A 127,719-nucleotide genomic window follows, 5' to 3' on the forward strand; every position below is an offset into this window, starting at 1 on the left:
TTCACCTTTCATGTCATAATCTTTTTTGTTACTTTGCCGTTGATATCTACTTTCAATAAAAATATCTAAGTATGAAGCAGAAGTGGACGACTCTGTGGTGTCTTTTATTTCGAGTTCACTGGGATATATTAAATCATTATGAGAATGAAAATTATTATTGTTAGTATATCGTACATCGTCGATACATCTAAATGCAGAAGGCCACAGCAAAAGATTTTTTTCTTCTCACGTAGAATTTTTTAAATAATATATGCTTCATAGTAATATGAAAACAGGTCAGCTAACAAAGGAAGACTGTTGGAAGACCTGATCATCAAAGACCATGAATATATTGTCAATGAGGACCTTAACCATATTTTTTATTTCAACTTCAGAGTACTTCTGAGTGGAATCAGCAGAGTGTTGCTTAACAAAGTAATTTTCTGGATGACATATAGACTATTTTTGTGCAAATTTAGGGGCTTGGAAGAACATTTACTGGGTCCAGCAATGTATCTTTGTTGTAAGAATTTTTATGAAGTTTAGGAATCCATTATAGGTACGCTAACCCATATTCATTCGACCCATTGACTGGGATATTAAATGTGTCTGAAACTGAAGCATGGTTTTGAAGAATTTTAGGTAGTTCATTTAAAATACAGTTGTCATAATGAGCCTTACAAACAAAGACAATGTTGTTACAAGCTTTGTCAGCTGGAACCAAAACATATTCCTCATGTAACCTATCTAACTTTATTATGAGTTCTGGTTTACTAAACACAGAAAGATAGATGTTACGTACTTTTGTTCTCATTAGACATTATTTGTATTTGTCTAATACGGGGTTGTAATATTCGTGTTATTCTTTTGATCCATTGTGATAATGTTCTTTTTCATATACAACAAATCGTGCTTTCTTTGAAACAACTCAATTGTATATACATTTTAACCAATACTGTTGATAAGTAATAACTAATTTAAATTTGACCTATCTTAATTTATATTCTTGGTTCATTTTCTCAAATTCCTTTCACCAGAATTATAGTTGATATCCTTAGGCTCATTTAGACGCTCGATCTGAAGTCGTTTATTTATTGCTTGAACAATCATTGGTCTTCTGCTCTCCGATTGTCTGGAATTTGTAGTCACCTCTGTGACCTTTTCAACTGACCATGACGCTGATACAAACAGGTTCATCTTAGCTGACTCTATCCTTATTTTCTTGATTCTGGGTCTAAAAAATTATTGTGCATTTTGTCTTTGGTAATCAGCTTATTTGCACCACAAATAAGTGATAAATAGGAAATTTTGGGGCCTGGTTTTTTTATGCATTGACCTAATAATATGTTTTGATAATATTGTTTATCGCATTAAAGCAAGAAATAATGCAATATTTAATGAGATAGGATAATAAATAATGATTTCAGACTCGGAAAACTACGCTTTTTCTATGTAAGTCGTAGCGCAGAAAGAATACGACCCATGTAAAAGCTATTTTCTATAGTATATGATTTTTTTTATATATATTGTTGTGTTTGCCTCAAAGAGATTTTGCGTAAAACCCGTTCATTAGTTTCAGCGATTCTCTTTGTTTGCTTTTTAAAATTATAATTTTATTTAAACATCTACCCTAGATATGATCAGTATGGGAATATATCATTAAGATATTGATTCAATTTCCTAGTCCGCTTATTCCCTGTGTTTTGAGTTGGTACACATTATCTAATTATTTATGTTCTTAATCTTTTAAAATGTCTAGTTATTTCTTATTTCATATTGTCTACTTTATATATTTATTCCCTGTGTTTTGAGTTGGTACACATTATCTAATTATTTATGGTTTTTTTCTTTTAAAATGTCTAGTTATTTCTTATTTCATATTGTCTACTTTATATATATATATATATATATATATATATATATATACATGTATATATATATATATATATATATATATATATATATATATATATATATATATATATAAGCACTGAAAAGGCCACGACACTGTTGGTTATTTAAAACTCAAATTTTCGACGCAACCCGCGTCTTTATCAAGAGACATAAATTACATAAACAAATAACACACAAAAACGACAAGTATCGATAAACTACATTGGTGAGAAGAGTGATACACTATTGTACTGAGTGATAAAAATGGTGGTGGTTACGTTGTAAAGCGTGTTTACTGACTATGGTTTAGAGAGTTTGTACCATGGTCGGGTCGGGATGAAAATAAAATTATTCTTAGAAATTACAGAAATCAGAAGAATTTAGAGGGAAATCTTACAAAACAATGTGATTATGGAATAAAATGGTGGGAAGATAATGATATGGAGTGATTAAGTTCAAAACAATATTAGGTAGTCCGTACCATTGATGATTCGGATATGGTGAACAGCGAAAAATAATGATTGCCAGAAGAACACGATTAAACAACAAACAAAGTCAATCAAAGGACACTGATCTAGCATTAAAACCAACAATCGAATAGGTGAATGGGAGAGAAGTCTAAGGAAAAAGATTCAATAATATTTTTATTTTTCAAGGTAATATATTTTTCAAGGTCAGACAAATTGAAGCCGCATTCTAGAAATTCTGATATTCCAACATAAAGAGCTATGCGAATCCGAATTTATGTTGATTTAGAATAATGTTTTACCATAGTTTAGAGGTCTTAAGATGATATATTAATAAAATACTAGTCTTCAAGGTCAATACATTTTTTCCTTTATTATCATCCCCCCTTTTTTTATTTTAAAATTTTAAAAATGAGAGGGAGAGAGAGAGAGAGAGAGAGAGAGAGAGAGAGAGAGAGAGAGAGAGAAAGAGCTATAAAATTTCATAATTGTAATGATTTCTTACGATGTTCTAACATAATTAGGAAGTATTGAAGGTCAAACAACAATCGCAATCCTGGGAATCCTCGCTATGGCTAAACAGGGAACTCAAGGTTAAATAAAGGAACTCAAGGTCAGAGCCTTGAAACCGGGGAAACGAATTGTATTTATATTAATCAAACAAAATAAGATATCTTATCGGGTGAATTTTGGCGATTAGGCTATGGAAACTGATTTTAACTAAGGATTTATCCTGGATTCATGCGCGTGAAATCATTCAAATTATTCATTCCACCTGGACGGAATGATTTCAAACGGTGCATCCAGGATTTTTCCGTGCTCTTTCTCTCTGCATCGGTCCATAATGGGTTATGATCAATAACAACCACTTGCATGTCTTGCCAAATGTGACCTTCTTTGTTGAAATGTTCCCCTACGGGTTCGGTCACGCGTTTGGTTTTGATGGTTGATCGGTGGTTGTTGGTCCAAAGTCTGATGTTTGTAGTTTCCCCAACATATTGTTGTCCACATTGTTTACAATTGATGAGGTATATGCAGTTGTTGGTTTTACAGGAGAGTTGACCCAATATTTTATACGTTTTGCCTGTAGTGAAGCTTTGGAACGTTTCTGAATTATGGCTAAATTTGCAAAGCAAACACCGCTTGTCAGAGCAAGTTGAAAAGCCTCCATTGGGTAGGGGGTTGTCTAATCTGGCCCTTACCACCAAATCCTTGATATTCCTGGGTCGTCTGAAGGACACCATTGGTGGCTCACCAAATTCTCTTGCCAATCTAGGATTATCCAAGAGTTTCGGGAAGTTATCCTTTAGGATTTTGTTTAGGTCCTTCAATGCAGGGTGGTAAGTGGTGACTAGAGGTACTCTACAGCATTTCGTTTTCTCCCTGTACTGCAACAGTGAAGACCTGTCGATTGTTTTAACCTCATCAATGGCATTAGTGACAGATAGCGGCTTGTAACCTCGTTTGCATAAATGAGACTTTATTTGTTGACCCTGTCGTTCATAGGATTCCTCACTAGAACAAATTCGTCTGGCACGAGTTGCTAGGCCTTTCGGTAAACCCTTGAAAATGTGATGTGGGTGACAGCTGGATGGCATTAGATATAAATGGGCGTCGGTCGGTTTGGTATGGAGATCAAATTCAATTTCACCATTTCTAAGAGTGGATTTTGTATCAAGAAATGTCGAAAATTTGAGTTTTAAATAACCAACAGTGTCGTGGCCTTTTCAGTGCTTTTATAAATTTCTTTACTGGCCTTGTATCTTCTCAGATCCGACACTTTAAGAAAGTAGGGTGTTGTTGGGTTTTTGTGCTTATATATATATATATATATAGCGACAATAATAAAAGTAAAGAAACACAAAACTTGAATAACACACACACACACACACACACACACACACACACACACACACACACACACACACACACACACACACATATATATATATATATATATATAGTTATTTCTAGTTATAGTCTCCTTATAAAATATCTTAAACACTGAATGATACAGCGACTGTGTGGGATTGCATCAGTGTGTATAAGTAGCGCTTTAGGAGCATAACAAAGCTTCCTTTTTTAGGGAAGTCGTTGTGGCCGAGTGGACTTATGCACTGGTTTGACAATCTTGCTAGGCGGTGGGTGCTGTACGTCGCTGGTTCGACCCCGGGCTGGGGGCGAAACTTTTCAGTACCTAGTTGTGATTATTTAGTGCTTTATATATATATATATATATATATATATATATATCACTTTTCTGTTCTAGTATGAATTATTTGTTCTTAATGCAACAGTATTAATAGAATATAATCTCTCCAGGTACTAGTTAACTTCATAATTTATCAACGTTGTAGATCAACTCTTTGGACGAGTAGGACCTAAGTCCTTATTCACTCCGCTCTACAATTGGTGACAGGACTAAAAACCAAATACATGTAGTCTGCGGTGTAATACTTTGTAGATTTAGTGTAATTGTACCGCTAGGTGTATTATATGTAGTCTTTGTTGCTTTGACATTATTCTCTATTAATATTAGCAGCATTATGTATTGCATTTCGTTTAATCTGAAGTAGTGACAGGTCGTCCCGAAAATTTGACAATTTGGTTTTTCGTGTCATTGGTCATTTTAGTGTTTTGTACATATTTTTATTATATATATGAAATGTGATGATAAAAAGCAGTGATCAATCTTATAGCTACCATCAGCATATAAATATATATTCCTTTTAGCTCCTACAAGATTGCTATTATTTCGAACTTCCGAAATTTCGGCTTGAGCATCACTGAAGAGACATCATTTGTCTTAATGTGCACCTGGTGCATCAAAATTTGTACTGTATACATTTTACATTATGATCCATGGTTCGAGGATTCTGCTGGTGGACTGTTAGTCCTCGAGGGTCTCTACAAGCCAGTAGCTAAGTACTTCGTTACCAGCTTGAAAATACGGCTGAATATTTAATTGCTGGGATAAAATTAAAAAATTCATTTCAAAATTAAGCATGATATCTCCCTTATGCATAGCTCTGAACATTGGACAAATTTGGTTTAAGTTTGTTTGTTTTTTTTGGCACTTTAGTTTTCCTTTTAACTCTTACAAGATTTTTTCGGACTTCCAAATTTTCCGATTCAGCATCACTAAATTAAAGAGGCATTATTTGTCTAAATGCGCATTTGGTGCATCAAAATTGGTACCGTATAACTTTTACGTATTATATATATATATATAAAGCACTGAGCGAAAATTTTCAGTACCTAGTTGTGATTATTTTGTACTTTATATATTAATTAATTGATTATCACATGTATCGTTTAGATCCTAGGGGTAAACGTAAGGTTGGGTGTTATAATTGTTTGTTAGTGCTTTATATTATATTATATATATATATATATATATATATATATATATATATATATATATATATATATATATACAAAATAATAAAAGTCAAGAAACACAAAACTCGAATAACATTTCACTGTAAAGCTTTCGGCTGTAATGCGTCTTTAGACAGTTATGAAATGAAACAATATTGCTAAGTAACGTCAACATACCACGACATAAGCAATTACACTGGTAGCGGTATAATACACACAATATTAAACAATGCTTGGAAATCTATAACATAGTTCAATTCAATGTATTTTCAATTTTACACTGTTATTTTCTATTAACTACGGTATGATCACTTTTATAAAAATCTTAGTCAAAAGGAAAATTTCACACAGAAAAACAACAACAAAGTGGACTATCTCACTAATTTTGAAGTGAAAACGAGTGATTTCTATGGCCTAACAAAAATTCATAAATGTAAGGAAATTCAGGAAAATATACAATGGAGGCAGAGTACTTACATAAAAATTTCCATACCCTCGGATTTAAAACTCCGCCCAATAGTAGCAGGACCTTCCTCAAGCACTCAAAGATTAAGCAATCTACTCGACTTCATTCTTAAACCACTATAGAAAAATGTATCCAGTTTTATCCGTGATGATTTGGATTTTCTCTATTAAATTCCAGAAAAAACACAGGAAGACACACTTTTGGTTAGTTTTGATGTTAACAGTCTTTATGTTAACATACCACATGACTTGGGACTAGAAGCTGTGAAATTTTGGATTGAGAAATATCCAACAGATATTAACGAAATATTTTCTAAAGATTTTATTCTTAAACCTTTAGAGTAGTTTTAGAAAATAACCACTTTTAATTTGATGATCAATTCCACCTTTAAATTAAAGGCACGGCCATGGAGACAAAAGTGGCTCATGCCTATGCAACCTTAGTAATGGAATACTTGGAAGAAAAACTACCGAATAAACTTCCTGAGATTTTTTATGCAAATTTTGCACAATATACGACATAATTGAAATAATACCTCGATGCTATTTTCATCTTTTGGAAAAAAAACTACAGATGATTTACAAAAAATCCGTGCTGGAATCAATCAATTTAATTTACTATGGATGTCAGTGATAAAGAACTGCCATTTTTGGATCTCGAATCATTTTGGATGATACCAATATAATCACGGACCTTTATTGCAAAGAAACAGATTCACATCAATATTTGGATTTCCATTCATGTCAATCTTCCCTTACCAAACGTAACATTTCATACAACATAGCTAGACGGATATGTACAATAATTACGGATACTCCATTACTGTCAAAAAGACTGAAGGAATTGAAAGCATACCTTCGGCGACAACATTATCCGGAAACCCTCATTAATGACGGAATTACCAAAGCATGGAACACACCTATATCTATCTTAAGAAACCCCCGACACGAAGAAAACGATGTATACAACGATATTCCTTTTGTAATTACGCATAACCCACGCAACCACAATATTTTTGGAACACCTAGAAGATTTTTTCCTATATTAGAACAATCCCAACATCTCAATAACCTGATAAAAGAATCTCAAATAAAAAACAGCAGAAGACAGGCTCCTAATCTGAAGAGAATTCTAACTCAATTTACTACGGAAAATTCCACATCCGTGTAAAAATATGGGGATTCACGTTGCGGTTCATGTAATCATCTAGAGGAAGGCAGAGAACAAAATTCTTAAATGAGGCAAAAAATTAACACCAAATTCTAACATAACATGCAAATCCGAAAACGTAATTATTGTATGACCTGCACCAACTGTAATAAAACCTACATCGGACAAACCAGCAAACTGAACGACCGTGTGCGCGTCCACAAGCAGCAAACTCGCGATCCAAGTATCAGAAATTCGCCATATCCCGAAACCTTTTCCAATTGTGGTCATGGATATTTCAACATATTTCCGTGTGATAAAATATTTAATAACTGCGAAATTTCCAGAGTTACAAAGGAGGAATACTTAATGAAATTGTTTGATCCCAAACTTAATAGAAAATTACTGTAAAATTGACAATAAATTTAATTGAATTCTGTAATTGGTTTCCAAGTATTGATTAATGGAAAGTGAAGATAACGAGCAGTGATCAATCTCATAACTCCTATAAGCAATACAAAATAGATAGTTGGACAAACACGGACCCCTGGACACACCAGAGGTGGGATCAGGTGCCTAGGAGGAGTAAACATCCCCTGTTGACCGGTCACACCCGCCGTCAGCCCTATATCCTGATCAGGTAAACTGAGTTATCCGCAGTCGTATTATACCGCTACCAGTGTAATTTATTATGACGTCACACAGGACAATTACTTACGTCGTGATATGTTGACGTTACTTAGCGATATCATTTCATTCCATAACTGTCTGAAGATGCATAGAGCATTAAAGTCGAAGGCTCTAACAGTGAAATGTTATTCGAGTTTTGTGTTTCTTGACTTTTATTATTGGATGTATTTACTGTATCAAATACTGAATTCTTTATTACAAACTATGCATGTATATATATATATATATATATATATAGAGAGAGAGAGAGAGAGAGAGAGAGAGAGAGAGAGAGAGAGAGAGAGAGAGAGAGAATCCAAATAGAAAATTTTCAATTTTTGTATTCACCTGAGGATGGATGTTAAAATCCAGAAAGTGCTAGTGGTTTAATAATATAATTTGCATGGAACTGCATATTTTCCATTTTATTGAATTATATATATATATATATATATATATATATATATATATATATGCGGACTTTTCTCGGAAAAATTCTTACATGAACTGCGTAATATTGTCTTTTGGTTCGCAAATAACATTGCAATTCAACAAACATACATATCCCAAGATTCGTTAGCACGTGTATTCTTCAGGAAATAGCAGGTACCATATCACCTTTCATCGCAATGAACACGAAATTGGATAAGAGGATGATTCTTTCTGTCCTGTCTCAAGGCGGATCAGATAAATCTTCACATTTGGAAGATAGCGACAAAGTAAGAACCCTTTCAAACGTGTTGTACTTTGTTTTAAGACAGAAGATATTTCTACTTACGATCAAAAAGCACTACACCATTGACAGTTAACAGTAACAAATGATTAACAGCATTTCTCTCTTTATGATATTTTTCTTTTATTTCACAATCAATGTTTTCCCTTTTCTTCATTCAGAACGATATAGTGGACTTTGTTCAAAGAAGAGATAGTTTTCTGTATCAAGGTCAATCTTTAAAAAGTGAATACGGTGATAAAGACGATATGTACCAAGAGTTATATCGTCATATGCCCCCATTAGGATCGAGGGTTAAGCGTGGCCCCAGCTGGAAATGGCAAAACCAGGATTCAGAAGGGATAGGAACAGTCGTTGGACACTTAACTGAGGAAGGTATCACTTATTCATAACGTTTCTTTCGTCTACTTTAAAACAAGAAACATACATCAGTATTAGCCCAGTGTTTAGAGAGCTAAACTCCAGTAAACATTCCTACTAAGATTCCTAGAGTTTGATGGACCCTAAAATGCCAAATATAGATGCCCTGTCGTTACTAATTGGATGTACAAACAAGTGCAATTTGTAATGATTAAGCATGATTGACTGGATTAGCAGCATTTCTCTTCATTGATCTTAAAAGTAAAATTATAAGTTATAACAAGTAGGATAAATGTTTTAATATTGATTGGTCCGCAGGCCTAATGAAATATCTGACTATTAGTTAAAATATGACACTAATTTCCTGTTCTGCATATTTAGGCTACATTTTAATATTTAGTAGCAGTATAAAGTGTTCATGACAAGCATTTCAAGGATAGTAAAAACAAATCTACAAACTATATATACCCAAATACCTTTATCCCACTTACAAGAAAAACAAAACTAAATATGATTTTAGATGTACAAATCTAGCATATTTCCACACTTTGAAAGAAAGGTGAAGATTACGAACATTGATCAAACTCATAACTGCTATAAGGAATACTAAATAGAGACTTGGACAAAGATGGACGCCTTGATATACCAGTGGTGGGATTAGGTGCGTGGGAGGATGAAGCATCCCCTGTCGGGGTAACCAGTAGTCATAATCAGTGTGTAAAGAATGTCTCTAAAATTCATTAAGGATATATTCACTCGCTAATTAGTGAAATATATATTATCCATTTACATTTCAACAACAGTAATGAAAGGTGAAGATAACGAGCAGAGATCAATCTCATAACTCCTATAAGCAATACAAAATAGAGAGTTGGGCAAACCCGAATCCATGAATAGACCAGAGGTGGGATCAGATGCCTAGGGAAAATAAGCATCTCCTGTCGACCAGTCAGACCCACTATGAGCCCTATATCTTGAACAGAAAAACAGAGTAATCCGTAGTCAAAATCAGTGCGTCAAGAACGGCCTGAAAATCGATATGAAACACATCAAACAGCATAATTTTAACCCAACGATGGATAGTATTGGCAAACTAAATCATCATAATGACCATAGAATTTGCGAAATGCTGATTTTAAACATGACTGCTGAAACTTCTGTTACATCAACTTGTTTGTCACTAGCGATTTTAAAAACAAGACAGTCTAGGCATAATGCTATTAAAAATTTGAAAACTGGTTTTACGCAGAGCGGGTTTGCGTATCAAATCAGTTGAGAGGCACAAATACTATATCAGGATCCAATTTATGCATCAACATTTATTTTTTTCATTAAACACTGTTTGTTGCTTTATCTTTAATAAAAGAGTTTTATTCTATTTATTTTACGATAATAGGGACCTTATAATGTAATTTTTTCATTTACATTAGATGGATGGCTCTCTGTAGAATGGGACAATGGTCAAACTGCAAATTATCGATTTGGAAAGACAATCTATGACGTTGTTGTATGTGATGAACCCAGGATCCCGAATAACAGCGCCGCCTTAGCTGTTGGATGTCGTGTTAAAAGAGGTATATGATATGAACCTCTCTCTTTCTTTCATAGAAACACTTCGTAATCATCGAAAGTTGGACATCTATATTTTATAGGACCGGATTGGGAGTGGGCAGATCAAGATGGCGGACCTGCAAACATTGGTTCTGTGTATAGAGTGAAGTTGGACGGAACAGTTTACGTAAGACCTTTATCAATCATTGAAATATTTGTTCATAGGGCCAACATTTTTATTATCTGTTCTACCAGTGATTTTGTTTTTGTTTTTCAAGCAACCGCCCCTCCTTTTGAATTGGGAAAAATTAGCGACATTTTCCTCCAATTGGCCCCGTCCCCGCCACTCATTGATTACTCTAAACGAGTGATCAATGAGTGACGAGCACGGGAATCAAACTGGCGTTTTATTTGTTTCTCATTCAACAAGGAATGGTCAGCGGAAGAAATTAAAAACAACATTGAACGGGTATTTTTACTTTTGATTTCAATTTTGCCTAAATGTGGGTCGACACTTTCGTAAAACGGATATTTAAAAAAGTTGACCTAGTTTTAAATTCGCCAAGAGAACGTTTGGGATGCAAGGTGAAGATAACGAACAGTGATCAATCTCATAATTCCTACAAGCAATACAAAATAGGTAGTTGGGCAAACACGGACCCCTGGACACACCAGAGGTGGGATCAGGTGCCTAGGAGGAGTAAGTATTCCCTGTTGACCGGTCACACCCGCCGTGAACCCCATAGGGATCTCTCTCTCTGTGGGGGGGTGTCGATGTGGATGCATGTGCGTTGTTCTGACTCATATACATGCATACATACCATGGCTTTGATAACTAACAAGAGCTGATGAATTTTCAGTTTGTGGGAGCAATTTACGAATGAAAACAGTTATAATCAGGCACAGTTGCATTCCGAACAATTTGCAATTCGTTTTACAATAGTAAATACATGCATTCGTGGATCGATACGTTTTGATTATTGTTATTTTCAGGTGCGATGGCCAAACTCTGTTAGAAGCAATTATAGATTCGGATACAAGGGGAAATTTGATATCTGTCCTCTGTAATCGGAACCTGTTGAGCTTGAACTTCACTGCACTTTTGATCCATCTATTGATAATACTAGTATAACATCAATGGTTGTCATGGGATAAACACTGAACTAAAATATAATTCCAAAATATATATGTTATTGAGGCATCCAAACGTGTTAAGTGACGAAGTGTTCATCAGCTGGAGAATTACGAGAGGTCATCGACAAATCCCCTTGCAAATATGGATGTATAGTCATACCTTTTCAGCATGTAAATGAGCTTCAAAACTCAATGTTGAAAATATTAAGAGCTATAAAAAGCATAATGACCGAGAATTTGATTCTTACCACATATTCACTGTATATTTGATAACTGTAAAAAGTTCTTGTTCATTTGATACACAGCATATATTGCCTGTATATTTCATACATACAATTTATTAGCGATATATTTCATAAAACACAATTTTATGTGTACCCATACACCAGCAGATATTTTGATATCAAGATATATGGTACAAATGACTACAAGTGATAATACAAATTGATATTATTGACATTTCATAGATCGATGAATTTCCTGATTTCATTATAAATGGATCAATCAGTGAGTTTGCTACATCATGTTAGTTGTTTGTTTGGATGGAGGAGTTTAACTTTCAGATACTTGGAAATTAAAAAAATCAAACAAGCATTCGAGGTCTTTCAATGCTCAGGTAAATGATTCTTTTCTAGATTAGCACTGATTATCTTTCCTCATCTACTCCAATTGTAACATACACCAGCAGTTATTTTTCTTCATTCTAAATGTAACATAAACCAGCAGTTCTTTTTTTTCACTGTATATCTAACATATACCAGCAGTTCTTTTTCTTCACTGTATATATAACATACACCAGCAGTTCTTTTTCTTCACTGTATATATAACATACACCAGCAGTTCTTTTTCTTCACCCTATATGCAACATAAACCAGCAGGTTTTTTTTCTTCAAGAACACAAACGCAAATAAGTAACAAACAATTATTCAGCCACTGTTCCAATATTCTTGAATGGAATGGGTTAACAACAGCTTAAATGAAATGATTAACATTGTAGGACATGGTTTTAAAGCACGCATGCGGTTTATAATTTATTCATCTAACATTTATTCTTTTTGCGCTTTCTGATAAAAGTTTGAGAAGTGTGAATAGACAGAGATATAGAAACACATATGATTTTATACATAGACTTTTGTCATCTATACAGTTTCCCCAACATGCAATAGTGTTAAACATTGTTTTCCTTTAAATCTCATTAGTTTCTTAACAGTGTATGTATTCGAATACTAAATGAGATCCACTGTCTGACTATAGCATTGTAACATCTATTTGTGGTTAAGATCAGTGATAATTTCTTCAATTAGATTACATTTTACAGCCATGATATTTTAGACAAACGAACAATCCTGCTGTATCTGAATTTATATAATTTGCTATCTGTAGACGCATTCCAGACGGAAATCACCAGACCATTTCTTTTCCCCCTATTTTTATTCATGCTTTTAGTTAGTTGTACTGTAAATGTTTAGAAAAGTTTCAAACTGTTTACTTCCAGTGTATCAGGGATATTCTGACTTCCCTTTTTATGATAAATTAAATATCTTCCTCGACAGACTTTGTTGAGTGTTATTGAAGAGATTTATTTCCGTAAAGAAATGCAGAAGCAATCGCCTATCGTTTATAAATAGATCCTCAACTTTCCACACGCAGGTCAAGTATTTTGATTGAATCAAAATGTTCTGCAAAGGCAAATATTTTTAAATATATGCGTTATAAGAACTTCACTTGTGTGGTTACACGTACTGAATTAGTTAATCTACAGATACTCATTTAATCACTATTCATAATCCCTCGTTACCACTACATGTACCACCACCAAATATTATATCGGAAACATTTATTTACTTGTTAAACAATATCTTGGTGAGAAAATATACAACAGAAATAAATCATTGGACGTTTTCTGTCACAAGCAGGCGTCCTTTGTCTTAATTGATACTTGTAGTTTTGCTTGTGTGCGATGGTACAAGGTGGTAAATGGTAAGTAGGTTAGGACTAACATGTTTGTATAACGCTATTAAGTGGTCTCTAGAAAAACACAAAAACCTGAACTGAATACATTTTTATAGACTTCAATCCGGCACTCCCATTCAAGTGTACATATACAATCACCTGGTAAAATCCTCTGCTATCCAAAAATGAAGGAAATATCTAGTTTTAATAATGATGAAAATTTCTTTTCTTTCTTACAAAAAGGTTATTCAGTTTCAAAACTATGGAAATTTTTTTTTAAAAACTTTTACAAGATAATTCTCTTGAAGTATATGAATGAAAAAGCACGAACTAAGTAGTGTTAACATTCTACAAACGTATCAATGACTAAACAACCACTCTTTTAGAATAAATTGTCATCATAAAAGCTATCTCTTTAGATTGGAAAATTAAGTAATAACTATTACAATAACAGGATAAGAAATTGACAAAAAATTAAAGTACAAATACTGATTTTCTAGCATGCAATTAAAAGTCTACTGATATTATGTAGTGGTTGAGTGCTGAGTCAGTTTTAAAACATCAAATCGCGGCTTCCAAGAATTTTGAAGCTTTCCGTATGGAATAGATGTTAACATATGAAAGGCGAAGATAACGAACAGGGATCAATCTTATAACTCCTATAAGCAATACAAAATACATATAATATAAATATAATCCATACAAACAAAAGGCCATGATACACAACGCTCACCTGATTCAGCTTTGCTCGGCTTAAGTACAACTGTTGTAATTTTCAAAATATTCATCACCATGAAAATTTGGACTCCATATTATGACCCCATTTTAGTCTTAACGTGTCATGACATAGCTGTTCTGGAGATTGATTGCTTGATGTTTTTCCGCCACACTCAATAATTAGTTATCTGGTGGCGCTCAGTATTTTTTATTGGTGGAAGAGAAAATCCAGATACAATGTAGTTGCATTATTCAAATAATGATGTAAAAAGCCAGCAAGGATGTGGACGAGAACCGTTATCGAAAAAATAAGATTGTACACAAAGGTTTCATAACACAAAAAGAAAGAAGAGAAAACACACACCCTTGGATATACCAGAGGTGTGAGTCTGTGCCAGGGAGGACTTAACATCTCATTTCGACCGGCCACAACCACCGTAAACCCTATATTTTGATCAAGTAAACGGCTCAATCCGTAGTCAAAGTCAATTTACCAAGACCACACCAACAATCCGTATGAAACAAATCAGATAACATCTGACCCAATGTCGGGATGCACCAGCAAACCAGATCACTACAACAAACATAACATTTGCGAAATGCCGACCTTAAACTAAACTGCCGAAACCCCTATAACACCAACTTGCCAGCCAGTAGCCCGCCCAGACCAAAACGCTGACCACACGCAGAAGAAGCCCCAGCCCATCGAACCAGGTAAGAGACACACACATTATGCACAGGCGACACAAATATGGATTACAAGAATATATAAACAGGTCAGCCAACAAAGGAACATGATCCGGGCTCGGGATAATTCCAACAGACTGTTGGAAGACCTGATCACCAAATAAGACGAAAACACGGCCAATGAAGAATTCCAACATGATTTTATTCCAACTTCAAATTAGTTGTGCGTGAAATCAGAGTTGCGCATAACATCTCCATCGTCAACTTCCCATATTCATGTAGCAATATTTATGTCCCCTTAAAAGAAGAGGAGCATATTGCTTTGTACCTGTTGGTTGGTCGGTCTGTATGTCGGTCAATGGACCATATGTTGGTTGGTTATGAGTAGAAAAGGACCCCTATCGATTTTCAGGTCAAAATGTCAATGGTCAATCAACTCTGGACATAGGAAGACAATATACGCTCAATATCTTGAGAACCCTTTGCTTGACAGACATCAAATTTCGTACACTGGTACATATTTAGAAGAAGATTACCCCTATTGATTTTGAAGATACATGATAAAAGGTCAAGGGTTAAACTGGACATAGGAATATACTGCCCGCTGAATATCTTGAGAACCCTTTGCTTGACAGACATCACACTTGATACACTGGTACATCTTCAGGTGAAGATTACTCCTATTAATTTTGTGGTCAAATAATCAAATGTTCGGGGTCAAACTGTCTGCTAAATATGTTGGGAACCCTTTGTTTGGCATACATCAAATTTTGTACTCTAGTGTAACTTTAAAGGAAGATGACCTCTATTGATTTTGGGATCAAAGATGAAAGGTTACACTTGACATAGTAATATATTGTTTCCTATATTTTAAAAGTTATTTGCTTGATTGACACCAAACTTGGTAGACTGGTACAGCATAAGGAGCAGATGACCCCTATTGATTTTATGTCACATGGTCAATCCCCTCTGGACAAAGTAAGATATCGCCTGCTAAATATATTGAAATGGTTTGGCACGAATATCAATTAAATGATGCATTTGTATAACCCTTTTCAATTTGACACCATTGGGGCTTACATGTTTTACACACATTCCTTGTACAGTGTCACTTGCATACGGTGTTCATATATTTCAACTGATTCGATACGAAAAAAATTGTTCTGTGTATCTTCAGTTTTTTTTAAATCGAGCCATTTTACTGATAAATAAGTTGAGGATGCAGGGTTTTCAACAGTCTCGTTTGAAGTCAGCATTTCGCAAAGTCGATGGTCGTTTTAACGATTTAGTTTGCCAGTACAACCTATCATTGGGTCAAATGCTATCTGACTTGTTTCATACCGATTAATAGACCGTTCTTGGCACACTGATTTTGATTACGGATAACTCCGTTTACCTGATCACGATATGGGGCTCACTGCGGGTGTGACCGGTCGACAGGGAATGCTTATTCCCCCTAGCCACCTGATCCCACCATTGGTATTTCCAGGGGTCCGTGTTTGCCCAACTCTTTATTTTGTATAGCTTATAGTAATTATGAGATCGGTCACTGTTCGTTATCTTTACCTTTCATACGAACAACCCCCTTTATTACCCCTGCCGAAATCAAGATTTAAGTTATTGATCTAGTTTAGTGCGATCTGATACTTTTCTGAAGTAGTTGAAAAACACTTTAGTCGACTTCAAGAAAGCCGACATTTCTGTGATGAAAGGTGAAGACAACGAGCAGTGATCAATCTCATAACTCGTACAAACAATGATATATTGAGCCTTTTCTTGGGTGTAAATTGTCAGGAAATTCAACATTTCTGTATATGTAGTATCTCTTGGTTGTACATTGTCAAGAAACTAGTATCAGATCCACTGTCCTCGATTTGCATCACAAACCACTGCCTATTTTCCAGATTACTTAGAATGACATTGTGCTTTATTTCCACCCTCTCTGAAGAGATAAGTTGATCTTATTGTACCCTATGCTCGTCGGCGTTATTTTTTATAGAAACGTACTGTCTTTCCTTGTTCCTAAAAATGACTTGTTAGACAAAAGGAATAAAGCTGCCAGAAAGTATCATACTTCTCATTAAATTTAAATTATGATCCCGATAGTTTCTTAAGTTACACGATACATGGTTTTCAATGTTTAACTTGATCGAGTGTCAAGTTCATTCAGTATGTTCTCTATCTTTTATTAGCGTAGACATAGCTAATCAGAGTAGTGCACGCGTTTCATGTTTGTTGTACGATAAGAAATTTCAATTTTGAACTTCCTGCAGAGTTTGCTTGAGAGTTTCTCTTTACCATTACTTCCTTGCAATTTGCGGGAAAAACCAGTGTTTGATTATGACATATTTAAAGACGGTTATAGCATCAATTATTTGCACATCATATTGACAAGTCGTACAAGATTTGGTTTCAATGTATCAACTAGAAGAAGCTTACAAAAGTGAATGCAACTGTGGCACCTGTCCACAAACTGACAACGAAAAAGCATGGGTTGTCAAGGCCAGATTGGAAGCACAAATCCGTAAGTATATTTTGGCAGGTGTTCTAGATAATGAAGCAGTACAACTGGATGTGCCCCTCTACAGCCATGCTGTCTGTTGTCTGGTGGGAAGCATCTTTCTAACCTCATTTATTAACCGGTGTCTAAATAAAATGCTTCCATTTTTGCAGTAAATTGAGGTATTACAGGAGGCTGATTGACAATGCATGTATTATATAATGAAAAGATATTTAATAAATACGTTTTACTTCTGAAAATACGTGAGGGCATGAACTGCTAACGCGCTTCGTGAATGTATAATGGCGTATTTAGCGTCGCAGTTCGCATTCTCGTCTATTTTCAGAATTGAAAGTTATATTTTTTTTTTTTAGATTTCCAATGCACTAGCTTCTGTTTCTCTCGGAATTTCTGGCCATTAAAATAAACATCACATATCTTTCAAAACAAATTCACATCTACATCAAATTCATGAGGAAATTGCTATCATTGCAATTGATAAATAAAGACATTGAAGGCAAAATATTGGAAATGTGAATATTACATAATATGCTAAAACAGTCAAAACAAATTACCACTGTCTTAAGACAAATCGTACAAAATTCATACAAACTTCTATGCTTGTATAATAAATATAAGTATCTCATCAGTTTCTTTGCTTTACGTCCATTTGAGAATTTTTCACTAAAATTGATATTTTACCAGTTGTGGGTTACATGTAAAGTGAAGATAACGAACAGTGATCAATCCCACGAAAGGTGAACATAAAGAACAGTGGTTAATCTTATAACTCCTATAAAGGTGAAGATTAAGAACACTGATCAATCTCATAACTTTTATAAAGGTGGAGATAACGAACAGTGATCAATTTCATAACTTCTCTAAAGGTGAAGATAACAAACAGTGATCAATCTCATAACTCCTATCAAGTTGAATATGATTCTTACAAGACATAAGTTATTCCAAAGATTTTAAGTCAAAAGAAAACTCTATATTTAAATAAATTGACAACATTTTATTTATTTTAAACAATTCTTGATAAATTTCATTCCGTGGGGATCCGGGTTATAATAGGTCCTCAGTACCCCCTTGCTTGTTGTAAGAGGCGACTAAATGGGGTGGTCCTTCGGATGAGACCACAAAAACCGAGGTCTCGTGTCGCAGCAGATGTGACACGATAAAAATCCTTCCCTGCTCAATGGCCATAAGCGCCGAACATAGGCCTAAGTTTTGCAGCCCTTCACCGGCAATGGTGACGTCTCCATATGAGTGAAATATTCTCGAGAGGGACGTAAAACAATATTCAATCAAACATTCATATATTGAGTCGATATACCCCAATAAACTCGAAATCAAACATACCACATAGTCTTCTATATATGTTTCGTACTTGCATATCTTATTGAACATAAATATTAACGGCAAAGTACCAACTCAGTTTTGTGATAAGCGGGATGAATACACCATCTCCACCGTCAACTTCCCATATTTATTCAGCAATATTCCATTGCCACTCGCATATGGTGTTTATGTCTATCAACTGATGCGATAGTCAAGAGCTTGTTCTGCGCATAGCAAGTTTGTATACTGATACAAGCTACTGACAAACAAGGCGATGTTACAAGGGTTTTCACAGTGTCATAAAACGTCACCGTTTCGCAAATTCCATGGTCGTAATAACGATCTGGTTTTCCAAAACCATCTGTCATTGGGTCAAATGCTGTCGGACGCGTTTCTAACCGGTTGTTAGGCCGTTCTTAGCACACTGCTTTTGACTACGCAGACTACTCTGTTTACCTAATCGAGTGACGGGCTCAAGGCTGGTTGAACGATAGACATTCTTACTCCTACTAGGCACCTGTCTACACCTCTGGTATATCCAAGGTTTCCTGTTTGCTCTCTATTTTGTATTGCATATGAAAGGTGAAGATAACGAACAGTGATCAAACTCATAACTCTCATAAGCAATACAATATAAATACCAGAGATGGGATCAGGTGCGAAGGAGTAAGCATCCCTGTCGAGCGGTTACATTCACCGTGAGTTATGAGATCGATCACTGTGCATTATCTTCATCTTTCATCTATTATTACCAAGGTCACTAAAATCTATCATTCTAAGGCAAAAGCTATATGCCATTAAAATATGTATGTATGTATATATATATATATATATATATATATATATATATATATATATGGTGTCTAATATTTTCTTTTTTTCAAACTTGTCAACAGTGTATTATTCTAAAATCAGAACTCAGAGCAGTAAATCATCTGTACCTATCTACATTGATTTGAAATTAGTTAGCAGAGTCAAAATCTAGAGTACATGAAAATATAGACTCGGGTAGAGTTCAATGACACACTTGAAATTAAAATTTGCTAGAAAAAATTATAGATTGACAATCTGCCCAACTATCTATTTTGTATTGCTTGTAGGAGTTATGAGATTGATCACTGTTCGTTATCTTCACCTTACACATATGTTTATACTTACGTTTTCAGACCAACAACTACAACATCAGGCAGGAAGAGGACCGTGTGTTATATTTATTCTAGACACGTCAGCAAGCATTAGAGGACAGGGCTTCAGAGAATTAAAAGAGGCATTTACGTCTATCATTGATGGTCAGAATCAGATTCTAATTTCATTATGTATTGGAAAAATAATTTTGGTATTGTTAAATTTCAGAATGAGATTAGTGTTGGTCCTTTGGATTTCAGAATACTCGCAGTATCCTGTTATTGACGAAAATGTGGCAGTCATTATTTGTGGTCAGAGAACAAAATTCCAACGTTATTACTCTAATAAATACGATGACATTATCCATTGTATTGGTATGTATATATGCCTTTAATGAGTAAGAAATAATAATACTGAAGTAAGAAATGTATATACATATAAATTGTATGAATATATTTATGCATTTTGACAGATGACATCGAATGTGAAGGACCGTCACCCTTAGCTGCTGCGTTGTGGCTTTCTCTGGGAGCCATGAAAAATGGGGGTGGTAAATACTTTTACAATCCATCATTAGCTCATATGTTGTCTGACGTGTTTGATATAGATTGCTAGGGCGTTCTTGGCACATTCATTTTCACTACGGATTACTTTGTTTACCTGGTCAAGATAGATGTGAACAGGTCGACAGGGGATACCTACTCTTCTTAGGCATCTGACACCTCTGGTATATCCAACGGTCCGTGCTCGCCTGGCTCTTAGTTTTGTATTCCTTATAGGAGTTTTGAGAGTGTTCACTGTTCGTATCCTCACCTTTTCATCTATAAACCAATGCCCATACATTGCATATTACTCAAGGTTAAGCTCAAATTCAGAAAATACAATGTTAAGGAAATGATACCTAGGGTCAAATTGAAATACTTTTGAACATGTTTAATTACGCATAAGTTATTCATGCTTTTCGTTGTCCTACACAGCCCGTGCGTTTTATGATCGAAGTGAAAGTACGCTTGCATTAGATGGACACATTGTCGACTTCTTGAGAAATCCGAATTGTTCGTCTGATGGCTTACATCCACGTTTTCCTCGCGTTTTTCGTATTTCGGAAAAATACATCTGCAGTATTCCATTGCTGTTACACCAGTACGCACATTTGTCTTGATGTTAGTAAAAAAAACTGTTTATATATTTATGTGTTTATATAAAGACCCATTTCATGACCGTGCCGTTACTAAAAAAGTAGATGGACCTTAATCCAGTCAGATTGTATTTACGTGGGGTGACCAAGGCCTAATTTAATGTTAATTGCTATACACAAAGAAATACACAGGAAATATAAAGTGTTAGAAAACCTCCTCTCCATGGTCTAAGAATAAGATTACAGCTATCTTTAAATGATACATTTAACCTAAGAATATTAAATATTTTATTTTATTTCACGTATAATTAGTTTTGAAATGTTGGCCATCGGAAGATTACGAATTTGTCATTATGAGATTATGTATTCGAAATTTTCCAGTGTGTCCTGTTCTACCTGGATTTGGCAATCAATCTCTGATCTGACCTGATCTAACGAATCACACAGTTAGGTATTATTGTTCGCTTTATTCCGTAGGTCTGCTACACGAATAGTTTTAGTCTAATATCAATTGTATGCTCTGGATTTTCTGTCAAGGAATCGTTTGTCAATACAGGAACCTTGATAACAAAGCATTTTCCAAACGTTTTGGTATATATTTACAATTGCCGTTCTTATGGGACGTTGTATTTTGGTTGATCGTGCCACCAAGATTTTCTGTCCTCTGCGAGAACATATGACCAATAGAGGCAATCCAGACATTATATTAATGATATTTAATGTGGAATTTAGATATCAGACAGGGAATGTCAAAATGTAAGCCGTTGGCTTTACTTTAGCTATTTCTTTTAATACATAAAACTTGAATCGTTGATAATTTTCCTTCCGATAGTTGCACTATTATTTTCACAACATTGTTCTCGGGATACAATATGGCTGTGCCTGAATTTAATTTTATAGGTCTTACGGTGGGTGTTACCGGTCAAAAGGGGATGCTTCATCCTCCAAGGCACCTAATCCCCCTCTGGTGTGTCGTGGGGTACGTGTTTGTCCAACAATCTATTTTGTATTGCTTAAAGGAGTTATGGGATTGATCACTGTTCGTTATCTTCACCTTTCATTCAAATATATAGTTCAGGTAATTATCGGCCCATGTTGCGGAATCATATATGCGCTGGGTGAGAGGGGTTGATAAGCGTGTAGGTAATTGTTATCACCACAAGCATATCTCGAATACCCAGTTGACACACTTGGCTGAACCTGTCCGTCAGGGTCTTATCCATTGTCTCATTTTAGATTGACGAGAAGTATGTTTTTTATCTCTGCCCAAGTAAATTTTAATGAAGGTAGCTTAGAACTGGGTCTTTAAATGTATGTTAATTGGTATCAGAGCAGCATTCGATTATAATGATCATTATTCAATGACGTGTATGAATGAAATGAATGCAATATACATTTTAATCAAATCTGTGAAAAATAATAACTTTAATATCAATTCAAATTCTGCATAATACTAGGGATGTGCCAGGGACGTATGATACCACAAGATAGACATTTGATCCGCCTATTCATTGAACTCTAAAAATATAAGGCAATAGGATTATGTGAACAGTGTACTGTGACGTCATATTAAGGGTCTATGTTTAGCAAATTTACAAACATATGAGACATCGCGTTGATCTAGGAATGTTTATTGTTCATGATTACGAAAATATGGTTAATATGCTTTGAAGCATTCAATGTAACATCTGAGAATGACGTGAACTTGGGTACACGGGGTTCAAATTGGAGAGATATATATTCTGCAAATATAATCGAATCTACGCTATTTTGACAAACATGTTCGTGTTCGATAGGTATGGTGTCATTTTTCATCAGTTTCTATATATTTGTGTTACCTATAAGGAGAGCGTCGCTTGACATTCTGTCGCCATTACTGATAACGTGAACCTACCGTAGTCTCGTTTTCGACTCAGAAGCGCAAGATATGGATTGTCATTGAGATAGTAATATACATGCTATGCATTCTCGCAAACCACGACCAAAATGAACTATCCCTTTCCCTTCTGGAGAGAGTTACATGCGGACTCCGGACCGTGGCTTGAGACGACAACATGTTATGAGGTTCTAGTCACAATGCTATTCTTGTATTTTCATTAATGTTTTTTGATTTTTAGAACTTACGGAGTGACCGTATTTGAGGGCGAAGGAAAACAGTATTGACATATAAATTACCAATATCAATAACAAAAATATCTTCATATGTTTTACGTTTACTATTTCATATTTCATGTTGATGAAAGGTCACAGCAAAGTTCTATCAACTTTTCACGTGGTGCCACGCATAGTCCTGATATCTGATGGCAAACCTACAGACATACACTTGATCGGTCGAGGAGATGACTCCCCGGAGTATGAAACAAATTCAGTAAGATAATGAAGCATGGGACTTTCTCCAACTGTCTAAACTAAAATCAGATTAAGTATTATTCATTATTATTGTGTACTAGGCCAAAGACCAGGCACTGCGTGTTGCATCACGTCTTGGTGAACAATGTCCTGTCTTCTGTATCCCAGTTGGTGAAGATCCCAATATGGTAAGGTGTTTTGCAATGTTTTGTTATTCCAGATTGTGAATTGTATTTTTGTCCTGCTATTGTACATATTTGCAGATGTTACATATATAACTCTTTAATACAAACAAACTGAACTTATATATTTGAGATAAACTAGGTGTTCGGTTATTTGCAAATGTTACATATATAAATCTTTAATACAAACAAACTGAGATAAAATAGGCATTCAGTTCTTTTTACTATTACAGAAAGAAAAGCATATGAAAATGACTAATCGTATAACCTTATGATAAAATAAGTTCATTCTATTATCTATGAAATGGGATGCTAACATACTTTACAGACATACTTAGGAATACTGTCAGGCATGTCGGATGGCGGAAGAATAGTGCATATCCACGAAGTTCGGCAATTTGGAAGATACAGTAGAAATGTGGTAATGTACATGTAAATACGTATGCATGTATAATGTTTGTTTGATTAATTGTGAACAGTCCACCAGCGTTTGGTGACGTGAGACAAACGTAGACATAAGGCTATTGCTCAGGGTCATAGCAGTGAGGGTTCTTAATCTTGTCAACGCTTACCATGACACAGAGTTCGATCCGAAAGACTCGAAAATTTCACTTTAAGTCTCAGACGCTTAGTGGAAAATCAATCACAACCCATGGAATATGTCTTACGGTTTACCCGTCGCCGGGATAAAGACCTATCACTGGATCAAATGCTGTCTGACGTGTTTCATACCGATTGTTAGGCTGTTCTTGGCACACTGATTTGACTACGTATTACCCCGTTTACCTGATCAAGACATAGAGTTCACGGCGGATGTGACCGATCAGCAGGGGATGTTTACTCCTCCTAGACACATTACTACACCTCTGATATATCCAGGGATTCATGTTTGTCCAACGCTATCTTGTATACCTTTTACGAGTCATCAGATACTTCTCTGTTCGTAATCCTCTCCTTTCATCACGATGTGAGGGTTCTGGTTTTGAATAACAATGAAAATTTCTAGTTAATCTTAAACTTTGTAGCTATTCTCATTTTATAAAGTAGTAGTATGAAAGGTGAAGATATCGAACGTTGAACAATCTCATACCTCCTATAAGCAATACCAAATAAAGAGTAGGGCAAACATGAACCCCTGGATATACCAGAGGTGGAATCAGGTGCCTAAGAGGAGTAGGAATCCACTGTCGACCGGTCACACCCGCGGTGAGCCCTATATCTTGATCATACAAACGGAGTTATCCGTAGTCAAAATCACTGTGCATGAAAGACGCCACACATCATTTGACCCAATGATAGGTTGTATTGGCAAACTAAATCGTTATAACGAACATATAATTTGCGAAATACTGATTTTAAACAAGACTATTGGAACCCTTGCACCATCAACTTGTTTGTCAGTAGCCTGCATCGATCTAAAAACTGATCATACGCAGAACAAGTTCTTGCTTATCCAATAAGTGGAGAGATATAAACACCACTTTAGCAGGTGATAAGGAAATATTGCTACATAAATATGGGAAGTTGACGATGTAGAAGTTGAAATGAAGTACTCTGAAGTTGAAATGATAAATATACCAGAGTTCCTCATTGATAATATCTTCGTGGTCTTTGGTGATCAGTTCTTCCAACAGTCTGTTGTAATTCCCATGTGCATGAATTGTATTCCCTTGTTAGCTGGTCTAATTTTATATTCATATGAGGCAGAATTTATTTAAAAACTTCTACGTGAGAAGAAACAGATCCCTTGCTGTGGCCTTCAATATCGACATTTAGATATATGGACGACGTTTTGTCTATTAACAATATTAATTTTCATACATATTTCGATTCCATATATCCCTGTGAGCTTGAAATAAAAGACACCACAGAGTCATCCACTTCTACTTCATACTTAGATATCTTATTGAAAGTAGACATTAACGGCAAACTGACAACTCAACTGTATGACAAACGGGATGATTCCAACTGACAAACGGGATGATTCTAGCTTCTCCATCGTCAACTTCCAATATTTATGTAGCAATATTCCATTATCACCTGCATATGGTGTTTATATCTCTCAACTGATTCAATACGCAAGGGCGTGTTCTGCGTATAGTCAATTTTAAAATCGAGGTAAGCTATTGACAAACAAGTTGATAGTACAGGGTTTTCAAAAGTCTCGATTGAAGTCAGCATTTTCACAAATTCTATGGTCGTTATAACGATCTAATTTGTAAATACAATCTATCATTGGGTCACATGCTGTCTAACATGTTTCATACCGATGGTTAGGCTGTTATTGGCACACTGGTTTTGATTACAGATAACTCTGTTTACCTGATCAGGATATAGGGCTCACGGCGGGTGTGACCGCTCGACAGGGATGCTTACTCCTCCGAGGCACCCGATTCCACCTCTGGTGTGTCCAGGGGTTCGTGTTTGCCCAACTATTTATTTCGTATTGCTTATAGGAGTTATTAGATTGATCACTGTTCGTTATCTTCATCCTTCATTTGTCATAATGTTGAGTTGTTACGTTGCCGTTGATATCTACTTTCAATAAAGTGTCTAAGTAGAAATGGACGACTCTGTGGTGTTTTTTACTTCGAGTGCACCGGGATATATTGAATCGAAACATGAATGAAAAACGTTATTGTTAATAGATAATACATCGTCGATATATCTAAATGTCGAATTGAAGGCAACAACAAGATATTTTTTCTCACGTAAGAGTTTTTTAAATAAACTCTGCTTCATAGGAATATAAAAACAGGTCAGCTAACAAAGGAACACTATTCCTGCCCATGGGGATTCCAACAGACTGTTGGACGACCTGATCACCAAACACCACGAAGATATTATCAATGAGGATCAACTTCAGAGTACTTGTGCATGGAATCAGAGTGACGTTTAACAAAGTACGTTTTTGGATGACTCTTAGAGAATTTTCGTGAGGAGCAAAGATAGGGGCTTGGTAGAACATTTACTGCATCCAGTAATGTATCTTTGTTTATAAGGATTTTTATGAAGTTTGGGAATCCAGTATAGGTACGGTCATATTCACCGACCCATTGACTGGGATATTAAATGTGTCTAAAACTGAAGCATGCATGGTTTTGAAGAATTTCTTCTTTTGAAAGGGCATATGGAGTAAAGGTACGATTACCAAAAGTAGTGTCAAGTTCGTTTAAAATACAGTTATAATAATGAGCCTTACAAACAAAGACAATTTTGTTACAAGCTTTGTCAGCAGAAACCAAAACATATTCCTTATGTAACCTATCTAACTCTTTTATCACTTCTGGTTAACTAAACACAGAAGGACAGATGGTACGTACGTTTATTTCCATACGTCTAATACGGTATTGTAATATTCGTCTTATTCTTTTGATCCATTCTGACAATGTATCAAGTTCTTCTTTTTCATATACATGTACAACAAATCGCCCTCTCTTTCAGACAACTCAATTCTACATACATTTTAATCGATAATGTTGATGAGTAAAAACTAATTTTAATTTAATTTATCTTAATTTCTATTCTTGGTTCATTTTCTCAAATTCCTTTCACCAGAATTATAGTTGATATCCTTAGGCTCATTTAGACGCTCGGTCTCAAGTCGCTTATTTATTGTTTGAACGATCATTGGTCTTCTGCTCTCCGGTTTTCTGGAATCTATAGTCACCTCTGTGACCTTTTCAAATGACCTGGACGCTGACACAAACAGTTTTATCTAAGCTGACTCTATCTTCATTTTCTTAATTATGGATCTAAAAGATTAATATGCGTCTTGTCTTTGGTAATCAGCTTTTTTGCACCATAAATAATGAAAATTTTGACCCTTTAAAAACTTTACAATATAGATTTAGACTTTTCTGGCTAGTGAAAAATAGGAAATTTTGGGGTCTGGTGTTCTTATGCATTGGCCAAATAATATGTTTTTATAACATTGTGGGAATTGAGGAAAACAATGATGGAAGATTCAATGAGATATGATAATAAATAAAGATTTCACACCCGGAAAACGGAGCATTTTCTATGTAATTCGCAGCGCGGAAAGAATACGACCCATGTAAAAAAAAATTTCTATAGTATATGATAGCTTTTCATACATCATTTTGTTCATCTCAAAGAGCTTATGTGTAAAACCTGTTTATCAGTTTCTGTGGTTCTATGTTTGTTTAGATTTTTAAATTATAATTTTATTTTTTATTTACACATATACCCTAGACATGTTCAGTATATGGAAATGTATGATGTTGATTCAATTTCCTAGACTGCTTATACTCTGCGTTTTGAGTTGTTACACATTATCTTATTATTTAAGTTCTTTTTCTTTTAAAATGTTTAGTTATTTCTTATTTCATATTGTGTACTTTATATATACACACACACAAACACACACACACACACACACACACACACACACACACATATATATATATATATATATATATATATATATCCAAATTGTGTTTTTAAAAAAAATCACAGTATCCGGTATAAAATATTAAAAGAAATAGAATAAACAGTACACAAAGTTAAAAATTTAACTTTGTGTACTGTTTATTCTATTTCTTTATATATATATATATATATATATATATATATATATATATATATATATATATATATAATATGCTTTTCTTAACATTTATGAATTATTTGTTCTTAATGTACAGTATTAATAGAATATAATCTCTCCAGGTATTAGTTAACTTTATAATTTATCAACGTTGTAGATCAACTCTTTGGACGAGTAGGACCTAAGTCCTCATTCACTCCGCTCTACAATTGGTGACAGGACTAAAAACCAAAGACATGTAGTCTGCGGTGTAAATACTTTGTAGATTTAGTGTAATTGTAGCGCTAGGTGTATTATATGTAGTCTTTGTTGCTTTGACACTATTCTCTATTAATATTAGCCGCACCATGTATTGCATTTCGTTTAATCTTAAGAGGTGACAGGTCGTCCCGAAAATTTGCCATTTTGGTTTTTGTGTCGTGGGTCATTTTAGTGTTTTGTATATATTTTTATTATATATATGAAATGTGATGATAACTAACAGTGATCAATCTCATAACTCCCATAAGCAATACAAAATAGATAGTTGAAACCCCGGCGACACCAGAGGTGAGATCAGGTGTCGAAGAGGAGTAAGCTCTCTCTCTCTCTCTCTCTCTCTCTCTCTCTCTCTCTATATATATATATATATATATATATATATATATATATATATGTATATATATATATATATATATATATATATATATATATATATATAGTTTGTAATAAAGAATTCAGTATTTGATACAGTAAATATATCCAATAGTAAAAGTCAAGAAACACAAAACTCTAATAGCATTTCACACACACACACACACACACACACACACACACACATATATATATATATATATATATATATATATATATATATATATATATATAATATAAAACAATAAAAGTCAAGAAACGCAAAACTCGAATAACATTTCACTGTAACGGTTTAACGCTAACGTCAACATATCACGACGTAAGTAATTACACTGGTAGCGGTATAATACACACAATATTAGACATTACTTGGAAATTAATTACATAGTTCACTTAAATGTAGTTTCAATTTTACACAGTTATTTTCTATTAACTACAGGATGATCACTTTTATAAAAAAAACAATTTAGTCAAAAGGAAAATTTCACAAAAAAACGAAGTGGACTATCTCACTAATTTTTAAGTGAAAACCAGTAATTTCTACGGCCTAACAAAAATTCATAAATGTAAGGAAATTCAGGAAAATATACAATGGAGGCAGAGTACTTACATAAAAATTTCCAAACCTTTTGATTTAAAACTCCGCCCAATAGTAGTAGGACCTTCTTCAAACACTCAAAGATTAAGCAATTTACTCGACTTAATTCTTAAACCACTATGCAAAAAGTTACCCAGTTTTATCCGTGATGATTTGGATTTTCTCAATTACATTCCATAAAAAGTACAGGAAGACACACTTTTGGTTAGTTTTGATGTTACCAGTCTTTACATTAACATACCACAAGACTTGGGACTAGAAGCTGTGAAAGTTTGGATTGAGAAATATCCAACAGAAATTAACGAAAGATTTTCTAAAGATTTTATATTTAAAGCTCTTAGAGTAGTTTTAGAAAATAACCACTTTCAATTTGATGATCAATTCCATCTTCACATTAAAGGCACGGCCATGAAGACAAAAGTGGTTCACACCTATGCAATCTTACCAATGGGTTACTTAGAAGAAAAACTACAGAATAAACTTCCTGAGATTTTTTATGCAAAGTTTGCACAATATACGATATAATTGAAAAAATACCTCGATGACGTTTTCATCTTTTGGAATAAAACCACAGGTGATTTACAAAAATTCCGTGCTGGAATCAATCAATTACATGAATTAATTTAATTTACTATGGATGTCGGTGATAAAGAATTGCCATTTTGGATCTCCGAATCATTAAGGATGATACCAATATAATCACGGACCTTTATTGCAAAGAAACAGATTCACATCAATATTTGGATTTCCATTCATGCCATTCTTTCCTTAATAAACGTAACATTCCATACACCATGTCTAGATGGATATATACAATAATTACGGATACTTCATTGCTGTCAAAAAGACTGGAGAAATTGAAAGCATAACTTTGACAACATTTTCCGAAAAACCTCATTAATGACGGAATTACCAAAGCATGTAACACACCTATATCTATTTTAAGAAACTCCCGACACGAAGAAAACGATGTATACAACGATATTCCTTTTGTAATTACACATAACCCACGCAACCACAATATTTTTGGAACAGCTAGACAATTTTTTTCCTATATTAGAACAATCCCAACATCTCAATGACTTGATAAAAGAATCTCAAATAAAAAACAGCACAAGACAGGCTCCTAATCTGAAGAGAATTCTAACGCGCGTCCGATTTACTACGGAAAATTCCAAATCCGTGTAAAAATGTGAGGATTCATGTTGCGGTACATGTAATCATCTAGAGGAAGGCAGAGCAAAAATTCTTAAATGAGGCAAAAAATTAACACCAAATTCTAACATGACATGCAAATCCGAAAACGTAATATATTTTATGACCTGCCCCACCTGTAATAAAAACTACATCGGACAAACTAGCAAACTGAACGCCCGTGTGCGCGTCCACAAGCAGCAAATTCGCGATCCAATATAAGAAATTCGCCATATTCCGAACATTTTGCCAATTGTGGTCATGGAGATTTCAACATATTTCCATTTGATAAAGTGTATAATGACTGCGAAATATCCAGAGTTACAAAGGAGGAATACCATATAAAATTGTTTAATCCCAAACTTAATAGAAAATAATTGTGTAAAATTGAAACTAAATTTAAATGAACTCTGTCATTGATTTCCAAGTATTGTCTAACAGTGTGTGTATTATACCCCTACTAGTGCAATTCATTATGACGTCAAAAAGGACAATTACTTACGTCGTGATATGTTGGCGTTACTTAGCAATATTATTTCATTTCATAACTGTCTGACGAGGCATTAAAGCCTTAAAGCCGAAAGCGCTAACAATGAAATGCTAAAAGAGTTTTGTGTTTCTTGACTTTTACTATTGGATGTATTTACTGTATCAAATACTGAATTCTTTATTACAAACGAGAGAGAGAGAGAGAGAGAGAGAGAGAGAGAGAGAGAGAGAGAATCCAAATAGAAAATTTTCAATTTTTGTATTCACCTGAGGATGGATGTTAAAATCCAGAAAGCGCTAGTGGTTTAATTATATAATTTGCATGGAACTGCATATTTTCCATTTTATTGAATTATATACATATATATATATATATATATATATATATATATATATATATATATATGCTGACTTTTCTCGGAGAGTCTTAAATGAGCTACGTAATATTGCCTTTTGATCCGCAAATAACATTGCAATTCAACAAACATACATATCCCAAAATTCGTTAGCACGTGTATTCTTCAGGAAATAGCAGGTACCATCTCACCTTTCATCGCAATGAACACGACATTGAATAAGACGATGATTCTTTCTGTCCTGTCTCAAGGAGGATCAGATAAATCTTCACATTTGGAAGAGAGCGACAAAGTAAGAACCCTTTCATGCGTGTTGTACTTTGTTTTAAGACATAAGATATTTCTACCTATCATATAACACTACGTCATTGACAGTTAACAGTTACAAATGATTAACAGCATTTCTCTCTTTATGATATTTTTCTTTTATTTCACAATCAATGTTTTCCCTTTTCTTCATTCAGAACGATATAGTGTACTTTGTTCAAAGAAGAGATAGTTTTCTGTATCAAGGTCAATCTTTAAAAAGTGAATTCAATGATAAAGACGAGATGTACCAAGAGTTATATCGTCATATGCCTCCATTAGGATCGAGGGTCAAGCGTGGTCCCAGCTGGAAATGGCAAAACCAGGATTCAGAAGGGATAGGAACAGTCGTTGGACACTCAGCTGAGGAAGGTATCACTTATTCCTAACGTTTGTTTCGTCTACTTTAAAACAAGAAACATACATCAGTATTAGTCGAGTATTGAGAGAGCTTAACTCCAGTAAAAATTCCTACTAAACTTCCTAGAGTTTGATGGACCCTAAAATGTCAAATATAGATGCCATGTCGTTACTTAAAGGCCGGCAATTGGGTATAAAAGCAGCCAATCGGTGAAAATGGTGGAATATATGAATTGTCTGGTCACATTCAGGTTGCAGCACTTATTTTGCAAAAATAAAGATTAAGCTGTTGTACTGAAATTTTAAAATGGGTATTCTTGTTCCCTTCATAACTTCATATATTGGCCATATCTATTTTAGATTTAAATTCTCATGAGGTTTTAATTTCGGTCTAAAAAATCTGAAGCAGGGCTAAATTTGTATTTCAAACTAGAGATTGGCAGTTTGTGGGTGTGATTATCTTTTGTTATTGTTTACACTGGATGTTGACTCACATATTGCACGAGCATGCTTGTCTAGTTCTAGATAAGGGGGTTGCACCAAAGGAAACATGTAATCAAATCACTGTATAACGTGGAAAAAAAGTACTTACTCATATATCATTGGTAAATCCAGATTTTATTTTTTAATTATATATAATCACATTCCTTTAAAAAATTTGTTAACTTTATAAAAATAACTCATTAGGACTGTTCAGTCTGATCGCCGTTTCAGAGTTTTGCAGGATTGCTGGTACCTTTTCTAGAATAATGTCAAGCATGATCGATGTTTGTCTGATTAAGCAACAATATCCTAGGCCAGTTGTGTAACTCCTATTGTCTCTCACCAATGATGACAAATGTCCAATTCATCAACCATCACTTTAAAATTACTCTCAATCTGGACTCTTATGTGTGAACATTACAATGTCAAAAGAGACAATCACAGATAGTAGGTCTCCAAATATCATAATGGACAAAGTGTTTCTTAATAATCCTTCAATGCACATGTCCTCCATTGGACATCTACAATTTCCCCCCAAATTCTTCTCATAATTGAAAGGTACCAAGAGGAAAGTCATAAGTATTATTATATCATATATACCAATATTTTGTGTATATTATCGAAAAACTACATGTTTTAAAAGACATGGATAAAACAATGATGAATTCATTTTGTAATTCCTAGGGTGAAGTTTTGTTAAAGTAAAAACCTATCCTTTCAGTGCCTCACAGATCCAGCAGAGTGGTAGAAAAATGCGGGAAAACTTTAGTTTATTTTGATAAATCATGCCAGTCTCCCTGTTCAAAATATCGTCTGCTACAGAGCACGTGTAGAGTCAAGCATAAAACTGCTGCTTATTCTGATAACACTGCTAAGCCCTGCCCTATTGCCATATATGCTTAATTGCTGTAGGGGTGTAAATTTTTCTAGGTTACTCCAGGCCTTTAATGGATGTACAAACAAGTGACAATTTGTAATGATTAAGCATGATTGCCTGGATTAGCAGCATTTCTCTTCATTGATCTTAAAAATAAAATTATAAATTATAACAACTAGGATAAATGTTTTAATATTGATTGGTCCGCAGGCCTAATGAAATATCTGAGTATTAGTTAAAATATAACACTAATTTCCTGGTCTGCATATTTAGGCTACATTTTAATATTTAGTAGCAGTATAAAGTGTTCATGACAAGCATTTCAAGGATAGTAAAAACGAATCTACAAACTATATATACCCAAATACCTTTATCCCACTTACAAGAAAAACAAAACTAAATATGATTTTGGATGTACAAATCTAGCATATTTCCACACTTTGAAAAAAAGGAGAAGATTACGAACAATGATCAATCTCATAACTGCTATAAGGAATACAAAATAGAGACTTGGACAAACATGGACGCCTTGATATACTAGCGGTGGGATCAGATGCGTGGGAGGATTAAGCATCCCCTATCGGGTAGCCCGTTGTCATAATCAATATCCAAGGTGAAGATAACGAACAGTGATCAATCTCATAACTCCTATAAGCAATACAAAATAGATAGTTGGGCAAACACGGACCTCTGGACACACCAGAGGTGGGAACAGGTGCCTAGGAGGAGTAAGCATCCCCTGTTGACCGGTCACACCCGCTGTGATCCCTATATCTTGATCAGGTAAACGGAGTTATCCGCAGTCAAAATAAGTTTGCCAAGAACGCTTTAACAATCGGTATGAAACACGTCAGACAGCATTTGACCCCAATTTGTGTAAAGAATGTCTCTGAAATTCATTAAGTATAGACTCACTCGCAAATTAGTGAAATATATATTATCCATTTACATTTCAACAACAGTAATGAAAGGTGAAGATAACGAACAAAGACCAATCTCATAACTCCTATAAACAATACAAAATAAAGAGTTGGGCAAACGCGAATCCCTGGATATACCAGAGGTGGGATCAGATGCCTAGGGGGGGAGGGGGTAAGCATCTCCTGTCGACCAGTCAGACCCGCTGTGAGCCCTATATCTTGATCAGGTAAACAGAGTAATCCGTAGTCAAAATCAGTGGGCCAAGAACGGCCTAACAATCAGTATGAAACACATCAAACAGCATAATTTTAACCCAACGATGGGTTGTATTGGCAAACTAGATCATCATAATGACCAGACAATTTGCGAAATGCTGATTTTAAACATGACTGTTGAAACTTCTGTTACATCAACTTGTTTGTCACTAGCGATTTTAAAAACAAGACAGTCTAGGCATAATGCTACTAAAAATTTAAAAACTGGTTTTAGATCGAATCAGCTGAGAGGCACAAATACTATATCAGGATCTAATTTACGCATCAACATTTAATTATTATCATTAAACACTGTTTGTCGTTTTATCTTTAATAAAAGAGTTTTATTCTATTTATTTTACGATAATAGTTACGTTATAATATAAACTTTTCATTTACATTAGATGGATGGCTCTCTGTAGAATGGGACAATGGTCAAACTGCAAATTATCGATTTGGAAAGACAATCTATGACGTTGTCGTATGTGATGAACCCAGGGTCCCGAAAAACAGTACCGCCTTAGCTGTTGGATGTCGTGTTAAAAGAGGTATATGATATGAACCTCTCACTTTCCTTCATAGAAATACTTCGTAATCATCGAAAGTTAGATATTTATATTTTATAGGACCGGATTGGGAGTGGGCAGATCAAGATGGCGGACCTGGAAACATTGGTTCTGTGTATAGAGTGAAGTCGGACGGAACAGTTTACGTAAGAACTTTATCAATCATTGAAATATTTGTTCATAGGGCCAACTTTTTTTAATTATCTGTTCTACGGGAATAAAATTGGGTTGGGGAGGGGGGGGGGGGTCGCAATAGAAATAAAAGATATAAATTCAAGCAGTCGTTCCAAAAAATAAAAAGAAATAAATGGATTGAAATATTTTATTTTTCCCCATCCTATTTCTAGTCAGTTCTACTTCAAGCATGCGGATCATGCAGTACTTTCACTGCCCCGCAGTTGTTAATAAATGACTTGTTTATATGTCATCATTTAATTGATCTATATATATATATATATATATATATATATATATATACGAATATGGACGAATTTGGCTCCACTTGTTTGGCACGCTGTTTTTGGCTATATTTAGATCTAAAACTTCATAGTTATTTCGGATTTCAAACATTTCGGTTGAGCATCACTGAAGAGACATTATTTGTCGAAATGCGCATCTGGTGCATCAAAATTGGTACCGTATAAGTTTTACATTATGACCCCTGGGTCGAGGCCTCTGCTGGTGGACTGTTAGTCCCCGAGGGTCTCTACAGCCCAGTAGCTAAGTACTTCGTTACTAGCTTGAAAATACGGATGTATATTTAATTGCTGTTATAATATTTAAAAATTCATTTCAAAATTAAGGATTATCTCCCTCATGCATAGCTCTTATCCTTGGACGAATTTGGCTCCACTTGTTTGGTACGCTGTTTTTGGCTATATTTAGATCTAAAACTTCATAGTTATTTCGGATTTCAAACATTTCGGTTGAGAAATATAAATTTCTTCTCTCATCAATTTTGTTAAAGTCTCAATGTTTTACCTGTCTTTTACGTGTGCTTTTATAAACAAACAGTCAAACATGTATTGAAAGATCGATAGTGACATTTCAGGTTGTGTCAATGAAATATTTCAGTGATAAGGCGTACCCAAAGTCTTGCAAACCTGGAACATAACAGTGTAATCTCGATTGAGATTCGGCTGGATGCCCATCAGTTCAAATATCCAGCCGAGCTGACGCTCAGCTGAGATTACGTAACACTGATATCCATTTGTATGTCACCCTCGCCATAACATTTCATAACAGTAATAGAATCGCCCATCTCGTTAATGACACCATTGACAGAGAAAATAAGATTCACTTTTAAAAACTATGACTTTGAAGTTTTACCATTATAGTCAACAGTAACGATTTTGAATCACGATAAAAATTTCTCATGTTATTAGGGCTGACATCTTCGCGCGACAGTTTCATTTTCCAGCTAAATATCGTTATACGTTTCAAAGTCTCTGATTGGATGATAACTGTGGAGTCAGCCAATGATATATCTCCTTTGATAAATATCCCTATTCATCTGGTCCCCGTCCCCGCCACTCATTAATCACTCTAAACGAGTGATCAATGAGTGGCAAGCACGGGAATCAAACTGGCGTTTTATTGTTTTCTCATTCAACAAGGACCGGTCGGCGGAAGAAATTTAAAAAAAAAACATTGAACGGGTACTTTGAATTTTCATTTCAAGTTTGCCTAAATTTGGATCGACGCTTCCGTAAAACATATATTTAAAAAAGTTGGCCTAGTTTTACATTCGCCAAGAGATTATGTTTGGGATCTCTCTTTCTTTCTCTCTCTCTCTCTCTTTCTCTCTCTCTCTCTCTCTCTCTCTCTCTCTCTCTCTCTCTCTCTAACAAACAAACAAGAGCTGATAAAGTTTCAGTTTGTGGGGGCAATTTGCGAATCGAAACAGTTATAATCAGGCACAATTGCACTCTGAACAATTTGCAATTCGTTTTACAATAGTAAATACATGCATTCGTGGATCGATACGTTTTGATTATTGTTATTTTCAGGTGCGATGGCCAAACTCTGTTAGAAGCAATTATAGATTCGGATACAAGGGAAAATTTGATGTCTGTCCTCTCTAATCGGAACCTTTTGAGCTTGAACTTGGCTGCAATTTTAATCCATTTATTGATAATACTAGTATAGCATCAATCGTTGTCATGGGATAAACACTGAATTAAAATTTAATTCCAAAACATATATGTTATTGAGGCATCCAAACGTGTTAAGTGACGAAGTGTTCATCAGCTGGAGAATTACGAGAGGTCATCGACAAATCCCCTTGCATATATGGATGTATAGTCATACCTTTTCAGCATGTAAATGAGCTTCAAAACTCAATGTTAAAATATTAAGAGCTATAAAAAGCATAATGACCGAGAATTTGATTCTTACCACATATTCACTGTATATTTGATAACTGTAAACAGTTCTTGTTCGTTTGATACACAGCACATATTGCCTGTATACCTCATACATACAATTTATTAACGATATATTTCATAAAACACCATTTTATGTGTACCCATCCACCAGCAGATATTTTGATATCAAGATATATAGTACAAATGACTACAAGTGATAACCCAAATTGATATTATTGACATTTCATAGATCGATGAATTTCCTGATTTCATTACATGTATATCAAACAAGCATTCTCGGTCTTTTAATGCTCGGGTAAAGGAGACTTTTCTAGATTAGCACTGATTATCTTTCCTCATCTACTCCAAATGTAACATACACCAGCAGTTCTTTTTCTTCACTGTATATATAACATACACCAGCAGTTCTTTTTCTTCACTGTATATATATCATACACCAGCAGTTCTTTTTCTTCACTGTATATATAACATACACCAGCAGTTCTTTTTCTTCACTGTATATATATCATACACCAACAGTTCTTTTTCTTCACTGTATATGTAACATACACCAGCAGTTCTTTTTCTTCACTGTATATATAACATACGCCAGCAGTTCTTTTTCTTCACTCTATATGTAACATACACCAGCAGTTCTTTTTCTTCACCCTATATGTAACATAAACCAGCAGTTCGTTTTCTTCAAGAACACAAACGCAAATAAGTAACAAACAATTAGACAGCCACTGTTGCAATATTCTTGAATGAATGGAAAGAATGGGTTAACAACAGATTCTATGAAATGATCAGAATTGTAGGACATGGTTTTAAAGCACGCATGTGGTTTATAATGTGTTCATCTAACATTTATTCTTGTTGTGCTTGCTGATAAAAGTTTGAGAAGTGTGAATAGACAGAGATATAGAAAAACATAATTGTATGCATAGACTTTTGTCATCTATACAGTTTCCCCAACATGCAATAGTGTTAAACATTGTTTTCCTTTAAAGCTCATTAGTTTCTTAACAGTGTATGTATACGAATACTAAATGAGATCCACGGTCAGTTTCTGACTATAGTATTGTAACATCTATTTGTGATTAAGATCAGTGATAATTTCTTCAATTAGATTACATTTTACAGCCATGACATTTTAGACAAACGAACAATCCTGCTGTATCTGAATTTATATAATTTGCTATCTGTAGACGCTTTCCAGACGGAAATCACGATCATTTCTTTTTCCCCCTATTTTTATTCATGCTTTTAGTTAGTTGTACTGTAAATGTTTAGAAAAGTTTCAAACTGTTTACTTTCAATGTATCTGTGATTTTCAGACTTCCCTTTTTATGATAAATTAAATATCTTCCTTGACAGACTTTGTTGAGTGTTATTGAAGAGATTTATTTCCGTAGAGAAATGCAGAAGCAATCGCCTATCGTTTATAAATAGATCCTCAACTTTGTACACGCATGTCAAGTATTTTGATTGAATCAAAATGTTCTTCAAAGGCAAATATTTTTAAATGTGCGCGTTATAAGAACTTTACCTGTTTGGTTACACGTACGGAATTAGTTAATCTGCAGATAATCCTTTAATCACTATTCATAATTCACCACTACCACTACATGTACCACCACCAAATATTCTATCGGAAACATTTAGCTACTTGTTAAATAATATCGTGGCGAGAAAATATACAACATAAATAAATCATTGGGCGTTTTCTGTCACAAATAGGTGTCCTTTGTCTTAATTGATACTTGTAGTTTTGCTTGTGTGCGATGGTACAAGGTGGTAAATGGTAAGTAGGTTAGGCCTAACATGTTTGTATAACACTATTAAGTGGTCTCTAGAAAAACACAAAAACTTGAACTGAATACATTTTTTTCTTTCTAGATTTCAATCAGGCACTTCCATTCATGTATACATACAAAATCACCTGGTAATATCCCTGCTTTTCAACAATGACGGAAATATTCAGTTTTAATAATAATGATAATTTCTTTTCTTTCTTACAAAAAAGGTTTCAGTTTCAAAACTATGGAAAATGAAATCTTTTTTAAAACTTTTACAAGATAATTCTCTTGAAGTATATGAAAGAAAAAGCATGAACCATGCAGTGTTAACATTCTACAAACGTATCAATGACTAAACAACCACTATTTTAGAATGAATTGTCATTATAAAAGCTATCTCTTTAGATTGGAAAATTAAGAAATAGCTATTACAATAACAGGATAAGAAATTGACAAAAAATTAAAGTAAAAATACTGATCTTCTAGTACGCAATTAAAAGTCTACTGATATTATGTAGTGGTTGAGTGCTGAGTCAGTTTTAAAACATCGAATGGCGGCTTCCATTTAGGTGGATCCAAGAATTTCTAAGTCTTCCGTATGAAAGAGATGTTAACATATGAAAGGTGAAAATAACGAACAGGGATCAATCTGATAACTCCTATAAGCAATACAAAATACATATGCTATAAATATAATACATACAAACAAGGGGACCATGATACACAACGCTCACCTGATTCACCTTCGCTCGGCTTAGTTTCAACTGTTGTGATTTTCAAAATATTCATCACCATGAAAAGTTTGGACTACATATTATGACCCTATTCTAGGCCTAACGTGCCATGGCATAGTCGAACATGAATTCACACAACATGGGGATGCCTCAACACAAATATGACTAATATGACATAGCTCTTCTGGAAGTTGATTGATTAATGTTTTTCCGCCACACTCAACATTTTTTCAGTCATCTGGTGGCGCCCAGTTTTTATTGGTGGAATAGAGAACCCAGATGCAATGTATCTGGGAAGAGACCATCTACCTTCCGAAAGTAAACTGTGAAACTTTCTCACTTACCGACGCGAGCGGGATTCCAACCCGCTCTGTTCTGGAGAAGGTGAAGGTCATAGATCATGGGATGAAATGAAAGGCTTTGCCATAAGGTATCTGTACGAGTATATAAAATATAAAAGCTCTACATCACATACTTCAAGATATATCCAATAGGTAACATTTCGTAAAAGTAGGTCAAACACCAAGGTGAAGACAACACGTTTAAACACCATGGTATCATAGGAAACGGTTTGGTTATGGAGAATATATGTACAAGTATGAAAGTCCTAGCTTTCATAGTTCATGAGATATTTGATAGCATGGGTTTTCTTAAAATCAAGTGAAACCTCAAGATTAAAGGGAAATAAATAAATTAAAGTGTGTTGTTTACATCCACCATATACCTTATCTTAAAATGTAATTTAAAGCCATAAAACATGGTTCAGTTATATGGTCAGTGTTAATGCCGTGATAGCATCTCTGTGACGTCAGCAAACCCCTTTGTAAATTGACCACTAAACAAGAATGGTACAATAAAATAACCTTGGGATTGTTCCATATGCATTTGAGTCAAAATATATGGAAGAATTACTTAAAACATCACTGATGATGCATCAAATGCATTTATCCCCACTAGTAGACTTGCTCAAGTCTCTATGTTGTTTTTATTACTTTATCAGTTCGTTCAAATTGTTCTGTGTTTCAGAAGTCTAAATATATGCTCTCTACCATACTTAATGTCACCAGACATCTATGTTTGGCATTATCAAAAAGTATTAAAGAGAGCAATGATTATTAAACATAGAGACTTGAGAAAGTCTACTCCACTAGAGGAAAGGTTGAATGTGCGAGGACATGACCACTGCAGAGGAATACATGTGTTACACAGTAATTGATATGGGGAGCTCCGATGTATAACTAACCATGAACAATTTCATTGATTGATTCTAAACCCAGATGTTCTTGCAGTTGCATTTATTCAAATAATGATGTAAAAAGCCAGCAAGGATGTGCACCAGAACAGTTATCGAACAAGTACACAAAAGTTTCATAACACAATTTCCCATTCTTCAAATTAGTTATTCGTTGTTTGCATATATATTCATTTGGATGTAGCATTTTTAGCAGGGTTTGGTATCAAAAGAAACTTGTCGTGCATTGTCTTTGCTTATGTGTGTAATTAAAGGCTTGACAAGCTGGCATTTTTAAAAACACATTACATTACTGTTAACTTCCTTGGAGAACTGATAAGAACTGTGAAAGGGGTTTGCTGACGTAGCAGAACATTTAGAAGTGATCGGAATGCTGAGATATTTAACTCTAAACAGTGAGGAAAATCAAAATAGCAGCCTGCATGATTTTGTCAAACTCTGATTTTTAATCAGTGATTAGTGCTTAATTGTGTATATGTTGAGACAATTAGAATGGTTAATATAATTGCTATGGTAAAAATCATTATTTCAACTCTATTTTTTCTTTCTGCCTGACCTTTCCCTTTCGGGTAACGATATTAGAAAAAATGACTTCGTCACAAAAATGCATGATTCTATGAATATGAAAGTAATATAACTTACATTCGACAGTTTACGAGGAAAGTTTTAGAATCTGAATAAACTCCACGGTCAACTGTATGGTCTCACAATAAGAAATATATATGCAAATTATAAGATATACATACAACAGTTCAAGAGATATTATATGTTTAAGTTTTCATAAAATAGGTAAAACGTTTTTTCTTTAATTCACTGGAATTCGATACATCTTAATGAACTCAAAAAAGACACCACATCGTCGTCCACTACTGTGTCATACACACAATCCACCCTGGGTAGTGCACATTCAAATTAGGCTCCCGAAGGTAAGATAGGACCACAGTCCTATGACATTTCATCTATCAAATATATTCACTTTTATTCATACAATTAAGTATATTTAGGATAGATAAAACGCTGTCAGTGTATTTAAATGTAGTTTAAAGCAAGGTGTTTCTTCTTTTCCTGCTTTTTAGAATAAATCTTCCTCTTAAGAATACAAATTATCGAACAAATATGGACTGTCTTTTTGTATTGCAATCTACAATTTACAGGATACCCTTAATAGCTGGAACTTCTATTGCTCAATATCTCGAAAGAACCTTCCAGTTCAAAATTTACATATAACATTCAACCACTACCATTTTCTTGAACTCCTGATCTCTCGAAGAAAAGTTTTAAGTCCCTTTATATACACTCCTTTGAAATCCATGTTTGATATCTTGATATGTTCATGTTTTACACAAGTCTTCGTTCCTTTGCCTGTATTAGCGTGGACCATATCGGAAATGGTCATTTGTCATGAAAACACGACACAACAGGTTGGTAGGGTCTACTTAGCGATGCGTCTTTGTGGGATATTCCAAGCTAGGGATTACTTAGTCTGTTAAATGATCGGCACCGATAAGCGGAACAACATCGTATATATAAAAGAGGAGTTCCTCATTGACGATAACTTTCTAGTTTGTGGTGAACAGGTCTTCCAACAGCCTATTGGAATTTATATGGGCACAAAAATTGTGTTCCTCTTTTAGCTGATTAACTGACCTGATTTTGTATTTTTATAAAGTAGAATTTATTAATATTTGTACAAAGTGTTTAGAGTTTTTTTTCTATATTTTACTTCCAAAGAAGAGACTTAACTGCCCTAATTGAAGTAACATTTAATATCAAGCACAGACAATTTCACTTTATTAGGATATCGACTTCCGCCACTACCTGGGGTTGAACACAGCATGTACTCCATTTGAGTGTGAGAATGATTTTACAAAAGTTTTATAATCTTCAAGTTTGAATATGAATATGATTTTGAGCACAGTTTGAGTATGAAAAACCTGCTTATATTTTGTAGAGTCTCTCTGTTTCTTTATCTTTCTCTTTGTCTGTCTTTATATCTCTTTGTCTATGTATCTTTCTCTGTCTCGGTAACTTGGCCTGTATGTCTGTCTGTTTGCCGGTCTCTCTCTCTCTCTCTCTCTCTCTCTCTCTCTCTCTCTCTCTCTCTTTTCCAAAACATTAAACTCAGTTGAGCATTGATTAGTCGGAACCTAGTCCCCCAATAATTTTCATTAAAATCTTAATATAATGAACAGTGATCAACTCCTACAAATAATATAAGATTAGGAGTCGGGCAAGCACAGATCCCTGAAAATACCAGGATGTGGTATCAGATGCCGAAGTGGAGTAAGCATCCCCTATTGACCGGACACATCCGCGGTAAGCCCTATATCTCGATAAGGTAAACGGAGTCATCCGTAGTACAAATAAGTCGGTAAAGAAGGTACTAAGAATTGTATGAAACACGTCAGCCAGCATATGCCCCAATTACAGGTTATATTTGTAAATTAGATTGTTAAAATGACTCTAGAATTTGCGAAATGCTGACTTTGAACGAGACTGTTGAAACCCCATAACATCAACTTGTTTGTTAGTAGCCTTCCTGGATCTAAATAAAAACCTCACCATACACAGACGAAGATCTTGTGTATCAAATCAGATTATATATATGAACACTATAAGCAGGTTATAATGGGATATTGCTACATAGATTTGGGAAGTTGACAATGGAGAAGCTGAAGTCATTCCGTTTCTCATCAAAATGAGCCGATAGTTTCCCGTTAACATAATTATATGTTCAATAAATTATCGAAGTAGGAAACATATATGGAAGACTATGTGATGTCTTTTATTTCGAGTTCAATGGGATGTATCGTATCGAAATATGAATGAAAATGGTTATTTTCAATAGATAAAATGTCATCGATAAATCTGACTGTCGAGCTGAAGAACACAGCAAAATATATTTCTTCTCATGTAGGAGCTTTTGTAGAAATTCTGCATTGTAAGAATATGAAATCAGTTCAGCTACTAAAGGAATACAATTAGTGTCCATGGGAATTCCAACAAATTGTTTTAAGACTTAAACACCAAAAGCTACGAGGATCTTGTCGATGAGAACCTTCTGCAACTTTTTAATACCTATTTCAGTTTTGTGGAGTCAAAATGTTAATGACCATCATTATTGATTAAAAAACTTATCGTCCGATATTTCACATTAACGTAAATATAATTAATAAGACTACTTTTTACTTCTTTTTTTACAAAAAGTTTTAACTTTGTATTTTTTATAGGATATCAATCACTGTTCCTTGTCCTCACATTTTCATCTAGCTCATACATGTAAGACAAATGTTCAATTTTACAGTAACGTGAATACGTGTATAGTTAATATTGCTAATTCTTGAATTTTTTTTTTATGTTTTATCAGTTTAAGAAAAAGCCGCACGCTTAAGGTAGATCTAAATCAGGCCTTAAATGGACTCAATCATGAAAACATTGGTTTTACAAGATAAATATATATTCCAGTAATAGATAGACATTGAAAAATATATATGCTGATACGCTATTTTCATTGTTATTGCATCTCAAAAGAAAGCACCTCATCAACATTAAGGAAAATGCACTCCTCCTTCTTTATTTTTCTTAACAATTATTATTTTCCCAAACAAATTGGCTGTAATAAGCAACATAGACTATATACCCTTTATATAATGATATGTAATCATTCATTCTAATAAATTGGAATAAATATTTTCATAATGTATACTTTGTGAGCCCAAACATATTAAAAGAAACACTGTGGGGAATACCATTTGACGTCATTACTGATCTTTTCCCTAATTGTTATGGACTAAACCTTGAATTAATTGTTTTTAATTAACAGATTATTATCTTAGAATAAGGATTTGAGTAAGAAAATCATATGTTGACATATTATTTTAGAAGCTATCAGCTCTACAACAAGTACACACACACCCTAAAATCTTGAAAAATGACACATAATCATATCTTCGTTAGACATGTGAAGTTTGAGCATATTTAAAACCTTGGATAATAATTTGAACTAAGCTAAACTATACCTATTATAAGATACATATGGTTTACAATTAAATTTTACATTTTATCTGGAAAAAATATTCTAGAGAAGGCTTTGCACAATGTATATGTAAAACGACAGTAACAAACTGAATTTTTATGATTTTGCTTAGATGATTAATGCATACGTGCAAAGTGTGATATACCTTATATCCTGAGACAAAGTTTTACATGAATCTCTAGATCTACTGGTCATGAAATCATTTACATGTACATGAATTGGATATATGTACATGTACACGTACATCACTTACGCCGGTCTAAGTAGATGCAATCTCAATAAGGAACAAATAGATGCCGCCCCAATAATTTTGAAAAAAGGAAAGGGAGTGAGGAAAAATGACAAATTCATGACGGTTGGTGAAATAAAACAAATTATTTGCAGCGGATCTTTGAAGCTTGCGTCAATATCTGTAACATTGTAGCAGCGAACACAACTACCTAACGATATCTGTGGTCACTAGAGCAGCGAAATGTGAACTTTTCTTTTTTACACGAGCGTATCCTATATTTGTTGATGACAATTTGGAACCTATTCTAACCCGGATCCTCACAAAAGAAATATTATCATGATGCTCTTGAAAATCTGAATTGGTCTGACCCACCCACCCCTTTTCCCATCTGTTTACCCCACTTTCTGATGCCTGCAATTCCATATGTTGAACATTTGGATCATAGTAAAACTTTTACATACACAAAGAGTCAATGTACACCGAATGCCTCACGGACATCTACAATGTAATTGACACACCCTCATCCACCAAAATGTTGTTTGTTCTCCAACCGATTTTTTTCTAAAGCTATAATCATCTCTACCCCCCCCCCCCTTTTTTTTAAAAATAAAACACAACAACATTTCAACTTAAAACTTGACTGATAAGAAGATAAGAACATTGATATCGGATCTTCATATTTTCTATCACCATGTAAAAATCAAATGGATATCAGTAGTATAGCCCGCCCCGATAGGGGGTTCAACTGAGTGCAGTTTTGAGTGCGGGCCGATAGAGGGTTCAACTGAGTGCAGTTTTGAGTGTAGTTTGGAGTGCGGGTTTTTATAGACGGGTCAAGCAGTTGGCCAGGTGGTCGGGGCCACCTGGCGCGGTCAAGCGGGGTTGGCGCGGTCAAGCTGGGCAGGTGAGGAGAGGTGGCGCTGTGTAGCAGGCGAGGTGTGGGGGGATAGCGTGTGAGCGTTTTGTATTCCTGGTGTATTCCTTTATATTAAATTTTCAAATAAAAAGAATTAAAGAACAATGGTTGAAAGTTTACACATTTATTCAATGAACAATTAAAAGTTTACACATTTATCAAATCAACAATTTACACAGAATTAAACACAATTCATAAAGTCCACACAAATTTACAGTCTTTTACGCGGACTTGGATTTCTTGGCGGCAGTTTTCCTCTTCTTTTTGGGTGGTTCTTCTGTGGGTGGGGGGTTTGTGTTGGGAACGTCCTGCTGTTTCGGACAGTCCGCAATCCAATGGCCCACTTGCCCACACTTGTAGCACGGGTCGCGCTCTTTAGTTTTCTTGGTGGTTTTCTGCGGGCAATCTGGCGCCCAATGCCCCGTTTCCCCACAGGTGAAGCAGACGTTGTTGGTAGGGTCCTTACGGGGTTTAGCGGCCACTACTTCCTCCAGTTTTTTCATCAGCACCGCGGCGTGATTGGTGATTTCATCGGCGAGCACGTTGATGCGGTTGACGATTCCGTCCATGGTGGTCGTAATGATCGCAAAATCAGCCCTGGTCATGGGGGAATCTTACTAATGGGAGGATTATCGTATAATCCCAACTACAGTCCCGTAGCATCCTGTGAATCAGGGAAGAAAAACCCCAGGCCTTGATCCGTAGGATTCTGACTAGGGAGAAAGTCCGTGGTCTGTGCCATTTCCAGCTGTCTGTCAATGTATTCTTACTGCGTCTGATCTACGGGCTTCTTAGCTTTCTTCACGTCGACTTGTTTCTGTGTCAGAAGATATAATGAGGTGTGACAACTAGGATCCGCTTTTATAACAAGTTCAATGACATCCGCAGAACATCAGGCGTTGTAATTTAATAATCCCTCACACCAAATACGTACAGTTCATCGACATCGTAAACGTTAAAATAGTTGTTTACACAGGTGATGGCATCTTCTAATTTCCGAGCTCTGGTCCACGGAAATCTCACTGCCGTGACGCTTTCCCACATATCATGGTATCGAGCCCAAAACATACACCATACACTTCGTCGGATACGCGGTTTTTTCAGCCGAATAAAACCCGATACTTTGCGAGTTCCATCAAGCAGCGTGTAGAACTGGAAAGTCATAAATTGTATATTACTAAATTGCCGGTACGATTTCTCTAAATCTGAAGCAATGTTTTCTTCTGACCAGCGATCTAAAACATATTCCAAACACCTATTTCGAGATCTACGTTTTCTACGCATGTGGTGTCTTCTTGCCACTAAAGTTTCCCAAATATTTTCATCGTATTCTTCCATATTAATCTCTGGTAAGGATAGACCTTCCATGTTAATGTACTAAACAACATTTGAACATAATTTATTGACCACGTGATGAACGCCTGGCGTTTTTAGCGTGAGAGAAGCTGATTTTCTGAAAACAACTTTCGCGCGCTTCGCCTAGCGCGTGACGACGTTCTGCAAAACCTAGCGTTTTTAGCGTGAGAGAACCTGATTTTCTGAAAACAACTTTCGCGCGCTTCGTCTAGCGCGTGACGACTTAATGAACTTATGAACACCTGGCGTTTTTAGCGTTAGACGGTCATGCTTATATCTTAAATTTTGTCAAGATTGTTGAAAATTCATCATGGTATAAATCTGCTAGCTGCTAACCCTAACCCTAACCCTGATGTGCAATCAGTGATACCCAAGGTGGGGAATCTTGATAGCTTTCGACGGATTGCTAGATCGTTAGCCAAAGACACAAATCCAGGGCGACTAATCATGATTTATCTGTATGCCGAGGAGCTCAAGAAAATCATCCCCAATCAAACCCGCGACATTGCGATCATTCTACAAGAAAGTTTACAAGAGGGGTTCATGGAAATGATGCGGTTTAACTAGTTTTCTTCATTAACAAATCATGGCTGGCAGTGACAACATCGCAGAAAAAACACATAAGCATGCATTAAAATGCATCGAGAAAATGCAAGACGATGGGGTGTTTCAAGGTGTTAAAAAATATCTGATATCGGGAGTGTTTCCAATAACCCTAGACGAGTATACAGATCTACGGAACCATGGGTATAAGCACGTCTATAACGATGCAGGATTGATATTAATTCATATCGTGGGCGAGGAATTCAAGAAACGCATGCCAGAAAAAACCACCGAGATTGAAAGTATCACAAGCGACTGGCTTTGAGAAGTGTACATAAAGTGTAAAGAACTTAAATCATTTCATTTATGAAATCATGGCTGAGAGGGACAACACAGAAAAAACATTTGTCGGACAGTGTATTGAGGAGGTAGAAAACTTACCAGGATTTCAATTTGTGAAATCCTATCTTCGTTCGGAAATATTTCCAATCACTTTAGACGAATATTCATGGATATACAACCATCTAATCGAGAACCGTATCGGGACCTCGGCCTTGGTCTTGATTCATTTAATAGCCGAGGAATTAAAGAGAACGATGCCAGACCAAACACCCGAGATCGAGACCCTCCGAGCGCAGTATCTTCACGACATGTACATCAAAATACGAGAAAATGCGTAACCTTTAATCTGGCCAACAATTAAGTGTATCTGTTACCCGAAGAAGATCGAAAAAGCATCTGGATGACGGTAGCCGCCGATCGATATCGATTCCAAAGAAGAATCCAGAGTGTGGAGAACATTTTAAAACCTATCTTAGAAAAACTTTTTATTTCTTTGTAAGTGACATGAATAAAACATTGTTGTATGTGGCGTGAATAAAAATGTTTAAAATACATAGATTGTGTTTGTCGAGTCTCTCAGAGGAAGGGTTTATTCTATTACTCGGGAGAAAAATCCTGAAAGTGGATTGACAATCAGTTAGAATAAGATGTTTTCTACTGTATTACAGGTTATTGGTCATTTTTATAATTGTACATGTCCGAGAAATAAAGACTTTAAGTGTCTGTGTTAGTGGATTCACCTCGACTCGTGCTCTTTGATCTCTGTTTCATTGAAGAGTATGCTCCGTAGCAAAATAAAACTAAGCTTAACGAATTCAGCGTCTCAGAATCTATCGGATAAAATCATCCTCAATTCAAAGAAATTGAATGTATAGAAAAAGAAAATGTGAAAAACTCTCTTCACGAAAGCACAAATTAGTCATTTTGACGATCGCCATCTTGGCTTCGTCTCCGAAGCGAGGGATGTTTTCGAGGAGGTCCGCGCTCTCTCGTTATATTACGACGCTCTCGCCAGTTCGCTTCACTGGTGACCCAGTAAGATTAGAAGATTGAAGATTTTGAGAAGATTTATTTTGAGAAAAAGAACAACAATGTCGACAACGAGGATGGTCTTTTCCACCTTACCGGGGATTCGATACCGGCTGTAGCTCGTTACCGAGCGGAACAATGGTGGGGACTGGGTAGTCATGAGCACCCGGGAATTGGGCCAGTTTAGTCCTCTTGATAGGGCGGGGGCTATGGAGCTCGTCAATCAAGTGAGGCGGCGTTACGAGCGCCCTGGACGGGGTCGCACCCGCCGTAGGACAGCACGCATGTCCACCACCCCCAGACGTCGCCCCCAGTCAACAGACATCCCATCGCAACTCGGACCCTCGGAACAACCCTTGCCATCGATACTGGAGGGGTACTCGCCCTCATCGATGTCACCCCAGCCACTCACTAGTCCGAGAGCGAGCCTGGAAGAAGTGGTGCCCCAAACACTCACACCCCCGTCAACCCCTGTGAGACCCCGGGCACGACGTCGCGGTGCCGTTCGTGTGCTGCCACTCCATACAACACCGGCGTCAGCAGGACCGCCGACAGAACACGAGACCGTCGTCCCGGGGTGGTCAGATCGAGTACCATCGATCTGGTTCACCTGCCCCATCTGTCTGCAAGACGCCAAACACTCACAGTTAGAGTGTAGCCACTGCAAACAGCGGGCGGTGTGCTGCGAGTGTGTGGTCCAGCTGGAGGGCGGAAGATACAGGCGGTGCCCCCTCTGCAGATTCATCGGTGTTTAGAAAGGCACAGAATAAAGTAAAAACCCCACGGCCCTTTTAAGGGCCACCCACATCTTTTGAAAATATGGTGTTTATCACAATGATTGAGAAACGTACACAAATTAACACCAGTAGCACTTTATTTACTACCAAACACATGATTATGTTTTAATGACAATATACACTTGTTTATCATACCTATAAGCAAAGTCTTGAATAAATTGTCTGTAACGAGTGGAATTTCCCACTAAACCACAGGCAATCTTAGAAGGAAAAGCTAAAGTCTTGTACGATAATCTACCCAAATGTCGCAAACACTGTTGAAACCATAGTTCTCGTTGTTCACGGGGGTCTCGATAGCGGGGAATACATCCTTTACCATAATCCCATTGTCCCAAGAAACAAATGACATCGGGTTGTGTAGATAGTGGCAAAATGTATAAACTTCCAGAAACGCCCCGATCGAGAGTTGTTTTAGGAATTGCCAGTCTTTGCGCCAGGGCCAAATTATTACGGCGAGCAATATTTCCATTTGTCAATAAATTATATTGTTGCACAATAACATCCACCGACATAGAAAAAATATCTTCTTCCACATAAGTCACGCTCATGATGTGTTTTTGTTGAGTGTCGATGCTACAGCTTTCGTTTTTATAAGTCACACTTACGAGGTGTGTTTGATGAGTGTCAATCACGAGGGTTTCTTTGTCAAAGGTTCGGGGGCCTATCGAAAGTGGCATTAGAATATGATAACATGGGTTTTTCTCTATCGATCTAACTATCATTGGGGTTTCTACTGCCTCACAGACGTGAGAAATGAATCATTAAAGAGGTTGAGAAGAAACATCGAGCCTCGACTCGAGCTCTTTGACGCCTGTTTCTTTGAAAACTATGCGACCTAGCAGAATAAAATTAAGTTTAACGAATTCCGCGTCTCGGAATCGATCAGATAGAATCCTCAATTCAGAGAAATTGGTTGTCTAGAAAAAGAAAATGAGAAAAAACTCTCTTCTCGAAAGCACAAATCCGCCATTTTGACGGCCGCCATCTTGGCTTCGTCTCCGAAGCGCGGGATGTTTTCGAGGAGGTCCGCGCTCTCTCGTTATATACCGGTGCTCTCGCCAGTTCGCTTCACTGGTAATCCAGCAAAGCTAATTTGAAGTTTGAAGATTTTTTGAGAAGAAGACTTAACAGATTGAAGATGAGCTACTCACTCCTCCAGCAAATTCTGGCCCGCACCATGCCTGGGCTGAGGACCTCCATGCCGACCCCCCCCCCCCCCCCATCACAAACCACAACGTGGTGCCAGAACACCTACGGGAAGACTGGGAGGCGGAGCTACGCCTGGTGGAGCGGCCCCCGGGACGCATTGTTTTCCGGGAGGACGGGGAGTGTGAATGGCGGGTTTTTATGAGGGGGTGCCGGACGCCCCTAAGCAGCCCCTGAAGAAGAGGTACCGCCGCCGCCACCGCCAGTGGAGAAAGAAGGCCGCCCGCCAGTAAGGGGGTAGATAACCCCATAGACAGTGTGGGGGATTTTGATAGTGTTCTTCATAATCCCCCGTCGTGTAACGTAGTCTTTCGGATGCGAGACTATTCTCACATGCTTTCCAGCAACGCAGAGGATGAACGAAATACATCATGTTACGCTTCGTTCTCCAGTGTCTCATTTGAATCAATCCTCTTAACGTTTGTTGATCTCGGGTCATGATTAAATACTGGTATTCACTCTGAATGATTTTAACGATATCCTCCGGTCCTGCATTGTCTGAGATAAAAGTCCACGCTCTACTTTGAGGAGTTTCTCTCACTCCTTTCACTCTACGATAAACTGGTACGTATTCCATCTTTTGGCAGACTGATTTTGTTATTAGGGGAAACCTGTCTTATATAGCTACACACAACACAGATTTTATTTTCTCCATTTTTATTAAGTAGAACATATTTACAATGATACATTCATAGCATGACATTGACAAGTTTGTCCTTTATGCATTCTAGGTTTATCAAACCTCTCTTTAAACCAATATGCTACATAACGATCTCGTTGTAACGCCGTGCCTTTCCAAGGAAGTAACCAATCTTGAACCGTTTTTCTATTACGATGGCGTTGATGTAAATAATACACACAATATTGCCCACAGACATCCGTGTTCAAAGCTTGATAGCAATTCGTGTTATGAATCCATGTGTCTCCGTGGCGTCGAATAAACTCTTTGATTTCTTTATGGGCCGGGGGTAATCCGTAAGAATCAAAATATTCTATGACGGGGCTGCTCAAATACAAACAAACCCAATGGGCTCCGGGGCGATGCTGGGGGTCCGTATTGACCACGATCGCTTTTTGATGCGGTAAGACCTCCGGTAATACGTCTCTAGGATACATACCTCCAAACGAAGACCCTAAATCTTGAGATAGGACGTCTCTCAATTGATACGTGTCCATCAGTAATCGATGCTGACTTCTCGCTGTTTGTTGACTTCTAGCAAATTGTCAAAGACGGCATACACCACGCAGTTCAAGGTCTCCGCTACGTTGGCCGTGAATTGTACTTCCACTCTCAGGTTTCCCGTCTGTATGAGATGAAATTTATCGGTCTGAGCTTCTTGATCTTTGGTGAAATCCACACACCATAGAGTGTATCCCTTTTTATACTCTTCCAGACTGATGTCCGGGGCCCAATCCTGTGCCAATTTTCCCAGGCCTTTGTACAGGGTCAGATACGATCTCAGATACTGATCGTCGTTGAAATTCGGTTCCAGGGGTCGGGTTTCTATCATTTCTCCATTGATACTGACTTCTAATTTCTTGACTTGCTGATTTTTGAAATGAAACGGGTTTTTAGTATCATCGCCGTTAAAGGCGGCATTTTCCACGAAGCCCACGAGAATCAGTTTGAGCATCTGTCCTTGAAACAGGTGATCGGTGATTTTCGATTGGGTGCCGGTGGGAATGGTGAACGTTTTCACTTCCACTCTTCTCAACGGATATTTAGCCGTTTGAGTACTCAGCTGTTGATTGATCAGATTGACGATGTTAGGAATCGGTTTGACTTTTCTCACCCACAAGATCATACTTTGAATGGCCACTTTGCCACTACTCCCCGCAGCGGTCATCATGTAGAATTGAGACCTGGCGCGGTTGAATCTCAGACGGACGTCTACTCCGTTCGGCAGACATTTCTCTTGCTGAAATAAATCCAGATGTAAACGATCCATCAACACGATGACTTTACTGTTATCTATCTTCTCGTGACGTTTTCTTAACCCCACGTTCTTGGAATTATCGGGATAGACAGGGGTAGGGATGACGGCATTGATGGTGAGTGTATCACCGGCTACGGCGAATTGCTTGTCAGGTTGAGTCAGAGCGGCTAACCCGACTTCGTCCATGTGCCCGGCCGTATCTTTTTCCCACAAGGTACAGGCCTTCATCTGGGTTTTCAGAGTCCTGTGACTATAAGACAGTAATTTCTCCAAGTAGGCTTTGTACAGATAAGTATCCGTTCCCGGGGTGATGACTTTTCCATTGAGACTCACATCGATTTCGCTGAATAAGGAATGTAAGATGTTATTGACGGGAGTGGAAGTAGAATTGCCTCCCGTGAGAGATGTGCCATCTCCTTTGGTAAATTTACAGATCATCTGGAGATACGATTGAGATAAATCCAGATATTCATCTCCCTGTCCTTTGATTTCGAATTCGATGGGAGCTGTATCCGAATTCAGAGTACTGGAAATCGGATAATATTCCATCCATTTAGAGTCTTCTATAGTGACGTTCGTCGGGGGAACTTTAAACAGTTCCAGACTATCCGTCCCGCAAGCGCAAGATTCTCTGTGCATCATTTTTTGATGTGTTACCGATCGTCGATGGGGAATCAAATGGGTGCTCAAACGTCCTACACCCTCTTTTTATAGGTTCAACCAAAAATGTCGGGAGATCGTTTCTTCTTCTTACCTCGGGACTTTCCCCGGGGGTTCACTGCTGGTGCTCTCTTCCTCTTACGAGGTCGTCCGCGCGCTAAGATGGGGGAGAAATGTTGTTTGGCAATACCCGCCGTATTCTTAGCGGCCCGTATACCGTGAGTCTTGAGGGCGTCTTTGAGATATCTCTTATTTTCTAAAACATCTAATCCCGTCTTAGCAGCGGCTGTCAAAACTTGTTTGGCCACCGTTTTGAGTAAATCGGTGAAAAACCCCTTGCCTCTCTGTCTTTTTCTTTTTCTTCTTCTTCTTTTTTGACTGGCTGCTGTTTTAAGTATTTCGTTTAAAAGTCCTTGGCCTTTCTGTTTTCTTTTTCTTTTCTTTCTACCCATAGTGCTTGCTAACGCTTGACCTCCGTGAGTTCTGAGCGATTGTTTGAGAGATCGTTTATTTTCTAAGACATCTAAACCTGTCCGGTACCCGGCTTTCATGGATTGCCGTGCTCCTCGTTTCATCATATCCGCTAAAACACTGTCCCCATGACGGGATCTTAATTTTTGTTGAATTTTAGGCATGGCCATACGCCCCGTATTTTTGATGGCTTGTACTCCGTGTGTCTTGATGGCGTCTTTGAGAGAGCGTTTATTTTCTAAGACATCTAACCCCGTTTTAGCGACTGCTGTTAAAGCACTTTAGCCCCCGATTTGAGCAAATTGGTGAAAAAACCTTCTCCTGTTTGTGGTGCGGGGTTGCCTCCTAGTAACCCTCCTACGACCTGACCGATCACGGGAGCCGCTACTTTACCCATTATTTTTAAGAGACGACCCCACCCGTGACCCCGCTGATGTAATAAACCTCGATGATACTGCATCTTTGTAGAGACTGACCCCCTTCAGGGTCTAACCCGCTTTTAATACTTTTTGGGACCCCTCTTTTTTCTTTTCATGCCTTTGCCTCCTTGAACGGCGCCGATTACGGCACTCGCGATCATAGGAAGGAGAATGGAAAATATTCCGTGTCCTTTCTGACGCCTGACTCCGCGATGATACTTCATCGTTACACGACTTTTCTTTTCAATACACTTTTCGGAAATGAAGTTTCACCAGTGTTCTACCATTTAAAAAGGGCATGGGGGTCCCCAGAGAGGTCATGATGTGAATGTCGATGGTATCGAAATGTTTTTTACTCAGTTTCAGATATTCGGCCCTGTTGGGTTCCCATTTAGCATGTTGGCCGTCCACCAGGTGAAACGTACTAGGAACCACCCTTAATAATTTCAATTCGTTGGACCCCACCACTTGAGGGTTCACGACATCGCAATACACGTACATGGATTTAAGATTTTCGTAGACATCCATGGTATTGTTCCCCAAGTAAGTCACGTTGATCCATTTGGTCTCCGCTTCGTTTGGCAGGGTGAGTTTCTGACTATCCATACCGAGCTTGTAAGCTAAGGATAGGGGGAAACGAACGCACAAGGGGGTTTTTCTGAGTATTTTCCCTTTAAACTAATACATGACGCGCTCGTATTTTTCGAAATAAACTAATTTCATGAACCTCTCTTCTTTGGGGTTACCAATCGTTTTCCATATCTTTTTCATACTTCTGCTCAGACCTTCGTTGATTTCGTCGATTAAGGCCGCGGAATGAACGTAAGCTCCGGGTCTAAAGTGAATTCGGACGATACCCATCTTCTCACTGATATCGATGAGATGAAACCAGAGAGTGCCGCTCCATTCGACTAGTACGGGGCACTGACTCAAGGGAAGCATCTTGACTTTTTCCATTCGAAATCGTCCCCATTTGAAAATATCGGGGTTTTTAACGTGTTTAAGGTACTCTTCGGGGAGGAGGATATCGAAATCAGCCTCTTCCTTTAGGATGTTTTTCAAAGCATTGGGAAACATCATTTCGGTTAAACCCACTTCCCATTCCCCGTCCGTCAAATCAAGGGACTGGGGTAATACGATTTTAAATTGAGCGGCCGTATTGTTCGGAAAGGATTCCATAGACCCATCACTAGGGAGCGTTAAGTAAAACCCTTCTCATCCAGCCATGATGACTCAAGTGATGACCATGACTCACTACCTCCTGTATTTATATTTGTAAGACCAAAAAACATTTTTACATATTTTTATTAAACATTTCAAAAAATTACAAAGTCGTTCTTCTTGATCGCGGCCACCACCTCGACTCAACGATAGTAGAAAGGATTCTTCCATCTCGAGTGTTCGTCTCTCGACTAAGCAGCGTCGCATCAGTGCAGTATCATCGAGGTTTATTACATCAGCGGGGTCACGGGTGGGGTCGTCTCTTAAAAATAATGGGTAAAGTAGCGGCTCCCGTGATCGGTCAGGTCGTAGGAGGGTTACTAGGAGGCAACCCCGCACCACAAACAGGAGAAGGTTTTTTCACCAATTTGCTCAAATCGGGGGCTAAAGTGCTTTAACAGCAGTCGCTAAAACGGGGTTAGATGTCTTAGAAAATAAACGCTCTCTCAAAGACGCCATCAAGACACACGGAGTACAAGCCATCAAAAATACGGGGCGTATGGCCATGCCTAAAATTCAACAAAAATTAAGATCCCGTCATGGGGACAGTGTTTTAGCGGATATGATGAAACGAGGAGCACGGCAATCCATGAAAGCCGGGTACCGGACAGGTTTAGATGTCTTAGAAAATAAACGATCTCTCAAACAATCGCTCAGAACTCACGGAGGTCAAGCGTTAGCAAGCACTATGGGTAGAAAGAAAAGAAAAAGAAAACAGAAAGGCCAAGGACTTTTAAACGAAATACTTAAAACAGCAGCCAGTCAAAAAAGAAGAAGAAGAAAAAGAAAAAGACAGAGAGGCAAGGGGTTTTTCACCGATTTACTCAAAACGGTGGCCAAACAAGTTTTGACAGCCGCTGCTAAGACGGGATTAGATGTTTTAGAAAATAAGAGATATCTCAAAGACGCCCTCAAGACTCACGGTATACGGGCCGCTAAGAATACGGCGGGTATTGCCAAACAACATTTCTCCCCCATCTTAGCGCGCGGACGACCTCGTAAGAGGAAGAGAGCGCCAGCAGTGAACCCCCGGGGAAAGTCCCGAGGTAAGAAGAAGAAACGATCTCCCGACATTTTTGGCTGAACCTATAAAAAGAGGGTGTAGGACGTTTGAGCACCCATTTGATTCCCCATCGACGATCGGTAACACATCAAAAAATGATGCACAGAGAATCTTGCGCTTGCGGGACGGATAGTCTGGAACTGTTTAAAGTTCCCCCGACGAACGTCACTATAGAAGACTCTAAATGGATGGAATATTATCCGATTTCCAGTACTCTGAATTCGGATACAGCTCCCATCGAATTCGAAATCAAAGGACAGGGAGATGAATATCTGGATTTATCTCAATCGTATCTCCAGATGATCTGTAAATTTACCAAAGGAGATGGCACATCTCTCACGGGAGGCAATTCTACTTCCACTCCCGTCAATAACATCTTACATTCCTTATTCAGCGAAATCGATGTGAGTCTCAATGGAAAAGTCATCACCCCGGGAACGGATACTTATCTGTACAAAGCCTACTTGGAGAAATTACTGTCTTATAGTCACAGGACTCTGAAAACCCAGATGAAGGCCTGTACCTTGTGGGAAAAAGATACGGCCGGGCACATGGACGAAGTCGGGTTAGCCGCTCTGACTCAACCTGACAAGCAATTCGCCGTAGCCGGTGATACACTCACCATCAATGCCGTCATCCCTACCCCTGTCTATCCCGATAATTCCAAGAACGTGGGGTTAAGAAAACGTCACGAGAAGATAGATAACAGTAAAGTCATCGTGTTGATGGATCGTTTACATCTGGATTTATTTCAGCAAGAGAAATGTCTGCCGAACGGAGTAGACGTCCGTCTGAGATTCAACCGCGCCAGGTCTCAATTCTACATGATGACCGCTGCGGGGAGTAGTGGCAAAGTGGTCATTCAAAGTATGATCTTGTGGGTGAGAAAAGTCAAACCGATTCCTAACATCGTCAATCTGATCAATCAACAGCTGAGTACTCAAACGGCTAAATATCCGTTGAGAAGAGTGGAAGTGAAAACGTTCACCATTCCCACCGGCACCCAATCGAAAATCACCGATCACCTGTTTCAAGGACAGATGCTCAAACTGATTCTCGTGGGCTTCGTGGAAAATGCCGCCTTTAACGGCGATGATACTAAAAACCCGTTTCATTTCAAAAATCAGCAAGTCAAGAAATTAGAAGTCAGTATCAATGGAGAAATGATAGAAACCCGACCCCTGGAACCGAATTTCAACGACGATCAGTATCTGAGATCGTATCTGACCCTGTACAAAGGCCTGGGAAAATTGGCACAGGATTGGGCCCCAGACATCAGTCTGGAAGAGTATAAAAAGGGATACACTCTATGGTGTGTGGATTTCACCAAAGATCAAGAAGCTCAGACCGATAAATTTCATCTCATACAGACGGGAAACCTGAGAGTGGAGGTACAATTCACGGCCAACGTAGCGGAGACCTTGAACTGCGTGGTGTATGCCGTCTTTGACAATTTGCTAGAAGTCAACAAACAGCGAGAAGTCAACATCGATTACTGATGGACACGTATCAATTGAAAGACGTCTTATCTCAAGATTTAGGGTCTTCGTTTGGAGGTATGTATCCTAGAGACGTATTACCGGAGGTCTTACCGCATCAAAAAGCGATCGTGGTCAATACGGACCCCCAGCATCGCCCCGGAGCCCATTGGGTTTGTTTGTATTTGAGCAGCCCCGTCATAGAATATTTTGATTCTTACGGATTACCCCCGGCCCATAAAGAAATCAAAGAGTTTATTCGACGCCACGGAGACACATGGATTCATAACACGAATTGCTATCAAGCTTTGAACACGGATGTCTGTGGGCAATATTGTGTGTATTATTTACATCAACGCCATCGTAATAGAAAAACGGTTCAAGATTGGTTACTTCCTTGGAAAGGCACGGCGTTACAACGAGATCGTTATGTAGCATATTGGTTTAAAGAGAGGTTTGATAAACCTAGAACGCATAAAGGACAAACTTGTCAATGTCATGCTATGAATGTATCATTGTAAATATGTTCTACTTAATAAAAATGGAGAAAATAAAATCTGTGTTGTGTGTAGCTATATAAGACAGGTTTCCCCTAATAACAAAATCAGTCTGCCAAAAGATGGAATACGTACCAGTTTATCGTAGAGTGAAAGGAGTGAGAGGAACTCCTCAAAGTAGAGCATGGACTTTTATCTTAGACAATGCAGGACCGGAGGATATCGCTAAAATCATTCAGAGTGAATACCAGTATTTAATCATGACCCGAGATCAACAAACGTTAAGAGGATTGATTCAAATGAAACACTGGAGAACGAAGCGTAACATGATGTATTTCGTTCATCCTCTGCGTTGCTGGAAAGCATGTGAGAATAGTCTCGCATCCGAAAGACTACGTTACACGACGGGGGATTATGAAGAACACGGAAAGTTATTAACCATCAAAACTATGTAACTTTAGCGAGCATCAAAAAGTGTTTCTTAATAAAAAATAAAAGTGCAACTGGTGTTAGTTTTTTGTACGTTTCTCAAGCATTGTGATAAACAGCATCTTTTCAAAAGATGTGGGTGACCCTTAAAAGGGCCGGGGGACTATCAAAGTCCCCCACATGTCTATGGGGTTATCTACCCCCTTACTGGTGGACGGCCTTGTTTCTCCACTGGCGGTGGCGGCGGCGGTACCTCTTCTTCAGGGGCTGCTTAGGGGCGTCCGGCACCCCCTCATCAAAAAACGGCCATTCACACTCCCCGTTCTCCCGAAAAACAATGCGTCCCGGGGGCCGTTCCACCAGGCGTAGCTCCGCCTCCCAGTCTTCCCGTAGGTCTTCTGGCACCACGTTGTGGTTTGTGATTGGGGTCGGCATGGAGGTCCTCAGCCCAGGCATGGTGCGGACCAGAATTTGCTGGAGGAGTGAGTAGCTCATCTTCAATCTGTTAAGGTAACTCCATACTTGCAGTTTTATCTGATACCAGTTTAAAAATTGCATTTATTTCCATTCATTCGAGTTAAAACTAACAAATTATCAAATAAAATACATAGGTCATCACGCTTTTTAAGATGCGAGACGTACATAAACAGAATCATATATCACCGTCAGAAAATTGGAATATTCCTTAAACAACGTTATCAAAATGTCATACAAACTGGTTATGACGATATAATAGCATTCATAACAATTTCATGAAACGTATCTTCACAAAAATATACAAAATGTCTGTAAAAATAAAGGAAATCTATCATATAATAGACTTCATGGAGAAATCAATAAAAACAGAGTTATTGCCCTTGAGTTCAATATTTTGAAACTTATCATTGATTATTCATCAATAACTTAGACTTTTGAAATAGTTTATTTTTAACAAGAATTTTTACAATACCTATCAGAAAAGACCCCAACAAAATTTATGTTCCTATCATGCATAAATTTAAATAAATCACTGATTTTGCAAAATCTGATGACATCACAGGAGGGTGGAATTACTTTAAGTCTTCTTCTCAAAAAATCTTTCAACTTCAAATTAGCTTTGCTGGATTACCAGTGAAGCGAACTGGCGAGAGCACCGGTATATAACGAGAGAGCGCGCACCTCCTCGAAAACATCCCGTGCTTCGGAGACGAAGCCAAGATGGCGGCCGTCAAAAAAGCACGAGTCGAGGTGAAATCCACTAACAAACACACTTAAAGTCTTTATTTCTCGGACATGTACAATTATAAAAATGACCAATAACCTGTAACACAGTAGAAAACATCTTATTCTAACTGATTGTCAATCGACTTTCAGGATTTTTCTCCCGAGTAATAAAATAAACCCTTCCTCTGAGAGACTCGACAAACACAATTTATGTATTTTAAACATTTTTATTCACGCCACATACAACAATGTTTTATTCATGTCACTTACAAAGAAATAAAAAGTTTTTCTAAGATAGGTTTTAAAATGTTCTCCACACTCTGGATTCTTCTTTGGAATCGATATCGATCGGCGGCTACAGTCAACCAAATACTTTTTCGATCTTCTTCGGGTAACAGATACATTTCATTGTTGGCCAGATTAAAGGTTACGCATTTTCTCGTATTTTGATGTACATGTCGTGAAGATACTGCGCTCGGAGGGTCTCGATCTCGGGTGTTTGGTCTGGCATCGTTCTCTTTAATTCCTCGGCTATTAAATGAATCAAGACCAAGGCCAAGGTCCCGATACGGTTCTCGATTAGATGGTTGCATATCCATGAATATTCGTCTAAAGTGATTGGAAATATTTCCGATCGAAGATAGGATTTCACAAATTGAAATCCTGGTAAGTTTTCTACCTCCTCAATACACTGTCCGACAAATGTTTTTTCTGTGTTGTCCCTCTCAGCCATGATTTCATAAATGAAATGATTTAAGTTCTTTACACTTTATGTACACTTCTCGAAGCCAGTCGCTTGTGATACTTTCAATCTCGGTGGTTTTTTCTGGCATGCGTTTCTTGAATTCCTCCCCCCACGATATGAATTAACATCAATCCTGCATCGTTATAGACGTGCTTGTACCCATGGTTCCGTAGATCTGTATACTCGTCTAGGGTTATTGGAAACACTCCCGATATCAGATAATTGTTAACACCTTGAAACATCCCCATCGTCTTGCATTTTCTCGATGCATTTTAATGCATGCTTATGTGCTTTTTCTGCGATGTTGTCACTGCCAGCCATGATTTGTTAATGAAGAAAACTAGTTAAAACGCATCATTTCCATGAACCCCTCTTGTAAACTTTCTTGTAGAATGATCGCAATGTCGCGGGTTTGATCGGAGATGATTTTCTTGAGCTCCTCGGCATACAGATAAATCATGATTAGTCGCCCTGGATTTGTGTCTTTGGCTAACGATCTAGCAATCCGTCGAAAGCTATCAAGATTCCCCACCTTGGGTATCGCTGATTGCACATCAGCTCTAGCAGATTTATACCATGATGAATTTTCAACAATCTTGACAAAATTTAAGATATAAGCATGACCGTCTAACCGCGTGTTAGAAGTTCCACCCATGGTGAATACAAATAAAATAAGACAGAAAAAACAGAGCTTTTTATTTCAATTTTTTCAGAGGTTTTTAATTTCTCAGTGCTATTAAATCTTCTTTATTTGATAGTGTACTAAGGTCATCAGCATTTTGTCTCATGGTGAAATATTTTTCTAGCAGGCGTTTTCAGAAAATCAGTTTCTCTCTTTGTCTCTCACGCCAAAAACGCCAGGTGTTGCAGAACGTCGTCACGCGCTAGACGAAGCGCGCGAAAGTTGTTTTCAGAAAATCAGGTTCTCTCACGTTAAAAACGCCAGGTGTTCATAAGTTCATTACGTCGTCACGCGCTAGACGAAGCGCGCGAAAGTTGTTTTCAGAAAATCAGCTTCTCTCACGCTAAAAACGCCAGGCGTTCATCACGTGGTCAATAATTTATGTTCAAATGTTGTTTAGTACATTAACATGGAAGGTCTATCCTTACCAGAGATTAATATGGAAGAATACGATGAATATATTTGGGAAAATTAAGTGGCAAGAAGACACCACATGCGTAGAAAACGTAGATCTCGAAATTGGTGTTTCGAATATGTTTTAGATCGCTGGTCAGAAGAAAACATTGCTTCAGATTTAGAGAAATCGTACCGGCAATTTAGTAATATACAATTTATGACTTTCCAGTTCTACACGCTGCTTGATGGAACTCGCAAAATATCGGGTTTTATTCGGCTGAAAAAACCGCGTATCCGACGAAGTGTATGGTGTATGTTTTGGGCTGGATACCATGATATGTGGGAAAGCGTCACGGCAGTGAGATTTCCGTGGACCAGAGCTCGGAAATTAGAAGATACCATCACCTGTGTAAACAACTATTTTAACTTTTTAAATTACAACGCTTGATGTTCTGCGCATGTCATTGAACTTGTTATAAAAGCGGAGCCTAGTTGTCACACCTCATTCTATCTTCTGATATTCGTTAGATAACATGGCACAGAAACAGGTCGACGTGAAGAAAGCTAAGAAGCCCGTAGATCAGACGCAGCAAGAATACATTGACAGACAGCTGGAAATGGCACAGACCACGGACTTTCTCCCTAGTCAGAATCCTACGGATCAAGGCCTGGGGTTTTTTTTTCCCGCTTCACAGGATGCTACGGGACTGGAGTTGGGATTATACGATAATCCCCCCATTAGTAATGAAGATTCCCCCATGACCAGGGCTGATTTTGCGATCATTACGACCACCCTGGACGGAATCGTCAACCGCATCAACGTGCTGGCCGATGAAATCGCCAATCACACCGCGGTGCTGATGAAAAAACTGGAGGAAGTAGTGGCCGCTAAACCCCGTAAGGACCCTACCAACAACGTCTGCTTCACCTGTGGGGAAACGGGGCATTGGGCGCCAGATTGCCCGCAGAAAACCACCAAGAAAACTAAAGAGCGCGACCCGTGCTACAAGTGTGGACAAGTGGGCGAATCAAACTGCGGACTGTCCGAAACAGCAGGACGTTCCCAACGCAAACCCCCCACCCACAGAAGAACCACCCAAAAAGAAGAGGAAACCGCCGCCAAGAAATCCAAGTCCGCGTAAAAGACTGTAAATTTGTGTGGACTTTATCAAGTATGTTTAATTCTGTGTAAATTGTTGATTTGATAAATGTGTAAACTTTTAATTGTTCATTGAATAAATGTGTAAACTTTCAACCATTGTTCTTTAATTAATTTTATTTGAAAATTTAACATAAAGGAATACACCAGGAATACAAAACGCTCACACGCTATCCCCCCACACCTCGCCTGTTACACAGCGCCACCTCTCCTCACCTGTCCAGCTTGACCGCACCAACCCCGCTTGACCGCGCCAAGTGGCCCCGGCCACCTGGCCAACTGCTTGACCCGTCTATAAAAACCCGCACTCCAAACTACACTCAAAACTGCACTCAGTTGAACCCCCTATCGGGGCGGGCTATACTACTGATATTGTTAAAATATCACAATCCGGAAAACAGAAGCGTGGTTCCGCATTTACATTTGATTGTGACGTAGGCCAAGTATGGGTCTACTTTAAACATGTTTGCCGTACGATAAAAAAAATCATCAGATTTACACTTCCTGTGGAGTTCTCATGACGATCCTGTGAATATTACTTCCTTGCAACTTGCAAGTAAAATCAAGTGTCTGTTTTAGATTTAAAGACGTTTATATAATCAATTATTTGTACGTCATTTTGATGAGTAGTACGGGTTTCGATTTCAATGAATCAACTAGAAGCAGATACAGCATCGATTAGAAGACCTTACAGAAGGAATTGCAGCTGTGGAACGTGTCCAGAAATTGAAGAAGAATGGAACTGGCTTGCAAAGGCCAGATTGGAAACAAACAAACGTAAGCATACATGTATCTTTTTATATGACATTCGAAACAAATGAATCGTAGCGATAAGAGCCTTCCATCTGCAGAAAGCATGTATGTTCTTTGCTCCGTAACTGCGCTAGCTATTTTTATCTCATTTATGACCAGTGTCTTCCCGTTGGGGTAGAATAGGTCCTCATTCCACCATTGCTTGTCGTAAGAGGCGACTAAAAGGTGCGGTCCTTCGGGTGAGACCGCAAAAACCGAGGTTCCGTGTCACAGCAGGTGTGGCACGTTAAAGATCCATCTCTGCTCAATAGCCATAAGTACCGAACATAGGCCAAAATTTTACAGCCCTTCACCGGCAGTGATGGCGTCTCGATACGAGTGCAATGTTCTCAAGAAGGACGTAAAAACAATATTCAGTCAGTCAATCATGACCAGTGTCCCATTTAGCTGTTTAAATTGTTTACAGTAATTACGCAAGATATTAGCTCTTCTCTGCTGGAGGTACGTTCCGTATTCTATTGAACACGTGGGTGGGTACAAAGTGTGTACATACATATGTATATTATAGAATCGTTATGCAGAAAACAACAACCGTTATAAAGGGGTATATTTTGTTAATTCAGCATGAAAGGTGAAGATAACGAACAGTGATCAGTCTCATAAAAATAACGAGCATTGATCAATCTCATAACTCCTCTAAGCAATACAAAATACAGAGTTGGTCCTGGATATACATGTACCAGAGGTGGGATCAGGTGCCTAGGAATAGTAAGCATTCCCTGTTGACCGGTCACAACCGCGTGAACCTTATATCTTGATCAGGTTAACATTTTTAAATCAAGGCAAGCTACTGACAAACAAATTGATGGTACAGGGGTTTCAATAATATCGATTGAAGTCAGCAGTTTGTAAATTCTATGGTCGATATAACGATCTAGTTTGTCAACACAACCTATCATTGGGTCAAATGCTGTCTGACGTGTTTCATACCAATTGTTAGGCCGTTCTTACCAAACTGATTTTGACTACAGATAACTCCGTTTACCTGATCAGGATATAGGACTCACGGCGGGTGTGACCGGTCGACAGGGGATCTTTACTCCTCCTAGGCACCTAATCCTACCCCTGGTGTGTCCAGGGGTCCGTGTGTGCCCAACTACCTAATTTGTATTGATTATAAGAGTTGTCATGCACCAGATATCAGATCATTCCAACTTAATATTACGTCAATGAAACTTGCCTAATGTTGTTCGTACACCACTAAAAGCTACATGTAGAACTTTTATAAGAGAGAAACCATATCACAACGTTTATAAAGCAGAAACCATACCTGGTTCGAATTCGCAAATCGATAATTCCTGAATATTTCGTTTATCCTAGTCCTTTGAATGCGAAAACCTTATTTATGTTTCAATATAAGTTGTACTGTGTTATGGTGCACAATAATCTCCCGTTACAATTTTAGCTTCTTTTACTTTTATTTTGAATCATACATTACAATGTACCAATACCTTGTGTTACGTTTTAACGGCATGTGTAGAGGTTAATGCATGGACTTTTAGCAATATATGTTTGTTATGAAATACCTTTATGCAGTGAATTCAATCAGTGACACTTCCACACTCAACATCACTCATTAGCCAGTAAATCTATAGAGTTTCGAAAGTTTATTGATCCACTAATGATATACTTCAATGTTAAGGGGAGACATGTTATATCCAAAAATATATCATGTGCAATAGTTTTGGTTCGTCAATATTGCTGACCGCATATGAATCTCTTATGAATAAAAGTAGAACACACTGGCTGTGCTGTGTTGTCATGTGTTTATTTAATTTACACAAAGAATGCAGCAATGGGGCGTGAGTCCGGCCTTAGATCGTCATATGTAGCCCATACTATACTTTACCCCCCCCCCCCCCAAAAAAAACAATTATGTTAATTTACAATTGACGAAGCCCAATTTGTCTTTTCGATTAATATTTCGAGGATTCGAACCATCCAGTAACTACATGTATACATGATGTATGTGAGCAGAGAAAAAAATATATATGACTTGTTTGAAGCCAGAAAGGCTACAAAATGGGGATCATGTCGAAGTATCTGCACATAAACATATATATCTATAATTTCAGATCAACAACTAAAACACCAGGCAGGAAGAGGACCTTGTGTTATTTTTATTTTAGACACGTCAGCAAGCATTAGAGGACAGGGATTCAGAGAATTAAAAGAGGCATTTACGTCCATTATCGATGGTCAGAATCAGATTATAATTAAATCATATATTTGCTTAATTCATCTAGTTTTGAAATAAAATATTTCTGATTTTCTGATTTTTAGAATCCTCGCATTATCCTGAAATTGATGAAAATATAGCAGTCATTGTTTGTGGTCAAAAAACAAAATTCCAACGATATTACTCTAATAGATACAATGAAATCATTCATTGTATTGGTATGTATATTTCCTTTATTATAGCAACACCGAAGCAAGAATCACAACACAAACACACACACACACACACACACATATATATATATATATATATATATATATATATATATATATATATATATATATATATATATATGCTTTTGACAGATGACATCGAATGCAAAGGATCGTCACCCTTAGCGGCTGCGATGTGGCTTTCTACGGGTGCCCTGGATGGAGTTTCCTCCCAAAAAGTCGGTTGGTAATGGTTGTATGTTGTTTAACATCCCGCTCAAAAAATCTGTCACTCATATGGAGAGGTCATCATTATCTGTAATGGGCTGTAAAATTTAGGCTTATGCTTGATCGTTACGACCTTTAAGCAAGGAGGGTTCTTTATGTGTCACACGAATTGTGACACCGGGTCTCTATGTTTGTGGTATCATCCGTTATTTCTTATTTGTTGGAATGGAACCAACCGTCGTGTCCGATGTTCGAAATCGAACTTTTACCTGTACAGTTGTGTACGATCGAGTTTGCTGACGGCAAATCTATACATGTAATCATAGGAAAACTCATGCCATTAATTTTGTATTTGAGCGATCATAATTATGTAAACTGGAAGAATACATATACATATACCGTCACACGCGAACGATAACTCTTACCAATAAACATTACAAAAAGAGTCAATAGGTCATTGCATCGAAGCATTTTATGAGAAGAAGACTGAATTCTTCATCTGATGGATTTTATCTACGTCTCTCTTGCGTCTGTTGACAGTCAACACTTTGTGAAGTCTGTCATTGGCGTTGCATCTACATACATAACATTCGTCATGACAGCCTTTGACGTTGGTTAAAAAATGGTTGTCTATATGTGTGCTTGGTCAAATGCATTCTTGTTGTTATCGAAGCAGAATCCAATCTTAACGATCCTTCATATCGATTACTACTGAGCAGTGATCAATCTCATAAATCCTAGAATGAATACAAAATCATAAGTTTGGCAAATGCGTACATCTGGCAAACCCGACGCGGTATGGGGTGCGTAGGAGGAGCAAGCATACTCTGTCGATCAGTTACACCCGCCGTGAGCCCTATGTCTTCATCAGATAAACGGAGTAATCTACAGTCAACTTGTGTAAGGAACTATCTAACAATTGCTATGAAACACGTGAAACAGCATTTAACCAATGTCAGCTTGTGTTGGCAACCTATATCGGAATTCACAAAATGCTGACTTTAAACTTGAAATCCATATGCAAAACAAGCTCTTGTGTATAGAAGTGAATTGAGCACATTGAGCACATATTCTAATTTTGTTTATGAAAACAAAAATAGATTTAACATCAAATCAAACACACAAAAAAGGAGAATGTCCGGGATGTTTTATACCACAAGTTGTTGTGAAACGTACAGGAGCGTACTGCCGTTAGGGACAAAATGTCCTGCACTCTCTATACTCTGTCACTGCCGATATTATTTACCCATCTTGGGTTTTTAGGTCACCTATGTAAACTCAAGTGACCTATTGCAATTCGTTGTCGTCCGTCGTCCATTGTGCGACGTGCGTTAACAATTGAACATTTTTAACTTCGTGATAACTACCAGTCCAATTCTTTTCATAATTGGCATGACGACCTTTGGGAAAAGGGGGACATAAATTGTAAATTTCAGGATTACAGCACCCTGGGCCCTAGGGGCGAGGCGAAAACTGCCCAAAATTGACAAATTTTCAAAAATCTTCTTGTCTACAACCGCACACGTGTACGAAAAACTAAATGCAAAGTCATGTAGAGCATGCAGGGAGGCCTCTACCAAACTTGTAACTTTCATGGTCCCCGGGGTAGAGGTTCTGATCCCAGGGCGTGGCCAAACTTGGTATATAATGTTTATGTGTAAAACACTTAAATAACAGTTTTTTGGTGTTATTGATACTAAATTGAAACTAAATGGATATTTAGAAAAAACAGGTAGTCCTTTACCACAAATTGTAAATTTTATGATCCCAGGGGTAGGGATTTTGGTATCAGGGTGGGGCCAAAATGGTCAGTTATTAAATGTGTGAACAATAGACATTTTTAACTTCTTTTTGATAATTATAATTCCATTTCTTTTCAAATTTGGTATGAAGCATCTGTAGGACAAGGGGGATATAACTTGTAAATTTCAGGATTCCTGCATGTCTGGGGCCTTGGGCGGGGCAAAAACTTCCCAAATTTGACCAATTTTCAAAAATCTTCTCTACAACCGCACAAGTTTTTTAAAAAAAAAAAACTAAATCTCTATGTAGAGCAGGAAAGCCTCCACCAAAATTGTAAATTTCATGATCCCCGGGGTAGGGGTGTTGACCTCAGAGCGGAGCCAAACTTGCTATATAGTGTTTATGTGTCAAACACTTAAATAACATCTTCTATAGTGCTAATGATACTAAATTGAAACTAAATGGATACTTAGAAAGAGCAGGTAGTCTTTTACCAACAATTGTAAATTTCATGATTCCCGTGATGGGGTTCTGACCCCAGGGTAGGGCCAAACTTACTATATAGTGTTGATGTGTATAACACTTAAATAACATCTTTTTAGTGTTATTGATACTAAATTGAAAGTAAATGGATATTAAGAAAGAGCAGGTAGTCCTTTACCAAAATTGTAAATTTGATGATCCCCAGGGTAGGGGTTCTGACCCAGGGTGGGACCAAACTTAGTATAAAGTATTTATCTGTAAGTTTGCTGATACAGTATAAAATCTAAATGCATACATAGAAATAGCCGAAAAGGATGTACAAAAAATGGTAATTCAACACATCTTGTTTTATACTGTTGCCGAACATTAAATTTAGCTTATATATTCAAAACAGTAATTTTTTTCTAGATTTCATAGCCCTTTGGAGTAGTGATACTTTTTCACTAGTAGTCAGGTGACCGATAAGGTCTGTGGGCCTCGTGTTTCTATTTCCGAGGCGGTACATGAATATTTTTTTTAACTCATTTATTTTTTGCTTTCACAATAAATAAACATTTACACATTAACAATACATGATAATATAGTATGTACATATTTCAAGCATGTACAAACATATATGTGTATATTTAGGATTGCTTAAGTACATGTATATACATGTATAATGTGAAAGGTATCTAATTTCGAAAAGATGGAGAGAGAGAGAGAGAGAGAGAGAGAGAGAGAGAGAGAGAGAGAGAGAGAGAGAGAGAGAGGGGGGGGGGAGTAAGGGGAATAATTTTGCCTGGTCCACTGATCAGTCTCCATCATTTCATATAAAGCAATTGTTTTCGCGGTACCTGAATATTCCTTGAGATTGCAATATACGTATTGTGAGGCTCTATCAATAAGGTATTTTCGTATATTGATTAATATTTTTTTTTTACATTTTTATTATTTTTATTATTATAATTATTTTATTATTGTTTTAATCACACTATTTTATTTTTCATATTGATGATAGAGCGCATCAAATTGATGTCATCTGTGCACGTGATGCCACGTATTGTTATGATATCTGATGGCAAACCTACAGACATACGGTTCACCAGTCGACCAGAAGGTGACGCCACGGAGTATGCAACTAAATCAGTAAGATATTAAGCATGACATTTTTCTCAACTATATAAAATATAGGACAATTGAGTAATTATTTGATATTGTTGTATATTAGGCAAAAGATCAGACGCTGCGAGTTGCATCCCGTCTTGGAAAACTATATCCTATTTTCTGTATTCCAGTTGGAGACAACCCCGATGTGGTAAGGTGTTCAAGGATTGTTATTATATATATATATATATATATATATATATATATATATATATATATATATGCGAGTCGTATTCCTTGCTATAATTGTACATGTTTTCATCTTCTACGTATATAACATTACGATCCAAATAAACTTAACATCCATTCCTAGAATAGGAATGAAATTCTTTTGGTGTCACAGATATACTAATGATTAATGTTATAACAATAAAATCAGATGCCATTCAAATAACATGTTGATGACATTGTAGTCCTACTTAGAACAGTTGTCAGCCGTGTCAAATGGCGGAAGTATTGTGCATCTTAAAGACGTTCGGCAGTTTGGACGATACAATAAACATTTGGTAAATTTCGACATTTGAATACATGTATATCTACGACAATACCAACTTTTTTCCATGTTTCATTCGATATTTACCAGTGAACTTATACTTAAAGATAGACCACAGTCTTTCATACTTGCTGCATATTAAGATATTTTAGTGAACAAAGATGTTAACGGCAAACGAACAACTCAGCTTTATGATAAATGGACGACTTCGGCTTCTCCACCATAAATATTAATCCATTATCACTTGCATATGAAGTTCGTGTCCCTCCGGGTTCTGCTCATAATCAATTTTGAAATCGGGGTAGTCTACTGATAAAAATAGTTTAAATAAAATTCTACAGGTGTTTCAACATTCCCGTTTAAAGTACTGTGATATTTGTATTGTCTTTACAATGATGAAAAGGTGAGAATAGCATACAGTGACCAATCTTACAATTCCTATAAAGAATGTAAAGTTAAGAGTTGGGCAAAAATGGACATCTGGCGTACCTGGGGTGGAACCTGATATTTAAGAGGAATAAGCATCTCCTTTCGACCGATCCCACCCGCCGTGAATGTTGCTTCTCACATTATCACCAGTGTGAGATCGATTTTACCCATGTGAGAGAGCCATGTGAGATTTTTCTGTCTCACACTGCTGCGACGTCATTTGATTGTGACGTCATATATTTTCTATGATTTACGTTACACGGTGAAGCAAAAATATTTTGCATTGAAATCTTTAAATTTTAATGTATATAGCTTTCTGTTGGACAACCTGTGGGTTTTTTAGTTTAAACTTATAGTGTAAACCATTTTCGGGTATGCTCTTTCTGCCTATCTAATTAGTTTTTGCATCGAAGTTCAAATGAGGATTTTGATAATTTAGAATGTTCTCAAAGCTCCTAAATTTATGCACTAAACTGTATATGAAATGTGAGAAAAATAATCCTTCATTATTTACTTGTGTGGGATAGGGAAATTACACCTCTGGAACAAGATTCGCTGTCTAGGACTCGGCAAAGCCTCGTCCTAGACTGCGAATATTGTCCCCTCGGTGGAATTTCCCTATCCCACACTCACACTAATGAAGGATTCTATCAATCTTCAACAGGTTAATTGCGAAATTCACAACCAAAATGTGTTTTAAAGAACGGTCTAACAATTGTTGTGAAACATGTCAGCCAACATTCAACATAATGACAAGTCGTATTGGTAATTATGTCAAAATGTATTATGGTTTGCGAAATGCTTACTTTAAACGAGACTATTGTAACCCCTGTATAATGAACTTATGTGTCAGTAGCCCACCTCAATTTAAAAGCTGATGATACACAAAAATATGCTAATGCATATCAAATCAGTTGCGAGAGATTACTACCATCTGCAGGCGATAATGGTATATCGCTACATGAATATGGGACGTTATCTAGAATTCATAAAAAGTGACGTTAACAGTGACAATTTTTATCCTGATTTGGACGACGGATTACTCCGTTTATATGAGGAAGATATAGGGCTCACAGGGGATACTTACTCCTCTTAGGTATATGACCCCATCTCTGGCATGTCCAGTGTTCCGCATTTTTCCTACTCTTATATTTGTATTCTTAATGGGATTATTAAGATCGACTACTTCGTTATCTTAGATATTGATATACAAATGTCTCGTAATCACGCCATTCTTTTGATTGCAATACTTTGACTTACAATGTACTTACTTTGATCTTGTACTTTGACATACTTTTCAAAACCTTTTAAAGAAAGAGCGATCATTTTTTTTCTATTTTAAATTTATTCCAAATATTTTGACGTTGTGACTTTTGTCCTTTCGCCTACATTTCAAAAACTTTAAGCTTGTGAGTCAAATGGGATAGGATGAGTAGTACCACGCTTACCGCCGTGCTATGTCGTCTTTTGACAACCCACTTTGTTGTCGGTTTTCTTTTTTGTTCCCTTTTCTCCACTGATCACCATGATTAATTAATTCGTTAAAACTAAAGAAGTCCATTATCACATATTATGTGTCAGCATTTCGCAAATTCTATGATTGTATAACGATCTAGTTCGTCAATACAACCTATCATTGGGTCAAATGTTGTATGACGTGTTTCATACCGATTGTTAAGCCATTCTTGACACACTGATTTTGACTTCGGATAACTCTGTTTACCTCAACAGGATATAGGGATCACGGCGGGTGTGATCGGTCGACAGGGGATGCTTACTCCTCCTAAGCACCTGATCCCACTTCTGGTATGTCCAGGGGTCCGTGTTTGCCCAAATATCTATTTTGTATTGCTTGTAGGAGTTATGAGATTGATCACTGTTCGTTATCTTCACCTTTCATTATGCAATAGAGGATCACACGAATAGGATACTTTCTAATTTTCTCCCGGGTTAACACATTGAATATGCAGTATAAATAATAAATATGTGGTTTGTGGTGAAACTTTAATACGCTTGCAGTTTTTCATGCTTGGTGCTAGTTTTGTTTTGTTAATCTTTTGTTCAAGGGGTAGATAGTTCCTTAAATTTAAATGTTCGTGACACTGATAGATATAGTGCTTATATATACTAATATCATAAGATCCAAATATTCAGCATATGTACTGTTTGAGAAGGACCAGGTACTATACCACCTTTATCCGGGTAGCTCAGAGATAACGTTATCGCTTGTCACCGCTGCGACCCGAGTTCGATCCTCATGATCGGCAGTGGTTGTATGTGAAAGGGTATGGCGGTCGCCCGCTCGGATACGTGGGTTTCCTCCGGGTACTCCGGTTTCCTCCCACATAAATGATCCCCTAGCGCAAACATCTGTGCATTAAAGGACTCCATTGGAAATAAGCTTTCGAACTTTCATGGGTTATCCTTGGTATTTATGTACGTATGTTTGTATGTATATACACCGAATAAACATTTATTTAATCTTTAAGGGTTTGCAAGGTCCATGTACTTTTCAGGAAATACCATCTATCATAGAACCCTTCAATACGATGATGCCGCTGAATAAAGAAATGCTTCTTTCTGTTTTGTCACAACAAATGCCACACACAAGTTCAAGGCTGGATAATAATCAAATTGTAAGAATATATTTATCTACGTTAATTATACACTGCTTAATGATGGAGGCATTAAATACATGCACTTACGATAGAAAATCAATCAGCTGCGTTATCAAGAATTAAGTATTTAAAAGGTTTCAAATCATTTAACTTTCTTATATCTTTCTTATTTGACAACCAGTTATCCCTCTTATAACATTTAGGATGCTATAGTGGACTTTGTTGAAAGACGAGGCAGTTTTCGAATTGAAGATCAATATCTAATTGTTGACAATAATGATGACGAAAAGTATCAGGAGTTATTTCATCATATGCCCCCATTAGGATCGAGGGTTAAGCGTGGTCCAAACTGGAAATGGCAAAACCAGGATGCAGAAGGGATAGGAACAGTCGTTGGACACTTCGCTGAAGAAGGTATTTCTCACAACGTTTGCTGTGAAGCAAATTTTATCAAAAGATGCTCAAAACTGTACAATAATGATAGCCTAGAAAATATAAATTTTTACTCCAATACAAATTCAGTCTAAACTTTTTTGTGTTTCATTGAGAATAAATTACATGCTCTGATCCTTAGACGAATTTAGTCCCAGTCTTTGGCACTCTGTCTTTCCTTTTGGCTCTTACAAGTTTACTGTTATTTCGGATTTCCAAACTTTCGGCTTGAGAATCACTGAAGAGACATTATTTGTCGAAATGCGCATCTGGTCATCAAAATTGGTACCGTATAAGTTTTACATGATACAGATGAGTGGCCGTTTCTTGATTTGTTTCGAAACAAGTGACATTTTAAGGTAGAGATTGATAGGATGACATTAAATGAATTATCCATTAATTTGTTTTATTGTAAAATTCGTTTCAGATGAAGCTTTGCTATAAATCATATCAAATATCAAGTTGGGTATTTGACCTCACTTTTGCAAAATATGGTAGATTTTGATAACACATTCTTTAGACTTTGTAAAAAGTAAAATGTGACAGGAAATAAGTAGAGAGCGATATATAAGAAGAGCTGTACCATTTTTATTGTAAAGAGAATCATAACTTGTCACATATTGTTTAAAACAGCCTTTTATATGCTTCTAATTGTAATTGTAATTAACATTAGTTCTCTAAAGCGCTTTACAAATGTGAGAGAAAAGATAATATAAAATCGATGTGCACATACATATCAATAACATATTCATAGTGTCAAAATTACAATGCATGATTATTAATATATATCGCATTATATAATGATATAATTACCCAAATAACATATAAAACAATTTAAAACAACCGTTAGAAGTAATTGAATATATCATCATCATCAATCCCGCGACGGGTGACGTCCTTGGAGAGACAAGAGGGATGAAGCAGCAGATACCGTTTTCCACTCGGTTCAGTCTTGGGTCGTTGTGATGAGTACTTGCATGGGTAGTGTGGCCCACTCCTTCACATTACCTGTCCAACTTTTCCTTTGTCGGCCGCGGCGGCGTCCACCCTCTACAATGCCCTGTAGTACGGTCTTTGCGAGGCTGTCGTGACGTGCGACATGACCAAACCAGACCATCTTGCGTCTCTTGACCATCTGTAGGAGGGTTTCTTTGGGGCCCACCAGGCTGGTGACATTGTCTCTGACGAACTCATTGGTTTTGTGCTCCCAGTAGTGGATGTTGAGCATTTTCCATAGGCACTTGTTTTCAAAAGCCTGGACTTTCCTTTCGGTCTCGGCCAGCATTGTCCATGTCTCACATCCGTACAGGAGGATAGAGATTACGAGAGACCTGTATAACCTGTATTTAGTGTGGAAGTTGATGCTGTTCTTCCATATTCTATTGAGCCTCGCCATCGCTGCTGTTGCTGTGGCTATCCTGATTCGGATCTCTCCAATGCAGGTGCCATCCTTGTATAGAGTTGCCCCAAGATATTTTAAGCTTGTCACTTCCTCTAAGGTACCTCCGTTTATAGTTATGTTTGCACTGATGTCGCATGTGCTGTTGACCATCACTTTGGATTTTTCTTTGCTGACCTCCATGTCATAGGTCCCTGCACTGTCCACTAATCTGTTGGTGAGGCCCTGTAGTTCGCTGTTGCAGCCACCCATGAGATCAATATCGTCAGCGGATCGGAGGTGTTTGCACTGATGTCGATTGTACTGTTGACCATCACTTTTGATTTTTCTTTGCTGACCTCCATGTCATAGGTCCCTGAACTCTCCACTAATTTGTTGGTGAGGTCCTGTAGTTTGCTGTTGCTGCCACCCATGAGATCAATATCGTCAGCGAATCGGAGGTTGCAGAGAGGTCTTCCACCGATTGAGATCGAAGTATGGTGGTCCTGGAGCGTCTCCTGCATAATCCTCTCCAAGAACAGGTTGAATAAGACGGGGGAGAATAAACATCCTTGCCTCACACCAACTGTCGTCTTGAAGAACTCTCCCAACTGGTGTTCAAAAGGACTGCACTGTTCGATTTCATGTAGAGGGTCTGGTTCTTATGTACCAGATGGTCATCAACGCCAAAGTATATCATGATCTTCCATAAACCATCATGCCAAACCCCATCGAATGCCTTTTTGAAATCGATAAAGTTGTGGAAGAGGTCCCGCTGTTGTTGGAGATGCTTTTCAATCAGCACCCTGCAGTTAAAAATCTGCTCCACTGTGCTCCGACCAGCTCTGAAACCTGCCTGTTCTTCTGCCAGCAGCTTATCCACTTTGGTTTTCAGTTGGTTGAGGATGACTCTGAGCATGACTTTTCTAGGGTGGCTGATGAGGCTTATTGTCCGATAGTTCTGGCATTGTCTTAGGTTGCCCTTCTTAGGTAATGGAATGATCAGGGATTTAGTCCATTATCTTGGCCATCTTTTCTTCTCCCATATCTTCTGACAGAGTTTCGTGAGGGCCTTTGTTGTAGCTTCGCCTCCACACTTCAACAGCACGGTGAATATATAGAAAGGACATAAGTATGATAACAAACTACAGTTCAAATATCAGTTGGAGGTTTTTTTATTTTTTTTTTTCTTATAAAAAAATGTTACATCACTGTAAGAGATGTAATGTAAGAGCACTACGTACAGTGTATATAAAAAATCACAAATCAAAAGCTAATCTAAAAAGATGTGTTCTGAGGTCCGCTTTAAAATTAGACAGCGAAGTACATTGTCAGAGTTTAAAAGGCAGAGTGTTCCAGAGACTTGATACGGCCTTATCCAAACATCGATCCCTATGTTTTCGTACGTGTCCGAGGTACCTGGAGAAGATACAGAGATTCAGATCTAAGTGAGCGTGTGGGATCGCAAACTGTAAGGACATCATTTATGTAAACTGGAGATAGGTTGTGGAGATATTTGTAAGTATGAAGAAGGATCTTGTATTAAATTCTGTATTGAACTGGGAGCCAGTGAAGATGTATTAGAACAGGAGTAATATGGTCGGATTTTTTTAGCGTATTATTAATCTTGCAGCTGTGTTTTGTGCCCTCTGAAGTGTGTTGGTATGTTTGGAATGAACACCATAAAGCAATGCATTTTCGTAATCTAATCTGGATGTGACTAACGAGTTTACTAGAGTTTTATGTGCTTCATTGTTGATAAGTGGACTTGTATATTTATATATATATATATATATATATATATATATATATATATATATATATATATATATATTTGTGTATGTGTATGTAAAACTTGTATATATATATATATATATATATTTGTGTATGTAAAACTTGTACGGTACCAATTTGATGGACCAGATGCGCATTTCGACAAATAATGTCTCTTCAGTGATGCTCAACCGAAATGTTTGAAATCCGAAATAACTATGAAGTTTAAGAGCTAAATATAGCCAAAACCAGCGTGCCAAAAAAGTGGAGCCAAATTCGTCCAAGGATAAAAGCTATGCATGAGGGAGATAATCCTTAATTTTGAAATGAATTTCTAAATTTTATAACAGCAATTAAATATACATTTGTATTTTCAAGCTAGTAACGAAGTACTTAGCTACTGGGCTGTAGAGACCCCGGGGACTAACAGTCCACCAGCAGAAGCCTCGACCCAGGAGTCATAATGTAAAACTTATACGGTACCAATTTTGATGCACCAGATGCGCATTTCGACAAATAATGTCTCTTCAGTGATGCTCAACCGAAATCTTTGAAATCCATACACCAAATACATAAACAAATATCACACACCACGAAAATACTTACTTTATTTACTTACTTATCCTCTTCATCTCCGTTGGGACATAAGGCACCAACAAACTTCCTCCATTTGTCCCTGTCCTTTGCCTAGTGCTGAGCCTTCCCCCAGGTGTAACCTTCCCCTTGAAGTTCCGCTTGGATGGTTCTCCTCCACGTGGTTCGAGGTCTACCTTGCTTTCGTTTCCCTGGCGGTGCCCAGTGCAAGGCAGTTTTTGGAATCTTCTCACTGGGCATTCTCAGAACATGACCTAGCCATCTAGAGCACCCCTGTTTTATCTGTGTTGAGATACTACTACATTTGCTAATATTGAACAAGTTCTTGTTTGTTATTTTGTTAGGACAGTATATTCGATGAATTTTTCTGAGGCAGCTGTTATGGAATGCCTCTATCCTCTGTATGTCGCTCTGTATTATTCTCCAGCATTCCGAGCCGTAAAGGAGGACTGATTTCACGTTGCTGTTAAACAACTTCAGTTTGGTGTTTATGCTGAAGTTTTGTGACTTCCAGATTGCCTGAAGTCTGTGAAAGGCTGTACGGGCTTATGATATTCTTGATTGTTTTTTTTTTTTTTTGCTCCATTTTCATTGCTGATTACACTGCCATGATATGTAAAATCTTCTACATTTACAATTGGATGGTTATAGATGGTAATTGGATCTGTGATTTTCTGGTTTAACACCATTACTTTTGTTTTTGCTATGTTGATGTTTAGTCCGGTCTTTTGGGCATATGAATTTAAGATGTTTGTATTTTCTTGTAGTTGTCTCTGGGTTGTTGATATTTCTGCTAGGTCATCAGCAAAATCAAGGTCTTCTAATTATTTAAACATTGTCCACTGTATTCCATTTCTAACAGATGTTGTGTTTCTCTGTATCCAATCTATTACCATCAAGAATAGTATGGGTGATAGAATACATCCTTGACGGACACCAGATTTTACTTCGAATGGATCAGAAATGTTGTTTTCTAATATGATGTTGCATTCAAAATTTTGATAAAAGCATTTTATGAGAGTGATAAGTTTCGTTGGTATGCCATATGCTGTCAATATTTCCCAAAGTGTATCTCGGTGGACGCTATCGAAGGCTCTCTTAAAGTCTATAAAGTTTATGAATAAAGGTGTGTTCCATTCAATGCATTGTTCAATTATATTTCGAAGAGCAATTATTTGGTCAATACACCCTCTGCCTTTCTGAAACCAGCCTGTTCTTCCCTTAGCTTCCGATCAATGGCTGTATCGATTCGGCTGAGAAAGATCTTGCAGAATACTTTGCTAGGTACAGAGAGTAGAGTGATTCCTCTCCAGTTGTCACAGCAGAGTAGGTCTCCTTTCTTTGGAAGCAGTACAATAAGGCCTTTATTCCAATCTGATGGTATAGTCTCTTTGTCCCAGATGTTTTTAAAGAGTTGATGTAAAACTTTTGCTGTTAAATTAGTATAAGATTTTAATAACTCGGCAGGGATGGCATCGATTCCAGCTGCTTTTCTGTTTTTCAATGATTTAATTGTTTTAATGATCTCCTCTAGTGTTGGTGGGCTTGTATCAATATTAATGTCCCCGGCAGTTGGTGTAATAGTGGCTTTTTCTGATGGATCAGGACAGTTAAGTACTTCTTTAAAATGTTCTACCCATCTCTTTGCTTGTTCTTCCTCTCTCGTCAGTGAGTTTCCTTGTTTGTCTTTTACTTGTCTTGTTTTTGAGGTATTATTACCACAAAGCTATTTGGTTATTTTGTAGACAGTACTCAGTTCACCGTGAGTGGCTGCTCTTTCTGCCTCTTCAGCAAGATCATCCGTGTATTTGCGCTTATCCTTTCTTGCACTTCTTTTTACCTCTCTGTCCTTTGTTTTGTAGTTCATCTGCAGCTGGTCTTGCTGATTTGGTGTTAAGAATTTTCTGTTTGATGCCCTTCCGTTCTTCTATCTTTTTCCATGTCTCTTCTGACAGCCATTCCTTGTTCTTCTTGGTCTGGAAGCCAATTATTTTTTCTGCTGTCTCATTGTAAATTGATTTAATATTGTTCCAATGCTCTTCTATTGTATCTTCATTTTCCAATACATTGAACCTGTTCTTAAGTTCAAGGTTAAATGCTTTTCTAACTGTTGGAGAATTCAGTCGTGGAATGTCAAGTTTCCTCCGGTTGTTTGCTTGCCTTGGTGCTTTTCTGAGCTTTAGTTGTACAATTGCTCTTAGAAGGTAGTAAGCACTGTTGGCATCGGCACCTCTAATCACTCTGACATCCTGTAGTGATCTTCTCTATTTCCTGTTGATCATAAAATGGTATATTTGATTAGTTGTTCTGCCATCTGGTGATTTGCAAGTAAGTTTGTGTATATCTAGATGTGGAAAGATGGTACCTCCAATGACTAAGTTGTTACTGAGGCAACAATCTACCAATTGTTCTCCATTTTCATTTCTTATCCCACACCCATGTTTTCCCATGATTTCTTCAGCATTGGTATTTTCGGATCCTACTTTGGCATTCATATCTCCTGTTATTAAGACTAAGTCGTGCTGTGGCACTTTGGAGAAGATGGATTGAAGCTGTTCATAGAATTCGGCTTTTGTTTCCTCGTCAGAATCGTTAGTTGGTGCATAACACTGAATGATTGTTAACTTACAGTATTTTGAATTAAATCTGGCTGTTATAAGACGTTCACTAATTGGTTCCCATTCCAGTAAAGTTTTTGTCACTTCTTCTTTCATAATAATGACGAAAATACGACAAGTATCAATAATCTCCATTGTTAACAAGAATGATGCACTGTTGTACTGAATGAGAAAAATGGTTTCGTTGTTTATATATATATATATATATATATATATATATATATATATAAAAGCATTAGAGATCCAACAACACCCGATACCTCAAAGTGTCGGATCCACAACATGGATACAACGTCAAATACAAAAATTTTACAAAGCACTAAAATGACCAACGACACGAACAACCAGATTGGCAAATTTTCGGGATGACAAAGACTACATATAAATACATCTAGCACTACAATTACACTCATCTATTTATTGGCAGACCTAAAGACCAAAAAACATGTAGTCTGCGTTGTAAATACGTTTGTAGATTAGAGTAGTTGTAGTGCTAGATGTATTTATATATAGTTTTTGTTATTATTCTCTGTTGATATTGGCCACATTATGTATTTCTTTTCGTTATACTGAAGAGGGGACGGGTCGTCCCGAAAATTTGACAATCTGGTTGTTCGTGTCGTTGGTCATTTTTGTGCTTTGTATATATATATATATATATATATATATATATATATATATATATATATACATCAGCACTGAAAAGGCCACGACACTGTTAGTTAATCAAAACTCAAATTTTCGACGTAACCCGCGTCTTTATCAAGAGACTTATATCACATAAATAAATATCACACACCACGAAAATACAAGTATCAATAATCTACATTGTTAACAAGAATGATGCACTGTTGTACTGAATGAGAAAAATGGTTTCGTCGTAAGCGTGTTTACTGACGAAGTGTAGAGAGTTTGTACCATGGTCGGGTCGGGATAAAAATAGAATTAATTTTTCAAAATTATAGAAATCAGACACATTTAAAGGGAAAACTTCCAAAACAATGTGATTGTGAAATAGAATGGTGGGAAGATAATGATTTGGAGTGATTAAGGTAGCAGGGGACAGTTTCGCAATATAGACCCGGTCAACTTTTTCAAAAAATGGAAATACCCCATGTTTGAAGTGATATTACATATGTAAAAATGTATACAATAAGTTTAGGATGCATGTCAAATGTAGCTGAGTGCTTAATAAAAATGTTGATATACAACATGTAGGTGTCACCATGATTCCTAGCATATAGATGGGTGCAAATACGAAACTAAGACACGTGGTCAGTTGCTGGAGAAATTCCGGTGAAAACATGCAGGGTCTAGCAAAAGGTCTGTAGCTGTGAGGGAAGGTGGATGGCCCCATATGAGAGGTAGATTTTTTAGAAGGGCAGATAGGGTTCTTGATTGTGCACAGTGTCTAAATCCCCATGTTTGGTATTGTGATGGTGTGGGGTGGTGCGGATTAGCCCAAATGAGGGAAAAGCAAAGCAAAAAGGGGGAACCTGCTCAGGGCATGTTTTGTGCACCAGCACCAGTATTTATAGATTACATGTAATTTAGGGTCATAATTTATTAACTGCACTAATATGAAATACAAGTATTGACATAAAAGGGAAATATGATTTTTCATTAGTCTGTCATAATCTGACTTTGGTGTATACCCCCTATCCACATGTTTCAAAACCCAAGAAACTGTCCCCTGCCACCTAAGTTCAAAACAATATTTGGTAGTCCGTACCATTGTTGATTCGGATATGGTAAACAGTGCTGACAACGAAAACTAGTATACTTCCCACAAGAACACGATTTTACAACAGATCAACAAAGTCACGATCAATTAATATACACAAATCTTGCATTAAAATGAGTAATCCAAGAGGTGAGTGGGAGAGAAATCTAAGGAAAATGATGCTGTATTATTTTTCAAGCTAATGTATTTTTCAAGGTCAAACAAATTAAAGCCGCAATCTAGAAATTCTAATATCACAACATAGAGAGCTATGGGAGTCCGAACTGTTTATTTAGAATAATGTTTTCTCGTGGTTTAAAGGTTTAAAGATGATATATTAATGATATACTAGTCTTCAAGGTCAATACATTTCCCCCTTATTATCACCCCTTTTTTAAGGTTTTATAGATAGATAGATATACTTGTATCTGGTATATACACGACATCCATGTACATGCAGCAGTCATAATATATATTTGGCCCACGTGGAATACTTCAATAAATACAAAATAACACATCAAGTGTAAGTCATGTGTTTAAACTTACATATGTTATTGTAAGTTGCATTGTGAAATAGCAGAGGAAATGTGAGTTCAATACAAATTTAATTCATGACATTTTTTTTTCATTTACTAAACTACATTATGATTCTGCTGACCAGTTTAAATGCATCCATCGAATTCCTCTTCTCAGAAGAAACTTTGTTTAGACTTCCCATGACTACATACACAGCATTTACACTCACAGTACTCGAACATTTCGATGTATTAACTTTGTTAATATATTGAATATCACATCATCTTTCTTCTATAACATATTAGTTGATAACAAGTTCATTAAGTCAATCACAGAAAACTTTTGGACGGAAAAGTTTCACATTATGAAATCTTTATGGAAGACAATTTATCTCTTAAAAGTCGCAAAAATTTCAGATAAACAAATTTCAGAGTTTAACTATAAATTGTTACATCAACTTTTGAATAATAATCTGAATGTTAGCAAATGGATTCCAAATATACAAAACTATTGTGAAAACTGCGGTGAAATTGAAAACAGAACACCATATACATGCCTGCAGAACGTCTAAAAGAATATGGAAAAGGATTAAGAATGTACTAAATCTTTATATTTCTTGGAAACATATCGTCATAGGCTTTTATAATGAAACAAATCTATCAGAGTCTCTTAATATTTTTATTTCTTTCATTGCACTGAAGATTTATAAATATAAGATGAAATGTAGACTAACTGGAACCTCTTGTAACAGTGAAAATGTATATATCTCAGTGAAACGGGCTTTAAATACATACATGTATCAATACATTGCAGAAAAATCGTATTCAAATATATGTATCAAACATATATTTAAGAAAATTGTACAACTTTTGATAGTTCTTGATTTGAATTTTGTATATGAGAGGCCCGATGTGGAGGGAGACGGCTCCTTCACATTTTGTTTACCTGGAAGCAATTGGAATCTTGGTGTATTTGGTAGTGTGCCTTACAGGTAAACGAAGGTAGCCTTTCATGTGGTAAACAATAGTTTTTTGTGTGTATTTATGAATAGTATGACTTGACAATTCAATCTAACTATTGTAAACTTCATTGCATAAAATCGTATTATATATTGCACTACAAATTCATTGATATATTTGAATATGTAGAACATTGAAATAATGTTGATGAATGATTTATATCTTTGTTAATATTGAATTAAATAAAAGACAAAAAAATCTTTGTTTACGTTATGCATCTATGTATAGCATGATGGCGGTTTACATTTCGTTTGGTTAAAAATACCACATGGACGAAACATCTGATGCTTACTCCTCCTAGACACTTGATCCCATTTCTGGTGTGTCCAGGGGTCCGTGTTTGCTCAACTATCTATATTGTATTGCTTATAGGAGTTATGAAATTGATCACTTCACCTTTCATCTACCTTTATTTTTCATTGACATATATTCCTAGTTTGAACTATTCTAAATTTTCTCCGAGTCAGTCACAGCAAGACTCTTTTGGAGCCCCTTTTATTTTCCAATTATTCTATGATGGTATCAGAAATTCCAAGAAATACAGTCACGTGAAAATACACATTCTTACTGATTACGTGGTTGCTATCAGTCTCTACCTTAATGCATTTGTGTCTCTTATTCGATACACACGAGCATGTTTTGTGTGTGGTCAGCTTTTAAATCTAGGTAGACTATTGACAAATAAAGTTAGAGGGTTTTCAACAGTCTCGTTCAAAATCAACATTTCGCTAATTATGTGGTCGTTAAAATGATATAATTCATAAATACAACCAGTCATTAAGTCGAATGTTGTTTAGTGTTTCATACCAATCGTTATGTCGTTCTTTACATACTGAATTTGACTACGGATTACTTCGTTTACTTGATGAAAGTATAAGACTCCCGGCATGTATTATCGGTTAACAGGGAATGTTTAGATCCCCTAGGCACCTGATCCCACCTCTGGTGGTATTGTTTGTAGGAATTATAAGATTGGTTAATGTTCGTTATCTCCATATTTTCATATGCTTGATTTACCTGCGTAAATGTAATCATAATTAATCATTTTTTTAAAGGTAACTTCATAGAAATGAAAAAATATTAGGGATGTCCTTTGAATATGAATTTTATATATAGGAGGAAGAGAATGAAACATGAAATAACATGTGACTTTTGCCTAGTTTGTTGTAGCTAATGATACATGTAAATGGCGTTCATGATGCCTACACCAATACAGTATTGTTAATTAATGGTGATCCCCTGTAAATATTACTGATCGATAATATTGAGTGTTGGTCTCTTCATGTTTAATAAGCTTTAGTCATATTAGTTTACTATCATACCAACATCATAAGATAAACGTTCCATTTTCTTCAGATGGATGGCTCTATGTAGAATGGGACTATGGTCAAACCTGTAAATATCGATTTGGAAAGATGATCTATGACGTTATCGTGTGTAATGAACCAAGGGTATTGAATGACAGTGAACTCATAGCGGCTGGATGTCTTGTTCAAAGAGGTATATTATTTGCACCGTTTATATTCGTCATTCATTAAACACTTCGTTTTCATTGAAAGTTACAAAATTCCGTATTTTAATTATAGGACCGGATTGGAAGTGGGCAGATCAAGATGGTGGACCTGGAAACATTGGTTCCGTGTACAGGGTGAAGACTGATGGAACAGTTTACGTAAAACATTACAAATTTTATGATTTTAACTATCCTTATGATAAGCTGCCATGGAGGTTATATTTTTGGGTCTGTTAGAGCTTGAGTGTGCGTCTGCGTGCGTGTGTAAACGTTTTTATCGTCATGGTTACTCAAAATCAAACAGACGACGGTTTGAACTTCTAGCAAAAACTGATTAAGTTTTTGGGAACGATCTGCAAATGGGAATAGCAGCAGACAGAGAATATACAGAATATGCTAATAACTTGACGATAAATGGTGGTCTCCCAATTCTAGACTGTGATAAAAAGTTTTACTTTATCAATATTATATGAACTTAAGTCTAATCATGTTAGATATATACGGTTACGTTTAATACTTAATCACATACCAGTCGTCGCTTTGTCAAGTGAATACTGCTTAAACGTGATGATGAGAATTGAAGGTCTTAAGTAGACTAGCATCTGAATACAGATTGTCAATAGATAAAAATATACACTGAACTACATTCAAATCAACCTTATCTTACATGTTTTGCATCATGTCAATATTGACTAGATTAAGCATATACTATACCCCCAAACGAGTGTTTTCTGCGGTTGGAAAATATTCTAAACAACAAAATTATGCTGTTATCTTAGTGCATTGTTATATCGCAACCGCAGAAATTTGAAACCAAGAATACAATTTCATTAGGGATCAAATTGCAAAACGTTTCCAACCGCTATATGCTATTGAAGCAGAAACGTACATAAAGAGTACGCTGTACTGTACAACGATACAAGTTGTTCATTTTTTATCAAAAAACAACCAAAAAACAAAAATTTAATCTTTGAAATTAGATTTGTCCTGGGTTTTCTATTGGTGTGGTTACATTGTACTATACAACATGACATACACAAACACACACACACACACACACACACACGTGCACACACATTCATACATACACAAAAATATACACACATAACACGATGTGTTTTGATTATTCTTATTTTCAGGTACGATGGTCAAACTCTGTTAGAAGTAATTACAGATTCGGATACGGGGGACATTTTGATGTTGAAATTGTGTAAGCTTTTCGAAAACAAAAATATGTTTTGCTATTTTCATTTATATTTGAGACAAACATCGCTTATAACTTTGTATAATAAATGCATTGTTCCTTCTAGTGTCCCTACGGCGAATGAGAGCAGACCGGATATAGGTATGGATATTGAATATTTGATAAATGATATGTATTTACAAAGTTTAAACTCATTTAAAAAATAAAATAAAGTCTTGAAAGATACCATAAACATTCTTCAGATTGTGCGTCTGGATTTGACCATTCTGAATCAACGAATATACGGAACAAACAGTCAACCTCTGATGGTTCAGGCCACACGAAACCATATATAGCGCTTCCGAAGAGATCCTGGTTCTGGCAAGATACCGAGAGAATTTGGATGCCCTATCCTGATGCTGTGAACGACATAATCAACGATAATTATGAACAAAATCCACACTCTACAGTTATAATACGTTTTGATGGTCAAAGGTTGTTAGATATTCTTTTTATGCATGAAAAGGTAAAAGGTGAAAGATAACGAACAATGATGAATTTCATAACATTCACCGTGAGCCCTCTATCTTGATGAGGTAGGCTGGGTAATCCGTAATCAAAATCAGTATGTAACGGCCGAACAATCGGTATGAAACACGTCAGACAGCTATTGACTCATTGACAGGTTGGATTGGCAAATTAGATCGTTATAACAACCATAGAATTTGCAATCATTGACGATGAAGAAGCTGAAATCCTCCCATTTGTTATAATTTTACACAAAATGTTACGATTACGATTGATAGAAAGGACAGTATTTTCGGTGTAATCATGCCAAAATTCAAGCATAGTTACGTTACACCCAATTATAATCTTCGTTTGTATATATAAAAGGTGAATGTAATGAACAGCGATCAATCCCAAATCCCAAAAAGAATGCAACAAGAATAGAGTATACATATGTGAAAAATTTAGTTGTTACATGTACTAATACAGACAAATGGGAAAATATGTTTCGATTTAGTGCTTGTTTTAAGTCATTTCTCATGTCAATCATTTTTAGCTTACTTGAGCTGAAAGCTCAAGTGAGCTATTCTGATCGGCTGATGTCCGTCGTCTGTCCGTCTGTCTGTAAACTTTTTACATTTTCGACTTCTTCTCCAGAATAACTGGACCAATTTCAACCAAACTTGGCCAAAAGCACCCTTGGGTGAAGGGCTTTTAAGTTTCTTCAAATGAAGGGCCATTGTCCCTTTCAAAGGGGAGATAATCACAAAAATGCAAATATAGGGTGGGGTCATTTAAAAATATTCTCAAAAACCATTGGGGCAGAAGAGCTGGGATTTACATGAAGCTTCCTGACATAATGAAGATTCAAGTTTGTTCAAATCATGGCCCCCGGGGGTTGGATGGGGCCACAATAGGGGATCAAAATTTTAAATACAAATATATAGGGAAAATTTTTAAAAATCTTCTCAAGAACCACTGAGCCAGAAAAGCTGATATTTACCTGAAAGCTTCCTAACATTGTGTAAATTCAAGTTTGTTCAAATCATGGCCTCCGGGGATAGGATGGGGCCACAATTGGGGATCAAAGTTTTACATACAAATAAAGGGAAAATCTTTAAAAAAAAAATTTCTCAAGAACCACTGAGCCAGAAAAGCTGCGATTTACATGACAGCTTCCTGATATAATGCAGATTCATGTCTGTTCAAATCATGCCCCCTGGGGATAGGATGGGGCCACAATTGGGGATCAAAGTTTTACATTTACATGAAAGCTTTCTGACATTGTGTAGATTCAAATTTGCAAAAATCATGGCCTCCAGGGGTAGGTTGGTGCCATAATAGGGACAACGATTTTACATGCAAATATATAAGGAGAGTCTTCAGATATAGGCTAAGGTGACTCAGGTGAGCGATGTGACCCATGGGCCTCTTGTTTTTTTTTTTTTAGGTTTAGAGTTGATCTGTCAAAACTGAAGTGCATCAATGTTACTACCAAGGAAATCAGTGAAATAGCTTGGAGATGGACATAGTGATTTGGAAATCGACTGAACGTCTGTGGTCAGCTCTGTCATTGTTTGCTGTTTCTATGAGTGAACACTTTCCCTTAAGATGATAAAGTTCTTATGTTATGGATTTAGTACTCCTACGGACACTTTACTCATCCATGTGCTTGTATGTCTATCTTGGATTTAAATATTGATGGAATTATAGTTAATAATTTAATAATGATAGTGACTTCGGTACGCATGAGAGAACATATGAGTTACCATACCTAAACTGGGTTTAAAAACTTCACATAAGCACTTACTGAGATACATTGCTGAATCCAGTAAATGTACCAAAGCCAATATTTGCTCCCCAAGGAAATATGAACTGCTTTGAAAGAGAGACAACTCGCACAAAAGGAAGGGTTCGAAGACGAACAATATCATTACGACAATTTAAGAGCAATACTCTTCAAACTTCTATACACTAAACGACTAATCAGAACACAATTATATCATTCGATCATTTAAAGCTGCTGGATTCGAATGATATTTCTAAACTAATTGGGGTGCGCTGTACTGGAATGCATGTTCAGTTATAGAAAAAATATCATGAAAAGGTGAAGATACCGAACAGAGATCACTGTCATAATTCCTAGAAAGAATACAAAATTAAGAATAGGGTGAACACAGACCCTTGAAACTACCAGAGATGGGATCAGATACCGAAGTAGGAGTAAGCATCCCCTGTCTGCTGGTCACAACCATTGCGATCGCGAAACGGTGTAATCCGTAATCAAAATAAGTGTGTTTAGATAACGGCCTCAATTAGTATGAATCACGTCAGACAGCATTTTACCTGATGGCAGGTTGTGTTGGTGAATTAGATCGTTATAGTGACCATAAAATTTGCGAAATCCTCACTGTAAATGAGACTTTTCAAAACCTTTTCATACTCATAGTTCGATGCATTTCATAATTATGACCATTATCTATGTATCTAGCGGTATATAGTTGCTAAGTCGTGTTTATTTAGGAATGCAAATTCCAAACTTTGATGTTGATATTCTTTGAAATTGAAAAGAAAAACACCAATAAATAAGATTTTTCAAAGTTTAGGTAAAAGAAAATTATAAGACTGTCCAATATATCAACCTTTCATCCATTCCATATATACCATACGTCAGCTGGTCATCATCTTCCCAGTAACACAGTAGTAACAGTCATTTAGTCTATCTCGATAATGTTCAACCTTATGTTAATAATGGGAAACAGAGTGTAGTCTTCAACTATATAAACATGTTCTTAAACTGATGCAACACTCTGTTTCTATTTTATAATTTTGTACGAATTTTGTTGAAAGTCTAGGAAATACCTTAGAAGTATGAATCCAAGTAGACTGCTTACTCCTACTAAACACCTAACGCTACCTCTGGAGTATCCAGGGGTCCATGTCTGCCTTACTCCTGATTTTATTCATTGTAGGAATTGGGAGATTGATTATTGTTCGTCATTTTCATCTTTTCATAAAACAGAGATACCTGAGTTTGATTTTTTGTATACAGACACTACAATTATTTGTAATACTGTATGCGTGATAAGCGACACTTTCCACTTCTGTTCTTTAAGGTATGCATTGTTGATTATGACCTTAATGTTATCGACGTTAATATCAGTGATAATTTCTGAAAATGGATTAAATTCTACGTTTTGTCTTCAATTAACCTTAATTATATTATCAGACAAAAATAGTACCGGAAAAATGAAAATTACGCCAGTCACAAGATTATGTTAGGTGTGTTTGTGAATGTCTTTGTATTCTATGGTAATTATTCTTAGCAAACATGTCAACACTGCCACGAATTTAAGAACTTTACTCAATTTAAGGTAGTATCAGTCATTACTATACTTCCATGTAATTTTTTCGAATCTGATTGGTCGAACAACATTTAGTTACCCTCTGAGAACAGAAACCACGCCATCCGGGGTGCTAATATCAAGCAACGGGAAAAAATATTTGACAGCAGGAGATATTATAAACATCATCACATGCGCACAGATTGTGTATGTACAGTTCACGGAAGTCTGCTATACTACATAGCCGGTAAAACATCTAATTAATATATGTCATTCAGTATAAAACAAATAGTGCATGTAGTTGAGTGTAACATTTAAAAAAAAAAAATTTCCCCTCCAAAACTATTGTAAACCTCGGCTGAGCATCAGTTGACAATGTTTTTCGGGAAGTGAAAATTTTCAATGTTACCCTCAGCTACAAACACCATTTATGCATTATGAAGCTGTGATATTCTTCCCTTTGCATTGTATACATAATATGTACCAACTGAAAAACAGTGACAAAGCAGGAGTTCTATGTGTAAACTATTTTCTAAAAAATGACCACATTCAGGGGTCCGTATTTGCCCAACTATATAGGAGTTATGAGATTGATCGATGGTCGTCATCTTCACCTTTCATTCAAACATCAAAGAATGTTCGGAATCAAAACCTTTGTAATACGCACATCTTCATGTTACAGAAGCCGTAACTTGAAAACTGAGAGAGGAGGTAAATGGACAAATTACATTGATAAAGGTGAAGTTAACGAAAACTACGTAACTCCAATATAACACTAAAGTTGCTATCAGGTGTGAAGAAGGACTTCTTTTATTCATGATCAAGTTTCTTCCTTGATAAACGTATGTTCGAGTGTTATTGAAGTGATTAACTTCCTTACAGGGTGTGTAAAAACAAACTTCCTATTATTTATCACTGGGGTTGTTAGTTTTAAAATAAAATTGATTTTCAAAATATATACCCATTTTTTATCCATTTTGTAATATCATACGAATAAGCATTAGCTTTAAAACAACGACGTTTTATTCTACAGGTGAAATCCCTTTACCTCCCTATCTTCCTTCTTTTTATTATCTTTCACTTAAATCCTAATGTGATAAGAAAAATTCTCTTGTCGGGGCCTTCAACTCTACATTTACACTGTATATATATCGACAACATACTATCTAATAACAATAATAACGTTCATTCATATGTCGATTCGATATATCCCTGTGAACTCGAAATAAAAGATACCACAGTCGTCCACTTCTGCTTTTCATACTTGGATATTTTATTGGAAATATATATTAACGGCAAACTAACAACTCGTCTTTATAACAAACGGGATGTTTTCAGCTTTTCAATCACCATCCTCCCATATTTATGTAGAAATATTCCATTATCACCTGCATATGGTGTTTATATCTCTCAACTTATAATTCGTTATCTTCACCTTTTCATTCTTGTAACATGCTGTGATAATTGCAGATCAATATACTTACTGTCTAGCGATTTAATGGAATGGGGTAAAAAAAATAATAACCTACAGATCGGATCTGGGATAATAGTAGAATAGACACCTGATCCCACCTCTGGTATATCAACTAGTCCGTGTTTCCCCAACTCTCTATTCTATATTGATTATAGGAGTTGTGAGATTGATAACTGTTCGTCATATTCACCTTTCATACTGAAAAAAAATGCAATTTCACCATAGATATTTGCATAAAAACTGTCTATTTTGTGATAAATTGTGGACTAGGCAAAAGAGCATCACAAATCTAATGAAGCGGATTATCTATAAATCACACTAATGTATTTTCATTTAAGAATTACATGTAGTTACCTACGTAATATAGAAGCAATATATTTAGTAAGTTGAACTAATGTATGCCATTTATTACATTGATTACTTTCATAGAGTTTGAACATAATAAGTTCCATACATGTGTATACATATTTACACTCCATGATCTTTATAAATGGGATTCGTAGAATAAAAACTAAATACAGATAACACAATATGTCACTTTCGCAACATTTGAGATAGTTTTCAAACATTTTCAATACTTAGAATGCATGATATATTACCGCAGAGTTGGTAAATGCAAAGTGTCACACAGTCGATCCCAAAAAGGTGAGTCATCTGTTTCATTTTCTGGATATTCTAAGTATGATTGATTTTCAAACAAATCAATTATTTTCAGTGGCGCGTTTTTAACAACATTCTTGTCTAATATCACGAGACAAAGAACATTATCATCTTCTCGTGAATAAATTGACTCCATTCTGGCCATGTTTAGTTCGTACATACACCAATACGAATTTAAGAAGTTGGAAGTTAGAAGACATAAGGTCCTTCTGCTGTTATGTATCGCGTTGGCTACATTGTCCGCAATATTGGTACCTGGAATGAAATCTCTACTGTGTAAACAAAGGTTCAAATTATTTTCTTTTTCGAGAAAATCTAATTTTCGAAATATGAAGTGACTGTCTTCCTCGGCGTATGAAACGAAGGCGTCATATTTAAACATTTCATTGAACTGAATTTCTGCATGTTGAACCTCCGTGTAACGTCGTTTGACTAGGTAATATAAATACCTTAATCTCCATCTGTAACGGTTGAGTATTGCGCCAACGATAATGCTTACTATAATGAACAAAGCAAGTGTCAAAGAAACAATTAAAGCAAGATATGTTTCACAGGCATACGTCATTGATGTAATAATTTCCTTTAAATCCTTTAAAGGGACAATCGTGGAGTTGACAAGAGCACATTTATAATTTGATTGTCTCTGGAAACTAACTTCACTGGCAACCATCCATTCGAGAAATTCCAAGTTCTCACACGTACAGCGGAGAGGGTTTCGCACCAAGTTGATTTCTATATGCGTTTCCATCTCGCATAGTTTATCTAAAGAAGCTCGCATAGCCATGTCCAGTGTTGATATTTGATTATTTGATAAATCTAGAAAGGACAGGTTTCGCATGTGGGATATGATGATGTTGAATGTTTCCAAAGAATTATATTGGAGATATAGTTCTGTTAGGTTAACCATGTTTTTAAATATAAATTTTGGTAGATAACTTATGGTATTGTAAGACAGGTCTAAAACTTCAATGTTACAGATTTTGCGAAATATTTCCCCACCATTATCATCAGCTATACAACTATCTAGAAGATTCCTTGAGAGGTTCAGCTGTATTATTCCGTCTAGTTCCTCAAAGAATTTGGTAGATATAAACGTACACAAGTTATTGGAAAGATCTATGTACTTAACGCTTTGAAGACCGCGCAATGGTCCATTCAGTTTGTAGAAAATGTTATTCTGCAGATACAAATGAGTAAGTTTTCCATTTGTTACATTGAAATCGTACCTGCTTAATTCTAACTTAAACATATTGTCGTGAAAATACACCTTTTCTAGCTTTGGAGGTATATAAATGATTATGTAAGTGCCATACTTTACACTATTAGCGTTGGTCATGAGTTCGTTATCCTGGGACCAATATTGTCCATTTAAATGATTTCTCTTGCTTGCAGCATATTTCCATTTGTTATATACTGTTGGTGAGAAACGGTCTATAGGTTTACTGTCATTGCAGTTATAATTTATCGTTTCTTGAAGATGAAATGATGCTTGAAAACTTGCGTTCACACTCCGTACACCTTTCATACTATTGAAACCAAAAATATACAGCCCAAAGCTTAGATTATTGTCCCCAATGTTTAAGTGTGTCAGCGATTTTGGAAATGCGCGAAATAGTTTAAAGTCCAAGAAGGCTAGTCTATTAGAAGCCAAAGACAATGTTTGGAGGCTTGTGTTTGTTAGATACTTTAGGTATTCATACGGAAGATTCTCTGTTAATCCATATGTACACTGTAGTTTATCAACTAAGAGTGTTTTGATTTTCGAATGCTGCAAATCAAATGTTACATTCTTCAAAACAGATAAGGTAAGCTCCGGATTGTTTGATATGTCTAGATGCTGGAGTTGCAAATTTTTCACCAGTGTTCCTGCATCTATCTGCCTCAGATTGCAGTACGACACTACAAGATATCGAAGGCGAATGTATCTTCTCAAGTTTGGCTTTTCGATCTTTCGCAAGTTTGGATTCCCCGTGAGATTTAAAAGTGTCAGACGACTTGGCAAATTTGATGGAAATTGATCAATTAGATTAAATCCTAAATCAATCTGTGAAACTTCCTTCGTAAAGTTCGGTGCAATTTCTAGACCTCGTCTACTGCAATTGGCATAGGTAAATGTTTTATGTTTTATACAAGTACAGGTGGCGTTTGTTCCACAATGGACGTTTTTTCCACCGGTGTAAAGGATTAACATACTCCAAATGAATAAAATGACAAACATCTGTAAAGAGATTGAAACTCCAGTGATTACAAATAGTGTTTATACAGAGAGAGAGAGAGAGAGAGAGAGAGAGACCCGTACCTTTGGATCTGCAATATGCATCTATCATGCATGAAATACGTTCACAGATTAAAATGTTTCCAATATCCCCTTCTGTTGTGTTTCTTTACGATAACAGCCGCGGACTGATAAGACTCATCCAAACATAATGTAAACTTCCCGTAACGATTTATAGAACATTCCTCTCTTTTTTTAAATATAAGATTTTAAGAGTACATGAATAGAATTGTCAAGTGATGGTATGTTTAATCGTTTGTTCCAGTTTAAAATATATATGTGACCCTCGTTGATGTGTTTAGCTCTTTACTTTACTGTTGCCTTTGATTTCTTTTTCTTTAATCAGGTTTGAATCAATTCCTTCTAAAACGGAGTCCTCATATTTATACATGATTCTTATAACCATTAGATAGATTCATAAGAGTGTCACGTCGTAGCTCGTGGAGGAAAATATAGATAATCTTTCTGAATGATAATGTAATGTTTATTCTTATGTATAAACAAACATGTCTGAGCGTCATCAGTTTATGCGAAATACCACAGATTCGGATCTTTAAATGAGGGACTTATGTTTTTAAGATCATAACTAGAATCTCGGGAGTTTGGTGATATCAACGAGTTTTAATATTCTTTTAAGACTATTGATTGATTGATTGATTGATTGTAAATTGTTTAACGTCCCTCTCGAGAATATTTCACTCATATGGAGACATCACCATTACCGATGAAGGGCTGCAAAATTTAGGCCTTTGCTCGGCGCATACGGCCTTTGAGCAAGGGAGATCTTTATCGTGCCACACCTGCTGTGACACGGGGCTTCGGTTTTTACAATCTCATCCAAAGGACCGCCCCTTTTAGTTGTCTCTTACGACAAGCAAGGGGTAATGAAGACCTATTCCAACCCAGATTTCCACGAGACTTCTTTTAAGAATAAAACCATTCTCGTCTCAAACAATTTCTGAGTCTGGTAGTCTTTTAAGGATAAACCACTACCACATCTTTCTCAGGTTCACAAATGGCAATGTACACGTGAACAAATCCCCACACAGCGGTTAATAAGATAAAATGTGTGAATAACCCTGTCATTGAGGAAATACAGTGATAGTCTACTGATTAACACAATAATATCAACTATTGACAAAATCTTTACATTCCACTAAGTCTTATCAAAGTGATAATTTCATAGCCATACTGAGGTGATAGTAATTCAAGATTCTTGGATGCATTATTCACATTTTGTTTGAACACAGCGGGACTGAGAAGATCTAATCATAAGGAACATTTAATTTTGTTGAAGTACAATGTCCTACGTAGAATCAGCAGGACACTGTGCCCAGTATCTTGACAACCGTTGCTAAAAAATGCATTCCCAATACTACAACATAGTTTTGATTGGACCACTTAACATTTCAATACTACAACATAGTTTTGATTGGACCACTTAACATTTCAATACTACAACATAGTTTTGATTGGACCACTTAACATTTCATTGTAGAACACATTAAACGTGTAAATTTATATTAACCCGAGAAATCATGATAAATAATGCTCCTTTTTTTCTTTTAAATCATGCGATAACTTGCTGTTTTTATTCTTCTAGCAACTATACCTGCTAAACATCGTGTTTTCTTTTCCAACCATAACGCTGCGGTGATATTTTTTCACAGTATAAGGAGAAGGGAGGTAAGTGAAAATGTATACCATGACTTCGCTATAGGTCGTGTCTATGCAATGAAGGGAATCAGGATAAACTATAAAATTATAAAAACAGAATTAGCTAATGTGAAACAAGATTTATATGCGTACACGTTCCATCATATTATGATCAAAACACTATTGATGATATCGAGAATATTCGTCATCTATGGTTGAAGAAAGGACTATTCATATCAATTGATGCCATAGATACGATGCTTATAGAGATAGAGTCCTGTGGGGATCCGGGTTAGAATAGGTCCTCAGTACCCCTTGTTTGTCGTAGAAGGCGACTAAATGGGGCGGTCCTTCGGATGAGACCGCAGAAATTGAGGTCCTGTGTCACAGCAGGTGTGGCACGATAAAGATCCCTCTCTGCTCAAAGGCCATAAGCGTAGAGCATAGGCCTAAATTTTGCAGTTCTTCACCGGCAGTGGTGACGTCTCCATATGAGTGAAATATTCTCGAGAGGGACGTTAAACAATATTTAACTAATCAATCGTTATAGAGATAGGAAGCAGTCTATGTCACTTATGGGGACACATTATAAACAATCGTAACTACTCGGCTATTTCCGTAACAGCAAATGAACCTCGTATGTGGATCGACGCCATCAGAGGGTGTTTCCAGGTGTACACAAACGTTACTATGACGTCACAGTTGTGCATTACACAATCAAACGCGAGCTTTGAAATGCATCCAAGATATCATACATATTTAAGGTATTATATCGCTACCAACTTCCAGGTATGTTTATAAAATATAATGAATAAGACGTTAATGATCCAAAAACTGAATTTGAGGTGAAAATCTAAATAACACATTATTCAGGGATTCGGTTCTGGGATTTTAACCTCATCCATGGGCGCGCTTCCGGCGAAGAAATGCATCGATTTGATGCAATTCTTGTGCCGATCCACGTTCGAGTCTTCTTACCGGTTACAGAAAAGGATGAGTGTGTGATCCGATTGACATTATAAGTAAGTGCAGACTGGATTTAGAAAAGTAAAGATGGCCAAGGTTCTGGAACAGTGGTGGGACATCTAATCGAAGGCTAGCGCATAATCTGCCATCAATGTAACTTTGACAAAGAAATTCCCTACGCATCCCTTATTTTTGAACTATGATGATAAAATACTTAGAAGTTTTTGAAAACTTTCAGATCATATTTTACACCATTTATTCTCTGATTCCTCGATACGTGTTCCATTTATTTGTCTGTTTAAACAGCTGACTATGACTAAACGTTGTGACAATATTAGATGTGTGTTTAGTTTATTTCCATTTTAAGAAAACGAACGATATGTGTATGAGATATGTGTTTCATTTACTTGCCTGTTTTAGAGAGCTAATAATGGATAAGATATGCGTTTCATTTCCCTGGTTTAGACAGCTGAAGATGATGAAATTTGTATGTGTATAAAATGTTTCATTTACCGGTTTTTGACAGCTGGTCATGACTAATTTTGCATGTGTATGAGATATGTATTCCGCTTTCCTGGTTCAGGCAGCTAAAACACGTTGTTCGATCTCTATAAGTGAAATTTGGATCCCATCGATTGATCTCTCGAAGTGGTGGCAGTGCGTATGTACGCACCTTCACACAAGTGTATGATTATTTCCGGCTGGTCCGCAGCTGGATAACTGTTTATTTAGGTGACACGTCGCCTGTGTCTCCTTGAAGAGTGGATAGGTATTTGTTTAATTGGTCAATTTAACCCTCCACTTGCGCTTTATTTTTCGTTATGTGATTCGACTGAAGCCAACTTTACGACTTGTTTGAACCAGACAATGAAACGGTTATTTTAACAATATAATTTATAAATATGGCAGGGACACACCCTCATTTATTAGAATGCATGTTTTGCGTATTGTAACTGAAACTGGTGGCGATTGTGCTCTGTATAGTTAGGGACTGCGAACTTTCAGTTATATGTACCAGAAATTTGCTTGTAAATGTTTATATATTTTGATGAATATTTGATATGAGAAAAGAACAAATAAATACGTAAGCCTTAAAAAATGTTTGCTATCTATGCAAGATAAATTTCCATCTTGTTGAAATCAAGTTAATTGCCTACAAATATGAAAGACAACGCTTCAAACAATTAGATACATGTACCAGAAAAATCGTGATCATGATGATCGAACCTTTATTTTTCCGATTTGACCACAGGCAATATGCATCGCTTGGAGGTCGAATTTACTATATAAAGAGTAAAGGTATAGAACTTTAAATATAGCGTACCCAAGTTAGCCGATGTAAAAACAATAAATCAATTGATATAAAATTCTACTTTGTATATGTATTAGTCATAACTATCGTAATGGTTGTGATTGTAAAAGTACAGACGGTTTTAAATTTTGCAGTCACTTGGAGCTATGTGTTATGCTGCACATTCTATGTAATAGCTTGTTGCAATGCTCAAACATTCTGTTTAGTCGTATAATACCAGGGCCCAGCTGAAAGTCGACCAAAAAATAATTGGCATTCTTCCGAATTCATTTTTACAGATCTTGGGAAGTATAGGAAATTTCGGGATGAAATTTGGTAGTAATGTAAATTGATTATGTATGAATAAATCAAATACAAAATAGAATTTTATATAAATTGATTTATTGTTTTTACATCGGCTAACTTGGGTACCCTATATTTAGAGATCTATATCTTTACCCTTTATATAGTAAATTCGACCCCAAGCGATGCAATTGCTTGTGGATTTGACTCGACCTTCGATATTTCGAACGCTCGATGATAGGGCCTCTTGATCAGTAATATCCTTGAGTATTGTACAAAACACATTTCAAGTGTTTCCTAAAATAGCATATATATTGTTATATCTGTATATAATGTTAATATATTATTAACCAAGGAGCCTCGTAATGGATAAAGCCGGAACAAGGAAGTGCGGAGAAAGTTCTCGTGGATGTATCATATATTGCAGACGAAGTCACACTCCGATTAAAGTAAGAATTACTAAACCAAAGCTAAAAGCATTAACATTTCTACGCCTTTAATCATAGACTGATAAATGCATATCATTATTCACAGATGGATTTAGGATTTGAGACTTCGGAAAAATATTGGAGGGAACAAGCTCTCATCGACGCTAACACAAGTGAGTGAGTCCTTGCAAAGTTTCATACAGTGTTCAGTTGAATTGTACGATAGTTAGATTGCTGCTTGATAACACAGATTAATTCACTATCCTTGCATACCCACTTCCACCCTGGCCTGGTGTTCAATTCCTGACTCGCAGACGCAAAAGGGCACGTGTAGCAGCACGTGACCAGCGCTCTTAGGCACACAAATTGAGAAGGAAAGAGATACACAAATAGTTGGTGTAAATGTAAAAGATACAGACAACAAGTTGAATTGGGAATATCTTATTTTTAAAACTTCTATTGCATTATGCAATTTCCGAGTTGTCCATTACTTGTTTCCTTCGTACAATGACATGCAAAGTATATCTTTATATACATGTACCAACAGTAGATACAAATGCTTATCATTGTGTGTTCTTATGAAAGGTGAAGATAACGAACAGAGGTCAATTTCATAACTCCCACAAGCAATACAAAATAGAAAGTTGGACAAACACGGACCCTGGATATACTAGAGGTGGGATCAGGTGCCTAGGAGGGGTAAGCATTCCCTGTCGACTGGTCACACCCGTATATATATCGTAAAGGATGATTGCCAGCTGCTATGAAAACACAAACTGCACAATAACACTAAGATATCAAGTATCTGAATATCTGAGAATAAAATAACTCAAAACACAAATCGAAATCAAATCCACCATTTTTCTTTCCTCCTTTTAAAAACGTGTCGATCGTGTCAGAAAGGAATAGAAATTACATATTATCTAATTTGATTATCTTATCTAAACACTCTATTCTTGATGTAGTCAAATTAATGTATATCACCGATTTATATACATGCATGTAAAACTTATATGGTACCAATTTTGATGCACCAGATGCGCATTTCGACAAATAATATCTCTTCAGTGATGCTCAACCGAAATGTTTGACATCCGAAATAACTATGAAGTTTTAGAGCTAAATATAGCCAAAAACAGCGTGCCAAAAAAGTGGAGCCAAATTCGTCCAAGGATAAGAGCTATGCACGAGGGAGATAATCCTTAATTTTAAAATGAATTTCTAAATTTTATCCCAGCAATTAAATATACATCTGTATTTTCAAGCTAGTAACGAAGTACTTAGCTACTGGGTTGTAGAGACCCTCGGGGACTAACAGTCCACCAGCAGAGGCCTCGACCCAGGGATCGTAATGTAAAACTTGTGTATATATAAACACAATTTACGCTTTCGGGGCTTCTTTCGTCGTTTACATATGATAAATAAACATATTGAATAAGAGTATGAATTCCTTTTCCATGGACTTCAATGCTAATCTTTGAAATGTGAAGATAGCGACTAGTGATCAACCCATTAATCCCATAAACAATACAAAATTAAGAAGCAAGCACGTAGACCCCAGAGGTAGGGTGGGACCAGGTGTCTAGGACGAATACGCATCCCTTGTTGAACGTCTCACCTGCCTTGGGACATCTAATTTAATCAGGAAAACAGAATAATCCGTTGTAAAGATAAGCTTGTGAGCAAAGGTGTAACATTTGAGATGAAAAAGTCAAACGGCATTCGATTTAACGACAGTTTGTGTTCGCAAATGCAATCATGGTCGTTATGACCATAGACTTTGCGGAACGTTGACTTGAAACGAGACTGTTGAACCCATGTAACATCAACTTATTTGACTCTCCCACACATTTAGTATATTGATTTTAGACAAAAGTCCACCAACGTTTGAAAGTGCATTCCAATCGCTAAGAAAAAACAGTCAACAATAATCTATAAGGAATACAGATATTTCCACAAACACGGACTCGGGCCTACCAGAGGTGGGACCAGGTGCCCCGGGGGAGTAAGCATTTACACCCACCGTGAAGCCAATGTGTAAAGAACTGCTTAACAATTGGGATGAAACACGCCAGACACAATTTGACAGGTTGTATTCGCAAACTAAATCGCTATAACGAACATAGAATTTGCGAAATGCCGACTTCAAACGAGACTATTGAAATCCCTGGAACTTCAACTTGTTAATCAGTAGTTTGACTCAATTCAAAAACTGACCATACCAGAACAAACTCTTTTGTATAGAATCATATGAGAGATAGCAATACTATATATAGGTGATAATCGAATATTGCTATATAAATATGGGAAATTGATGGTGGAGAAGCTTAAGTCTCAAACCGTTTATCATAAAGTTGACAGTTGAGTTGTTAGTTTACCATAACAACATTCGATTCAAATATAACCTCACTGCGATACTTTCCTTATTCATATATCGATTTTGTTTGATAATTTCATACCCAAACTATTAATTGAAACGCATATTTTTTTTCATTCCAAAATGATTTAGGTAATCATATATCATATCAGCATTTCTACGCCTGCTCTATCTTTCGATAGCTTTGACAAATATTCGGAGTTTAGTACTCTCATACTTAAATGCACATTGTAACGATCCAAGCGTGCAATGCTACACTGAATATAATTCAACCACAGAGGAACTGATATCTCGACCATAGCGTACGACCGAGGCCAAACGTCATTTGGACCATTCCTATGCAAGATACAATTGTACAACCAACGCCTATGACAATCTATTATGGCGAGTGTAAATAATAATAATAATACACTTATACAGCGCCTTATCTAAAAATACTCTAAAGCGCTGTACAACATACTAAAATTTACAATTGATAATTAAAAGAAAACAAGAGGCCCATGGGCCACATCGCTCACCTGAGTCACCTTGGTCCATATCAGAAGATTTTCCATATCTATTTGCATGTAAAACCGTAGTCCCTAGTATGGCCCAAACCTTCCCCTGGAGGCCATGGTTTTTTGCAAACTTGAATCTACACTATGTCAGAAAGCTTTCATGTAAATGTGAACTTCTTTGGCCCAATGGTTCTTGAGAAGAAGATTTTTAAAGATTTTCCCTATATATTTGTATGTAAAACTTTGATCTCCTATTGTGGTCCCATCCTACCCCAGGGGGGCATGATTTTAACAAACCTGAATCTGCACTATATCAGAAAGCTTTCATATAAATCTCAGCTTTTCTGGCTTAGTGGTTCTGGGAAGAAGATTTTTAAAGATTTTTCCTATATATTTGTATGTAAAACTTCGACCCCCTATTGTGGCCCCATCCGACCCCCAGGGGCCATGATCTTAACAATTTATAATCTGCACTATATAAGAAAGCTTTCATACAAACCTCAGCTTTTCTGGCTCAGTGGTTCTTGAGAAGAAGATTTTAAAAGATTTTTCCTATAAATTTGTATGTAAAACTTTGATGCCACCCTTGAGGCCCCATCCAATCCCCGGGGTCCATGATTTTAACAAACTTGAATCTGCACTATATCTAAAAAACAAAAAAACAAAAAAAAAAAAAAAAAAAAGCTTTGACCCCCTATTGTGGCCCCATCCAACCCCCGGGGCCATGATTTTAACAATTTAGAATCTGTACTATATCAGGAAGCTTTCATATAAATCTCAGCTTTTCTGGCTCAGTGGTTCTTGAGAAGATTTTAAAAGATTTTTCCTATAAATTTGTATGTAAAACTTTGATGCCACCCTTGAGGCCCCATCCAATCCACGGGGTCCATGATTTTAACAAACTTGAATCTACACTATATCAAAAAAAAAAAAAAAAAAACGAAAAAAAACAAACAAACAAAAAAACTTTGACCCCCTATTGTGGCCCCATCCGATCCCCGGGGGCCATGATTTTAAGAATTTAGAATCTGTACTATATCAGGAAGCTTTCATATAAATCTCAGCTTTTCTGGCTCAGTGGTTCTTGGGGAAAAGATTTTTAAAGATTTTTCCTATATATCTGTATGTAAAACTTTGACCCCCTATTGTGGCCCCATCCGACCCCCGGGGGCCATTATTTTAACAATTTAGAATCTGTACTATATCAGGAAGCTTTCATATAAACCTCAGCTTTTCTGGCTTAGTGGTTCTTGGGAAGAAGATTTTTAAAGATTTTTCCTATATATTTGTATGTAAAACTTTGACCCCCTATTGTGGCCCCATCCGACCCCCGAGGGCCATGATTTTAACAATTTAGAATCTGTACTATATCAGGAAGCTTTCATATAAACCTCAGCTTTTCTGGCTTAGTGGTTCTTGGGAAGAAGATTTTTAAAGATTTTTTCTATATATTTGTATGTAAAACTTTGACCCCCTATTGTGGCCCCATCCGACCCCCGGGGGCCGTGATTTTAACAATTTAAAATTTGCATTATATCAGGAAGCTTTCATATAAATCTCAGCTTTTCTGGCTCAGTGGTTCTTGAGAAGAAGATTTTTAAAGATTTTCCTATATATTTGTATGTAAAACTTTGATCCCCTATTGTGGCCCATCTGACCCCCGGGGGCCATGATTTTAACAATTTAGAATCTTCATTATATAAGGAAGCTTTCATATAAATTTCATCTTTTCTGGCCCAGTGGTTCTTGAGAAGAAGATTTTTTAATGACCCTACCCTATTTTTACCTTTTCTTGATTATCTCCCCTTGGAAGGTGGCCTGGCCCTTTATTTTGACAATTTAGAATTCCCTTTACCTAAGGATGTTTTGTGCCAACTTTGGTTGAAATTGGCCCAGTGGTTGTTGAGAAGAAGTTGAAAATGTGAAAAGTTTACAGACGGACGGACAGACAGACGGACGGACGCCGGAATACGGGTGATCAGAAAAGCTCACTTGAGCTTTCAGCTCAGGTGAGCTAAAAACCATAGAATACACAACGAATAATCCTTACACATATAATCATGAATGCAACATTATGCCATAATGGATAAAAAGTACAAATCAAGACAATTTAAAATATAAAATATGATGCAAGCATACAACGTCCTAAATATATATGAAAAACAAACAAGTAAAACTACTCAAAGGAATCTAAAACACAAATGTGCTCAAAGTTCATTAAATTTAACAGTACATAGCTATTTAAAGGTTATAGGATTGACAGAAAAGATGAGTTTTTAACAGACGTTTAAAACATTCAAGATTTTTGGCGTTTCTGAGCTGGCTAGGTAGATTGTTCCAGAGTGTGGATGCAGCCTTGTCGAATCTGCGTTCACCGTAAGTCTTAGTTCTGACTGATGGTACAGTTAATAGATTTGCGGTTTCTGAACGCAGGGTTCTTGTCGGGTTGTATGGAATAATGAGTTCCGTTAGATATCCTGGAGCCAGGTTGTGGAGACTTTAAAACACATAAAGGAGAATAAATGCCCGTGATGATATTGTGCCCGTGAGGATATTGTTCTTTACACAGATTAATCTTAAGAATTGTATAGTTTATCAAGTCACGCAATGAATTCTGGTTTGAATGATATATAACATTTCAGTGACGGATTTAGAGGGGGCGCAGCCCCTCCCCCCCCCCCCTAAAATTTTCAAATTTAATGTAAATCGCGGTATCTTGTTTCGGAAAATGTACTAAACCATAAAAAAGAAGCAATAATTTCTTCCACTCCCGGAGAAATAAATGACAAAATCTTTTGATGTCTTGAATTACTTTATTGGAAGAACTTAATTTTTTCCAAAAAACTCTTAAAATTTGGGTCATTTTATTAATTTCACCTAATTAAAATGATAGAAAATAGTACAAATGACTAATAGGAAAAATATTTTAAGCCCCATAAAATCTAAAATCCAGGAGCTTACGGGGGCTTCGCCCCCTGGACCCCCACCAGGGCTGGGCCCACTGTCTCATAAAGTGGCGGCCCCTGTAACCGCAATTCCTGAATCCGCCCCTGCATTTGGTCAGATTCCCTACTACTTGCTCAAAAACTTCAATACAGTTGGAACATTTCCTGTAAAATAAGTTCAGTTGTTCGTTTTCTTGATTTTGTATGAAAGCAGAAAAACCCACCTAAACATCAGTGAAAGACAGGATCATTACAACAAATGTATACCATAAACGTCAAGAAGAAATCTTTGCAATTAAGACGAATATTAATGATAATTGAAATATAACACTGGATACAATCATGGTTCGTATCAACTGTTAATCAGACACCTCTCCTCAATTGTTATGTGACTATTACTTTTGTGACTGCAATCTACATGAGAACATTTTCATACAAAATAAATTATTTTCTTATTTGGCATTTCAATTCAAATCAGACACTGTCAAAATGAGCATAACGAAAATGAAGAATTAATGCAATTGTTTCTTTATATTTTTCTTGAAGTCAGAAAAAGAAGAAAAGAGGAGTTGATTTTGGATAAAGTGATCTAATGTAGATTGTGCCTTACAGAATTGATTTAAACAAATGAAATAAAGCGGTTTTGGCCAAATAATTCAAGGCTTTATTACCCACTGTTCAAGATCGTGAACTGCGGTATCAACACGGAAGAGGGCCCTGTAACATCTTCATACTTGACACATCAGCAAGCCTTGGTGAGGACGGTTTCCTACTGATGAAAGAGACATTTTGTACTATACTTACAGGTGGGAAACTCTCATAAACCGCATGTCTATATCGTTTTGCAATAATCTGTTTTGTTTACTCTTAAGTTATTGAAGTGTATGTACTTTTTGAAGAGTTTGCAAATCACCCAGAGGAAGACGAAAACGTGGCTGCCATCATTTGTGGAAAACACACCAGATTCCTACACTACTTCTCAAACCAGTACAGGGAAATATCACGGAGTTTAGGTATAGTACGATCCGGGGCATGTTCATCTTGTACATGTAATATATATTATATGGAATTTGATGGTACACAATTTGTTGTGAAAATGCACATCTAAATGATATGAAGTTACTTCTAGAACAGGTAAATACTGGTTGATATATCTCAGACTTGACAGGGTAGTTCCATTGATGAGCTGGACTTTAATCTAGGCTTAAATTGTAGCCTGATTACATAAAGATATATTTCAATCATCGAAAGAAAAAAAAAAGATGGCTTTCTAGTTCCAATGATTATCTATATCATAACTTATTATCAGTGCCTCCTGTATTATCAATGTGACATTTGATAATTTTTATACCATGAATCTTCTATAACAATCCTCTCCATCATGTAGATGATTTCTCTATAACAGATTACAACGTATATTTTCATAGCATTTCCTACATCAATACAATGGTTGTTCTGTTTCTTTTCCCATCCATACCTTCTCTACTATTACTTCTACCTTACTATATCGCCACAGTGGTCTAGACATTAGAGCGTTTGCCCCGTATGTGGAAGGTCGGGGTTTGAATCCCGGCCGCGACAGACCTAAGTCGTTAAAACAGGTAGTGACAGATCCATCGCCAAACGCTCTGCATCAGGTGGGAATGCCATGAGTCCTCGGAGGTGACCTTAAAAACGATATATCCCGTTTCACAGTAGGTGTTGCACGCTAAAAAAAAAAATGGCCGTAAGCGCCGAGTTAATGCCTAAATTTGCAGCCCTTCACCAGTATTGGTGACATTTCCATATGAGTGAAAAAATTTCGAGAAAGAGACGTTAACAAGATACAATCAGTCAATCTATCTATCTTAATATGTTATAAGTATGCCAACTCTCTATTTTGTATTCCTTAAAGGAGTTATCAGATTGATCACTGTTAGTTATTTTCACCTTTCATGTATCACTTGAAAAATATCTGATTCACAAACCCCAAAATATTACCCTTACAATATATATAAAAATGAAAGTAAATGTTGAATAGGAGTATTGGTGTCATAAATTTGGATCAGAATCCGGGGTTTAAAAAAAACATGTTAGATTTTTAAAATAAGATCACAACTAAAGCTGTATACATTTAGAACCGGATATGGTACCGTATTTTTGTCATTTTTCACCAAAACCTGGTTATTTTCTACAGGTTTTGCCATACTGGTTTCATTTCTCCCTAAATATTTTAAGTATTTTTATAATATACACCTTTTCAATTGCCCATCAACGCAAAAATATTTTATGGCGAGCTATGAGCACTATTTTTATTTTTTCAAAAAAAAAAAAGCCACCGATATTCCGGATTGTTGCTAAATATTACGGCTATAGATAATGCGCTGGTGGTGGTAAACTTCAAGTTTACAGATGTATAGGTCATTTTAGGTCGGTGTTTATTTTTAAAGCAAGGGAAGTTCCCTCACCTAATAATAGTTTTCGGTTGCAGCTTGTTTTGCCCTTTTACTGTAGATGTTCATTTTCAATACCTAGCTGTTTTCATCTTTTAAAGTCGTTCACATAGCATCTTCATTGCATCGTTGTTTTTATAAAAAAATGTGTACAATTTTGGTAGTTTTACATTATTATCATAAACAACAATAACCGAAATACACTGTTAGGCCTAGTGACTGAAAGGTACATGGCGTCTTCTTTCACTTTGGAATATCGGAAAATATTCAGGCTTCATGCAAGTATTCTTGTATGACACAAATCTGATTAAAGTACAGACCTATATATATTATTATATATATAATAAAATAGATCTGTACTTTAGTCAGACTTGTATGACACTGATATATTGAATAAGTTTTGCTTTATTTATCTTACAAAATTGTTACTACACAGCTTTAGACTGTTAACATTCGAAATAATTGTTTTATTTAACCCAACTTTACGTACATTGTTTACAATAGTTTTTTTTCAAACGGGAGCAAGTCCTTCTTTGATTTACAGTATCCAAGTTTCGGGCTGAATATCAGCATGGCCTGGTCAGGAAAAAAAGAATTCAAAATAAAAGATTTAAACTACAATATGACTTTCCAGAGCATGAAGCGTTGTCGCCAATTGAATCCGACACAGTAAATTATGTAAGCAATTCACAGATAGTAATTCACATGTTATCGATGAAACATAATGTCATCTATTGTAAGACATTCGTGACGCATTTTATGCTTCGATAGGCAGATCAAGTACACCCCCCCCCCCCTTTTCCAACTAAAAACATCATGAAATAGCAATTTTGCAAATACTTCATATACCGTTTTTTATTTCACATATGATATCGTTGTACATGTCAAGAGTTTTGTTGTTGTTGTTTTTTTTGTTTTGTTTTTTTGTTTTTTTTTTAAATATTTTATATAACTTTACTTGTAAACAAAGATTGTGCGATTTGTTTGTTTGTTTGTTTGGGGTGTTGTTTTTTTTTTTTGGGGGGGGGGGTTTCAGACAATACAGCATTTATTGTACACATTTAATTCCGTTGATTTTCTATTTCATAGGCCTAGTTCGAAGGCCTATCAACCTATCAGTGTTCCATTGTCAAATGTAAAATCAAAAAAGGAAAAGTAGTGTCGTCTTGGTTGTCAAGGAGGTGTGTCCCCATACCAAGTTACATTTATACAATATAAACAAATATTTTTTCAGCGTGCTCAACAAATCAAATTGCGTGTTACAAGTAAAATTAAATTATGACAGACGGACTGAATGCTATATTACATGTGTTTGTCAATTAATAAACTGGACATGTGTTGTGCCACTCAAACTGTTTCAATCCCCCCTCCCGAATTCAATTTCTTTAAGTGTGCATTTTTAACTTTAATTCAAGCTTGCATAATAGAACAAAACCCACCCGAGTCTACTGTAAGGATGTTTTAAAATCTTGGTGTCAAATGCAAATACAAATGTAGTTCACGAAAAAAAAAATATAGACAAAACGATTTGACGATTTGCATTTTAGTTGCTTCAATTCATACACGCTATACAGTAGTACTGAATCTATAACATCGTGAGAGAGAGAGAGAGAGAGAGAGAGAGAGAGAGAGAGAGAGAGAGAGAGAGAGAGAGCATCAGTAATGTACACAGGTACGGGTAGTTTAATCAAATCATAAAATATACAATATTATTCTTATCAATTAACCATTCCACTTCATTCTGATATATTTAATTTCCTTCTTTTTTTTTTTCTTTTTTTTTCGTGTTAAATTTTTCGGCTGGTGCGAGTTAGGACTGCCCCTTTTCTTAAACGATGTTACGTGCCTAGCTATCTAACGCCCTCTCAGTCAAAAATAAAATAAATACAAAATCTATATTACTACGTCTTCATTGGATTTACTAGATATATATTTTTTTACCACCGTAATGCATGTTTATGCAAGCGGACAATCTAGACATTTTTTGAATTATTTTTTCCATCTTCGATAGCAAAATGTATTCAGTCCACGAAGAACACAATGGACCCAAAACCCATGGCAAGCGAAGATGATTTTTACCCCCGTTTTCGGGTGTTATAACTGACCAAAAAATAGTATGTTCGTTTTACAACTTTCATTCAGACGACGGATAAGTTCGTGAGTCACTGAAGAAACAATAAATCGTCCGCATTCTTATTTTCTTATTTCAATCGTTGTCAACTGTACATTTTGTGATGTTTCTACAAACATGTAGACAACGGATCTAAATCATCTAATATACAAATAAACCAATGCTTTTACTTAAAATTGTCATTTTATGGTCCACATTTCTTTGAGCTGCTATAATTCATGCTATTTATCAAATTGAAATTTATGCCAATTTACATGTATACCATGCGATATTTGTTTGTTCATTTTCAAAGTCAAATTATCCTTCTCTTATTTGGTAAACTCGTGCTGCTCGTGCTGTGCTGTGAAACAATGTACCGACAAGTGGTGGAAATAACACAGGTGTTTGTGTACAGGATGTCGAGAATTTTGGGTGTTTCATAAAGAAAATGTGAACGTCTGCGAGGAAGTCTGCATACGGATATATATCTATATCTTGATATATCTATATACAGAAAATTATCCCGATTTACAAACATGTTGAGGTTTCTACTTAAAGAAATTTAAAATCCATTTAGCGACACTGTCCACTCTATTTCTGGGTTTTTAAAAAAAAAACAATTTATCTACTTCAAACAAATAAATGTGAAAAAACTAATACATAACGGACGACATAATGATAATTAAGATAAATTGTTTCGAATAGCAAACTCCAATATGTAAAGATTTAAGTAAGTTATCAAATCAGTATGATAATTCTTTAAAGATAGACAGTAAACATTTTCTAAATTAAATTACTATTATAAATTAACAATAATATATATCATTAAATGATATGAATATATACAAGTCGCCGTTTTATACGTTTTAATTTTCACCCACTAATAACATTTCGCTTTGTATTTATTTCTTTTATTTCTTTGCTTTGTCACAAGGAGGTGCACGGTGACACAAAGGAGGCACAGGTGATATCTACGGAGGTCCTCCGTGGACTTCAAAGTCTTCGTCGCTCAGAAAATTAAGACTTCAGAGGTGCCGACAATTTTAAAGGTCCATCGTGTTTTATTTTTAAAAAAAAAAACTAGTTTACGAGGGGATGTTTAAAAAATCCATTTTCCTAATTAGTTACTATAATTACCCAAGTTTAACCAAAATTATAGAGTTGTCTCTCCTTTTATCGTCAATTAATATCAATTTTAATGGAAATTGATACGAATAGATATGCAACTCGAAAATATAAACTCGTCTTTGAGGTAGACGGTAAAACAAAACTATTTGCTGTGGTCCTTTCACCGCATGGAATTTTAATTTTTGATCACGATTTTTCAATTATGTCCAATACAGCGGGGGGGGGGGGGGGGGGGGGGGGGGGGGGGTAAAGTGTTATGTTAGGGCGGGGGGGGCAATATATCACAAATTTAAACATCGTGATTAGAAAATATACAAGTGTTCCTAGTATTTTAACAGTTGTGATTTACAACCAGAATAAGCCCCAAAAATATATATTAACCTATGCGTCGATTTTTTTTTGTTGGTGTATTACACTGTGATTCTCATAACGTCAACATCATGACGTTATACACATGTAGTTTTCATGTTGAAAAACACCACAAAGTTTAAACGACTGTAAAACGAAAACTAGAAAAGATATTGTTGTAAAATAAATTGTTCTATAACCTATAAATCCTAGAGTATTAACTGTGAAACTTTCATGCCAGCGTGCTTTTCAGTAAGCGTTAATATGCTGCTTAAAAAGTATGTTGGCGTTAAGGGTCGCAGGTTATGCCCTCATGTATATTCAATAATGACATGCATTTTTTTTATATTTACATTGTACTTTCTTTTCTGTTGGAATATTCCCAGACGTTGAAATAGTTGTACTAAATATATTTATCAAGATTGATAAGTACTACGCACATACAACACATCAATGAGGAAATGGCTATCATCCCACTTGGAAATGGCGTATCGAAGCTTCAATTAGGTACAAACAATGGGAATTCAAATACATGTATATGAACCTTTGATGACCGTACAAAGTGCAATTAGTGTATTTCAATCTCATGTACTATTTCACATTGTTTGAGGAAACTTAATTGAGGAAACATTTTAACACCTCTCTCTCTCTCTCTCTCTCTCTCTCTCTCTCGTAGATGATTTTTATAGCATACTAGGTTCTCTTTATCATTTAGATTGTGTTGAATTTGGAGGCCTTTCTCCTCTAACTGGGGCATTTCTTCTGTGTCTGGGATCAACACACAATGGCGCAAGTAAATAAGTGCATTTTAGCTTAATGAAATTAATAATATACACATATGTATCAATTTCTAGATTTTCGGACGTATATGTATTAAATGAATTACCCATGTTAAAGCTCAAAATAATTTTCCAGGTCATACTTCAGTGATGTGCGAGTTTAGAATACGTCCACGAATTATTCTTATTTCGGACGGACGACCAACAAATTTTAATTCAATTAGTGATGCTGACGATTCAGTTTCGTATGAAACGGAAGAGGTATTTCTAATTAATGAATGAATAATCTCATCAATGTTTTAGTTCTGAAGAAATTGAACATTTTTGAACATCATTTCTGAATAATAAACAGGATATATACATGTATTTTAGGCAAAAGATCATCTTCAAACAGTTACGAGACATGTTGGACGATGTCACCCAATATTTTGCATACCCGTTGGCAAAAATCCGGATATGGTACGTTAAACAGTTGTAACAGGAAGGGAGAAAATGCAACGGACCAGACCGGGATTCGAACCCGGGCCCCCTGAATCTCTAGTCAGGTGCTCTACCAACTGAGTTAACTGGCCACCGGCGATCGAGCCCGGCTGACCGCTACACTCCTCCCTCCTTAAATGTCCTCACACCTGAAGACATCAACCCAGGATCTTTATCCCCTAGTAGGCATTTTCACCTGTCAGTTCCAGGGGCTGGTCTACGGCACCAAATGTAACAGGAAGGGGGAAAATGCAAAGGACCAGACCGGGATTCGAACCCGGCCCCCTGAATCTCTAGTCAGGTGCTCTACCAACTGAGCTAACTGGCCACCGGCGATCGAGCCCTGCTGACCGCTACACAGTTATCATTATTATTTCGGAAAATTAGCTCACAAGTAATCACTTTTATTGTCTAACTTACATAACACATTGATATTTAATTAAATAGGTTTGTGTGTGTATGTGTGCATATGTGCATGCATGCATGCGTCTTGGCCTTCAGGCCTTATAATGGGGTAGACCATAATGTGATATGATAGTGAACGACTCGTCACACACCCCTTTCATGCATGACGTTAAACTGCAGACCTTCGTCGTTTGCTTGAACTTCCCCACGGTGACTTTTTTATACCGCACATACAAAACAAGATATGTGAACTGTATTGCTTTATTGACTAGCTAATTGCCCCAATGACAAAGAACACAGTATTGAAATTTTAGATCATAATGTATCAAAATTGTTAATTCCAATGTACAACCCATAATTCTAGCTTTGTGTTGTTTTGATATCCATGTAGAGGTCAATTAATGAGCATCTTGTCTGATATTGTCCCATATGTATGTAGCAATATCCTATTATCACCTGCATATGGTATTATTCCTCTCAATTGATTCGATACGCAAGAGTTTGCTAAGAGTAAGATAAGTTTTTATACCAAGACAGGTTACTGACAAACACGTTGATGATGCCTCGTTTAAAGTCAGCAATTCGCAAATTTTATAATCGTTACGATAAGTTAGTTTGCCAATGCAAACTATCATTTGACTTGTTTCATAATGATTGTTAGACCGTTCTTGAGATGCTGATTTTAACTACGGAGAACTTTGTTTACCTGATCAAGATATAGGGCTCACGGCAGGTGTGACCGGTCGCTTACTCCTCCTAGGCAGCTGACCCCATCTCTGGTATATTAAGGAGTTATGAGATTGATTCCTGTTCGTTATATTTACCTTTTATAGATTTAAATTTCTGAATATATTCTCTGGACATATTTTCTGGTATTAATATTTCCTATTTCAGCTATTTTTGGAGTTTCTGTGTAACCGATCAAGGGGAGGAAAGATTGTGTATCCACATGAAGCCAAGCAGTTTGCAAGATACTCACAAAATCTGGTACTGAAATGCGTAAAATTGGGGGGGGGGTGTGATGTGTGTGTTTGGTAAACGTCTGTATACATATAGGATTATATTTGTCTGTAGCATTGTTTTGTTTTTGTTTTGAACATATTTTATTGATGAAATCAAAAGGATTGGGAACAAGTTCTGACAACTTACAAGTCCCTCTCCTCTGTAGCATTGCGGTGTATCGAAATTTTACAGTAACAATGTAAAACTTATACGGTGCCAATTTTGATGCACCAGATGCGCATTTCGACAAATAATGTCTCTTCAGTAATGCTCAACCGAAATGTTTGAAATCCGAAATAACAATATACTTTTAGAGCTATTTTAGGGGGAAACAGAGTGCCAAAGAAAGTGGAGTCAAATTCGTCTAAGGATAAGAGCTATGCGTGTGGGAGATACTCCTTAATTTTGAAATCAACCAACTTCCTAATTCAGCATTATATACATTGCTGTTGATATTACTATAAAGGCACTGAAAGTGTTGTTGCTAATCAAAATGTTGTTATTTGATAATGTTTATAGTACACGTCTATCACAAGATTTCTTGGTTACACTACAGAGAGCGGCCTCGCTGATGTCTTCTCCAGGAACGCATGGCTTTATGGACCGCGAACTTTTACTCTCTGTTCTGACATATGCACATCCTGGAAAGGTTTTCACTGAAATGGATAAGGTAGTACCTATTAAGTAGACAAAATATAATTCAAATCGGCATTATATATTACGGTTTTTTTCCCAATTAGACAGCATCTTGGAATAGTGAACATATATTGGTCAAATCTACAACACTCCACTGCTATTCTATTTCTCACACAAATTAGCAGTTTTCTGAATAAATTGATTCATGTTATATGTGAAGACAACTAAAAAGTAAAGCTACGTAGAAGAAATGGTGATGGCGTAAATTCAGACATAACCGCGCCTTATGTGAAAATAGTAGCAGAGTGATTGGTTTGTTGTATGTTGTTTAACGTCCCTCTCGAGAATTTTTCACTCATATGGAGACATCACCAATGTCGGCTTTTGAGCAGGAAAGGATCTTTATCGTGCCAAACCTGCTGTGACACGAGGCATCGGTTCTTGCGGTCTCAACCGAAAGACCTCCCCGATTCAGTCGCCTTTTACGACAAGCAAGGGGTACTTAGGATCTATTCTAACCTGGATCCGCACGTTGTGATATATATAACTGTATTCCATTTCCATTCTCAATGACTGTGTAGCGTGTGACAGTCTGGCGATAATCCCATCGTCATCGAAAGCAGAGTTTTTACTTGCCTTGATGGTCGAGCGGTCTAGCGCACTGGTTGCGTGCTGCTACATGTAGTAGATCGGGTTCCGCTGGTCGTGAGTTCGACCCCGGGTAGGGGCGGAAGTGGGTATCCAAATATGATTGATTGATTGATGTTTTCCGCCACACTCAACATTTTTTTCAATTATCTTGTGTCGCCCAGTTTTTATTGGTGGAGGAGAGAACCCAGATACAATATACTTGGGAAGAGACCACCGACCTTCCGATAGTAAACTGGGAAACTTTCTCACTTACCTGCGCGAGCGGGATTCGAACCCGTGCCGATAGAGGTGAGAGGTCGTGCGATTTTGAGCGCTATGGTCTAACCACTCGGCCACGGAGGCCCGGGATATCCAAATAAAGTGAAATTTTATGTGCTTTATAGATACATAGATAAATAGATAGATAAATAGATAGATAGATAGATACTCTGACAGGAAACATGATAATGCAATACATTGACTTTGCCGATTCTGTCATCTTTGCTATAAGCACGTGTCTGTTTTCTCTAAAATAATTAAACAAAGCATACCTATCTTAGTAAAAAAAAAAAAAAAAAAAAACGTAAGCAGTTAAACTTTCTCTAAGAAATCCACGATCCTAATTTGGTGTACGTTTTCATGAACTCTAGGAGGACATCTTCGACATTTGTATGAAGAAATCCCTATACACATCGGAACCTTTAGACTCGGATGAAGAGGACGAAGAAAGCGGAACTACTAATGAGAAAAGCAATCCTTACATGCCACATTTGGGAACAAGAGTAAAACGTGGACCAGACTGGAAGTGGAAAAACCAGGACTGGCATGGTCCTGGCACAGTGATAGGGTACTCCAAGAAAGGTATACATCCGACCAAAAGCATAGCTAACATAACATCGTTTACTCTCATATCATAACATTGTGAAACATTCTTCCGAATACTTTGGAGTACCGGTATGTGTTTTTCAACATACTAAAGTTCTGAGGTTCTTGGTAGCCAGCATACATCTACATGTTCCTTGCATGCATCGAACTTAGGAAATCGAAAGTTATTTCATAACTGCACTACTGCATCAAAACTGTCGATTACTCGGTCAATTCTATCACGATGGTAAACTAGAGAAACATGTTCGCTAATTTTTCCCAGGGTATCAATATATATCTTGCTTTATCTATTACAACTTTAAGATTCTCCAGGGTATCAATATATGTCTTGCTTTATCTATTACAACTTTAAGATTTCTGTTGTGCTCCATATCATTATTAACGATGCTTTGGTATGGCTTGAAGCTTATTAAAGGCGTATACAGTTCTTGTTTGTCAACCCCAGTACCATTCCGACATATGACACATGTAACAAAAGATATGACAACAAGACGTCATTCTCAAGCAGTAGCCAAGCTACATCGGCGATGTATTCAACATTTCTTATTTCGTTTCATAAGAACCAATATTTTAGTTTATAATCAAATCAAGGGTCAAGTTATATCCTATTGTACAACAGAGTGGAAAAGTTTAGGGGGGGGGGGTGCAATATCTCCCTTGCTTGGCATTACTTAAAAGTACAAACCTCTTTTTGATTTTTATAAATTTCTGCTTGATAATAGTGGAACTAAAAACTAAAATTGAAAGTATAATTCAAAATCTAAAACTGAGTAGTGCAGAGATCCGCAAAATTGGACACAACCTAACTACGGCCAAGCCCATTTTATCTTCTTCAGTCATGAATGACACGTTCTGCGGAACGAAGTGCCGGTAGTTCAGAATGTGTCTAGGCTTTAAAGCTTACACTTCATCGAACACAACGACGGCGGGCATAAGAGCGTCAGGGGGTTGTGATCCCAGCTGACACGGGGCACTAGTAATGTCCCACCCAACTGACCATGGGAATTTTAAATCTTATTGTTCAAACTCATTCTCGTACACAAATTTTAAAATACTTCTCATTACCAGCTCATTAGCGTTATCGCGCTTTTTATGACTCTTGTGCTTCATTGGTAAGAAAATGAACACGTCTCGCGAGCAATTGCGAGATTACTGGGACATTAACGAAACGTTCATAGCACCAGCCCCCCCCCCCCCTTTTTTTAAGTCAAAGTACATGGTGTATTTTTAAATAAAATAGCCATTGGTCAAACTGCATTTTAAAAATATTCTAACACTAGATTATCAAGGATGTTACATGTTTTTTTTCAAAAACTCTACTATACCTATTTTAAAAACTCCAAACAACAATGTTCTCTGTCCTAAGTCAATCAATATTTTGTAATTTTCAAAATAGCTAAGATGCAGTTTGGAAACGCATTTGTTGTGTTAATTAGTGTTATGAACGTCTAAACAAATGCAGTTTGGCAAATATATAACTTATTCTAAAATATTGGAAGATGAGAGAGAGAAAGAGAGAGAGAGGGGGAGGGGGTGTTACATGAACGATTACAAAGTCCATGCCCTATGAATCTGTCCAAATTGTATGATAAAATAGAATGTCTTCATAATCTGACAGAATCATTTTAATAACACATGAATCCCATTAATTACAAGAAAAGTTATTGTGTCGGATGTGCATATTGGTTTTCCCCTTCACAGTTCTTCTTGCGATTGATGCTTTATATCGGTCAGATTTGGCAGATTTAGTACCTGCACTCCTTCACATAGTTTGATATGTTCGTATGTTTTCTTGTAATAATAATCAATTCCTAAATTTGCCTTTAGAATTTTAATCAGTGTCGTGGTTTTCAGTCGGTTGTAATATGTATTCGATACCATAATTTACATTACGTATGCCTCAGTTATGTTTATGTATGTTGTCCCGGTAGCACGACTTTACACGCCTTTAATTTGAAGAGTTCCACTAATGGAAATGATAAGTATTGTATAGATGTTTGCTTCTTCAAAAATGTCTTTAACTCGATATTTTTCAAAAGTCTGGTTCTGATTAGTAGCTTGCAAATGCTGTCTAATACACTGTCTATATTTAGGTAGAGGGCTGAAATAGGCTATGGCTGCTGCCCGATCCAATTCACATGTGAATAAAATATTGTTTAAATTAGCTTACAAATGCTGTGGTGAGAATCACGGCTCTTTTGGATATACAATAAACATCTTCACTATTTATGCGATTTCATTATACACATCTTTTATTTGTCCTCTATAGTATATTTGGTGAACGATAATAATCAAACCTGATGTACTCAATTTCAGCTGGCTGGTTAAGAGTTCAGTGGGACAGTGGTGTCAAAAACGTGTACAGGCACGGAGAAACGTTTTTGGAGGGACACAAATATGACGTCATTGCGTGTGATATACCAAGAATTTTAGAAGATGAAATAATTGGCACGGGGTGTTTGGTTGTTAGAGGTAAACAGAAATCATACAGAGAAAATGGCATAATTGATACTGTAGCTGATTCTTTAGCTATCACATACATATGTACTTATATTCCCCTCTTGCTTTCCTTAGGTCCAGATTGGGAGTGGGAGGATCAAGATGGCGGAGAAGGGAATATTGGATCAGTATTTAGAGTCCTAAACAACGCCACTGTCTACGTATGTTTAGATTTATCATCACCATGGAAACTTGGAAACTTCCTAATTATGTCTTGAAATAACATTTTTATGGGTTGTTGTCATGTTATTGTTTTAGGTCAGATGGCCAAATGGTATTACGGGAAACTATAGATTTGGTTGTCAAGGAAAGTTTGATTTACAGTTATGGTAAGTAACAATAATCCAATAATTGTTATTCAAGATGTGAAAACTTGTACATGAACTCAAACGTTTATAAATAAACTTGCTAGATTACTATTCAAAAACTGCTGAAAATGACTTAAAGGCGTTCTAACATTCTTTTATGGATATTGTCTAGTTTGAATGTTTACAGTGACCCATTCTCATCGGAGGCAGTACGATTTCTACAGGAGGAGACAAGAGAAACTGTATTAAATACTCAACTCTCCCATTCGTCGGACTTTGATGTAGATGCAAGTGGTTTTCAGAAAGGTATCAGTAACAGTTGTCATGTATTGGAATATGTTTGAATGTTCTTGTATCATAAACTTTTGCATTGCATAACGCATTTATACACCAATTACAGAGGGTGAGAGATTTTGCGTGCCATCAGATTCAATTTCCGGTGAAAAGGAGCCGTCAGCAAGTAGTGTTCCATTGTTAAAAGTAGTTAAAGGAGTCTACTATAAAAACGACAGATCAGAGAACGACCCGGACTCTTCACCAGATTTAGAGACAGATGCACCAGTAGCATTTAATCAGTGGATGTGGAGAGATATCGGCGGGAAGTGGAATTCATATCCAAGGAAAATCAATAATAAAATAAATAAGTGTTATCAGAGAAATCCAAATGCTACCGTCATAGTGGAAATGGGCGATTGCATGTAAGTGTTTTCCATTACCGATTTAATTCCGTAGAATCATTCACACCGACACATGTACATGTACTACTACTTGCATTTCACGAAGAGGAAACATCACATAGTAGATGACGTTTTTGAACAATTACATATTTTTTATATGGAACTCTATCATGAAACTTTTTTTCAGTTATAGAATTGTTATGGGAAAGAACATCCAGATAAACTTGAACACGAGAGAGACTCTGGAAGTAAAGTTGTTCAAAGATTGAGCTGAAGAAAACCAATAGTGTCACCTTACATTTCAACAATATGGTGACCTGACGGGGTCTTTAGTTGTAGATCTTACGACCATTTACTGAATGACGACGAAAATAAATTTGAAGAATATAAAAATATATAAGGTTTATTGTGTTATTATATACAAGATCACTTATTGTAAAACTTAAATTCTTCGAGATCTGCAAGGTAGCCTGAAACAAAATCATAGAAATACTATATATAAAACAGATATCAACATGAGGAATGAGTCTTTAAGTCAATTAAAAACTTGGAAAAGAGACAGATTCAGTTAGGCACGAACTTTATTGATAGTGTTCACCCATCGTAAGTTAGTAGTCTGCTATTGTTACAATTTTCTCTCAATCATTAATTATAAATAAATCTTATCAATTGTTTGAATGACTTTCCTAGTAAATTCTGCTGCGCAATATTAAAGGTTTGGTCTTACCCGTAACAGAATCGGAATAAGGATAAAACAAATTCATCGCATTTTTTAAGGATTTGTATTTCACTTTTTCTGAATTATATATTGAATTTCATAGACAACATAATTTATTATGTTTTCGGTCAAGCATTTTCTTCATTCGCCGAATGTTCAGGTGTTCGATGCCTTAAAAAAGATGATTTGATAAGTTTAGCAGTACACTTCGGGTTAGGATTAACTGTGTAATGCGTAAATCATATATTAAAGTTACGGTCCCTAAAAAAATGTAGAGGAAAATATTTTGGAGTTTTCTGATTTTCCTAAACAAACAATTGAACTAGCAAATATGACGGAATTTGAATTAGACAAAATTAAGAATAGAAAGAAAAATGTAAATTGAGAAAATGAAACTAGAAAATGAAAGAGAAGAACGTGACAGAGTACAGAGAGAAAAAGAAAATGAAAGACAATATGAACGAGATAAAATGCAAGCAGAATATGAAAGAGCAGAGAGAAAAAGCTTACAATTGAATTAGAAAAAATAAAATAAAAACAGACATCTGAAATTGTACCTGTCAGAACTGAATTGAGGGCCTCCGTGGCCGAGTGGTTAGAGCATCGCGCTCCAAATCACACGGCATCTTACCTCTGTCGGCACGGGTTCGAATCCCGCTCGTGCCGTTAAGTGAGAAAGTTTCCCAGTTTACTATCGGAAGGTCGGTGGTCTCTTCCCAGGTACATTGTATCTGGGTTCTCTCTTCCACCAATAAGAACTGGGCGCCACCAGATAACTGAACAAATTGTTGAGTGTGGCGGAAAACATCAATCAATCAATCAGAACTGAATTCGATGCTGCTAAAAATATCAGGTTTGTTCCAAAACTTCGAGAAGAATCAGACTGTTAATAAATATTTTCCTCAATTTGAAAAAGTTGCTGAAAATTTGAAATGGCCACGGAAGGTTTGGTCCACTTTGTTACAAAGTGTTTCGATTGGTAAATTTGCCGATGCTTACTCGGCGCTGGCCATCGCTGATAGTTAAAATTATTGCAAGGTCAATGCCGCGATTTTAAAACCTTATGAATCAGTGTCCGAAGCGTACAGACAAAACTTCAGAAAATACAGAAAATTCGACAATCAAACATATGTTGAATTTGCTTGAGAGAAAGATTTATTTAATGAATGGTTAAGATTTAATAGAATGAATGAAAAGTTCATGGGCTTTCGTTAACTCATCCTAGTAAAACATTTTAAGGAGTGTGCTCATCAAGATTTGAGGACACATTTAGAAGATAATCTTGAATGTGAGAACTCTTGAAGAGGCCTCAGTTATTTCATGTACTTGTACTGTCTCTCATAAGAATTTTTTTTTGCAAAATCTCAAGCTAGTAGTTTATCAAAAGGATTAGTGAAGACTCAGATAAAGAGTGGTTCAGAGTTTCAATCTAGTCCTCAGTCACCACTTCACCGTGGTTCTATGGCCGGTCAAAAGACAGGACATTCTGAGGATTCCTCTGGTGTATGATCGATTCCTACTTGTACTTGTTGTAAGAAAAATGGTAATCTGATTAGTGAATGTTTTAAGCTTAAGAGAATGAAAGTTGAAGTTAACGAACGGTGGTTAATCTCATAAATCCCATAGGCAATACAAAATAAATAGTTGAGCAAACACGGACCCCTGGACACATCAGAGGTGGAGTCAGGTACCTAGGAGGAGTAAGCATCCCCTGTGGACCGATCACACACGCCACGAGCCCTATATCTTTATCAGGTAAACGAAGTTATCCTTAGTCAAAATCAGTGTACTAAGAACAGTCTAACAATCGGTATGAAACACGTCAGACAGCATTTGACCCAATGATAGGTTGTATTGGCAAACTAGATCGTTATAACGACCATAGAATTTGTAAAATACTGACTTTAAACAAAACTGTTGAAACCCCTGTACCATCAACTTGTTTGTCAGTAGCCTGTCTCGATTTAAAAACTTACCATACGCAGAACAAGCTCTTGCGCATCGAATCAGTTGAAAGATACAAACATCATATGCAGGTGATAATGGAATGTTGCTACATAAATATGGGAAGTTGCCGATAGAAAAGCTGAAATTATCCCGTTTGTCATAAAGTTGAGTTGTTAGTTTGCCGTTATTATTATACCTCAGTATGAGAATTCTATGCAAAGCGTAATCTGATTGGTCTAGACAGTCACGTACCAGGGATGACAAAACTTCATATCGCCTCTCAAACATTATATATCCCCATCTTATTATATACTTTCAATTTCATCTCTTCTTTTTTCTTTAAAAGTGTGCGGGCATATATCACACGATATATGCCCGCAAACATTCTGACCCGCAAACATTACGTCACAATCAAAATTCTACGCCGTTAATTTTCAAATTTTTCGTGTTTTTCATCTTTTACTCAGTTAAACAGATGAAGTTATTGTTAAAAATAAAATAATTGTTAGTTTCTAAATGAAATTGAAAGTATATAATAAAAAGGTTATAGACTTTGTATGGGAAATATGACGACCTCGTTTTTTGTCGAGGACGGACCTCGCAAGCTCGGTCCGTCTACGCGCCAAAAAACTCGGTCGTCATATTTTCCCATACAAAGTCTATAACCTATAAATATTTACCCCTTGGGCAGCCTCGTGCATATTCCATTAATTTAACGTCAAGGTAGATGAAGTGTATTGTGACGTCACAATCAGTCCGAGTCATTCTGCTTTCATAGTTCGTCTCTGATACACAATTAAATCGCTTGGATTTAATTTATACAAAAACAAGCAAGTCAATTAGTATTCAAGAAGAATGGAAATACAAAAACTGGTTATCATGTCACTATATTTCCTTGTTCGTGCCTTCTACCGTAATACGTTGAGGGTGCGGTGTTACCGTTAGGGCGATCTCATACAATGTATAGACGAGCGGACTCCAATTTCAATGGGTGTAGTGGGCCACCTTTTAATTAAATTATTTATGTGTGTGAGTTTTTGTACTTAAATGAAAGGTGAAGAAAACGAACAGTGATCAATCTCATAACTCCTATAAGCAATACAAAGTAGCAAGTTGGGCAAACACGGACACCTGGACACACTAGAGGTGGGATCAGGTGCCTAGGAGGAGTAAGCATCGCTTGTCGACCGGTCACACCCGCCGTGAGTCCTATATCCTGATCAGGTAAACGAAGTTATCCGTAGTCCAAATCAGCGTGCCAAGACCGGCCTAACAATCGGTATGAAACATGTCAGACAGCATTCGATACAATGATAGGTGACGAATTGAACTAGATCGAAAATACGGATGCTTGAAAATACGGATGTATATTTAATTGCTGTTACAAAATTTAGAAATTCATTTCAAAATTAAGGATTATCTCCCTCATGCATAGCTCTTATCCTTGGACGAATTTGGCTCCACTTTTTGGCACGCTGTTTTTGGCTATATTTAGCTCTAAAACTTCATAGTTATTTCGGATTTCAAAGATTTCGGTTGAGCATCACTGAAGAGACATTATTTGTCGAAATGCGCATCTGGTGCATCAAAATTGGTACCGTATACGTTTTACATCGTTATAACTATAACATAGAATTTGTTAAATGCTTACTTCAATTTAGATTGTTCAAACCCCTGTACCATCAACTTGTTTGTCAGTAGCTTGCCTTGATTTAAAAACAGACTATACGCAGAACAAGCTCTTGTGTATCGAATCATTTGAGAGATATAAACATCATATGTATGTGATAATGGAATATTGCTACATAAATATGGGAAGTTGACGATGGAAAAGCTGAAATCATCCCGTTTGCCATACAGTTGAGTTGTCAGTTTGCCGTTAATGTCTACTTTCAATAAAATATCTAAGTATGAAGCACACATGGACGACTCTATGGTGTCTTTTATTTCGAGCTCACAGGGATATATCGAATTGACATACATGTATGAATGAAAGTAATCATTGTTAATAGACAAAACGTCATCGACATATCTAAATGTCGAATTCAAGGCCACGGCAAGAGATTTCTTCTCGCGTATAAGTTTTTGAATAAATTCTGCCTCATATGAATATACAAACAGGCCAGCTAACAAAGGAGCACAATTCGTGCCCATGGAAATTGCAACAAACTGTTTAATGTATTTCCATAAATACTGAAAGGAAGTTAATGACCCCACCATACACTGTCAAAAAACTCAATAAACTCAATTTACCAATATTCAAAACAGTTTCCAGTAGTACAGGAAATTCAAACCGTTTGCCATTATGAGCAACCAACACAGTATTTCGCAATGTTTCCATCAATTCCGAGAAGTTCTGAAATGTTCCATGAATATCTGAAGCATTGACCACGACCCTGCCATGGACTGCCATACACACACCATTAACAGCAATGCCGGTGGCCGGTGCTGCAGAGGCTCATACCGGTAATCTTGGTATGCTGAAAAGGTTGCCTCCGAGTCTACTTAATATGCTGCCATCCGTGCCATGTGGGGTACAACTTATTCACGAACTAATTAAACAAAATAAATAATTATTGGGAAAAACAATCTAAGTATCACGAGCACGTTTGTATACTAAGGTCAGTGATTTCCAAGTCAAACATCACAAAGGTTTTAACATCTGCCTCTTTCAGACTGAAAAGTTTCAAAATGTTCCATGTGGAACGGTAAAGTGTTTTATTCACAGTCTTATAAAATCACCCCATCGTCAATGTCGGATGTAAGGAGAAGAGAGTGTTTGTAATCAGACTGTTTTAATCACTAACCTAAGTAATGCGTTGAGTGTATCTGATTGGGTCCCGGAATTACTATATTGTATTACCATTGCTCCAGTTCGATGTGTAAAAAAGTTTTATGTTGAATTTGCTTACACGAAATTTGTAGAATGCATATTTTCATACAAATTTCGCTCGCTGAGTGCATTTTGTACTATACCTGTAGAAATATGCCTGCGCTAGCTTCTATTCCGATTGTTTATACAATGTAGTTGCATAAGACACACGGGTGTGCTTTTTTATCTTGACTTTTCAAGGAAGAATGTCCTTGGATATCATAGCGTATTTACAAATAAAAACAATTGTTTATTACAGCAACAGATTTTAGTAAATAATTTCAATCGCCTTTGTAGCTACACATATTTAAAGAATGACAAAGACGTTATGTTTTTGTTTCACCTCTATGGATTGTAGTTATTGTTCGTCTTGACAATGTTTGGTTGGTTTATTTAGGGGGGGGGGGGTGAAAAGAGCTGTACATACATTGCCTGGTGAGACTTTTAGTGTCTTTTGTTGTAGTCACGGTTTATTATGTAACAGTAGTATTTTATATTTCACACGTTTGTACTTTACATTCTCAATTCCGGTACACAGATTGTTTTTCAATTTTAAAAAGTGTCCGGTCACACCTGGTAAACGCCTACCCATATTCCACTTTCTGAAGTCAATAGATTGATACCTTGCGGATTAAATGATTTCAGCCTGTCTTAATGAAGAACTTTATTCAGGCGGGCTTCAATCAAAGGTCATTGAGTATAATCCTATCATCTTGCAAGTGTCTGTCAATTCTGCTTACGCTGAATTTAATTTGCAGCAATTATTTCATTTAACAACTAAGACCAATCATTGTGCTCAGACCAGTAATGTGGGAACACCAATGTAAATAGATCCGTACGGGTTTTAAAGAGTTAAAGCGAAATGACAACGAACGACAGTCACCAAGACGAGTTTCACATCAGTGTCCGCTATAGACAAATGAAATATCCATGTTGTGTGCTGGGCATGCAACAAAAATAGAACATTTTATTGCAGAATGTCCCGAGAAATGAAAACCTGTATCTACTGTAAATGCAGTGCCTGAAAACATTCAAGAAAGAAATTGAATGAGTTAGGCTAGTAATCACCGTCCAGCTAAGAACCGCTAGGGGAGCAAGTATGAATTCAAAGAAAGAGAAAATTACCAACTGTGAATTCGATTGAGAATCTAAATTCGTGTATTTTGTAAAGGTTTAGACTTCTAGATACTGGCGCCGTTGTTATATAAGTCAAATCTAGTATTCATTCGTCCATACATAATCCTTATAAAAGGTCTCAAATAAATCTGAAATGTGTAAACGACGCTAATTTACATATTCATGGTTGTACTCCAATTTAATTCATGATAGGAGATCTCATCATGGTCTCATTATGGAAGTTTACGAGTTGGGGAGGTTGAAAATATTCATATGGCATCAATTTGGCGCACTATTGCTTTGAAGCCACAATCAACGACTGCTTGTTTTGGAAAGCATAAGGATCATGCTGATTTTCAAAGCAAAGTTGTTGAAGTCAGTGCACTAGTTAGGGGCTTTGTTCATAATAGATCAAATTTAATGGTAAGAAATGTAGTTACGAGAACAAAACTATCTCAAATAGTCCCTGTATTAATGGAAAACGGATCAGTCAATCGTTCAACACTATTTGACTATAATTAACCAATTGTGTTTCGTATATCAGTGTAGCCGGGTCTTTACCATGCAATCTGCATTTTAAAT

At 36.6% G+C, this 127,719-nt stretch overlaps 8 protein-coding genes across 19 annotated transcripts in view; 5 read left to right on the forward strand and 3 right to left on the reverse strand.

The window, feature by feature from the left end:
* The window catches only part of LOC125649345 (uncharacterized), a 51,901-nt gene extending 38,567 nt beyond the window's left edge, over window positions 1-13,334 (forward strand). For 3 of the 4 annotated variants that reach the window (XM_048876806.2, XM_056165580.1, XM_056165582.1), the window contains 5 exons: window positions 8,601-8,723; window positions 8,899-9,112; window positions 10,528-10,671; window positions 10,750-10,835; window positions 11,642-13,334. In XM_048876806.2, the coding sequence (XP_048732763.2) occupies window positions 8,601-8,723; window positions 8,899-9,112; window positions 10,528-10,671; window positions 10,750-10,835; window positions 11,642-11,716 (642 nt within the window). In that variant the 3' untranslated portion in view covers window positions 11,717-13,334. Of the gene's footprint in view, window positions 1-8,600; window positions 8,724-8,898; window positions 9,113-9,617; window positions 9,737-10,527; window positions 10,672-10,749; window positions 10,836-11,641 lie in introns of those variants that run through there. The other variant, XM_056165581.1, reaches the window with a different exon arrangement.
* Window positions 13,335-17,459: 4,125 nt separating this feature from the next.
* Window positions 17,460-39,123, forward strand: LOC130046446 (uncharacterized). 4 transcript variants are annotated; one of them, XR_008803130.1, is made up of 12 exons: window positions 17,460-17,663; window positions 20,147-20,269; window positions 20,366-20,479; window positions 20,578-20,655; window positions 23,487-23,611; window positions 23,694-23,780; window positions 24,103-24,195; window positions 31,784-31,906; window positions 32,079-32,292; window positions 35,220-35,363; window positions 35,425-35,527; window positions 37,391-37,451. XR_008803130.1 is itself a non-coding variant. In XM_056165588.1 (12 exons), the coding sequence occupies exons 1-12, from the start codon at window positions 17,555-17,557 to the stop codon at window positions 37,463-37,465; spliced, it is 1,371 nt and encodes a 456-aa protein (XP_056021563.1). In that variant the 5' UTR covers window positions 17,460-17,554; the 3' UTR covers window positions 37,466-39,123. The 4 variants fall into 4 exon arrangements, 3 of the variants coding, with proteins under 3 accessions (XP_056021563.1, XP_056021564.1, XP_056021565.1); XM_056165588.1 differs by having other exon boundaries at window positions 35,442-35,527; window positions 37,391-39,123; XM_056165589.1 differs by lacking the exon at window positions 20,578-20,655 and having other exon boundaries at window positions 35,442-35,527; window positions 37,391-39,123.
* Window positions 39,124-46,937: 7,814 nt separating this feature from the next.
* LOC130054921 (DNA-binding protein HEXBP-like) lies at window positions 46,938-47,285 on the reverse strand. The gene has a single exon (XM_056166030.1). The coding sequence runs from the start codon at window positions 47,283-47,285 to the stop codon at window positions 46,938-46,940; it is 348 nt and encodes a 115-aa protein (XP_056022005.1).
* A 5,879-nt stretch (window positions 47,286-53,164) lies between these two features.
* LOC130054922 (uncharacterized protein F54H12.2-like) lies at window positions 53,165-54,568 on the reverse strand. Its single transcript, XM_056166031.1, has one exon. It carries the CDS (start codon window positions 54,566-54,568, stop codon window positions 53,165-53,167), a length of 1,404 nt encoding a protein of 467 aa, XP_056022006.1.
* Window positions 54,569-57,855: 3,287 nt separating this feature from the next.
* On the forward strand, window positions 57,856-59,259 carry LOC130054923 (uncharacterized protein F54H12.2-like). The gene has a single exon (XM_056166032.1). The coding sequence runs from the start codon at window positions 57,856-57,858 to the stop codon at window positions 59,257-59,259; it is 1,404 nt and encodes a 467-aa protein (XP_056022007.1).
* A 5,616-nt stretch (window positions 59,260-64,875) lies between these two features.
* LOC125649346 (uncharacterized) lies at window positions 64,876-89,661 on the forward strand. 4 transcript variants are annotated; one of them, XM_056165585.1, is made up of 15 exons: window positions 64,876-65,126; window positions 67,238-67,360; window positions 67,446-67,559; window positions 67,707-67,796; window positions 71,008-71,135; window positions 71,218-71,304; window positions 71,567-71,659; window positions 74,592-74,711; window positions 74,897-75,107; window positions 86,103-86,246; window positions 86,333-86,412; window positions 87,399-87,469; window positions 87,570-87,604; window positions 87,706-87,937; window positions 89,400-89,661. In XM_056165585.1, the coding sequence occupies exons 1-15, from the start codon at window positions 64,997-64,999 to the stop codon at window positions 89,479-89,481; spliced, it is 1,740 nt and encodes a 579-aa protein (XP_056021560.1). In that variant the 5' UTR covers window positions 64,876-64,996; the 3' UTR covers window positions 89,482-89,661. The 4 variants fall into 4 exon arrangements, with proteins under 4 accessions (XP_056021560.1, XP_056021561.1, XP_056021559.1 ...); XM_056165586.1 differs by having other exon boundaries at window positions 86,333-86,394; XM_056165584.1 differs by having other exon boundaries at window positions 64,877-65,126; window positions 86,333-86,418.
* A 3,488-nt stretch (window positions 89,662-93,149) lies between these two features.
* On the reverse strand, window positions 93,150-95,815 carry LOC125650852 (toll-like receptor 4). Its single transcript, XM_048879405.2, has 2 exons — window positions 95,727-95,815; window positions 93,150-95,645 (listed from the first exon to the last, which is right to left on the reverse strand). The coding sequence occupies exons 1-2, from the start codon at window positions 95,745-95,747 to the stop codon at window positions 93,363-93,365; spliced, it is 2,304 nt and encodes a 767-aa protein (XP_048735362.2). The 5' UTR covers window positions 95,748-95,815; the 3' UTR covers window positions 93,150-93,362.
* A 4,454-nt stretch (window positions 95,816-100,269) lies between these two features.
* On the forward strand, window positions 100,270-121,158 carry LOC125652125 (uncharacterized). Of its 3 annotated transcripts, none has more exons than XM_048881095.2 (16): window positions 100,270-100,367; window positions 100,453-100,519; window positions 106,849-106,971; window positions 107,065-107,178; window positions 112,899-112,976; window positions 113,099-113,223; window positions 113,335-113,421; window positions 114,742-114,834; window positions 115,406-115,519; window positions 116,766-116,976; window positions 119,317-119,472; window positions 119,575-119,660; window positions 119,758-119,828; window positions 119,995-120,113; window positions 120,208-120,505; window positions 120,672-121,158. In XM_048881095.2, the coding sequence occupies exons 1-16, from the start codon at window positions 100,284-100,286 to the stop codon at window positions 120,751-120,753; spliced, it is 1,908 nt and encodes a 635-aa protein (XP_048737052.2). In that variant the 5' UTR covers window positions 100,270-100,283; the 3' UTR covers window positions 120,754-121,158. The 3 variants fall into 3 exon arrangements, with proteins under 3 accessions (XP_048737052.2, XP_048737053.2, XP_056021558.1); XM_048881096.2 differs by having other exon boundaries at window positions 100,282-100,367; window positions 120,678-121,158; XM_056165583.1 differs by having other exon boundaries at window positions 100,331-100,367; window positions 100,453-100,523.
* Window positions 121,159-127,719: the final 6,561 nt, after the last annotated feature.

This window comes from Ostrea edulis, chromosome 5 (assembly GCF_947568905.1).
Source record: "Ostrea edulis chromosome 5, xbOstEdul1.1, whole genome shotgun sequence".
NCBI lineage: Eukaryota > Metazoa > Mollusca > Bivalvia > Ostreida > Ostreidae > Ostrea > Ostrea edulis.

What these genes read in the sequence shown, in the direction of transcription:
- LOC130046446 (XM_056165588.1), top strand. Translation starts at nt 17,555, where the DNA reads ATGTATCAACTAGAAGAAGCTTACAAAAGTGAATGCAACTGTGGCACC. An exon ending in CAGATTGGAAGCACAAATCC is followed by an intron (nt 17,664 to 20,146) that starts GTAAGTATATTT and finishes TTACGTTTTCAG; the next exon opens with ACCAACAACTACAACATCAG. An exon ending in TGACATTATCCATTGTATTG is followed by an intron (nt 20,480 to 20,577) that starts GTATGTATATAT and finishes GCATTTTGACAG; the next exon opens with ATGACATCGAATGTGAAGGA.
- LOC130054921 (XM_056166030.1), bottom strand. Translation starts at nt 47,285, where the DNA reads ATGGACGGAATCGTCAACCGCATCAACGTGCTCGCCGATGAAATCACC.
- LOC130054922 (XM_056166031.1), bottom strand. Translation starts at nt 54,568, where the DNA reads ATGATGCACAGAGAATCTTGCGCTTGCGGGACGGATAGTCTGGAACTG.
- LOC130054923 (XM_056166032.1), top strand. Translation starts at nt 57,856, where the DNA reads ATGATGCACAGAGAATCTTGCGCTTGCGGGACGGATAGTCTGGAACTG.
- LOC125649346 (XM_056165584.1), top strand. Translation starts at nt 64,997, where the DNA reads ATGAATCAACTAGAAGCAGATACAGCATCGATTAGAAGACCTTACAGA. An exon ending in CAGATTGGAAACAAACAAAC is followed by an intron (nt 65,127 to 67,237) that starts GTAAGCATACAT and finishes CTATAATTTCAG; the next exon opens with ATCAACAACTAAAACACCAG. An exon ending in ATTTACGTCCATTATCGATG is followed by an intron (nt 67,361 to 67,445) that starts GTCAGAATCAGA and finishes TCTGATTTTTAG; the next exon opens with AATCCTCGCATTATCCTGAA.
- LOC125650852 (XM_048879405.2), bottom strand. Translation starts at nt 95,747, where the DNA reads ATGCATATTGCAGATCCAAAG. An exon ending in TGCATATTGCAGATCCAAAG is followed by an intron (nt 95,646 to 95,726) that starts GTACGGGTCTCT and finishes ATCTCTTTACAG; the next exon opens with ATGTTTGTCATTTTATTCAT.
- LOC125652125 (XM_048881095.2), top strand. Translation starts at nt 100,284, where the DNA reads ATGGATAAAGCCGGAACAAGGAAGTGCGGAGAAAGTTCTCGTGGATGT. An exon ending in GAAGTCACACTCCGATTAAA is followed by an intron (nt 100,368 to 100,452) that starts GTAAGAATTACT and finishes CATTATTCACAG; the next exon opens with ATGGATTTAGGATTTGAGAC. An exon ending in GGGGTGTTTGGTTGTTAGAG is followed by an intron (nt 119,473 to 119,574) that starts GTAAACAGAAAT and finishes TGCTTTCCTTAG; the next exon opens with GTCCAGATTGGGAGTGGGAG.